Genomic DNA, 144,179 nt, shown 5'->3' on the forward strand with positions numbered 1-144,179 from the left:
CCATCAAGGCACTGAATAGTTCAGTGACAGGGTTGTCCTTATCAGCATTACCGATGGAGGGGGCCACGAACTTATAAGTCGTTTCCAGCCAGGTGTCCGGATACTTTTGATCACATATTGTACATTCTTCCCCTCGTTCGCGGGAATAGTGGCATAAGTCAAGTGGCAAGGCCCCATGGTCCTCTTGTTCTGTGTTGTCTTGCGTGTTTATTTCCGCTCTAAAGTAAGGCAGAAATTGTCTTTATAAGGTAAGTTTGCACTCCGTGTCGAAGGAGAGATGTGACGACACTTCTCCCGTACAACGCGTCGGTGCACCAAGCTTTCGTCGACCTACTGACAAGTGCAAGTTCGGCTCAGGAATCTGCACCTGAACACGCCGAGCCTTTGCCAGAGGAAGTTGATGCGGACGGTGGAACTGAGTAAACAGACATGCTGCACTGTGAAGCCTCCTCAAGTATCTGCATGAGAAGAGTTACATTTTTAGGAATTTCGACACTTCGAATCAATAATTGTAAGTAGCCTGTTAAGGTTTTTATGTTGGTAACGCCATGTAGCGCTCTATATGAAAATCACTGACTGTGCTGTGTGCAGTCTGTGGCTGGTTTGCATTGTTGGAATTTGCTATTGTAGTGTTGGGCAGTTGGCTGTTAACAGCACGTAGCGTTGCGCAGTTGGAGGTGAGCCGCCAGCAGTGGTGGATGTGGGGACAGAGATGGCGGAGTTTTGAGAGCGGATGATCTGGACGTGTGTCCATCAGAGAGAGTAAATTTGTAATACTCGATATCATCAACTGACATATATATATATATATATATATATATATATATATATATATATATATATATATATATATATATATATATAATGACTTTTGAAGTTAAATACATTGTTTGTTCTCTATCAAAATCTTTCATTAGCTAACTATGCCTATCAGTAGATAGTGCCTTCAGTAGTTAGAATCTTGTATTTAGCTGGCAGTAGTGGCCCTCGCTGTATTGCAATAGTTCGAGTAACGAAGATTTTTGTGAGGTAAGTGATTCATGAAAGGTATAGGTTATTGTTAGTCAGGGCCATTCTTTTGTAGGGACTGCTGAAAGTCAGATTGCGTTGCGCTAAAAATATTATGTGTCAGTTTAAGCACAGTCATTTATAATTTTTCTAAGGGGAAGTTTCACAATTTGTTTATAACCCATAGGTCAACGCACTGATGAACTATTAGACACCCTCTGTAGGTAGCATTCTAGTAATTAACAACAATAATGCAATTATTTTAAATCAATTTGTGAGAGGAAAGTGCATAACGGGAGCAACAAGTGCAGACTCGCATTAACTGTATCACCTTGTATTTACGTTTAATAAACAAATCGAAGTTATGGGGATTAAAAGACAGCGTATTCTTTCTCAAGTATTCGACTTCACCAAAACTTTGAAAGAAATTCTTGTTTTATACCACTTTACCTTGCACTATGAGTGAATTTCTGGCAGGGAAAGTGGTTCTCCAACTCTGAAGGACTATAAATTTAAGGACAACAAATAACTAAACTGTCTGTAGTGAACGTAATTATAACAATTCATTTAAACATTTTGTCACATGAATTACGAATTACTATAAAGCATGAATTTACATAAAACAAAATATAAAACCTTTCATTTCTCAGAGGTACGAAAATTGAGTTATGCAACTTCGGCTCCCAGTGCCTCATATACACTGAAGTGCCGAAAGAACCGGTATAGGCATGCGTACTCAATTTCATCCATGTCCATTGTGCATTCCGACGAACTTGGGCAATTCCAACACCCTATACGTCCAGAAGTGCTACAGAGTAGCTCTACGAACACTCTTCTGAGCTTAAACACTTCCGCTGGCCACCAAACTCCCCAGACGTGAACATTATTGAGCATATCTGGGATGCCTTGCAACGTGCTTTTCAGAAGAGATCTCCATCCCCTCCTACTCTTACGCATTTCTGGACAGCCACGCAGGTTTGGTTCAAATGGCTCTGAGCACTATGGGACTTAACATCTGAGGTCATCAGTCCCCTACAACTTAGAACTACTTAAACCTAACTAACCTAAGGACATCACACACATCCATGCCCGAGGCAGGATTCGAACCTGCGACCGCAGTGGTCGCGCGGTTCCAGAGTGTAGCGCCTAGAACCGCTCGGCCACTCCGGCCGGCCACGCAGGTTTCATGGAGTCAATTCCCAACACTACCTCAGACATTAGTCGAGTCCCTGCCTCGTCGTGTTGCGGCACTTCTGCGTGCTCGCGGGGGCCTTACAAGATATTTGGCGGGTGTACCAGTCTCTTTGGCGCCTCAGTGTATTACACGCTGCTTGACAGAAGTATGTGAGAGAAACGCTGAACTAAACGCAAATGCTATGGTGGTGACGTGTCTTTCCTCGGCGCTGTGAGATCCGAATCTAAAATCGGAATAGTAATCTGTACGAGCAAGTTGTTGGTGGAGGTGTTTCGTACTCGGTGCTGGATCGGCACTGGAGATCGCACGATCGTCTTTCGCCGCTGGCGCAAACCTCCCACTGCGGGCTTCGTCGAGAGCGCCCTGCACTTGACCGCAGACTCTCCGTATTCTGAGGAGAAGGGTCCGAGCGGCGCGCAGTGTTTACCGAGCAACCTGCCGGCGGTCTCGGCCTAACCAAACAAACCCGAGACGATTCGCAAACTTCTTCTTCGAACCGTTTCTACTTGTTCCGCTAGCCGACTCGGCAAGCGCCGCAGAGGGAAGAGCAGTTTACAGTAACGGGTCCAACGAGTGTTCTGTATGGGCAACCTGCTTCGTGGGAGAATGGCACTACCTTAAGTTTCTTTCGGCAAATCTCGGCTCGAAATTTTCATTCCAACAGTCGGATTTACGTAAGATGGAGCTTAACAGCATCGGCTGTGATCAGCGGCAGCTTAGGCACCCCGGACAGTTTACAGTTTCACTGTATACAGTGCAAGCGTTATCCTTTCGTACTTCGTACAGGGTTTAAAATTACAAAGACTCGCCGCAGACTGGCTTTGACCGCGGTTTCTGGGAGGTTTCCCCTGCCGAAAGGCAAATGGTGCTGCTGGAGCTTTCCTGCCGACGCTGTCCCCGCTGGGGTCCCCCCTCGGCGCCATCACCTCAGCTCGCCTGGTGCTCGGCTGAGAGGTCCCTCAACTACGAGTCATTTATTGATTTGTTTATTTACCGCAATCCGCTTTGGTAATAACAACGACGGACCGTTACATACAAACCTAAATTTATGTGGATTTCCGTGATAATTAATTTATTTTACTCTCTTTCTTCTATCTATTCTGAGTACTGAAATAAGTTTACAATGTCTCTCACAGGTTTTTTTTGTTATCTTTAGATCTCTCCGCAATTGACACTAACGTTTGAGTGACTAACTATATACAACTCTACACTTAGTTTACCTATTGCATCCTTTTAGAGCGTGCGGCGCTTAAATCCGGACAAATGTCTATTTGGATTTCCCGCCATATCGCAGTTCCGCCGGAGGTCAGGATTGCCATTCGTGAAAGCCGTGGATATCTAGTAAATGGTCACGAGCTCAAAGTGGCAGAGATGTTACGCACCGGTACAGGGTACATCCTTGGAGCTTCCTTATTTTAAAAAAATCATAAATCAGAGAGTATCAGAGACATAAATTTAATTCTTTTTTCTTTACAAAGACTAACATCTAAAGTTTTGTTCCATTAAGTTTTGAAAATGGTTTCTTGGAGGTGGCCTCCGTTCTGCCCAATGCATTTGGAGAGTAAAACTCGGAGGTTGCGGTCCACTTTTTCCAACATGTCTCTGTCGATGTCGGTGATAGCAACACGAATAATGTTCCGTAGCTCATCCAGCATTTGCGGACGATTGGGTTTGAGACAGCCCCATAAGAAAGAGTCGCAATGGCGATAAATCTGGCGAGCGTGCTGGCCCCCGAAAGAGATGAGGAGAAGGGGCAAGTGTTCCCTCAACACGGCCATCGACGCTCGCGCCGTGTCGGCTGTGGCGCCACCTTGTTGGAACCAGACATCACCCACATTCGTTTCTCAAAGTTCTGTAAGAATAAAGTGTTCGAATATCTGAACACACAGCTCAGAAGTGACCTTCATTGCCTTATCGTTCTCTTCGAAAAACCGTGGGCCAGTAATGCCAACTTTAGACAGTGCGCACAAAACAGTCACACTTTCTGTACGCAGGGGCCGCTCGTGAAGTTCTCGGGGCTCGTGCCACTCCAATACCGCATATTTTGTTTATTCACGCAGCCAGACAAATTAAAATGTGCCTCGTCGCTGGAGAACCCTAAGGCAGCACATGAGGCAGCTCATCGATCGAGACTTCACACTCACCACGCGGATGAAGTGAGTGCACCACTGACAGTTTATACGGACGAAATTTCAACTCTTCGTGAAGAATTCGTCTGTGCGTTCAGAAATTGCGAGGGCGGCAGCGTCTCTGCGTGCAGATCGCTTGGGGGAATTCAAAATCGATATGCTCGCCCTCTCGATGTTTTCAGGCGTTCTGCTGGTTCTTGAGGTCCTGGTTTCTTTATATGCACACTTCCAGTATCCGTGAAGGTGTCTATCAACATAACAACTGATTCACCATGGAACTGATGTGGAACTGTTTCCCGCATGCACGCTGAGTCCTGATGACCGAACGTCCATCCGACAAGTAGGCCGCAACGGCCTGCATGATCGGCGCTGCGTTGCCCACTGCGTGATCGCTACTAAACTAACCTTTAAAAAACCCAAAGTCTCGCACTTTTGACTGCACTGAAACCCACGCAACAGTGAGTAACAGGCTGTGTGCCGCGCGTTTCACATAAGGGAGTTCCCGCGCCGCAACCGCACCCTGTACAACCAAACAGCCGCCATTGTGGAAACTCTTCGCACTGGGCGTTCGCCCACCGAAATAGTTCGATTCTTCGGCTGCGCGAGACCAACTGCCGTGGCCGACAATAATGCTCCGGAGAAGTCTGGGGGAGGTTCCGCTAAACCGGTGAGGAAACCCCTTCCGAGCAAACGCGTGTCACGAATAGCGGCAGTCATCGAAATGGCTGAGGCGCCGATTTCGGAGGAAAGTGGCTGTCGCTGGGGAAACTGGCGTCAGTACTGAATGTAAACGAGCGAACAGAGCGTCGGACGGCAGAGGAGAACGTCATACGAGCCATTTAGTCCAGAAGCGGCTCTCGGATACTGTTGACGTGTTCCGGTGAAAGGAGTTCGAATTGGAACCCCCTCCGCTAACACGTCTGGAGAGTGTTCGAAAGAGTTACCAGTAAGACGAGGCACCCGAGTTTCGCACCTTTTCGCACCGCTGTCCAAGCAGCATTCGCTCGTATGTCGCTGTTTCAAGATTGCGTGCGATCGCTTCAGGACAAGATTGGAGGCTGTCACTGCGGCTGAAGGGCTAACGTCGAGCAATGTTACTCTTGAAACATACCACTACTTATACGTAAAGGACCTTCATTTTCATTTGTAATTTCCTTTAGTCAATTTGCTTTTTTAAAAAAAGTTTGATTTTTTCGGATCTAAGCGCCTAACATCCACACTCTCAGTCGGGTCTTCCTCGATTGTGACAGTATTAGAGCAACAGGTTTTCGTTTTTCAACTTACATTCACTAATTTGACTGGTGACTCTATATACGCTACTATCAGTACTGTTACCACAGAAAACTACAGTTACAAATACAAAAATTCCCTGTTACATCTACCACTAACGCTACATTTCTTCTTCTTACTCCTCGTTTCACACAGCGGACCTGTCGGCCTGTCCTGTCCTCATTTCCATCTTTTAACTGGCCTTCCTACGTCCGCCTTTCCTCTGGCTTTGCACTGCAAGGCCATATTTTCATCCCTTCTCTCTCTCATTCGTTCAGTTATTCCTCCCAGTTTTGAGCGTACTTTTATGCTTTGCTTTTTATTGTAAAATTTTTGGGCAACGGCCTCGCCGCAGTGGATACGCCGGTTGCCGTGAGATCACCGAAGTTAAGCGCTGTTGGGCGTGGACGGCATTTGGATGGGTGACCATCCATCCGCCATGCGCTGTTGCCATTTTTCGGGGTGCACTCAGCCTCGTGATGCTAATTGAGGAGCTACTCGACCGAATAGTAGCTGCTTCGGTCAAGAATACCATCGTAACGACTGGGTGAGCGGCCTGCTGACCCCATGCCCCTCCTATCCGCATACTCCTCTCAGGATGACACGGCGGTCGGGTGGTCCCGGTAGGCCACTCGTGGCCTGAAGACGGAGTGCTTTTTTATAAAATATTTAGGATCCATTGCCAACTTAATGCATTCTTTGACTGCTTGTAAGAAATTCACTTCGGCCACTTTAACGTGGTTAGAATCTTTTCTCTGCAGAGCCCAGGATCCGCTGCCATACTGTGGAAGAGATGCACCTGTCCCATTATAGAATTTCATTTTCGAGCTTCCACTCGTGGTTTCCAATTTTCTGCTTACAGTGCCACTTACAATCTGACACCTCTGAAGTTTACTGCATACATCCTTATCTTCGTTACAGGTATAGCTCCCTAGAAAACTAAACTGCTGAACTTCCTAAGATTTTCTTGGTATTTACCATTCAATGGGATTTTTGTTATATATATATATATTGCTATTTTAAAATTATAATTCATTAAAACTAAGTTTAAAAGATAGATTGCTTCTTGTACGCACTTTATTAAGGTTAGAAGCTCCTCTTGAAAGTGAGCAGCGGCAATAACATAACACCTCTCACTAAGAATGGAGTCAGAAATTTCTGCTCAGAACACATTTCACCAATTTTTCTGTAAGTGCAGGTGAAGTGAATTAGTGAACGAAAATTGTTCGAAAAACAATGCACTGAGTAGCTGCTGATCGAGACACCGACCAGACACGCAACAGAACGAATATTACCTCTACCCACGAAATACGCCTTAAACTTCCTTCGTACCTAGATTGCAGATGACATGCTGTCCAAAAATGATGGAAAAGATCACGAAAACCGGTGTATAACAACGCAGTTGATTTACCGATGTAATTTTAAGGTGTGCGTGTCAACAAAACAAAGCAAATTGCACATACCGCAATTCTTACGTCTACAACAGTTAAATTATTATACATTTCACATTGTAATTTACAGAAATAAGAAATTTTAACCACAGAAGATGACACGTAGGTGTCGAAACATGTCTGGTTAAATACGAAAATAAACTAATTGTGTTTGCATAAGGCTGATTTTCAAAACAACCGAATTTGCTTCTCGCAGTTTGTCTTCAGAATTTAGCATTAGTGCCCTGTTGACAGCGGTGCACCGATAACCCAAAACATTATGACCACCGACCACCGTGACGTTGCATCCAGCCAGATTCGGACGGGGGATCACCCTAGCGAAGGTGCGGGCTTCGAATGGGGAAATCCATTAACATAACAGATTACGAATACCGTGAAAATGGCGAAGCTGGTCGAATGTTCACGTGCTACTGCCGTGAGCACGTACAGAAAGAGGCGGAACGACAGTCAAACTGCTACTAGGCGCTAAATGGCTGGACGTCCACGACTCTTCACAGAATGTGGGGTTGGGAGGCGTGTCTGCTGTGTGAGGTGGGGCCAGTGATGGTGAGTGGCGCCTATGCCGAAACAACACAGTGCCGGTGTTTCGGGGCACACCGTTCATCGCCCACTGTGGAACATGGAGGTCTGCAGCGGACCACCGCTACGTGTGCGCGTGTCGAGACAGCGACGTCGTCATTTACGACTGCAGTGGGCACCAGACCATCGCTATTCGACCGTCGATCAATGGGAAAGTGTCGGCTCTTGGGTTGAGTCAGATTTCTGCTACACTGGGTCGACGGCCGTCTCCAGAAACGCCGCCAGGGAGGCGAACGGCGCCTCGAGGCGTGCAGCGCCCCACAGACGCTGGCTGGTGGCAGCAGTGCTGTGCTGTGGCAGGCATTGTCCTGCGCTCGCATGGGACCTGTGGTAGCAATGGAAGACACGCTGGCGGCTGCTAACCACCTGCATCCCTCCGAGCTCGGTGTCTCCCCTGCCGGCGATGTCATCTTTCAGCAGTACAACTGTCAATGCCTCGGAGTCAGACCCGTCCTACAGTGGTTTGATGAGCATTTCAGTGAACTCACGTTGACGTCTCGGCTACCAGATTCTCCTGACGTAAAAGCTGTGGAACCCATGTGTATAGCTGTCGGGCACATTCACCGCGTACTCAATTCAGCAACCCCATATTTACGCGAATTACGCAGCCTGTGCGTAGACATCTAATGCCGTACCTCCAAAAACCTACCGACAAACTATCGGATTCCTGATACGCAGAATCTGTGGTGTCACCGCCAGACACCACACTTGCTAGGTGGTAGCTTCAAATCGGCCGCGGTCCATTAGTACATGTCGGACCCGCGTGTCGCCACTGTCAGTAATTGCAGACCGAGCGCCACCACACGGCAGGTCTAGAGAGACTTACTAGCACTCGCCCCAGTTGTACGGACGACTTTGCTAGCGACTACACTGACGAAGCCTTTCTCTCATTTGCCGAGAGACAGTAGAATAGCCTTCAGCTAAGTCCATGGCTACGACCTAGCAAGGCGCCATTAACCATTTCTAGAGAGAGTCTCACTTGTATCATCAAGAATGCTGTATACAAATGATGGATTAAAGATAAGTATTCCAACAGCTACGTACTTTTCTTTATAGCACTCATTACGTATCCTGTTTCAGACTTAACGCAAGCCTGCGTGCATTTCGGCCTCGTCCATAAATTAGTGTACGTTGTGTTGGCTAATCTGCCGACACAACAGAATCAGTGATGTATCTCATTCCAAAGACGGACAAACAAGCTGTCAAGCAGGTAGTCATAATGTTTTAGCTCATCAGTGTATAGTACGATAACACTAAATCCTGTTTATTTGGATAGCTTTCGGTGCTCTTTCTTTCCATTTTCGAATGGCATCGTCTGTATAAACATTAAAAAGAGTAGGCAACGATATGAATTCTTGTCTTGACCCTTGTTTTATTAAAACCTTTTACCCTCTTTAATTCGCGGCGTCAAGAACAATGTAAGATCCACTACGCAGACACTTGATGCAGTTTATTAAATGATTTGGGTATCCACGTTCTGCAATAATTTTCCACTTACTCTACACATCAATCTGTCAAATGATTTTTCAAAATCTATGAAATCTGGGTAAGTTGGTAAATTAAATTACCTTCTTTGTATTATTTCTTGCACTGTAAATAAATTATTGCTGCATTACCTTACACTTATGAAGGCTCTATAAACAACAGATCTCTCATATTCTTTAAGCAGTTATTTAATACAGCTAAATATATTTTGTAGGCAGTGTTTAACAATATGAAACTTTCGTAATTTGAAGTTTTCCTGAAATCCCCCCCTCTTTTTTAACACTGGAGACATTTTTTGCTGTATAACTATGTTATGGAATTCTAGCTTTCAGTTAGCGGGTATTGGTCGGATGCATAAATAAAACAAAATCAGTAATCAAACACGTATAATCAGTTCTGTATTTATCCCATCAAGTCCTGGACGTTTTTTGCATTTTTGTCTTCTTCTTCTTCTTGTGGATTATCTGTGGCTGGCGCCGCATCTTCGCCCTTCTGTCTTGAGTTTCCTCAACGTTCATATTCCGTGTTTCCATTGCCTCCTCCACATCATTTTGCCATTTGCGTTGTGAGCGACCTCTTTCCTTCCACTGGGATTATTTCCACCGTGGTATGCTATTCGGTACAACTACCAAGTTCCACCAAGTTCATCCTATCCTCACGGCCAAACAACATAAGCTGTTTCAGTTCGACGTCGTCACAGATATCCCCATCCATTTCCACCATTTGTCGGATAGCGTCTTTCTTATTCTATACATCCTAGTACAGCTTGAGCTTCGCCTTAAGCAATCCACCTCAAGGCTGCTACATTCTGCACTGCAGGTTTATACATTCTCTTCTGATCTTTTTCTTTCTCAGAACAGAGTTAATTGCTCTTCTTACAGCTCCTTCTTTATTAAACCTACTTGTGATTTCATCATTACTTGCGCTCTGTTCATTAAATAATACCACATTTTGCCTTTTCCATACCGCCAATCACTTTTTCATCTACCTCCAAATTATTTACTTTTCCGTTCCAACGGGCAAACTACTCACACTTCTTCATGTTCATCTTCAGGCACTGCGCGAGGTGGTGCAGTGTTTAGCACACTGGACTCGCATTCGGGAGGATGACGGTTCAATTCTGTGTCCAGCCATCCCGATTTAGGTTTTCCTTGATCTCCCTAAATCACTTCAGGTAAATGCTGGGATGGTTCCTGTGAAAGACCACGGCCGACTTCCTTCTCCATCCTTCTCTAATCTGATGGGACCGATGACTTTGCTCTATGCTCCCCTCCACTGAATCAACCAACTAACCATAATCTTCAGGCCAGCCTTATTGTATTCGTCTTCAAGCTTGCATATCATATACCTCATACCATATTCTGCTAGTACAATCCTACTCTATTTCTTTTAGCTTTCCCACAATTTTTTTTTCAGTAAAATATTCTTCTAGGGATATTAAATGTGTTAACATAATCAGTTATATTTTCATAATGATTACTTGTCCATGGATTATTCTACAGATTCTTGTAATTTTCTATCCATTATTCCTGACATATTACATTTATTTGTTCTACATCGTATGTGTTTTAGTCTCTTAACATTGTTAAAGCAAAGAGCTCTCTGTCATAAACACCACATTCTGTCTCTGCTACAAATGTAACAACCATGATGGACCTTTCTTGTTAGTGATTCTGCTTTCTACTCATCGGTCTATGTCTTTCGCTTGCTTGATCACTGCAGCAAACACTCGTATAGTCTTTGTTTCTCTTAAACTATTTCTTTAATTTTTTCATTCCAAATTACAATTCTTTTCTCCTTTCGCCATGTAGTTTGCTTACTTACTGCTTCAACTGCTGTCTTATTTATGCAGTATTTGATGTTCCCGATTCCATCATTTTGTGTAGGTGAATGTACTAAATAATAATGCAATCTTTGGTGGTAGAGATCTGAAGCTGAAGGATCTTTTAAAAACTGTAATGTAAAATTGATTGATTTTTCTTTATCTGTAGGAGATGAGCCCACGAGTCTCCTTCACTATATTAGAAATGCTGTTTTGGCCATAACAAAAAATGGTCTCTGAAAATATCACACTGCGTGAAAATTTTAATGTGTTACACTAAGGAAAGAAACAATTCACTTACTAAAATATATAACTCATTTAGCTCATGTGTTGGTCCAAGTGTTTTTATGAATAGTTTTCTTTCGGAAGAACGTTTTAGTTACTATGATGTTAGTGTATGTAAAAAAACTTCTTCTCTCATTACCATTTGAATTTACAGTATATCCTCCATATCTCCCCACCACGCCTTTAATCCTGTTATTACCCACTCAGACATTCCAACCCTCACGTACATAAATCAAGTATGGTTCGTTTATTACCGCACACACAAGCAGGAGCTTTACGTAAACAATATCTGAGTCCTATATTCATCTCTTTTCAGACCAATGATCTGCAGTCACAGGTAGGTGACCTCGCTCTGTTTTCGACCTTAAAAGCGTTAATCACTCATTATGAAAAGTGCAGGGTGTAATTCTCTCCTTCCACTCTGACTCTGTTACCATGGCTATGCCCGTCTTCCCATTAATCTGTTTCTCAACGCCTGTATATAAAAACGTATAATGATGTAAATCTGTTGTTTCTCTTAATTTACTGGTTACAAACTGCAGATTGAAACAAAAGAAATTGAAAAAGGTAGGAAATTAAGGAGATGGGACTTTGATAAGTTGAAAGAACTAGAAGTTATTGAGAATTTTAGTGAGAGCAATAGGCATCGATTGACTGAAACAAGGGAAAGGAGTACAGTAGACGACGATTGGGTAGCTCTGAGAGATGAAATAGTGAAGGCAGCAGAGGATCATATAGATAAACAGAAAATGGTTACGAGAAATCCTTAGATATTACGGGATATAATGAATGTAATTGACTAAAGGAGATAATATAACAATGGAGCAAATGAGGCATGTGGAAAGGACTACAAACATCCAAAAAATGAGACTGACTGTAAGTGCAAAATGGCTAACCATGGATGGCTAAAGGACAAATGTAAGTATATAGACCCATATATAACTAGGGGAAAGATAGACACCGCCTACAGGAAAACTGTAGAGATATTTGGAGAAAAGAAGAGGAGCTGCATGGATATGAAGAGCTCAGATGGAAAACCAGTAATAAGCAAAGAAGAGAAAGCTGAAATTTGGAAGGAGTATAGAGGGTCTTTGCAGGGAAATTAGCTTGAAACATGTAAATGAAGGTCGGATAGAAGATACGATACCACGAGAAGAATTTGACAATGATCCGTATGGCATTTCCTCAGAGCTACTGATACTTCTGGGAAAGCCAGCCATGACAAAAACAAAACTCTTCCATCTGGTGTGCAAGATGCATGAGATAGGCGAAATACCCCCAGACTTCAAGAAGACCACAGACAACATTAATGGCTGCAAATGATCTCCAGGCAGAAGAACATAACTATTTCAAGTCAGTGATCGGTCCAGCTGGACTAAAAGGCCCAGTCTGCTCTATGTAAACACAGACCGCACCCGCCGCCAGCAAGCACAGTGTCTTGTAGACAAGTTGGTCTATGGCTTTATGGGATCTGCGCGACACTCAGGACTTACCATCAGCTCTTGCCAATTGAAATCCGTACTCATGTGGCCAGGATATGGTTTCCCAGTCGTCTAGGCTTCAGCCGGTCTGGCCAGGAACCCAGGGGAGGCGCTGCAGGCGACGTCGTGCTGTTGGCAAAAGCAGCCTGACCGGCCGTCTGCCGCCACAGCCCATCAACACCAAATTTCGCCTCGCCGTCCTAACAGATGCGTTCGCCGTACGTGACACACTGATTTCTGTGGTTATTTCATGCACTGTAGCTTGTCTGTCAGCACTGACAACTCTACACAAACGTGGCTGCTCTCGGTCGTTAAGTGAAGCCCTTCGGCCACTGCGTCCTTCGTGCTGAGAGGTAGTGCCCGAAATTTGGTATTCTCGGGACACTTTTGACGCTGTGGGTGTTGGGATATTGAATTCCCTAATGATTTCGGTACGTGGATTGTCACATGCGTCTAGCTGCAACTACCATCTGCCGTCAGGGTCCGTTAATTTCCCGCGTGCGGTTATAATCACGTCGGAATCCTTTTCACACGAATGAGTACAAATGACAGCTACAGCAGCTGTACCTCGTGTATGCGATCCTATCGACATCTGTTTATGTGCATGCCGCTATACCATCACTTCTGACACCTCTTAATGAGTAGATTATGAAAAAATATTAAATTTCTATATACGGCGAATAATTGTGCGAAATATTGAAAATGAAATTTTTGTTGCCACTGGAGTCCGCTATGTAGAGAACCTGGAAGTGGTACAGTGTTCTGGGATAGCGGTAGAATAATGTATGCAATTCTAATCGTAATCAGAAAAATAAAAATTTTTCCTAAAGTAAATGTCTGATACCACAGTACCAGTTTTACAGGCTTGTGTGTCGATAGTAATGCTTGTGGAGTCAAAGCATTCATCTGACCTGACAAGGAAGAGTAGCAGACAATTCAAACTTCCAAAATTAGAAAAAAAAAAGAGAGAAGGTCGTTGGGAAATGAAATAAGGAATTCCATTTCGCTAGCAAACCACGCTAACCTGGCAGCGGCGAATTATACTCCAACAGCTGACACAAGCTGCAAAACAGGAAGAGCAGAAGGACAGGGTCGCACAGATACGATGGACGAGGAGTGGGGGAGAGATGGTATCGGCGGTGGACAAGCGCGCAGTTCACAGGGACCGCTTTGTGGCATCTGGCGGCGCAATTACAAAAGAGCAGGACAGCCGGGGGGGACAGACAGTGCAGGGTGGCAGCACTGCGACCGGGACAGCGCAGAACGGAGGTGGAGGCGGAGGCAGAGGCAGGCGTAGAGAGGTAGAGAGACGCGCCGGCTCCAAGCATGGGGCCCGGAGCGCTGCTGATGTTGGCGGCGGCGGCGGCGGTGGCGGGCATCACCAGCGCCAACATCGCCCTCGCCGTGAGTACCCGCCCTGCTTCTTCTCTGCGTCAACCGCTCAAACGACGGCATTTTTCCCCGTGGAATTTCAGACGACCTCCCCCTCTTACGGCTCATCACTGCGGTTCTACGTGACTACCACTACTGGAGCTTTTCCAAACTGTGATCAGTCCCACATGCAGTTGGGAGGAGGTTGAGGACGCACCACCCTCCCCCTCCTTCCCCCCCCCCCCTCCGAAAAAGTTTGGGCTTGAACTGAGTACAATGAAAAAGCCGAAGAAACTGGTACACCTGCCTAATATCGTGCGCGGCTCCTACCAGCACACAGAAGTGTTGCAACACGACGTGGCATGGACTCTATCAGCGTCTGAAGTAGTGCTGGAGGGAATTGACACCACGAATCCCGCGGGGCTGTCCATAAATCCGTAACAGTACGAGGGGGTGGAGATCTCTTCCGAACAGCACATTGCAAGATATCCCAGATACGCTCGATAATGATCATGTCTGGGGAGGAGTTCGGTGGCCAGCGGAAGTGTTTAAATTCAGAAGAGTGTTCCTGGAGATACTCTGTAGCAATTCTGGACGTAGGGGGTGTCGCATTGTCCTACTGGAATTGCTCAAGTCGGTCGGAATGCACAATGGACGTGAATGGATGCAGGTGATCAGATAGGATACTTACGTACTTGTCACGTGTCAGGGGTCCAATATCACTCCAATTACACACAGCCCACACAATTACAGAGCCTCCACCAGCTTGAACAGTCCCCTGCTGACATGCAGGGCCCACAGATTCTTGAGGTTGTCTCCATACCTGTGCACGTCCATCCGCTCGATACAATTTGAAACGAGACACTTCCAACCTGTCAGCATGTTTCCACTCATCAACATTCCAGTCTCGGTGATGATGGGCCCAGGCAAGGTGTAAAGCTTTGTGTCGTGCAACCATCGAGGGTACACGATGTTTCGTTCAATGGTTCGCACGATGACGTTGACAGCCCAGCACTGAAATCTGCAGCATTTTGCGGAAGTTATACTTCTGTCACGTTGAACGATTCTCTTCAGTTATCTTTGGTCCCATTCCTGCAGCATCTTTTCCTGGCCACGACAATGGCGGAGTTTAGATGTTTTACTGCAATTCCGATATTCACTGAACACTCGTGAAATGGTCATACGGGAAAATCCCTACTTCATCGTTGTCTCTGAGCCGCTGTGTCCCGTCGCTCGTGCGCCGACTACAACGTCACGTTCAAACTCACTTAAATCTTCATAGCCTGCCACTGTAGCAGCAGTAACCCATCTGACAACCGCGCCAGACACTCGTTTTCGCAGCGACCGCAGCGCCGTATTCTGCCTGTTTACAAATCTCTGTATTCGAATACGCATGCCTACACCTTTTATACTCGGGTACGTGATTTTGTTTTTGAACTCGACACTTGCAGCTTCTCCTGTCCTTTTATTGTCTTTGACTGCCACACGAAACTGGTCGACGAGTGACTGACTGCGACCCATTTGGTGTACATAGGTCGAGAATTTTCTCGAATTCTCGGCGAGATCTTTCGCTAACGTGTGACAGCGGAAGATTTTGTACGCTTCACGCTTCGATCTTTTTCAAAATCCATAAATTTCTTTCTAACTTTTGCCGGTCGACATTTGCACCTCCTTTTCTGAACCGAGAGTTCAACAATCTCTGCTTCTTCAGTATTTTCCGAATTTTCTCATAAAACCAGGATTGAGCTTTGTTTCCCGCCCTTGATACATTTACTAGGCAAATAATACTCCAGAGTGTTATCTACAGTGAGTTTAAAACTTGCAATAATTCGTATGCTTCAATAATATTTGAACTAAATGTTGTCTATTCACTATTTAAGTAGGGAGCTAGTAGCCGCTTACCTGGTCTTTCCAGCATAATTTGTACCCCAGTCTTTCTGTTGAGTTTACAAACTTCGATAACAATCAAAGCTATGTTGACATCATTGTCACTAATCTCTATTTCTAAACTTACACTGTCGTTAAGCTCAGGCCTGTCTGTAACTCCAAGGTCTAAAATAATTTCATTGCGTGTGGGTTGTAGAAATGTGTGAATTCCTAAGGGACCAAACTGCTGAGGTCATCGGTCCCTAGACTTACACACTACTTAAACTAACTTATTCTACGAACTAAGAACAAGGGAGAGGACTCGAACCTCCGGCAGGAGGGGCTGCGCAATCCGTGACATGGCCCCTCGAACCGCGCAGCCACTCCACGCGGCTGGGTTATACAACTAGCTGTTGAAGACCGTCTTCACAAAACGTTCAAAATGGTTCAAATGGCTCTGAGCACTATGGGTCTTAACATCTGAGGTCATCGGTCCCCTAAAACTTAGAACTACTTAAATCTAACTAACGACACACACATCCACGCCCGAGGCAGGATTTGAACCTGCGACCTTAGCGGTCGCGCGGTTCCGGGCTGTAGCGCCTAGAACCGCTCGGCCACTCCAGCCGGCTCACAAAACGTATTCAGTCACTACACTGCGCAACAGAATTAAAGGACCGCTTTTACGGAACCCCGTAACTGTCTCCGACTGCAAGGCATAAGTTTCAAATGTGGCCCAGAGGTGCCTACAGCCTTCCTGAGTAATGGTGGAGAAGCGTCGACCCTGCGATATTGCCTTCGACCTCCGCGACGCTTTCAACTGCAGGCTGTCGACACATGCGAAGAAAAAGTCAGACCTCATCCACGTCTACAACTACACGGATACTCTGTAAATAACATTTAAGTGCATGGCAGATTCTCTATTTTTCCAATCTCGTATAGCGCGCGGAAACAGTGAACACCTATATCGTTCCGTACGAGCTCATTTTACCATGGGGATCGTTCCTCTTTATGAAGGTCGGCGTCAACAAAATATTTTCGCATTCGGAGGAGAAAGTTGGTGATTTAAATTTCGTAAGAAGATTGCTCCACAACGTAAAACACCTGTGCTTTAATGATGTCCAGCGTAAATCCAGTATCATTTCAGTGACACTCTCATATTTCGCGATACTACAAAATTTGCTGCCCTTCTCTGAACTTTTTCAATGTACTCTGTCAAACCTATCTGGTAAGGATCCCACACTGCGCAGCAGTATTTTAAAGGAGGACGGACAAGCGTAGTGTAGCCAGTCTCCTTAGTAGATGTGTTACATTTCGTAAGTAAAACGCAGCCTTTCGTTAGCCTTCCCCACAACATAGTCTATGTGTACCTTTCAATTTAAGTTGTACGTAATTGTAATACCTAGGTATTTACTTGAATTTACGACCTTTAGATTAGACTGATTTATTGTGTAACCGTACTTTAAAGGATTTCTTTTAGCACTCATGTGGATGACCTCACACTTTTCGTCATTTAGGGCAACTGCCAATTTTCGCACCATACATATCTCTTTTCCAAACCGTTTCGCAATTTGTATTGATCTTCTGATGCGTTTACTAGTCGATAAATGACAGCGTCATCTGCAAACAACCTAAGACGGCTGCTGATATTAGCTCCCAAGTGGTTTATATAGATAAGGAATAGCAAATGTCCTGTAACACTACCTTGGGGAGCGCAAGAAATCAATTCCGTTTTTCTCGATGACTTTCCGTCAGTCACTACGAACTCTGACATCTCTGACAGGAAATCACGAATCCAGTCACATAACTGAGACAATATTCCATAAGCACGCAATTTCACAACAAACCGCGTGTGTGGTACGGTGTCAAAAGCCTTCCGGAAATCCAGAAATACGGAATCAGTTTGAAATCCCTTGTCAATAGCACTCAACACTTCGTGCGACGAAAGAGCTAGTTGTGTTTCAAAAGAACGATGTTTTCTAAATCCGTATTGACTATGTGTCAATACACTGTTTTCTTCGCGGTAATTCATTGCTCGAACACAATATACATTCCTAAATCCTGCTGCATATCGACGTTAATGATACGGGCCTGTAATTAACTACATTACTCCTACTACCTTTCTTGAATATTCGTGTGACCTGTGACGCGTAAAGGGGGCTAATGACGACACACTGGGACAAAATTTCGCCACAATTCTGTCCAACGCCACCGCCGAAGCGTCACGCTATAGGAAGGTCGTAACGGCTGGTCTTACCCCGAATTAACCCCTTCTTTTGGTGCCCCTGCGATGGAGATCAGAGCCGCGGCGTCCAATGTTGAAATCACGCGATTTTCTAAAGAGCGGCCGAGCATAACGTTTCAGACACGCCGCCGTTCAGAATCGAAATGAAAAGACCTCAGGGAGTGGCACAAAGAACGACAATGAACCCACCCCTTTCCTTGGGGCGTTAATTCCCACACATTTCGCGGTCGAAAACGACAGCTAGATATTCTCGACAAACTTCGACGCTACTGACACACTCGGACGTTTCAGTCCTTCTGTATGAACATTGTGGAGCTGCATCCCCTAAGGCGTGATCGCACCCCTTCGGACTGCAGTAGCATCGTAATTTTCGCTCGTGTCCAGGATGGAGATAAAAAGGCTGTTGGAAACGATTCAACGAAACTCGAACGTCATCCGAGGAAACAGAGGGTTGATACACTTTTTCAGTTCTACCCTTTTTTCAGTTCACGCCTTCCTGTGGCGTGATGACGAGGGGTATGAAATTGACACATGTGAGAATAAAATGACGTAGGGTCCCTCCAAGAGCCACCATTTCGGTAAAACGCTCAAAGCTGCCCGCCTACATATATTGAATAATCAGGAATGAGCCTTTGGAGAGAAACTCTGTCCGAACAGACCTTGGAGGGCCCAACGGAACCGACCGGCCGCCGTGTCATTCTCGGCCCCCAGGCCTCACTGAATGCAGATGCGGAGGGCGATGTGGTCAGCACACCGCTCTCCCGGCCGCGTGTCAGTTTACGAGACCGGAGCCTCTACTTCTCAGTCAAGCAGCTCCTCAGTTTGCCTCAGAAGGGCTGAGTGCACCCTGCTTGCCAAAAGCGCTCGGCAGACCGGATGGTCACCCATCCAAGTGCTAGCGCAGCCCGACAGCGCTTAACTTCGGGGATCGGTGTTACCACTGAACTCAGAGATGTGTCATCGGTTGCCTACCTGTAGGCACCTCACGCTGCATCACAAATTTCCTCGATGAAGATGCATTTTTAAAATTTTCGCTACATGTGCGCAGGTGCCACCGACGGTTTTGGAAAACTGCGGGGACTTCGAGGGATGCTTTACCGTTTTATCTTCAGCTGTATGAATGTCGCACCTCTGTGTGACCACACCAGAGGAGTATGTTAAACATTAGCATAAAAAGCCCTTGGCTCCTTCGGATCACGTTCGAATATCGCCGAATGTGGGTCCACCCTGTAAACAAGAGAGAAAATAGCGGTGGCACTGCACTAAAAAAGGGTGCGATTGCGTTTAATGGAGCTGCAGCGTTACAGAGTCCATGCAGAAGCATTGAAACGTCCGAGTGCGTCAGCACTGTCAGAGATAGTCAAGAATATCTAGCTGTCGTTTTCGACTGCGAAATGTCTAGAAAACAACGGCCCTGGGAAAGGGGTGGATTTATTGACGCCCTTTGTGCTACCTCCTTGAATTCTTCCCCTTTCCATTCTAAAAAATGGTTCAAATGGCTCTGAGCACTATGGGACTTAACATCTGTGGTCATCAGTCCCCTAGAACTTAGAACTACTTAAACCTAACTAACCTAAGGACAACACACACATCCATGCCCGAGGCAGCACTCGAACCTGCGACTGTAGCAGTCGCGCAGTTCCGGACTGAGCGCCTAGAACCGCTAGATCACCGCGGCCGGCCTTTCCATTCTAAGCGGCAGCGTGTCGGAAATGTTTCCCTGGATCAGTCATAAGAAAACCGCGTGATTTTAACGTTGGCCGTCGCGGTTGTGACCTCCATCGCAGGGGCCCAAAAAGAGGGGGCGATATGTTTTGGTTTGTGGTTTTGTTTTGCTTTAGGGAGTAAAAAAACAACTGGGGTCATACGCGCCCAGGTCAGAACTTTAGAACACGAAGACAAAGAGGAGTTAAAAAACGACATAAGAGAAGACAGCTAAAACGTGCACGTTGAGAAATGGCTAAAAAAGACATCATACAGAAACGGACGTCGAAAAACTAAAAATTAAGTGGCCTTCGCCATATTGCTTTGGCAGTCAAAAAGTAAAACGCGGCCACCAGCCAGCGCGTCATTGGCTAACACGGCCGATCACTCAGACGGCAAACCCAAGCGGGAACGTAAACGCTTAAAAAATGGGGATTCCGTCAGGAAATGGCGTTCAAAGTGCAAAGTGGTCGGGTAGCGCCACTTATCCAATGACGACGGCTAAAAAGTCAGTGCCCAATACTCAGCCTAGTTAAAATGACCTCCTCCCGGCGGGAGGACCGAGAGAAGGCCGTCGAAGCCGCTGGGAGAGGCTTAAGCCGGAGCTTATTCCCGTGAAGAGAGGACCATTGGAGATGTCAAAGGGACACCACCTCTTGACAGACGGCAACACAGCCATCATCGGAGGGAATACAGGAACTAGCGGGCTGAGGTACGAGGACTGCAGCTTTGGCAGCAGCGTCAGCAGCCTTGTTTGCTGGCAGAGCGATGTGGCCAGGGACCCACATAGACATCACACTGGTTCCACCAAGAGTGAGCGAGTGACATTCTTCCTGGACCTGCTGCGCTAAGGGACGGCTGGTGTACAGCGCACGTAGACTTTGAAGGGCGCTGAGAGAGTCTGAGCAGAGGACACAACTGAAAAGTCTGTGTCGCCGGATGTACTCCGCGGCCCGATACAGGCCGAAGAGCTCTGCTGTAAATACCGAGCAGAGTGCCGGAAGCCGATATCGAAAGACACGCATGTCGATCACGTCAGTCCGAGAGCCGTAAGTGTTTACGGGCTGTGACGTCTTTCTCATCTTGTGACACGCCCGCGGCTGCGTTGGAAAGCGTTATGGTGGAGTTTGTCGCCGGTGTGACACCTTTAACCGACTTTACAAGTCACATGAACTTCTGCTGAGATCTGGCCGTTCTTTCGCCCGTGTCGATACCTCGCTGTTGGAAGCGTCGTCGAGCCAGAAGGAGACTTCGGAGGGCGGCCCACTTCTGCACCACTACAGAGGAAGATTGTACGCACCTTTGAACAACATTTCAAGCATGTACATTGCAGTCAGAAACATTTACGGGGTTCCGAAAAAGTAACTTCTAATCGTGTTGCGCGGTATAGTTCCTAAGACTCTCTGCCCATACCACCTACAATGAATGTGTACGTTGTAGAGTAAATACGTTTCCGAATAATATTCTGCGCTACCGTGCATACACTTTCTTTGATCATTCTACTGCTATTACGGCGGAATCGGATGGCTGGTAAAAAACATCCAATGACTAACTGGAGTGCATTTCAGCCAATTAATTGCGTCCAAATGACTTCGCAGAAAGACTCACCTTCGACCACTATTGAGAAAAAGTTTTTATAGATTGGATCGTACAGGGTGTAACAAAAATGCATAGCACAAATCACAGGACACATTCTGTGTGGTCCTGCCCACTCGTCTATTATAGGCTGCCCAAAGGATGCTGCTTTCTCGGATTGCTATACAACAATTCGGCAACGGCCTTGCCGCAGTGGATACGCCGGTTCCCGTCAGGTCACCCAAGTTAAGCGCTGTCGGCCGGGCCGCCGTGCGCTGTTGCCATCTTTCGGGGTTCACTCAGCCCTCGCGATGCCAACTGAGGAGCTACTCGACCGAATAGCAGCGGCTCCGCTCAAAGAAAACCATCATAACGAGCGGGAGAGCGGTGTGCTGACCACACGCCCCTCCCGTCTGCATCCTCAGCTGAGTATGACACGGCGGTCGGATGGTCCCGACGGGCCACTTGTGGCCTGGAGACGGGGTGCTGCTGTGGTTTGTACAACAATTCAAGCAAAACACGTTAATAGTTTTTATTACAATAAAGAAGATTGACAATACTTAACTCTCTATTACAAGTACGTGTCGCAGGCGATGGGCTACACGCTTTACACAATGTGCGTGTAAGCTATTGATACGAGGCACTTGTCTCAGTACAACAGTTAGGGTGGCGACTCTGCTGCTGTGCTGGTACTGCGCGGCCGAGGCTGGCAGGAGCGGCGCTTGTATTCTCCTGTTGTAGAGGCCGCTCCTGTCGTGGTGCGGTCCTAGTCAGCGAGCTCGACGTCCTCTCACTGGCTTCTCTGCTCCTGCGTTCTTCACCCTGATGCCGGCGCTTGTGGTTACGCCCCAACACATTCCTCACACGTAGGTGATGAAATTGTTTTTGTTTGAACATGAGTCTGGAAACGCCTTGTTTCCATATTACTACTCATTAAGACGGGAAACACAAATGGACAGAACGAACAACCATACTACATGCAATTCACGGGAGATGTTCAATATGCCCCTGATGCATTGTCATAGTGAATCTCGGACCCGCTGATATACCGATGGAATATTGCATGTGGTCCTTCAGCCTTCCATAATATGGGCACAGAGGCTCTTGAACGTCTTCTACTGCGGTTCCATACACAAGAGCTTTCAAATGTCACCACAAATAACATTCGATTGGGCTTAGGTCTGGAGAGCGTGGAGTCCAGGCAACTGTCCATCTCTACCTATCCAATGAAAGACGTTATGTAGAGGCCGACCGATACTAACACTAAAGTGAGGAGATGCTCCATTGGGCATTGAGTACACGTTTCGTTGCACAGCTAAAGTCACATTTGCTAACAGATCAGGTAAAACATTCTCTGCGAAATTATGGTAACTTTGTCTGTTGAGCCTGGGTGGAAGAAATTTAGACCCTACCAAACAGTCACGAACAACGTCGGCCCAAACACTGACAGAAAATCTGTGTTGACGACTTGCTTCAACACTTTCGTGAAGACAGACGTCTGTCCATACGTGCCGATTGTGAAAATTTACAGTCTGATCTCGATGAAAAGACGCCTCACCTGCGATCAGCACCGTTGCACTAAAACTAGGGTTTACAATTTATTGAATAAACCAATCGCAGGAGAGCACCTGTGCGGGAAAATGAGCTGCTGATAGCGCCTGCACACGCTGTGAGTGGCACAGATACACGTCGAGTGACATTATACTGAGTGCACTACCCGAAAATTACCTCGAGCAATTAAACAGAGAACCGACTCGTGGAGATAACATCTTGGACCTACCGATAACAAACAGACCCGAACTTTTCGACTCTGTAAGTGCAGAACAGCGAATCAGTGATCATGAGGCCGTTGCAGCATCCCTGAATATGGAAGTAAATAGGAATATAAAAAAAAGGGAGGAAGGTTTATCTGTTTAGCAAGAGTAATAGGAAGCAGATTTCAGACTACCTAACAGATCAAAACGAAAATTTCTGTTCCGACACTGACAATGTTGAGTGTTTATGGAAAAAGTTCAAGGCAATCGTAAAATGCGTTTTAGACAGGTACGTGCCGAGTAAAACTGTGAGGGACGGGAAAAACCCACCGTGGTTCAACAAAAAAGTTAGGAAACTACTGCGGAACCAAAGAGAGCTTTACTGCAAGTTTAAACGCAGCCAAAACCTCAGACAAACAGAAGCTAAACGATGTCAAAGTTAGCGTAAGGAGGGCAATGCGTGAAGTGTTCAGTGAATTCGAAAGTAAAATTCTATGTACCGACTTGGCTGAAAATCCTAGGAAGTTCTGGTCTTACGTTAAATCAGTAAGTGGATCGAAACAGCATATCCAGACACTCCGGGATGATGATGGCATTGAAACAGAGGATGACACGCGTAAAGCTGAAATACTAAACACCTTTTTCCAAAGCTGTTTCACAGAGGAAGACCGCACTGCAGTTCCTTCTCTAAATCCTCGCACGAACGAAAAAATGGCTGACATCGAAATAAGTGTCCACGGAATAGAAAAGCAACTGAAATCACTCAACAGAGGAAAGTCCACTAGACCTAACGGGATACCAGTTCGATTCTACACAGAGTACGCGAAAGAATTTGCCCCCCTTGTAACGGCCGTGTACCGCAAGTCTCTAGATGAACGGAAGGTTCCAAATGATTGGAAAAGAGCACAGGTAGTCACAGTCTTCAAGAAGGTTCGTCGAGCAGATGCGCAAGACTATAGGCCTATATCTCTGACATCGATCTGTTGTAGAATTTTGGAACATGTTTTTTGCTCGCGTATCATGTCGTTTCTGTAAACCCAGAGTCTACTCTGTAGGAATCAACATGAATTCCGGAAGCAGTGATCGTGTGAGACCCAACTAGCTTTATTTGTTCATGAGACCCAGAAAATATTAGATACAGGCGCCCAGGTAGATGCTATTTTCCTTGACTTCCGGAAGGTGTTCGATACAGTTCCACACTGTCGCCTGATAAACAAAGTAAGAGCCTACGGAATGTCAGACCAGCTGTGTGGCTGGATTGAAGAGTTTTTAGCAAACAGAACACAGCATGTTGTTCTCAATGGAGAGACGTCCACAGACGTCAAAGTAATCTCTGGCGTGCCACAGGGGAGTGTTATGGGACCATTGCTTTTCACAATATATATAAATGACCTAGTAGATAGTGTCGGAAGTTGCATGCGACTTTTCGCGGATGATGCTGTAGTATACAGAGAAGTTGCAGCATTAGAAAATTGTAGCGAAATGGAGGAAGATCTACAGTGGACAGGCACTTGGTGCAGGGAGTGGCAACTGACCCTTAACATAGACAAATGTAATGTATTGCGAATACATAGAAAGAAGGATCCTTTATTGTACGGTTATATGATAGCGGAACAAACACTGGTAGCAGTTACTTCTGTAAAATATCTGGGAGTATGCGTGCGGAACGATTTGAAGTGGAATGATCATATAAAATTAATTGTTGGTAAGGCGGGTACCAGTTTGAGATTCATTGGGAGAGTCCTTAGAAAATGTAGTCCATCAACAAAGGAAGTGGCTTACAAAATACTCGTTCGGCCTATACTTGAGTATTGCTCATCAGTGTGGGATCTGTACCAGGTCAGGTTGACAGAGGAGATAGAAAAGATCCAAAGAAGAGCGCCGCGTTTAGTCACAGGGTTATTTGGTAAGCGTGACAGCGTTACTGAGATGTTTAGCAAACTCAAGTGGCAGACTCCGCAAGAGAGGCGCTCTACATCGCGGTGTAGCTTGCTGTCCAGGTTTCGAGAGGGTGCGTTTCTGGATGAGGTATCGAATATATTGCTTCCGCCTACTTATACCTTCCGAGGAGATCACGAATGTAAATTTAGAGAGGTTCGAGGGCGCACGGAGCCTTTCCGGCAGTCGTTCTTCCCGCAAACCGTACGCGAGTGGAGCAGGAAAGGGAGGCAATGACAGTGGCACGTAAAGTGCCCTCCGCCACACACCGTTGGGTGGCTTGCGGAGTGTAAATCTAGATGTAGATGTTCCTCGTGTCAGACTCTCCTGGCCGTCGTACAGTGCTAGAGCTACACGCCCTGTTCTGACGCTAGGGTCGCCGCCGACAGCCGCCTCCCGCTGCGGTGCCCTCTTCTTCCCAGGCCTCCCACGGTTGCGAGTACCAGGCCCGAACGCCCCACGCTCCCTGAGTCGACGATCAGGCGCTTCAAGCGTTTACCTGTCGGGGCACCTTCGTCCTGGAAATCTCTTCCCGTACAAGCACTGAGCACGGTCGCCATTGCCGTCAGCTGATCCGTACATCAAACGGGCATCTGACATCTCTGAACTTGTGTTCACTGCCACTGCACCAGCCACGTCCGTCATTAACTTAATAAAATGGTTGAAATGGCTCTAATCACTATGGGACTTAACATCTGACGTCATCAGTCCCCTAGAACTTAGAACTACTTAAACCTAACTAACCTAGGGACATCACACAACACCCAGTCATCACGAGGCAGAGAAAATCCTTGACCCCGCCGGGAATCGAACCCGGAACCCGGGCGTGGGAAGCGAGAACGCTACCGCACGACCACGAGTTGCGGACCTGCCCGAATAACTCGTTAAATATTTCGATGTTAATTTCCTATCTCTGAATTTTTTCGCTGAATTTTGGTACATCCTTTATTAGAAAAACATTTTAGTGAATTACTGTTACATTAAAGACTAGCTAACTCGCCAGTGCTTCGCAGTCGCTAAATATACGTATCCTACTCCGGAAATTTTGTCCGGAGCCAAATTTGCTACTTCGATCTCTTTGGAGGTATGGCGCTCTAAAGTGTAATAACTCATATATAATACGAAAGTAACAGACTCATTTGTTTTAGGTTTTGGATTTTGTTTTTAAGTTTGTTGTAAATTCTTCTTCAGAAAACAATTACAAAACTGCAGAATACACCAAATTTCTCGTTTGTTTGTGACACTGCGTGGTAAGTAACAGTATGAAGTAGTTCTCTTAACTACTGATTCATGAAAGGGCAAAATAAACTGATCATGTTAAAAACTTGTCTGGTTATTTAAATATGCCTTGCTGTCTTACCTAAACCGACCACAATGAGGAGAACAAAAGAGCCCATTTATACAGCACATCTATTCTATTATACAGGGTGATCCTTTGCAGTGGGACTCCTCACATACCAGGGATAAAAAAAGTCTCTCACAAAATTTCGTCCGGCGAGTACATTCGGCAGAAAAAGGACGTTAAAGAGTGGCAATCTGGCAACACTATAGCCATATGTCTAGTAACTACCTCTAACAGCAAATGTTACTTGTGCTGAGCACTTCGTGTGCCGGCACAGTAGTTTAGCGTGTTCGGTCAGAGAGCTGGTTTGCCTCTGTAATGAAAAAAAACTGAATGAAGGGCCCAACAACGAATTTGAACCGATGTCATGTGATTTCCGAAACGACCAAACACAACGAGCAACAACGAACAAAATGAAAAAAAGGAAAAACGTGCAGTGCACAGAGTGTTGGGTTAGCGTGCAGGAGGTTGGGGGTTCAACCCTGGGTTGGGGCGCATTTTTTTATTTGATAATTTCATTCTGACATTTCATACTGTAAAATATACCGTTTCTTATGTCGCATGTATCTTAAATTTACAACATTTTCTACTGCTCAACTCAACATACACGTGGTTAGACAAATAAGAAATAAACAGTTGAAACAATTAATGAGACCATGGTGATAACACATAGAAACAATAACCGACTTTAGACATTATCTGCAAAGCATGTTGCTAGTCCTACTGGTAACGTAAGGCCCTAACGAAATGTAATGGGTCTGAACGAGGCAAGAATAATAGTTGGTGCTAATCAATGTGACCACTAGAGTAAGGTACAAACAAAACAGATTTCGCGTCTAGTATATGAAGTAGTGCGAATAAATTCGAGCCCACGAGATAGGAAAGGCTTCTTTCAAAGCTGACCAATCTTCCATTTCTACGCTTGTACAGTAGTATGTAAGTGCAAATGTTTTCCAGAGGACCCGTTGCAATCGCTGTTGACGATTAAGTTGCAAGATACCGTACCACCTGGACTACATTTACCAAATAAAAAACATATGTTTGAACCCAGGATCGAACCCTCGACCTTCTGCATGCTAAACCAAAACACTATCCACTGCACCTTTTTTTTAATTTTTGTAACCATATCTATGTATTTAAAAATATTAACAACGATACATTTAAAATAAAATAAAACATTTCATTCTATTAACCTATTTCTAGAGTTGGTTAACATTACTGTCGTTTTATAGGTTTTCGTTTGTATATATGTTTCGTTTTTCGTGTTTCCCTTATTGTTGTTCCTTGAACCATTTTACATGGCCATTTGTCGTCTTTTTTGTTTGGGTAAAACATTGCAGGACAGGCATAATAATTTATACGTAGCATCGACACATTGATTTTGAGTTCAAATTTCTGTATGTCATGCACTTGTGATGCCACATTCAGACTGTGTATTCTGGTTTGATCTCTTCCGCTAGTTTGCACTGTTATGTGGGACAGTATGAGGGAAAACATCAGCATGATAGATGGAGCAGAAGTGGAAGGAAATTTTTTTGCATGTGCTACAGGCTATATATAAATTGAAGAAGAAAGAAAAAAATTATGTCATATTATATAAGAGAAGCAGAAAGGAAAGTGTGAGTAAACAATATAAATTTTATAGGGCACGTAGTAAAGGAAATCATTCAAAAAAATTATGAGTAGTTGGCACGTTCCACTAAGTAATGCTTGTATCCTAGACAATATAGTGCAAATAATGAGGAAAAAAATCTCAGTTAGTACTACTGGGCATACGTTTGACACTGATTTGACTGCGAGCATGACAGACGACTGGTGAGAAGCACTTTGTATCACTGATTTCACTAAGAAGAAACACTATATACTACTATACTTCAGTATTTGAGGCGAGAGCAGAAAGCACTTTATCTTTTCTGTTGCACTCAATCACTGTCAGTGCACGCGCTCTTCTCGTGGTGAGTGTGGTGAGTGTAGTGAGGTGGCTGGTGGCGGTGCTGAGGGCCACAGGCCGGGGAGGACTCTGGCGGTCGCTGTCTGCTGTGGAGTCTTCAGGAAGTTTGTGAAGTTCTCGCGGTAGAGCCCGTGCTGCTGGGCCGTCTCGTTCTCCTCCCAGAGGTCCACCAGGAAGGCCAGCTACGACGGCGTGTGCTGTCACGGCGAGGGTCCAGACAGCCGCCAGTCGCTCGGGTCGTGGAAGTGGGTTGCAGCCTGGGGCGGTGATCGCCTGCACTGTTTTGCTTCCCGGCGCCGTTCTGCCGACGTGGGCCACCGTCTGCTGGCACGCTTCCCATATGTCGGCGGCGTTCCCGCAGGTGAATCGGTGCTCGAGGCTGTCGGTCGTGGCACATTCGTCGCTCTTGTCACTTGCGACGAGTTTTATCTCCGCCAGTCTTTGGCTGGTTGGTACCGTTCTGTTCACTATTTTGTACCATGTCTTCTTCGCATTTTTAACCGACACGTTTTCCGAAACGTTTCCCATATTTGTTTCCAATTGTATTGCGGGGGTTTGTGTTCGGTTTTGTTTTTTGCCGGCTTCCCCCTGAGGGCCCAGCATATTCTCTTGGCTGTTCTGTGGCTGGGGTTCGCCACGGTGTCCAGAACGTAACATTTGTTGGCGTAGTGCAGCCTGACGTGTCGCATTCTGCCTCGTGTCGACCGGCGCTTCTCCTGATGCGGGCTTGTATCCTGCAATGACCTTGGCTGTGACGCTGTCAGGGTTATTGTCCTGGATGGCGAGAGTTCGTTTTAGTAGAAGGGCTGCACATTTGGTCTTTATATCAAGTAGACCTAGTCCTCCTTCTCTCGTTGGCAGCGAGCACGTTGCTTGCGCCACTTTGAATATATTTCGACGCCACATCAGGCAGCACACTGCGCCCCTAAGTGCTCGCGCAGTTTCGGCCGGGATGCTCAAGATTTGCGCCAGGTACCATGCTATTTTGTACCACTGCCTGTCTGGTTTGAGTCGTTGATTCCCTATCGGCAGTAGCACTGTTTGTTGGTTTGGGCGCCTGACGCTTTTTGGAATGTGTTCATGGTGGTTTCTACTCTGCCAATATCGTCCTGATCTTCAATAAAGATGCCTAGGTCGTCAGCGTAGGCTCTACATGCTATTGCTTTGTCTTCTGCAGAGAATCCTCTGATGTCATTTGTGAGTTTCCGCAGCAGCGGGTCCAGTGCTGTAGCGAATAGAGCCATTGACAGTGGACAGTCTTGCCTCACGGATCTGTCCAGTTTTATCTGTTTTGTTTTCCAACTATTGATTATTACTGTCGATCTCCCAGTACTTGGTATCTTCTGGATGATTGTGATGAATTTTTGCCCAAACCCGAGTCTGTTTAGTGTCTCTACGAGGTATTTGTGATCGATCCTGTCGAAGGCCTTGTTGTGTAACACCCCACCCGTCACTTATCTGTTTTTGGTGTGTGTTCACTGCAGGTAATTGACTAACAGATCAACAGAGAGTGCAAAACTGCCGCAATGTCGCATAACGCAAAGAAAGTAATAAGGACCTGTGACTCCTGATTGAACTGCTGTGGCAGTGTTGACATTAATTGATTCAGAATTGATCCCTTTTAAATAAAAAGGGGTTTACATTGATGTTATATTCAGCTATTGAACACCAGACGCAAATGTTGAACATAAAATTAATTAAGAAAGTGACTTGGGATTTCAACTACTTGATTGAAAACAGATGCAGTCGATTAGCACATATTTATTTTAACTTACGACCTTCAATCATCACATTACATGACTCTCGTAACAGGCAGTGGTAATAAATTGCGTTTCCGCTCAGTAAAGCGCGATAAATCAAAAGTAATTCCTATCGACTGACCCAGGCGTAATGCGAAGTGCGAGAAGAATTCCACAATACACGGCCCATGAAACCCTCGTGGAAACTTTGCCGATGTGATCCAACAAATTAATCAGTGGCCGGAGCGGGCGCAATATCACCGAATTCAGCGTGGTGGAGCAGCGTTGTTGTGTGGACGTCGGCCGACCTCGTGGTGCTGCAAGGCTGTGCTCGTCTATTCACTCCTAGCTATCTTGCTCAGTACATAGTTGGACCAAAACTTCCTATCTCCAAGCTCAATCGTTCCCTTGGCTAAGTCCTGAACTGCAGAGATGCTCACTCTTTCTCAGGCAAGCTGAGTAAAGAACGCCACGTCCGCACTCTAGGCAAGCTGGGAACGGAAGACTTCTACGGAGACTTCTCACAGTCCGCTCTTCGCCTCGGTTTCCCCTCCAGCAAAAGCACTTACGCCCATTGCAGCGCAAATCGCGTTAATTATGCGTCGCATCCCAGCGCCGACCAATGCCTGCTCTGGGAAGTGAACAAATTCCCACAAAATATCCCTTCCTCTCAACTTCTGTTATTTAGCTCCTCCCAGGTCACCCATCAAGGTTAGCGTCTGCACAAACACCAATTTTTCCGGAATTCTGATTCCCAGGAGAGTACTTCAAATTCCTCGGTCCTACGTTCCCATCGGAGGCCGGCGTATTTCATTCTGTCGCTCTTCACCTGCTTTACTTCAGACTCTGCGGACCGTGAATTCAGCATGAAGTTGCTATAGTCACGAACATGCTTATTTTGACCTCTGTTGACCGCTCCACCGTAGCTTTGCGCTGCTTTCTCGCACGTTTCACTGAAAACGGGACGACGGACATTTATCAACAGGCGTACAAGTTCTCCGTCTGCTTCCCTGTACACCAGCGTGGTGTCGGGGTCAACCACCGACTCACTGTCACTCATGTTAAGGCGGCTGGAGGCGGCGCACCATTACCGCTTTCTCAGAGCTTGAGCCGCCCTAAGCTGCCCATTGTCGCTTCCCTTAGCCGCTCCTGTGGCGACCACAGTCAATTCTGAGTACTTACCTGGGATAAACTAGCCTCCAGTAAATTGACGCGTTTCCACAAACTTTTCATGTCGTGTGAATTACTTTAAAACCATCACCCGACATTAATTATTTCAATACGTCCATACTATACACTCTACAAGATGCATTGTGCCTTGTCAGTCATTTTTTGTTCAGCCCTACTGTTCGCTCAATGTGAGTTAGGTGATCTTTAATGACTTCATGTAAGGGGCATAGTTGTTGCCATCTTACAGTTGAAGTCCACCGAAATTATGGCACCTGCGCCTCTGGTGGTGGCTGCCTGTGCTGTTATGTCCCTCTAGGTGCATGTGGCGTCAAATATATATTTCCCTTGTACCGCACATGTTTGCCACGGACTCATGACTTTCCTCATCGCCGATTTCAGGTTGTTTGCGATGCATTTTGCTATTATTTTATAGTCGGCGTTGAGGAGCGTAATCGGGTGTAACTCTTCAATGCGGCGGGCTGCTCTCGCCTTAGGGATGGGGGTTACGGTCCCTTCGGCCAGCCCAGGTGGAATTTGCGCCCCATCGAGTATCCCGTTCACCACCTCCGTGAACTGCACTCCCGGTACGCCCCAGTACGAGGGGCAGAACTCGAGCGGGATGCCGTCGGCGGCCGGTGCTGCTGCTCTGGCGCTGGTCTCCATCGTCTCTCTGACGTCGTCCTCGTCGACATTCTCTGCCAGCAGCGCCCTGCCCGCGCCTGTCAGCACGCTCCTCGTCTGCTGGAGAACTCCAGCAGTCGCCGCGTCGTCTGTCGCTTCTCGACAGAACACGTCTCGGAAAGAGCCTTCGATGTGTTTTGTTAATTCCGTTTCCGTCGTGAGCGTCTGCCGCTGCTCGTCCTGCAGCTCACTTACGCACTTTCCTGCGGCTCTCTCCCTTTCCCTGTTTGGGTGGTGCACGGTGAGCGGCTCTTGATCCACCTCGCCAGACGCCTTGCTTCTGGTGAGGACGCCTCTCATTTGTTGTTTCTTTATCTGAAGGAGTTTCGCCTCGGTTCTCCTCAGTCGCGGCAGGTACTGCTGGTCGTCTGCCGGTGCGCCGAGTGCGCCTTTCAGGCACCGGCGGTACAACTCGGCCGTGGTTCGCCTCCAGAAGCACCAACTGTACAGCGCCGGATGTGTGAGTTGACAGAGGTAGTTACTGCACATGTGGTGGGCCGCGAAGCCCGAGTGCGCGGATTTCGCTTCACCCTGTACACTTATGTACTGTTGTTTGTACAATAGTTGTAGCCTATGCCCTGGTACTACAGAGCACAATTTTAGTTTCTGTGCTACTGTGTGCCAAGTGTCAGTGAAACGGTACATACAGTTCGCGGCGGTACAAACACTCTGATCGTAAATCCGTTCCAACGTACTTGTATGCCAGTCCGTGAGCATTCTCTGTTATTGCAAAATAAATGTCGATTGACTTAAAACGAATGGATAGATCGGTTACGATGATTGGTATCTGGGGTACAAGAGAGACCTCTGCAGCTGCTTGATATGTGAGGGAAGCATCTTCAGTGACATTACATCGCAGTCTTAATCCACGGACAAATGGCATTACAAAGTTCAGGATGATTCACACTGCATAACCGTAATCTAATCACAAGCCTATAAGGTAGAAATACAAATCTCTGATCGTACAAGTTTATGTGAAATCCGACTTCGAGGAAGAAAACAAAACAGCACTTTGTTCGGTAGACATATATTGCTTAAAATTATATTCCCTGAGAAACAATATATGAGGGATAAAAATTTTGTATAATGGTTTAAACATTCTGCTGCCGCAATAGAAACCATCTGTGAGAAAGGAGTCGAAGCCACACTTTTCATAACACAGAACAGCTCTTTCTTTCTCGGACTCGGTTTTAACGGAAAAATATGTGTATTGTTGTTTAAGAAAATGTGTAGCCTATGTTCTTTCAATCGCTTATAAGAGCCTTGTGTAGAACTTCGAGGTAAACTATTAGAGATTTTTGGGAACAGTGTTAAACAACGTTTCTCCTTTATATAGGGTGATTTTTACCACCATGTGCAAACTCTAGGGATTGATCGATGAGAGGATACGGAACAAAAATAGTCTAACGGACTTATGTACGGAAAGGCTTGGTTACCATGCTAGAGGTCACGTATTTTGTTACAGAGAATGCGGTCTAATACGCGCTGTACCATGTACGCGTGGTTTCCTCCTAGAGGGTGCTACTGTTCCTCGTATGTCATGCCCTAGCGCCCTCTCAAGCCACAGTAACTGGTAACGTTGTATCCGATTCACTTCTCTTGCTGATTCACCGTGTAGTGGACATGATGCAGCGTTATACACAATGCTCCTATATTCGAATCGAGAGCTTGCCCACATGGTGTCTACTTACGGAAAGGCAAATAGCAACGGGCTGCTGGAAGTAACGTTGTATCAGATCTGTTCCCGCCAACAACCACAGCTTTCAATGTTTGCAACAGCGTTTCGCCGTTTGTCTGAGACGGGGTCGTTTCAGGAAGATAGAAATCATGAAGGACGTACCCGAAATGTTCGACCATCAGACTTGGAGGAAAATGTGATTAACACTGTGGAGGGCGACTGCTGTGTCCGCACCATAAAGTTGCCCCCCCCCCCCCCAGGACAGGGTACGGCAGACGAACGTGTGGGACATTCTCAATGACAGCTGTTGCTACCCTTATCACTTACAGCGTGTGCAGGGCTTACTAGCGACAGACTTTCCACATCGCGATCAGCTTTGTCACTGGTTTCTCCGACTGGCAACCACGATTCCAGGATTTGTGTCATCCATCCTATCCACAGATGGGGCCACCTTTATGCGGAGTGGCATCATCAACTTTCGGGACAGTCACCTGTGCCATATTATGCAGAACCCGCAGGGTATGGTGACAGCGAATGACCAGCGTCGGTGCAGCCGGAATGTGTGGGCCGGAATAACTGGCGACCGTATTTTGGGATCGATCTTCCTTCCGAGACACATAACAGGCCGGAACTTCTTGTGGCTGACTTTATCCCCCCTGCTGGAAGAAGTGCCGTCGATGATTCGAGGGATTGTACGGCTACTACGTGCAGGTGCTCCAGCTAACATCGCCGCCAACGCCCGGACGCGCCTCAGTCTTGTCCTCCCTTGTCGGTGGGTCACATCGAGGCGGGGTGGTTCCAGTCGCATGGCCTGCTCGTTCACCGGACCTCAACCCGTGCGATTACTGGTTAGGGGGTCATCTCAGTAGCACCATGCAGGCAGAGCCCACTCCGGATGTGGAGACGCTGGAGCAGTGTATCCGTGCCGCCTATGACACTGTCCGGGTGCAGCCTGGCCAGTGCGGACGTGTCACACAGAGCACGCTGCAGCGCGTGCACGGATGAGATGAGGCACACGGGAAATGTTTCCAACACATATTGTAACTGTGGCTACATGCGACAGCGCGTATTATACCGCACTCTGTGCAACAATGTACGAGTGTAGTTCAGTAACTAACGTCCCACATTTTTTTAAAAAAGCCATTAATATACACAGACAAACGTCCTGGTGGGTGCTTCACATTTGATGTTTGTTCCCTGCGCTGGGAGGTTTCGAACCGTTCTGGCAAGTGGCAGAGCCGTAGTACAGCGTCAAAATGGCTTCTACATACAACCCACGTTACAAGCAGCGTGCTGTTATTGAATTCTTGTGTGCAGAAACAGAAACCGTGGTGAACATCCATAAACATTTGTTTGCAGTGTTTGGCGATGCTGCAGTTCATAGGAGTACAGTTGGGTGATGGGTAAAGAAAGTTAGAGCCTCGGGAAATGCAGAAACAGAGTTCCACGATCAGCCCCACTCGGGACGTCCTGTAGCAGCCACTGATGAAGACATGCTGAATCGTGTGGATGCCATTATTCGTGCCGACCGACGCATCACAACTCGACAACTGGCTCTACTGTTGTCGGTCAGCATTTGAAGTGCGTCTGCAATGATGGAGACTCTCAGATAGTTAAAGAGGTGCTCACGATGGGTTCCACGAATGCTCACAGCGGGCCACAAGATTCAAAGAAAGACCATTTCATCTGAATTGTAGGAGCGTTCGGAAACCGACGGAGACACACTTCTGTCATGGATCGTTACGGGGGACGAAAGCTGGATGCACCACTTTGCGCCGGAAACAAAAAGGCAGTCCATGGAGTGACATCATCCTCATTCACCACAAAAGAGAAAAATCAAGACAACCATCATTACTGGAAGAGTCATGGTGACAGTCTTCTTACATTTTGATGATGTTATTCTCGTGGATGTGATTCCAAGACGGTTAACCATCAATTCAGAGGCGTACGTGAAGACTTCGAATAAATTCCAGAACCGTTTCGGATGTGTTCGATCGGACAAGAATCCAGTGTAAACCTTGCTCTAACACGATAATGCACGCCCACACACAAGTGTGGGAAGCCGGGACACATCGCCCCATTGGGTTGGAAATCATTGCGTCATCCACCCTACAGTCCAGACCTTGCACCCTCGGACTTGTATCTCTGTAGGCCGCCTAAAGACTCTGTATGGGGTATAGACTTTCAAGATGACGGGAGTGTCAGTCATGCAGTGAAAACATGGCTACGCCTACAGGACAAGAGCTTTTAATAGCAGAGAATACATGCTCTTCCACAACGATGGCGTGCAGCCATAGAACGTGATGGAGACTATGTAGAAAAGTAGGACTTGGACAAGACAAGTTCATGTACAGGATGACTATAATTAAAGTTAAACTTTCAAACTTCTGCAGAAATAACGCCACTGGTCAGAATAAAATCAAATTGCAACGGAATATTAACGGAGAAGGGGGAAAATCTATCGTAGAAGAAAAATAAATAGTTACAGAATGTAGCAATAGATGGCGCTGTAAGCATCATAGTTTAATAGAGGTCGACTACAAATGAATCATACAACAAAGCCTAAGGCGTACGTTTGACGTCAAACAAACTGTACTACTCAATCTGCATGGGTGTACAGGTGTCTTACTGTTAATTACGTAAGCCCATCCACCATGACAAGGTCATATCACATGGATTGAGATAAATCAGTTTTTAATTGTCCTGAGCACAATAACCGCATAAACAGCATCAATCATAATGAAATCGGGTTATGTCCTTGTGACTGGTGGAAAACGTGTTCAATATGCTGTTCATCGTTTCAGTTGAAATGGAGAAAGAGCATGTTCCACAACTGTTCGAAGTGTTTCCGGGGTCACGTTCAAAACGTGTTGCGCAATGCGTGCCTTCAGTGCAGCTACGTTCGCAGTCGGAACACTGAACGCAACATCTTTCAGACAGCCGCACAGCCAGAAGTCAGACGGATCAAGATCTGGTGATAGAGACAGCTAGCCTGTAGGGAAATGGCGGCTGATAATCCTAGCATTTCCGAAATGGCGCTTCAGCAGCTGCTTAACAGGATTTTCAGTGTGCGGAGGTGCGCCATCTTCCGTGAAAATGATTACATCCACACATCCACCCTCTTGGAGAGCTGGAATGACGTGGTTGCGCGAAAGACACTCATAGCGCTTACCAGTGACGGTACAGGTAACGGGACCGGAAGCACCTGTCTCTTCCAAAAATTATGGCCCTATGAAAAACGATGCCGTAAACCCGCACCACACAGAGACCTTTTCAGGATGAAGTGGTACTGGTTGGTTTGCGTGTGAATTTTCCGTTGCCCATATTCGACAATTCTGTGTACTGACACATCCTGTCTGATGAAAGTGGGCTTCGTCTGTCCACAAAATCTTCCACGGTCAATCATTGTCCACTTCTGTGCGAGCAAGAAATTCTAAAGCAAACGTCTCTCTCTTGCTGGCAGGCCAACAGCAAGCAACTCGTGCACATGGGAAATTCTGAATGGACAGCAAAGAAGAATGTCTCGTAGGATTTTACGCGCCGTGCTCACGGGTGCGCCCAACGTTCTGGCAGTTCTCCGTGCACCACACGTTGGCACTCCGCCACTCGTCTCCTCCTGCACTGCTGTGGCTTCTGCAGAGCGACGTGTGCACAGCCATCATCCTTGTAATGCGGCTTTACGAGCAGAGCGCGATCCTGCACTGAGACAGTCACGGCGAACGTTGCAGACGCGAAAGGAGGAAAAGCCGTGTACCCGGCGTGTTTATACCAACTTCACTGGGTCGTGCGCATGGCAGGTGTTTTCATTTACGTATTCTGACACATACAGCGCCATCTACTGATCAATCTTCACACAATTTTTTTTCTTCTGCCGTATGTTTTCCTCCTTCTCCGATAATATTCCGTTGCAAATTGACGTAATTGTGACGAGAGGTGTTATTCCTACAGCGTTTTGAAAGTTTAATTATAATCACTCTGTTAGTGTCACCAAATTCTGACTCTTAACAGCAAATATGTTGTGAGAAAAGAAATGTAGGGCATTACTTATTGAACGACCCTCGTACGGTTGAATAAATGTCCTCTAGCATAGAAACCATACACTTCCGGGCATAAGTTAATTAGACCTTTTCTGATCTGTATCCTCTCCTCAGTCAATCCCTAGAGCTTGTACATGGAGCAGAAATCATCCTATATATTAGTGTAGATGAAGCACCAACGTATTGTTTTGTCAGCACTTGGTTTCAGAACAACATTCGTTGTGTCGACACGAGTGCCTGAAGACCCCTTGCAATGTATTGTTTGTGCCCGGCAGGGCCCGTACGCTTTGAAGACCGTGGACTTTGGCGCCTGCGACGACGGGGAATACCCGGGGATGCTGGTGAACGTGTCGCTGATCTTGGACGAGGCTGTCAACGAGACGGCCTACACGGGGGAGTTCACCACCAGCTACGACTACCTGGCGGACGACTGCGAGGTGAGCGCTCGGCGGCAGCGTCGCTCAGCTCTGGAGCACCCGCGTGTTGTCCGATGTAAGGGGCGATTAGGCTAAGCTCTGCACCTCAGCTGCTTCCGAAGCCGTTTACGATGTCGTAATATCGTTTCCACTGGGTGAATTGTGAGGAAGCACTCACTAAGCGGCTCTTAGCGTATTTTCATTGCTAATTACTTACAGAGAAGGCAGTGGTAGCACCGCTTCCCCTCACATCACCGAAGTTAAGCGAGGTCGAGCTGGGCTATCACTTGGATGGGTGACCATCCGGTCTACCGAACGCTGTTGGCAAGCGGGGTCCACTCAGCCCTTTCGAGGCCAATTGAGGAGGTACTTGACTGAGAAGTAGCGGTTCCGGTCTCGTAATCTGGATAGCTGCGTGCTGACCACATGGTCCTGCATATCCGCATACAGTGAGGCCTGTTGGCCGAGGATGAAACGGCGACCGGTCGGTACCGTTGGGGCTTTATGACCAGTTCGGGCAGAGTTTAGTTTAATTACAGAGAAACAGATATCGACGTTTTTTTTCCTTTTCTTTTTAATGCAACTGTAGAAATTTATCCAGGTAGAATCGCAGTTGCACGAAGACGTTACACTATTTTCGGAGTAGTTACAACACCTGTCTGGTTTGATCTTGAAGTGGTTTGCCGTCTTAACGGGGAACTCGTAATTTCTTAGCCAAATAAGAAATACGTCACGTCTGATAAAGAGGAAACAAAGTTTAGACGTACACCATGAGCTGCATTAGAACTATTTTATTTGCCAAAATCGGTTTTTCGGATTAATAACACAACACCAGTGGCATTTGATACACAGGAACAAATGATTGTATGTACATCTATTTCTACAAAATGACAACTGTACTTACACTCCTGGAAATTGAAATAAGAACACCGTGAATTCATTGTCCCAGGAAGGGGAAACTTTATTGACACATTCCTGGGGTCAGATACATCACATGATCACACTGACAGAACCACAGGCACATAGACACAGGCAACAGAGCATGCACAATGTCGACACTAGTACAGTGTATATCCACCTTTCGCAGCAATGCAGGCTGCTATTCTCCCATGGAGACGATCGTAGAGATGCTGGATGTAGTCCTGTGGAACGGCTTGCCATGCCATTTCCACCTGGCGCCTCAGTTGGACCAGCGTTCGTGCTGGACGTGCAGACCGCGTGAGACGACGCTTCATCCAGTCCCAAACATGCTCAATGGGGGACAGATCCGGAGATCTTGCTGGCCAGAGTAGTTGACTTACACCTTCTAGAGCACGTTGGGTGGCACGGGATACATGCGGACGTGCATTGTCCTGTTGGAACAGCAAGTTCCCTTGCCGGTCTAGGAATGGTAGAACGATGGGTTCGATGACGGTTTGGATGTACCGTGCACTATTCAGTGTCCCCTCGACGATCACCAGTGGTGTATGGCCAGTGTAGGAGATCGCTGCCCACACCATGATGTCGGTTGTTGGCCCTGTGTGCCGCGGTCGTATGCAGTCCTGATTGTGGCGCTCACCTGCACGGCGCCAAACACGCATACAACCATCATTGGCACCAAGGCAGAAGCGACTCTCATCGCTGAAGACGACACGTCTCCATTCGTCCCTCCATTCACGCCTGTCGCGACACCACTGGAGGCGGGCTGCACAATGTTGGGGCGTGAGCGGAAGACGGCCTAACGGTGTGCGGGACCGTATCCCAGCTTCATGGAGACGGTTGCGAATGGTCCTCGCCGATACCCCAGGAGCAACAGTGTCTCTAATTTGCTGGGAAGTGGCGGTGCGGTCCCCTACGGCACTGCGTAGGATCCTACGGTCTTGGCGTGCACCCGTGCGTCGCTGCGGTCCGGTCCCAGGTCGACGGGCACGTGCACCTTCCGCCGACCACTGGCGACAACATCGATGTACTGTGGAGACCTCACGCCCCACGTGTTGAGCAATGCGGCGGTACGTCCACCCGGCCTCCCGCATGCCCACTATACGCCCTCGCTCAAAGTCCGTCAACTGCACATACGGTTCACGTCCACGCTGTCGCGGCATGCTACCAGTGTTAAAGACTGCGATGGAGCTACATATGCCACGGCAAACTGGCTGACACTGACGGCGGCGGTGCACAAATGCTGCGCAGCTAGCGCCATTCGACGGCCAACACCGCGGTTCCTGGTGTGTCCGCTGTGCCGTGCGTGTGATCATTGCTTGTACAGCCCTCTCGCAGTGTCCGGAGCAAGTATGGTGGGTCTGACACACCGGTGTCAATGTGTTCTTTTTTCCATTTCCAGGAGTGTATATAGCAGTAATATAAGTCTACTTACATTATGCTCTTACATAGCAATGACACATTTGTCATTTAATATGACAGGATCTGAAATGTTTCCCATAACATACACTGAAGCGCCAAAGAAACTGATATAGGCTTCCATATTCAAATGCAGAGATATGTAAAAAGGCAGAATAGGCGCTGCGGTCGGCAACGCCTGTATAAGACAACAAGTGTCTGGCGCAGTTGTTAGGTCGGTTACTGGTTGGTGCTTCGGTCATCGGTCCCTAGGTCGGTTACTGTTGCTTTGGCAGGATATCAAGATTAAAGTGAGTTTGAAGGTGGTGTTATAGTTGCCGCACGAGCGATGGGACACAGCATCTCCGAGGTAGCGGTGAAGTGGGGATTTTCCCGGATGACCATTTCACGAGTATACCGTGTATATCAGGAATGCGGTAAAACATGAAATCTCCGAGATCTGTGCGGCCGGAAAAAGATCCTGCAAGAACGGTACCAACGCCGACTGAAGAGAATCGTTCAACGTGACAGAAGTGCAACCCTTCCGTATCTTGCTGCAGATTTTAATGCTGGCCCATCAACAAGTGTCAGCATGCGAACCATTCAACGAAACATCATCGATACTGGCTTACGGAGCCGAAGACCCACTCGTGTGCCCTTGATCACCATACGACACAAACCTTCCCGCTTCGCCTGGCCCGTCAACACCGACACTGGATCTTCCCTGGCAGCACGATGACAATGATACGGTCACCGAAAGAAGAGCCATGGAACTTCATAAGATAATCCTGAATCGCTACTCAAGTTTAACTCGGCGAGAACACGGACAGCGTCTGACGCAAAAATGCCGTCGCGAGCAACTCCGTTCCCAGCTGTAACGGAATTGTCGGCTCACAGCAGGTTTCGTGGCAATTTATAGACAACGCGTCATTTTAGTTGACCGTTTATCTCATAGCGAAGAGCTATAGAGCGGTGAACGAGAAAGAAATGCGATTGCGATGATGAAGTTTAATCGGAAGACCGTAATATTTCTTATCATATTTTCTATTGGTTAAGGGAGACAACACTATGGTCTTTCAGTGAATTCCCCTAGGCAATGAAAGTAAAAAGATTTACCCAGAGTTGGGAAATCGCTTCATCGCCTCACTAGTAAAGGCGACCTCATTTCATGGCAGATGTGGTTTGGAAACTGAGTTTCAGCTGTGGGCAGCCCGCATCTCGTGGTCGTGCGGTAGCGTTCTCGCTTCCCACGCCCTGGTTCCCGGGTTCGATTCCCGGCGGGGTCAGGCATTTTCTCTGCCTCGTGATGGCTGGGTGTTGTGTGCTGTCCTTAGGTTAGTTACGTTTAAGTAGTTCTAAGTTCTAGGGGACTGATGACCATGTTAAGTCCCATAGTGCTCAGAGCCATTTGAACCATTTTTCAGCTGTGGGCAAAAGTTTGCTACCGAAACCAACTAGAGACGCTCCTTACTTCCCAAATAAAGCATCGCATACGGCGAGAACTGAATAACAGGCACAGAAGTGAAAGAGAGGAACTCATATATAATGATTTCATCCTTTTTTCCTTTCTTGTCTCAATATACACCTGCGGCACAACCTGAGCAAAACGCGTGTGACGTTGTGGTCCACGTGTAGGAACGGTCAAGCATAGTCTGTCGGAACAAAGAGGTGCTATCAGTTTCTTCAGACCAGAAGACAAAACAGCTTCATTTGTCACGAATCCTGATTAGACTGAAAGCTGCTACATGTAGCCTCTGGAACCGTACGTGGATAAACTCCAAAGCAGTTTCGATATTTACGTCGAAGCGTCGGTCGGAACGAAAGAAAAGTAGTATGCGTCATTCACAGAAATATTCAGAGTACGTTATAGTGCTACAACGATGAAAAATAATATTACGACAATGTCAAACCTTATTTTCATAAAATAAAGAATAACTGACGATATTAAAAATGTAATTATAATTTTATTATTTTAATTTTTGTGCTCAGTGAATCAAAGAGTTTCTATTGCACGGAATAAACTAGCATTGTTTGTACTACGAAACTATATATGATTCTTAAATTAGAACTAATTCCATGTAAGACCTTTTTGTCTGGGCGGAGTTTGTTCTCGTACTCGTCGGTAGAGAAAGAAAAGTTTCTTAATCGATGTATGTAATGTGAATGTATAAAGGCTATAAAAAGGGGAGAGAGAGAGAGAGATAATTCTTGCGGACAATGACCATATTGTATAAGAAAAGGTAAATACAAGTTATTCAAAACAAATATCTCTAAAGCGTACCGTACTGTGATTTAAAAAGACTGAAAATTGCGGTGTTTAATCTAAACCTGTCCTGAATAACAGCGAAGAACATTTATGTCATCATATATTTTCTTCGTTTGACCACGGTTGTCATTCGCATGTTACTTTTTGTTACGCGACGTGTTAGGAATACTTTCATTATACGCGCAAAAGCGCACACAGCTTTGATCGAACCTGCTTCTTTCGGAAACGATAACTCTTAATCAGTACAATTACGCGAATACCGTCTGAATCGCAACCGTGATCACAAAAGTGTTTCCTGGACCTGATTTTTATAAATGTGTAGACTTGAAAGCGAACAATATTGCACCATCGCTGGCTCGCAACAATTGAAAGAAAACAAAACAGGGACTGAACAACTTTAAAGGCCGTCAGCGTTACGAAATCTGAACGACGTAATTTAATTAATTAAATATTAACAGGAAGAGAATTATTAAATTTTAAAGATTAAATGGTAGCAAGAATTTAAAGCATTTTAGCATCAGTACGTTTCTTTGCATTAGTAGTTGAGTATCAGATACCATCATATCTATTTAAAAGATAGTGCGTAAATAACATTGCCACCTTTTATAATTATTGTTCTAGCAATTCAACGTGAGACGCTTTCCTATGTAAAGTCAGTGTACTGGAGACATATTGAACATTTTATTAGTACATACTAGTTTTAGCTTAGCAACTGTGCTTGTCGCAATTGGGACACGGTTTTTAAAGATTATCAACATACACAATGCGTGCCATTTTGTAGTGCGGTTTCCTGGTATGGACTTTTCGGACACGTCGGAGAGCGTACACCACACTTCGTACGAGCACCTAGTAATGTTAAATTTCTTCTCTATTCTCATTAGGGCAACTTTCATGCTGATTTGATACGTGGATGGAATGTGTAAGAAATCACAGCACTACTTCGCAGAGGAGGAAGCAAACCACAACGAAAACTCTTTGGCAACAAAGGCTGTGCGATTCGAATGTCGATGCAGAAAATAAAGCGATGGAGATTTGTGCGTTTGGAACATGTAATCCCCGTTTTCCTAACGATCGATTAGATGTACGCCATTTATATGTTTAGATAACATAGTAAAGCAGTAGCAGAACAAACAGTACACCATTTAAACGCTAAAACTTAAGAATAGGACAAATCTTTCGCAATACTAAACGCATCGTCTTAGTGAGAAGACTGTAGAGCAGAGCTCTGTCGAAGGCAGGGGCTGCACGTGTGGCGCTGCAGAGTCGGCCGTAATAAAGAGGGCGAGTGTGTCCGTGTTGTGACGTCACGGTTGTGAACCACGCAACGAGGCCTGCCGCGATGGGTACAGAATGTGCGTACACTTTCCAAAGTAGGTGTCTACATCTGCATATTGTGCGTTTCCCGGGCTGGGTGGACGGCAGTGAGTTATCAGCACTGCTTACTACCCAAGTGCTTGCAGACCGGCACAAACGCACGTGAAACAAAAGTCGTTACAGTCTGCCCAGTGACGGAGCACTGAGTAACGGTTGGACACTCTTCTTTCAAAAGGGAGAATTTTAACCCAACTGGCTCCACAAGCTACGCACCAAACCTGCTTCAGAATCCTTCCATGGGTTGAAAGCAGGGATGCGTGTCGGTCGGCAGGTCTAAAACGCTACGAATGGCGAAGATTTTGAGGCGACGGGATGTTAATCTCTAACTCGGTATACGGGCGTCCTCCATCAGTAACGTATTCGGTTCTTCACGCTTCATATCTCGATACTGTGTCGCTATCTGTACTGGAGTATGCAGGGACCATAGCCTCTTATTCTGTGTAAATTCGGACATCACAGATGTTAGTTCTTAGGGCATAACGACACACACCACACGTACTCCCGAGGAAACGGCCAGAAAACTATATGCTTCCCACCAGCCCGATATTTGCTCTTCTGTAGAAGCGGCCAGCTAAATGAGCCACAGTCTAACAAGAACAGGAATTCTGTCGTTCGTGAAAATAAAGACTTGTCAGGACAGTGTGTGAAACGTTTGCTGTCGTCCCACCTGACCAAACGCAACAAGCATAGATACCGGATTAGCACTGCGGGTCTTGGAGAAATTAGCTTAACGGAATTGCTGCACGTGTGACGCTAATACGACACGGAGATGCGTCGTTGAAATGAGTGCTTAATACTGCAACTGTCTGATCCACCTGGTTTCGAACCTCGACACGGCAAGGATAGATGCATTTGCCGTCTAAATGTTGCATGGGGGCTTAATAAAATAAAATGCAAATATTTTTAGTAGCTGTAAGTCCGATTACGCAAGTCTCGTAAACGGATGGCCCTGACTAGTATTATTACGCTATCTGACTGCATAGAATGACAAACAAGAATGTAAGAAATTTTCTGTTAACACAATTAACTAATTAAGTCCCCAGCAACTATAAAATCTACAAATCCAACAAAGCACAAGTGTAGCTGTTCTGTGTGTGGTAGTGTGACTCAACGCACATCTGGCACAGTTCTTCTTCAACAAAACAAGAATTTTTAAATACCAATTATACTGACGTGATAAAAGAAAATTAGAAATACTATAATTGCGTAAGGGAAGCAGAATTACACTCTAATACAAGAACACAAGCCAGATGCTTTGTTGACTGAACCTGTAATGACACATTATTCAGGACACACAATAATAAGAAAACAAAGAACAGTAGTTAGTTACCTTAATTTATATTGACGAAAACCACTCTGATCATTACAATATCTCCATTGGATCAACATCTGCTATCTCTCCCATCAAATAACTGCATAAACATGGAACAACACTCTCCACCACCGCATCTCATTCTAACTTCAACTACACGCAGTGTCCACCACAACTTCCCGGCAAGAACTGCCTGCCGCTACCTCTCAACACGCACTCCACGACTGCTCGGCAAGAACTGCCTGCCGCTACGTCCCAACACGTACTGCCAGTGGAGGCGGCGGAACAATACTCTCTCTGGCGCGATTTTGGCGCTGTGGCTCAGTGTAGCCACCTTTCATATGCCCTTCCTCCACGGGCTAGAATTTGATGGTATTTTTGCCAGCATTGGTGGTGAAAATACCACCAAATTCGTCAAAAAAAAAATACAGACAAAAATAAGAGATCATATTAATACGTAAATATCATATAACTAGATAAAATTTTGGCTTTGCACTGACCTTTCAATAGCCTAATATATAAAATACACTAAGCAATACAAATTCTTTCATACATGTGACTTTACATAATAGTTTACAGAAATATCATGTGGTTAAACAATTCAATCGATAACGTCAGCAATGACGAATATGAGCAGGTAAGAGTCTTATAATTTTTCACAAACAGTAATACACAAAAAATCTGTTAATACAAATATTCACAACAAGTAGTTCAAAGTTCCAGCAGTAGCACCAAGCACTGTTGAATAGGTGCTGACAGCAACAAGTGACATCATCTCAGTAGAAGCAGTCCATCAGTGGCACCCAGCATTGTGGAACAGGTGCAGACTCCAACAGGTGACATTATTTCAATAGATGCAGTCCATCAGTGGCACCCAGCATTGTGGAACAGGTGCAGACTCCAACAGGTGACATTATTTCAATAGATGCAGTCCATCAGTGGCACCCAGCATTGTGGAACAGGTGCAAACAGCAACAGGTGACATCATCTCAGTAGAATCAGTCCATCAGTGGCACCCAGCATTGTGGAGTAGGTTCAGACTCCAACAGGTCACATCAATTCAGTAGAAGCAGTCCATCAATGGCACCAGCAATGTTGAACAGGTGCTTACAGCAACAAGTGACACCATTTCAGTAGAAGTAGTTCCATCAGTGGCACCCAGCATTGTGGAACATGTGCAAACAGCAACAGGTGACATCATCTCAGTAGAATCAGTCCATCAGTGGCACCCAGCATTGTGGAACAGGTGCAAACAGCAACAGGTGACATCATTTCAGTAGAAGCAGTCCATCAATGGCACCCAGCAATATTGAGTAGGTGCAGACACCATCAAGTGACATTATGTCAGTAGAAGCAGTTCCATCAGTGGCATCCAGCAATGTTGAGTAGGTGCAGACAGCAGTCCATCATATTCACGATCACTGATCACACAGTTCCTCCGCAGAAATTAAACATGTCCTAGTGGCACCAATCATGTAGAAACAGTACAAGTAACAGTCCATAATATCCAATTATTACTCAGACAGTTCAAGCATGAACAATAGTTTGAATACACTTACAAATGCTTTTACAATGCTCTTACACTACACATACAAATCATAATAAACACACAAATGATATCAGATAATTGTCATATTACTATTACAAGTACACAAACATCAGTAAACCTATGATATTTATGGTTGTCAGTGCAAGCCACTACAAACAAATAAAATAATATTTAGGAGATAGGTGGGTAGGATTAGGAAAGGAAAACACACAAAACACACTCACTCATCTTTCATCCACATTAAGTACTACTGTGTAATTGTATAGTGTTAACTGTCTGAATCCACTTCTGTCAAATTTCATGTTCATCATGTGTATCAAGTAGTAGTGGCAGCAATGTATAACAGTCAATAATAGTTAAGTCAACGTCATAGTCATCATGTCAAGACCAATGTTTGCCAAGCCAGATCAAAATGTATGGTTGCTGAACAACCGTCAGTGTGCCAAGATATGCAATGCTTCCTCTCTCCAAAAAAAAAAGTACATACTGCTTAGTGATTTAACAAAGTGTGTGTAGACAATCTTCCTTCCATTTTAGTGTTCTAGTCTGCTATCTTCATCCTCCTTGTTCCATATTGACCAACAAAAAAAAAAAAAAAATATGCACCTCACTTACTTTACCTCTTATACACCATACTCCAATCAACTTCATACAATCTCTATACCTCAATAATACCTCTTCAATACGTCGACATATAAACCTTATTGCCAGTATCATTTCTTATACACCAAAACTCCAATCAACTTCATATAATCTCAATACCTCAATAATACCTCTTCAATACGTCAATACATATAAACCTTAGCACCAATATCATTTCACTTCCATAACAACTCTTTCCTCAAACCAGTTTCGTCGAATAAGTACAGATAAAATCCTAATGCAAACCTCCTCATCCCATACAATCCGAAGACACACTGTCAACACACAACCTCTGTGTAATCCATCTGACCAAAATCTTCTACTCATTATGAATTATAAACAAAGAATGCATACATGACCTCTAACAGACTTAGTTAGAATAACTCTCAGTAATTAAGTATGATTACGGAGTGTGAATGATCATAATATTTCACAGTGTGTACACCACTTTAAGAATTATGGCAAACAGAAGCAAACATGTTGAGTATTTCTTGTGTCAAGTGTCACTTCCTATTTCAATTGCTCACGAAAAATGCAGTGTAATAACTGTGTTGGTATGTCATGTCGTTAGCTTCCTTTCTATTAGCACAAATTATACAGATTCCATAAAACCTCCAGCTCATGTGACTTCTATGACGTTTCTTGTACTAATGTCGTTCGTCGGATTATAGCAGTTCATTTTCTTATCTTAAAAATATAAGGCATTGAGCGTAAGCAAAACAAGCAATAGCGAGTAAATATACCGGTAGTGAACAGAATGTCAACAAGTGGATGCAGCACAATGTCTATAACGAGGCTCTGCCAAGCGAACAGTCTGTAACTAGTACCATAGTGTAACCTAAACTCTATGTTTGTACACTGTACATCAGCATTGCTATATACCAAATTAAAGTATAGTTATGACACAAACAGAAATGTATAAATCTACAATCCATACGCATAGCAGCAAACATATCTTACGTACTAAACAGGTCATTAGCATCGTATCTTAATAAGTAAACATGAAGGCGCAAGCAAATAAGTAAACATGAAGGCGCAAGCAGATAAATCACAAAGTATAACTTACATACCTAATCACATCAGCACAATTAATCAGGTGACAATTATAATTTAAATAAATAGGCACAGCAGGCACATAATTAAAAATATGACATCAGTGAAAAAAGCAGTGCAGCCAAGCGATGCATAATATACACAAGTTACAATCCAGTTCATTAATAAAAATTGTCAAAATCAGTTAACGTACGCAAGCACGTCGCTTCACAAGCAAATTCATAGAACATGTAATTAGCACAAAGTATGAATCACGTAATCGCGAGCAGCAAATTACGTCTAAAGTACGTACCTAAGTGGAAATATGTTACCTGAAAAATAAACTCAATTAATAGTTACCTTTTTTAGTTTATTACTTTCTTCTTTGAAATGACATTTTTCCTGAAATTTTCTCGACAGCAAGTCGTCTTAACGTCGGACACGCACAGAATTTACCTGAAGTTCTTAAATATTTTATAGAACCGTATCCTGAAAAATACTGAATGTTAATAACAGAATTTATCAAGTCACTATAGCTTTATACTGAATTTAGTCGGAGAAATTAGACTGTGTATTTATTTACGGCTGTCAGTGCATTCGCACTGACCGCTCGATCATCTGTAGGCGCGTGACGTAGGAAGTGATTGTTTGCGGTCAACGACTGCCCTTTGCGGCGCGCAGACTTGACTGTTGCTTTGAGTATACGCTGCCACCAAAACACAGCGCGGTGTCCTTGTACTCTCCGCATGTTTACATGTAGCTGTTAGTTTCTCACCAGTATGTCATTCTACAAAAATTTTTCAAAAGTATATCATTCCACAAAAATTTTAACGTTAGATATATGATGTATTCCCTTAGAGCGTCGTGATTTAAGAGTTTCTACTTCAACAGTGTTTTCATGTATAATTTTGCGAACTCTATATGGACCGTTATAAAGCAAAAAAAATTTGCGACACAAGCCCTTTCCTTTGTGAGACAGACAGTGAGATTTAATTAACACCTTCTGACCAACTGACAAGATTTTTAAACGACCAGGACGCTTTGCTGATTTCACTCTTCTAGCAGCCGCAGATGCAATATTTTGTAGAGCCAGGTTGACAACTTCAGAATGCCGCAGTTTCCGTGTAGGCGGAAAAGGAACGATTTCAGAAATGCGATTTGTCGGTGCTTTGTTTTTTAATATCAGTATAGGCGGTAAAGAAGTTGAATCATTAGGGAGTTCATTCAGAATGTTTTGAAAAATATGAAGATACTGATCCCAAGTTCTGTGATTCTGATGACAATAAAGACGACACAACTTATTGATTTCCTTCATCCATCTCTCTGAAGCGTTAGATTGGGGGTGAAAAAGTGAAATGAAGATTGGTTTAATTTTACGACGCTGTAGAGTACGAAGCCAACTTTTAGAACGAAACTGTGATCCATTATCTGATATAACCTTATCAACATGACCCACTTCTTTAAGAAAATGTTTGATGAAAGCGTTAGATACTGAACGAGCTGTTGCTTTGCGTAACGGTGTAAAACACACATATTTTGATGTCAACTCCACTGCTACGAAAATGTACGCAAAACCATTAGTAAATCGAACCACTGGACTGAACAAATCAACTGCAGCCATGTCCTTTAATTTTGCTGGAATGACAGGAAACAACGGTGCTCTGTGAGAAACTGTCGGCGGTTTAGCCTTTTGACATAATTTGCATTTGGCAAGAACAAATCGAATACGTTTTTCCATATTATTGAAGTAGCAATTTTCTCGTAATTTATGAAAGCATTTTCTGGGACCAAAGTGTGCATAACTGAAATGCGTATACCAAATCAGCTTATTAACCCACTCATCAGGAATACAAACTAACCAAACAGAGTTGTCGACCGATTTTCGTTTAAAAAGAATGTCATTGCGAACTAAATAATGCTGTCTAATCGCTACGCTTTCCTTTCTCCTCCACTTCTCCTTAATGTCCTTCCAGATTGGATCCTTATTTTGCTCCTTAGCGATGTTCTGGAGCGAAGACGAAATAAAGTTCTCAAACGCAACACCTTGAATATACATCAAACAATAATTGTTTTCCTTGCAGTCCTCTTCAGCATTTTGTTTCAAACCCATAGGTGCACGTGATAAAGCATCGGCAACAATATTTGAAGAACCCTGTATGTAAACAATACTAAAATCAAATTCTTGTAGGTACAACGCCCATCGTGACAATCTGCCATGAGTTAATTTTGTCGACATAAGAAACTCCAGAGCTCGATGATCGGTGTAAACCTTAGTATGTCTGCCAAACAAAAATGTGCGAAATTTTGTAAAAGCCCAAACAACAGCCAAAGCTTCAAGTTCCGTAATCGAATAATTCTTTTCTGATTTCGAGAGAACACGACTTCCAAATGCAATAGTCTTTTGTACTACAACGCCGTTTTCTTCTATCTCTTGAAATAAATGTGCACCTAGCCCTTTGTATGATGAGTCCGTCGCCAAACAAAAATCTTTAGATAAATCCGGGTGTGAAAGAAGTGGAGCAGCAACTAAAGCATCACGAAGTTGTTCAAATTCTGACTGAGCTTCCTCATCCCAACACCAATTAGATTTCTTCCCAGATAGTTCGCATAAACGAGGTGTGGCCAAATCGTCCAATCTAACAAAGCGTCTAAGAAAATTACAGACACCAAGAAAACTACGAACATCACGTTTTGTGGTAGGAACAGCATAATTACGAATAGCGTCTAATTTTTCTGGATCAGGAAGAATACCTTCTGTAGAAATAATGTGACCGAGAAATTTCACCTGAGAACGGCCAAATTCAGATTTTTCTAAGTTCACTGTAATGCCAACTCTTGCAAAGATACGTAATAATGACTCCAAAATTTTGTTGTGCTCACTCCAAGAACGTTTAGCAATAAGAATGTCGTCGACATAAGAAGTAATATTGTCACGAAGATAAACAGGTAAAATTTCATTTAAACTGCGAATGAATGCTGCTGAAGATACAGTAAGTCCAAACGGTAATTTCCGAAACTGGTAACAGTTACCAAAGGCTAAAAAGGCAGTATATTTTCTACAATCAGGGTGGAGTTCTATTTGCCAAAAACTTGCGTGCATGTCAATCGTGGATAAAACTTTAATTCCATGAAAATGTTGAAGAAGTTCATCTAAATTTTGTGGACGGTCAGTTTCAGGAATGATGATATTATTTATCTGTCTGGAATCCAGAACCAAACGAATTGACCCATCCTTTTTAAGAACAACGTGTAATGGGCTAGTATAAGGACTGGCTGCAGGCTCAATAATGCCCTGATCTAACATGTACTGAAGTTCGTTCTTAACCTTGTCTCTGTAAGCCAGAGGAATAGCGTACGTTTTCCCGCGAAATGGTGTGTGTTCTTTTACTTTAAATAAATATTGTAAGCCTTGTATAGTTCCCGTGTGATGACTAAACACTGTAGCATGTGAAGTCAAAATTTGGTGCAGCTCTTCTCTTGCAACGTCATCTGGCACTTCAGCTTTCTTAACCTTTTCATTAATTAGTTCTTCGCTATTAATTATGTCATCCATCGCGTCTCTGTATCTGTTGTCATTGTCATGAATAAACACATTGTCGTCATAATGCTCAACGAAAACATCAGAAGTAAGAAACCTTAAACATTTTGTATCTGACTCAGATCTTGTTAAACACTCGAAAAATTTCAAACATGTCGGCATTCCGGCAACAGTCAAATTCACACTTCCTTCTTTAAAGTTCAAAATTGCCTTATGTGCGTTAAGAAACTCCATACCTAATATAATTTGTGTACTGAGCAATGGAACAATAATAAAATTAGCAGAAAATTCGTATCCTTGACAACTGAAATTTAAGTTGGTCTGTTGTTTAACTTCTACACCCTTTCCAGAAATCGCTCCTCGAATTGTAGTTTTAGAAATAGGTAACACAGGACAGGCAATAGTCCTTTCACATATACGAAAAACTGATTCACTAATGACGTTCAATGGGCTCCCAGAATCTAAAACTGCAGTGAACTTATTCTTACCCACACATACTTCAATAACAGGATGTAAAAATGCGTCTACATTATTTTCCTTTTCGTCTAACAAAATGTCTCTCATGTCTTCCAGGCGTACGTAGTGTAAAGCCGTAGTGTCATTAATTTCTGAACCGTCTATACTGCTGCCAGAAGCCGAAGCTGCAAGTCATTGTCGATTGTTTGCGTCACGTCTTTGAGTATTCGCGTCATTTCGCGGATCGATTTCTACGATTTGCACTTGTCTCTCTGAAGTTCTGTCACGTGGAGGATGCCAATTAGGTCCCTCCTGTCTGTTAGATACAAATTCTTGGTTGTGTCTGTTGTTAAAATTTCTGTTTTCCTGTCTGTCTGCATAGCTACTTCTTGTGTAATTTTGACTGTCACTTCTGAAATTATTGTTGTATCTACTACCCCAATTATTTCTGTAGTAAGAATTTCTATTACTGTTTGAATAATTTCTGTCTTGATAATACCGATTACTGTTTCCGTATGATTGATCAGTCCGGTACGAATTACCGTTATTATAATTGTCTGTGTAATTTCTGTTAGAACGTCTGTTATTGTCATAAGGCTGGTATCTATTGTCCTGTCTGTTTCGTCTGTCATTCTCAAAGTTACCCATATAACGCCCGTTCCGATCACTATCCCTTTTCTCTGAAAATCTATTATAATTACTGTTACTGAAAAAGTTACAAGAAGTCCCGTCGTCGTTGTCATACTCAAGTTCTTGCAACAAAGTCTTAAAAGTCTCGATGTCGTCTTTACATCGTCCGGCTAAAGCAATTTGTCTTATGGATTGTGGCAGCTTAGTTAAACAAATGCGAATTAATTCAGTCGGGCTATAAGGGTTGGAAAGGAACTGATTCTTTCGAATCATGTCTTCAAAATATTCCGCTGGCGTGCGGAATTCAGACTGTTTGAAATTACGCTGCATGATAAGACTGTGTTTGACTCTGTCTTGCGTGTTTTCGGACCAATATGCCGATAGAAATGCATGATAAAAATCATTCAGATTATTACAATCTCCAATGAGTGCGCGCATCCGCGTCGCCGGTTCGTTTTCTAAATATCCACACATAAATTCCAGTTTGTGACTTAGTGGCCAATTTGGTGGGAGTGCGTACATAAATTGATCTAACCATGCACATGGATGTATGTCATTCTTATAATTGCGGAAGATCTTAAATTTCTGAACCGTCAAAAAGTGTTTATAGTCAAAGTTTTCGCCTCGCGGCGACAAAGACCTACCGCGTCTGTCCCAGTCCCAAGGTCGATTATTGTCAAGTTCGCGCGCCTGGCGCTCTCTTGTTGCATCCCGTAAATGAAACAAATTATTTTCTTCAAAGCCCTCTGCTATCTGTGATTCTAGATTTCTTCTGCTGTCTTTTCCTACGATTTCGCCTTCAATTTGTTTGACTTGCTTTTTTAATGCCTCAAATTCCCTTTTCACGCGTTCATTAAATTTTCCCTGATTTTCAACATGCTTATTTATGTTCTGATACTCTTCGGTTTCTGCAAATGGTAATGGAGCTGTATCGTCTGAATCTCTGTCCCCATTTAAACTAAGACTTGTCAATTTATCTGAAATCTCCTCCACTCTTTCCGATAAGTCGCCAATTTGTTCCTTCTGTTTATTTACGTCTTCCGTAAGTGTCGCGACTCGCGTTTCAGTATTAACGCATTTGGTAGTTAACTGTTCACATTGTTGTGTTAGGTTATTTATTCTGTCATTTGGTACGGATTTCTCGATTCTTTCAAGTATTTCTTCCTTATCGTGTGCACATTGTAAATTTAATTCTGAAAATTTCTGTACTATCACGCGATCTCTTTCCTCCTGTTCTCTATCCTGTTCCCTTTGTCTAATCTCTACTGCAATTAATCTATTATTGTGAGAATTCAAAATCGGTTGTACTTCTTCTCTGATTTCTTTCTTTAATTCATCTTTCATATTTTTGAAACATGTCCCTATTCGTGAATCTAACCGTGTTTCCATTGTTTCCATCTCTGTTTCTAGCCGTGTTGCCACCGTTTTCAATTCAGATCCTAACTGTGATCCCAATGAGTCTAACCGTGTTTCCATTGTTCCAATTTGTGATCCCAGAGAGTCTAACCGTAATTTCATTGTTTCCCTATCTGTTTTTAATTCAGATCTAAACTGAGTTTGCATTGTTCCCATATCAGTTTTAATAGTTCCTATTTGTGATCCCAAATTTAATATTGCACTCATCAATTGCTCCATATCAGCCGGTTCGAACTTCTTTTCGCCCCTAACATTTCCCACAAAACCAGTTTCCCTCGTCATAGCTGTGAAGCTATCTGTGTTCGATACTGTTCCAGAATCTTCTATCGTTACTCTCGTATTCTGTGAATTTTCTGATTGAGAAAAACCTTGAACTGGTTCCGGACTGTCTTCCCGACTTATTAAATTGTTTTCAACTCCATTATTCATCACACTGTTTTCCTCTGTTGGCGAGTTCGCCATGTTAACAATTTCGCCATTCTCACTATCCATCATTTTTGCCTTTTTCATCGATTGTGTAATCATTTACAAAACAAAAAAAATTCGTCACTGTAAGAAAATTACACACAATGACTCCTCATCGTCAACAATACCATTCACACGAAATATTTCCCTCAAACACGATTAATCGAACAATTGAAATAATTGCACTAGATGGTCAAACGCATATACAAGACAACAAAATTAAATTATGAAATACCATTGGAAGAATGACAATTACCAAATCTACATATGCAATCTAGACTACAATTACTAAACTACAGATTACTACAACAATACTGTCTACTATTTTCACAATCAGAAGATTCCAAGGGACGATCCTGGCAGGGTCGCCACGTGCATGGGGGCTTAATAAAATAAAATGCAAATATTTTTAGTAGCTGTAAGTCCGATTACGCAAGTCTCGTAAACGGATGGCCCTGACTAGTATTATTACGCTATCTGACTGCATAGAATGACAAACAAGAATGTAAGAAATTTTCTGTTAACACAATTAACTAATTAAGTCCCCAGCAACTATAAAATCTACAAATCCAACAAAGCACAAGTGTAGCTGTTCTGTGTGTGGTAGTGTGACTCAACGCACATCTGGCACAGTTCTTCTTCAACAAAACAAGAATTTTTAAATACCAATTATACTGACGTGATAAAAGAAAATTAGAAATACTATAATTGCGTAAGGGAAGCAGAATTACACTCTAATACAAGAACACAAGCCAGATGCTTTGTTGACTGAACCTGTAATGACACATTATTCAGGACACACAATAATAAGAAAACAAAGAACAGTAGTTAGTTACCTTAATTTATATTGACGAAAACCACTCTGATCATTACAATATCTCCATTGGATCATCATCTGCTATCTCTCCCATCAAATAACTGCATAAACATGGAACAACACTCTCCACTACCGCATCTCATTCTAACTTCAACTACACGCAGTGTCCACCACAACTTCCCGGCAAGAACTGCCTGCCGCTACCTCTCAACACGCACTCCACGACTGCTCGGCAAGAACTGCCTGCCGCTACGTCTCAACACGTACTGCCAGTGGAGGCGGCGGAACAATACTCTCTCTGGCGCGATTTTGGCGCTGTGGCTCAGTGTAGCCACCTTTCAATGTGTGTGACTATGGCCTAAGGTATGACACGCTGTGTGTGTCCAAAGTTTCACGTGCGCCAACGAGCGCCGTACAACGCAAACAGGCGCCGTAAAATAAAATAAAGCTTTGGTGGCGTTCGTTCTCGCGTTCGGCGCTGCCCAGACACGACAGAATAATATCGCTGACGCAAGACTTTTTTTTATTTTTATCACCTTTCCAGTAAATTAGTTGTTAGTTTCCATACGGTACTCCTCTTCACATGTGCAGTGTGTTAGGGCCGATGATAGATCTTTTTCCTTTTCCGTTACCAGATACGAATGCAGTCTGTAGAAACACAGAAGGACAACAGCTAGACACATTGCCACGAAGTAAGACAGGTTCCCACACTGCGATTATATTCCGCCTCGATGCGAAACAGACGACGCTGTCAACTTGTTTATTAAACCTTCACAATCGGTGGGTGGTGACAACATATCTGCTAATCCTGTGTACTTGTTTAAGGTTTCGCCTCGACTCGACAGGAATTTTTCTAGCCATCATACGTCTTCAAAGCCATGGAGTGTAAATAAGTTCCATCCCTTACCGCTACGCATATTCTGCACCACGTGTGTCATTAAAGTGAGCATAATATAAGTAGCACAAGCGTTAACTGGCTTGGATGGAAAGGTTCTGAAGGTATTTTTTGACAACTTCTATAGGTGTTTTCCAGAAGATTTTCTCACAGAATGGTCTCCCTCTTAGGAGTATAGGATACCATCAGCTGGACGCAGCTGAGACACAAGTCCATCCATGTAGGTGCGGAGTGCGAAAGAGCACACTTCGAATGCATTACAATGTTACAACTGCCAGCGACTAGGGGTGCGATTCACGTGTCGGAATGGACACGCATCTCGCAACTGGACGGCTACGCCAGGCTCTGCTGCTCGTAAATATTAAAAATTAAGTCGCTGTGCCAATTATGGATTCACTCTCGATCAGATGATGCATATACATTTTTCTCCCGTTTTCGTATGTTTCAGAAAACCGCCATTACTCAATTTTGAAATCGTTCCGCGTGGTAGCAGCAACAATCAGTCGCTGAGGCAGCGACAAAGCTCTGTCGGTTGCAGGACGCGGAAGACTAACGGAAAAAGAAATTCATCTCACACATTACTGCTCTCTACATTTGTGATTAACATTTAAATATGTACATAATCGGTACAGTGTAATTACGCGGATCTGATCCTGGTTTCGTGATTTTATGTGTCGCGTGCTAGCGTTCCAGTGACGTGGCAGAATATGGGTGGCAGTCACCCAGCGTTCGTAAAAAAAGAAAAATTTAAGCTGTTGTGATTCAGCGAAGTTTGCCATCCGGCGTCGTCATACAGGGTGCATAGAAACAATCTGACCAAAAGTGTATCGTGGAAACGCAGCATGAATACAAAAATTTGAATATAGCAACTAGGCTTCGCGACTGAATATTTTCGGCGGCACCGGAACGTAATTAAAATCCCACACACGAGCGTCTTGGCTCTAAATGATTGGTAGTTTACAGAAAATGTATACGTAAACACAGGCTGTGTGAACTAACCAACCGTCACCATGAGAACAAGAGAAATTTAAAGCGCCACTTACACGTGTATCGCACTTAGCTGACTTAGGACACAGCACGTTTTTAGAGATGAGGAGAATCAGATGTCCATGTCTCATGTTTCAATATGTCTTAAAAAGGTGAAAATGAGTAAAAAACGATCCGCCACTTATTGCTATAAGTATGTCATAGCAAATGTTCAAAGTGACCACAGTTGCCATGTTGGCATAGCGCCCGAAATATTCAACTGACACTTGCAATACCGAAATTCCTTCATTTGATGCTGCCTTCCTGCTCTGCACTTTCGGTCGAATTGTTTTTCCCCACCCTGTTTCTTCTAGACGTGACGCGACAGTAATGGTCGAATTCTCAGCCATCCAATACACTTCGTCTATGGTAGAAAGTGCTAAATACGGCAAAATGACGGAATGCGTTACGAGCGATTTATAACTTTGAAGTTCAGTACACAGTGACTACGTAAAAGCACATGTGATACATTTAACCAAATCGTTACGAAGCAAGATTTAAATACGTTTCCTGATTAGAATGGGCAATGATTTCTGAAGAGTATGTAGATACACAAATCGTGCCAATCTGTGGTACTACTGTGCAATGTCGGTCATTTAAACGCGACGAATAGCACACTTCACAAGAAGAAATAAAAATGATAATCTCGTTTTTCGTAGTAAAAAAAAATTGCGGTATTTTTTTAACGTATAGCAGAAATGTGAAACAGACTACTGTAGAATTTCGAGGTGGAAGACGTGACGGGAACAATGACAGCATGTTGTCAACAGAGGACAGGAGATTCGTTTGTCGAGGCGAAGACAATGCCTTAAAAAAGTATTTTTTGCGCTTATCGCCCAGAGAGTAAAACACAGTCGAACAGATATCCGCCATTTCCACGTTTTCAAACTGTTTTACACTTACAGTAGAACAAAATTGAGACGCTTTGAAATAGCGAAGAATTTACTTTTTTCCAAAAACCATAATGTGTCAGAGTACTCACTGGATTATTTTAGTGAGGAGAATGTGAGGCCAGCCACACTCCATTACAGAGCTAGCATATGTGGCAGTGCAGAGCCATTCGTAATGAATGAGTCGCGTGTGTGGATGTCATGACGTCACCATAGAGTATCAGCAAGAGACGCCTGTCCTGATCTTTAGAAAATAAAGTACTGTCGCAAAGAGACTGCATAGACACTCACTAAGCTCTTGATAGTACGAGACACAATAACAACAACTTTCTCTTTTCCATCATCATTGTCATCATGACAATCATAACACTCTCTTAATATGTGGTCGGAATATGTAAAGGGCCACAGCCCCACTTCGCAATGGAAAATGCTGTAATAAGGAAAACATGTCACCAGTCAGCTAGTAGAAACACGGGTGAGGCGAGAAAAATAATATGTAAGGTGCAGAGTTGCAAACGGTTACATATACACGACTAAATGTTTTTATGGCGTTTTAAAGCTAGAGCCAAGCAAAAAGTGCGCCCTTGACATTCCCTGACTTCCTAAACAGAGGGAATTTTTCGAGTGCTAATTTTATTTTCTTAGTGTGGTCAATAACAGAGTAAGCTGTGTAGGTTCCAGAATACATCTAAACTCTCGTAAGTAGCTACCTTTCTAGGTACGCAAATTCGTCTCCGATGCCGGTTTGACGACGATGAGTTTTCTGCGCTGGTAATGATGCATTTGCTTGCCGACGACCACAAGCACGTACGAGAACAGTTAAGGTATTACGAAACCTGAATACATTTAAGATGAGTAATGCGAAAAAGCAGTTACTAGGAACTGTAAATATTGGCTGTGGTGTTGTACGCAAAAATAGTTACGTTACTTATATTCACGTAAAACCGAGCCCCATGACTTGTGTGAGAAGACAGGCCGCAGAGAGGAGAATCTACAGCAGCAACTTGTAGCCGCACGGCGGCTGTTGCCGTAGCATCGACAGATGACAGAGGAGTCTCAAGACTCGTTTACGTTTTAAGCACGGGGGAAGCAGCGTCGCAGACGGCGACACCTCGTTTGGCAGCACGGCTGGTGTCAGCTGGTCCAGGAAGAGGCGGTGGAGACATTCATCCGAACCTCGATCTGTTACTCACGTCTAAGCCGGCCAAGAACGCCGGAAGTGTGTGTCAGAAGAATGTCGCTGCGACACACTCCGTTCCCAGTCGTAACGGAATTTTCGGCGCAGTGCTGTTTTAGTGGCATTTCATAAATACCTCGTCTTTGAAACTGTAGCTTTATGTATTGCTGAAGAACTGAAAACCCTTGAACTAAGAAGAATGCGATTAACAGTTGACGAAACATTTAGCTATGGAAAGAGAACGGTTACGGAAATTACTGTCGCTTTTATCAATAAGTACAGTTTTCTAGAGACGAATACGATAGTTAACTCATGTTCGGATGAACGACGATTTTGGTGATTCGGTTTCCACATGTGCTGTTTGATGACAATAAATCATCATCTCTCCGTGTGAAAATGTTTGCACTTGATCCCATTTAATTTCCTCTAAAATTGTCTGCAAGTGAGCTGCTCTGAGAAAGTTTTCGTGAACAGTTCTCTGATGATTTTCTGTGGTGTCGTTGCAGATGGAGATCACCGTTTACAAGTGGGGCAGTACTGGTGGATGGCTTAAATTTTACGACCTGACCTTCACCAAGCCATTCGACTACTTGCTGACTAACTTCCCAGCCGTCTTTGAGTACATCTGGTACCCCATGGGCATCAACAAGAAGCCTGTGCCTCCGGCAAGTATCCAATCACTACTCTGGACGGAGCGTATCTTCAGAAGCGTGGATGACAAACTGCATGCAAAATATCCATTAAAGTGATACTTAGAAGGCTGCTATTCATACCGGAACATCTAGAACAGCTCCATATAGTTTTATTTAATGTCATGCTTTGTGAAATCGTTTACGATGACTTTGAGGAACGGCAATAAGAAAAGGAATATGTTCGGAATTAATCAGTTTGACGCCTTTCTGGTGCTAAGCACCTCTCCTGCAAATTATCAGATCCTAAAACTGAAACTGGAGGCAGACGCTAATGTGTAAGGAAAACGATGTCAGTTTGAACTAGAGATGAGATATGAACAGAGAAAAACACATTACTCGCACCAGCTGAAGTTTTCGGATACTTTCTTGCATGGAATGTAACAAAACTCCTTTCGTGAGAGTTTAGTTTATTTACTTTCATGGTCTGTGCACTGTAATTTCGACCTCTCGCTACGATGTGGAGAGAGTCACTTTTGCAGCTGTAATGCATGTTCTCGCCGAGAAACAAGACAACTTGCTGACCATTTGTGCGGTTGTCTTCTTAACTGTCTCAATACACTTTTTTTGTATTGTCCATCTCCCACCCATCTCTCTAAAAGAACACGCACGTGCCCACGCACACAAACACACACACAAGGATTATTAACAACTCAAGCAGATACGATTTCAGACAGCGTTTGATGTTAATTTTATTTAGTATAAAATTCTTTACATTACTGGCTATGACGTCAAAGACCTAATTGCTTTCTGTAGTACAGTATGGATTAGTGGTGGGTAGTGTAAGTCATTTCTCCTTCTATAACTGAATTTATGAAGGGTTCTGTTGTTTCTGAACGTGATTTATTACGGAAAAAAACTTGATAAAGTAATAAATGTGCTCTGAGTCTTGTGTTGGTGTGCCGAAATCAATCGTAGAAAGACCTGCCTCCGAGATGGCCGCTTTTCCTGAGAATACGTATCACGTATGTCTGGGAAACGGCTTTCTACTATATCACTGGTCGTGTTTTTCTTTGACAATTGTGCAAAATCTTGTTCAGCAAGTCTGAAGACTTCTTTTCTTCACCCATACGAAGATTTTAAGGACTTTTTTAGTAGAATGTCAACAGTTTGTTACCTGAGGACAACACTGTAATGTCATGAAACAAGTCGCGATTAGTAAACCATTTTGACTCATCTGCTGCCGTTTTCATCGTTCGAAATGCATCATTACAGCTGTTGATACCCCTCGTACCAAGTGATTTGTAACGTGTTACACTACCTACAGAAAGCTGCCCTCCTTAATTTGTCCACTTACAATGTATGAACATTTACCCACAAAAGATTTAATTTAACGTTACCTGACCTAATGTCAAGAAGACGCTAATACAGGTCAGACTTACCTTCAGCCCCGGATCTACGACAGTTTGGGACCAGAGCCAAGACGTGACAGTGGCGGCTTCCCGCCCCCCACCCTCCCCCTCGAGAGTTTGAGATAGACCGCCAGAAATTAAAAAAAAATCGAATTTTCAAAAATAGCGCACATCTTTCTGAAGAGTATGATATATAAAACATATATATTCGGCGAAATGTAAAACACCTTATTTGGTCTGAAGTATGCCACAGTGCAGTGCCACAACTTCATCGCAATAAAGACATGAGAGAAGCAAGACACTACACATTTCATCAATCCTTAGGTCCCAGCATTTCTCTCTCTTATCTCGCTACAGCTTTCACGGCGTGCTTTCCTTTCTGAGAAAGAATCCACTCATACACTCCTGGAAATTGAAATAAGAACACCGTGAATTCATTGTCCCAGGAAGGGGAAACTTTATTGACACATTCCTGGGGTCAGATACATCACATGATCACACTGACAGAACCACAGGCACATAGACACAGGCAACAGAGCATGCACAATGTCGGCACTAGTACAGTGTATATCCACCTTTCGCAGCAATGCAGGCTGCTATTCTCCCATGGAGACGATCGTAGAGATGCTGGATGTAGTCCTGTGGAACGGCTTGCCATGCCATTTCCACCTGGCGCCTCAGTTGGACCAGCGTTCGTGCTGGACGTGCAGACCGCGTGAGACGACGCTTCATCCAGTCCCAAACATGCTCAATGGGGGACAGATCCGGAGATCTTGCTGGCCAGGGTAGTTGACTTACACCTTCTAGAGCACGTTGGGTGGCACGGGATACATGCGGACGTGCATTGTCCTGTTGGAACAGCAAGTTCCCTTGCCGGTCTAGGAATGGTAGAACGATGGGTTCGATGACGGTTTGGATGTACCGTGCACTATTCAGTGTCCCCTCGACGATCACCAGTGGTGTACGGCCAGTGTAGGAGATCGCTCCCCACACCATGATGCCGGGTGTTGGCCCTGTGTGCCTCGGTCGTATGCAGTCCTGATTGTGGCGCTCACCTGCACGGCGCCAAACACGCATACGACCATCATTGGCACCAAGGCAGAAGCGACTCTCATCGCTGAAGACGACACGTCTCCATTCGTCCCTCCATGCACGCCTGTCGCGACACCACTGGAGGCGGGCTGCACGATGTTGGGGCGTGAGCGGAAGACGGCCTAACGGTGTGCGGGACCGTAGCCCAGCTTCATGGAGACGGTTGCGAATGGTCCTCGCCGATACCCCAGGAGCAACAGTGTCCCTAATTTGCTGGGAAGTGGCGGTGCGGTCCCCTACGGCACTGCGTAGGATCCTACGGTCTTGGCGTGCATCCGTGCGTCGCTGCGGTCCGGTCCCAGGTCGACGGGCACGTGCACCTTCCGCCGACCACTGGCGACAACATCGATGTACTGTGGAGACCTCACGCCCCACGTGTTGAGCAATTCGGCGGTACGTCCACCCGGCCTCCCGCATGCCCACTATACGCCCTCGCTCAAAGTCCGTCAACTGCACATACGGTTCACGTCCACGCTGTCGCGGCATGCTACCAGTGTTAAAGACTGCGATGGAGCTCCGTATGCCACGGCAAACTGGCTGACACTGACGGCGGCGGTGCACAAATGCTGCGCAGCTAGCGCCATTCGACGGCCAACAGCGCGGTTCCTGGTGTGTCCGCTGTGCCGTGTGTGTGATCATTGCTAGTACAGCCCTCTTGCAGTGTCCGGAGCAAGTATGGTGGGTCTGACACACCGGTGTCAATGTGTTCTTTTTTCCATTTCCAGGAGTGTATATAAAGAAAAATTGCATCACCTCGGTTCGCAGAGTTCCGGAACCTGTACAGAAAATTGGAATACAAATCATCGTAAACATCATTCCCGTCGTTTTTATTGCTCATGAAAACCATACATTGCATCACCATACAGCGAGACCTTCAGAGGTGGTGGTCTCGATTGCTGTACACACCGATATCTGTAATACCGACCAGCATGTCCACTTGCATTGATGCATGCTGTGGAAGCGTCCTGGGCCCATAACCCAGAGGTCCGTGGATCGTAACCACGCTCTGCTAACAGCAATGAACCGTAAAATTTAACTTTCAAAATATTTTCTTATAGAATTTACTTTATTTACTAGCGATTCATCAAGAACATTAACACATTTAGTCACACTAGGTGAGCGTGGAAGTAGTTGCCAGGAAGTAACTGATGAAAAATGAAATTACTTTTAATAAATGTGAATTTTATTCCTAAAAGCTTTTTTCAAAACAGATTTAAAGTTATAATCAGAAAGCACCTTCGCAATATCAAGTTACAATTTTATTGAGAGGCAGAAAGAACAATATTAACAGTATGAGCCTTCGGGCTGAGAAGCTTGGCTGCTCCCTTTCAACACAGCCGTAGTCATGACCGCTCACAACAACCTCTGAAAGAGTACACTGGTGCAGATCTGCAACACACCAGATTACTTTAAACAAAAATTTTTTAACAATTCACACAAACACGTAAACTATGCACTCCGTAAGGGGGATGGAAATAGCATAACCTAAAATGACTATTTAAATCAAACCCATAAAATGCAGAACTACATAAAATGTACAACATGCTCTACATTACACTTACACCACCTCGCAATATGATAGGCAAGATAAAAACATATTTCAAGAATTCGGCCTTTAAGCAATAAATTCGTTAACACCGAATCCGACAAATATGACACAGGCAGCTATTAACGTACGGCAGACCGACAGTCAGACAGACAGACTCTAACTGCCTAACAAATGCGGACGAGAGACAGACGAGCGAGCTGGGGACGAGAGACTGACCAAGAACCCAAGTAGAATTTAACAAGTAACTGAAACAACATATCACCAATCACTTAACTTCTAATAAGTGCGATTTCTGGCCAAGACCTGCCGCCACTGCCAGCCGCTTCAACGGACGCAGGAAGGCGCGCCGATCTCCCGTCTCACGGCGTCGCAGCTCGCCCCGGCCAGACCGACGTCGTGGGTTGACTCCTGTCGCTCTCGTGTCTGCCCCGAAGCCACTACCCCTCGCTACACGCAGCGGACCACTCGACTCACGTGGCGACCTCACATGCGCCGACGCTCAAGGCGGACCAGTAGTCACCTCGTGTCTCAGTGCGCGATCGACCAACCGATCGATCCAATCGCCAATTCCCATTACCTGAACAAACTCGAGCACGCTGGCGGCCTGACACATACTGGCACTCCGGACGACAGACAGACACTGACCCCCTCACCAATGCGGACGAGAGACGGGCCCAGACTAACTTGTCTGACCAGACTCGCCCACACTGACAGACTGCCCTGGCTCACCAACTGCCTCAGACTGACTGACTGACTCCCTTCCGAGTTCTTTTTTTTTTTTTTTTTACTTTAGTGTTATTTGAACACCTGAGCAAACAGGTAGGCTGTCAGCGGCATGCTACGCCGCTCTTCAGCCAGAGAGTTGACAATCACAGTACAAAAAAATGGAGAAACAAAATGAACATAGTGACGGGCAAAAAATAGTGGTCACAGTCACACAAAAAACACGGAGCCGTTCACACTCGACTAGAAAGACACTGAAAACATGTGGACACGGCGCACAGAACACTGATGAATCCGATGGCACAAGTGAACGGAGAAGCGTGACGGCGGACACTAGAAACACTAAACGACGTCACACACACGAGACACAGATGGCGAAGATCTCTGGCGCGCGAAAGGCCACGTAGCGTGTGCGAGTCCAGGGACCTGCCAAGAGGGGAAGCAGGGTGAGGGTGGGTGGAGAGGGTGAAGAGGGGAGAACAGAGATGCCAATGGCTGAGGAGAGGGGAGGAGGAGTAGAAGGACAGGGGAGGGGAGGCCCGGGGGAGAAGTGGTGAGGAGGGGGGATGGAGGGTGCCCAAAGGAACAGATACAGGAAGAGGGAGGGAGGATAAAAGTTGGTAGGAGGGGTAGATGGAGGGGAGGAGGACATCATCAGGGAGGGAGAGCTGGTGGAAGCCACCTCAGGAGAGGGTAAGGAGGGTGGAGAGATGGAGACTGGGTGGGACATGGGAATACAGGCGCGGCAGCGGGCGGGGGTGGGAGAGGAGCGGGGAGACGAGCAGGTGAGGAGGATCGAGTTTGCGGGAGGAGTACAAGATCCGTATCCTTTCAAGGAAGAGGAGAAGGTGGGGGAAGGGGATGAGATCGTACAGGATCCGCGTGGGGGAGGGGAGACGGATGCGATAGGCGAGGCGGAGAGGGATTTATAAAAGGTAGGGGGGGGGCGGAGATCCAAGCTGGATGGGCACAACAAAGGATAGGGCGGATGAGGGACTTATAGGTGTGGAGGATGGTGGAGGGGTCTCCCTTCCGAGCTCATAGCGCCCCTTAAATGCATGTGAACAGGCAACCTTTCCCGTTTCCCACCAGAGGGAGACACCAAAGCTGCGATTGTCACAGCGGCGCCACCGCCAGCAATAGAGGGCGGCTGCTTTACACTACGCGCTGTGGCGCTTTTCAAAACAGCAATTTTTACTATGCCGCACATATCCTCTTGCAATGATGCATTCCTGTATTCTTCGTGGCACACTATCCACAAGTTTATGAAGGCAATGTTGGTCCAGATTGCCCCACTCCTCAACGGTGATTCGGCGTAAATCCCTCAGAGTGGTTGGTGTGTCTATTCGTTCATAAACAGCACTTCTCACTCTATCCAAGGCACGTGCGATAGCGTTCATGTCTGGCCACTCTAGTCGCACGATGTCGTTATCGTGAAGGAAGTCATTCACAAGATGTGCACGACGGGGGGCGAATTGACGACCATGAAGACGAATGCCTCGCCAATATGCTACGGATCTGGTTGTGCTATCGCTCGGAGAACGGCATTCAAGTATTGTACAGCCGTTAGGGCGCATTCCATGACCACCAGCGGCGTACGTCGGCCCCACATAATGCCACGCCAAAACAGCAGGGAACCTCCACCTTGCTGCACTCGCCGGACAGTGTGTCTAAAGCATTCAGCCTTACCGGGTTGCCTCCAAACTCGTCTCCGACGATTGTCTGGTTGAATGCGTATGCGACACCCATCGGTGAAGAGAGCATGATGTCAATCCTGAGCGGTCCATTCGGCATGTTGTTGGGCCCATCTGTATTGCGCTGCATGGTGTTGTGGTTGCAAAGATGGACCTCGCCATGGACGTCGGGAGTGAAGTTGCGCATCATGCAGCCTGTTGCGCACAGTTTGAGTCGTAACACGACGTCCTGTGGCTTTACGAAGGGCATTATTCAACATGGTGGTGTTGCTTTCCTCCGAGCCATAATCCGTAAGTAGAAGTCATCCACTGCACTAGTAGCCCTTGGGCGGCCTGAGCGAGGCATGTCATCGACAGTTCGTCTGTACATCCTCCATGTCCGAACAACATCGCTTTAGTTCACTCCGAGACGCCTGGACACTTGCCTTCCTGGCACAAAGTAACAATGCGGACGCGATCTAACCGCGGTACTGGCCGTCTGGGCATGGCTGAACTACAGACAACACGAGCCGTTTACCTCCTTCCTGGTGGAATGGCTGTAACTTATCGGCTATCGGACCCCTTCCGTCTAAAGGCGTTGCTCATGCATGGCTGTTTACATCTTTGGGAGGGTTTAGTGACATCTGTGAACAGTCAGAGGGACTGTGTCTGTGATACAATATCCACAGTCAACGTCTATCTTCAGGAGTTCTGGAAACCAGGGTGATGCAAAACTTTTTTTTATATGTGTATTACGTCATCAAAGTTCGTGAAACGTTTTGCTACATGAAAAATTAAAATGGTGTTGCCTAATACTGAAAAAGCTGTTAATACGAGTAGTAACCAAGATTGGCGGGGTTTCTCGATTTGATTACGTCTATTTTGTCAGTGTCTGCTAGATAAAACGAAATACGTCTTTTTAATATTGCAGCAATTGTAACACACGCCAAATAGGCGAGACTGTTTTGGAACAAATGGTTATGTTTATCTACCTTATTTATATAAATATCACGACAGAATATAACTCACAAAGTACGAATATCAAATGCCTATTAGGTTTACTACAAGCAAAAATTTTATGTTAGGAGTTTCACTTTTCGTTCATAAGCTCCAATTTCTCAAGCATGAGATCGAGAAGTAGTAGTAAAACGAAATTTTTGTATAAATTTGAGATCGTCGTATTCTTCCATATAATTTGTGTGATGTTCTCGTTTTTTCTCCTTACTCGTTGTAACAAGCAATCTTATCATCGCTAATTCTGTAACTATTCCTGCCATTTTAAAAAATTGTTCTCCAGTTCACTAACCCAGCCGGTATCTTGTTTAGTTATCCCGCGTCCATTCTCCGGTTAGGCGTTTTTTACATGTTCGTAAAAGGCATTTTCCGCGCTATTCCGAGAACAGAATTAAGCTGCTGCTAACCGGAGACTGAACCGCTGGCCGTTAGCAGTGTAGCAATCTAACAAAAATTTCCTCTCAGAATTTTGTTTTCTTGGATACATCGGGGAAGTAATATGTAAGTTTCATTACCTATGTTGCTGTTAGTCGCTTATTTCCACTCTGGTTGTCTGAATCTATGGACTTCGCTAAATGTTACAATAAGGCTTATCATTCGTACACCTAATCAACCACATAAAAAAACAGCGATTGGTATTCACCCGTTCTCATTTATTGGGATCGGCTCATACAGCCCCATCCCCCTTTGTCTGTGAGAAAGTTATTAACTTCTGGATGCGACGGGGATTCCCCTGGCAGAGACATCACGTACTGTATGCACGCGTTGAGTCACCTTATGATACGTTCAGAAATGAACTTAGAATGTTCGAAAATCAATAGGGATATGTTTCAAAATCATGTGAATAATCGATACGTGGGCTGCCGCTTTGTAAACAAGGTTTTTTCTCAAATAATATGAATTTGGCGCCCCTTGAAATTGCCGCCCTGGGCAAATACCCCACTTCGCTCCCCCCCCCCCCCCACTCCTTCCCACATCCCCCCCGTAGATACGGCCCTCCTTACGTTGCACAACAGTTATTCAAACGGGTGTTTAGGTATACTTTAATAATATAGTTTCCCATCAGTGAATCCATCATTTGATTTACGAAGTGCTTGAATACCTCATCTCACAGACGACGCATGTGTTGGGAACATGTCTGGCTTGCGACTGACTTCAGTACTTTTCCACGCTAAGACTGAGAATATTGAATAATAGAATAACAGTAACAGAAAACTCAGTGACGATAACCTGCTGCGAATATCCTGATGTAAACTTACCTCCTACAACCTGAAAGATTCGTACAAAATCCCTGCTAGTAATTATTTTGTGCTCAATAAATGAGTGTCGATCGCGCAGGCAACTCTCAGCGAACCAACACGTTTGCTGAGGGCAAAATGATGCTGGGGGAGTACGCACTAGTGTGTAGCTCGTGCAGTACATGACCACCTGGCTTGTTAAATAGATTCGTTAAATGAACGCTATCAGTTTAATAATGGCAAGGAGCGTAAATAAATTCAAGAAGATCGTATGAGAGTCACTGATTACTTCAACTGGAAAGACAGCTTATACGAGGGGCGTTCAGTAAGTAATGGATTCTATTTTTTACGGTCAGTTTCGATTGGAAAATTGCAGAATTTGTCGCGGAATATTCCCTCTTCAGTCCCTACGGTTTCATGAAGTTTCGGTGGGTGGTAGCAGTTTATGTAACATTCAAAACGGCGTGTGCAAGAGCAGAGCTGTCATTGAGTTTCTTTTGGTGGCAAACCAGAGCACCGCAAATATTCGTAGGCACTTGCCGAATGTCTACGGAGAACTGGCGTTGAACAAAAGGACGATGAGTCGTTGGGCGAGGCGCCAGTCATCATTGCAAAAAGGTCACGCAGCCCTGTCCGATATCCCACATGGCAGCCGGCCGCACTCGTTTGTGGCTCCTGCAGAGTGTCGTCACAACAAAAATTCAAACGAAATTCTCCATCTCCATGGCAAGCAAAGTGTCACTCTAGTCAGCGTACCAGAGAGGAGCTCCCAAAACTTCATTGGACTGTTCTTGCTCGTCCACCCTGCAGCCTGGATCTCGCCATCTTCCACCTGTTTGGTCCAATAATGGATACACTCCATGAGAAGCAGTACGTGGATGATAGCGACGTTAGTGATGAAGCAAGATGCAGGCTCTGACGTCGAGCATTAGAGTGGTGCTAAGTGGACCTACAGGCCGTCCCACTAAGATGACGTAAAAAAATCACGAAGCAGAAAGTATTGAAGATGTCAGTTTAATTCTCTTTTCTTTACATTTCTTTTTTTATCCTGAAGGTGGCCTCCGCCCTCCTCAGTGCATCTGGAGAGTCGAAATCGAAGTTTCGTTTCAGCATCCAGCAATTCTATATGTTGGCATTAGCAGCACGAATATGGTTCTGCAGCTTACACAGGGTCTGTGGCCGATTGGTGTACACCAAGGGTTTCAGATAGCCCCATAAGACAGCCCCAAGTCGCAGCGGGCTAATCGTGGCCAGCGTGCTGGCGACTGCAGATCGCCCTTCAAAGACGTGAAATGGTCGGGGAAATGTTCGCGAACGATTGTCACTGACGTCCGTTCTGTGTGACCTGTGGCGCCTTCTCGCTGGAATCAGACATCCCCAACACACATTTCTTTAAGCTCTGGAAGAGTAGCTGTCTGAATCATCTGGTCATTACGCTCAAAAGAGACCGTAACTGCCCTACCATTCTCTACGAAAAACCATGGGCCAATAATGTCAGTTTTTGATAATGCCCACCAGTCACACGCTCCGTAGGCATGGGCTCCTCATTAAGTTCTTCGGTTTTCGTGCCACTCCAGTATGGCGTGTGTTGTTTATTCACGCATCCAGGGAAACGAAAATGTGCCTCGACGCTGGAGAAGACGAGGCTGTCACGAGGCAAGTTTTAGATCAAGGCTTCACAAGTGGTTTTCTGTGAAGCGACAATGTGTGTAGTGAGTGTGTAGACTAGTCTCAGTGTGTATGCAAGAGTTTTTAAGCCCTCGTGGAGATTTCGCCTCGCTGTGCGATCAGGAACAGCAGGAGCAGCTGCACGTTTCCGTGCGCGTAGCCTGGGGGAGTTGAAAATCGCCAGTTCTTGAAGATCCTGCTTTCTTTCCCTGTATCCACAAACAAGTACGCCCACACAACAATCGCTTTTCGATCAGGAACGCAACCTGCAGGCGAGATATTAAACCATTCCCTGAACCCTCACTAGGCTGTGATGACAGAACGGCCATTGGAAAAGAATGATATTGCAGTGCCCGTATAGTTCAGAAGTAGGACGCGATGTTCTTAGGGACGAGCACTCTTGCGTGACTAAGGAACGTTGCATCGTACTTCTGAACGACACAGGCTTTTCCTTTTTTTCCCCTTATTGTTATTTTGACACCTTATGCAAAGGTAGGCCGGCCGCGGCAATACTACGTCGCTCTTCGGCCATAGATAATACATTTATTACAAGTGGATACATCGAAAAACGAAACAACACGGTGCATAGACACCAGTAGACACACAAATTTAAAAATACATGAAGTCGGTCACAAGTGTTGCACTCTGGCACTAACAGAGACGACAGAAGCGGCGCGCGTGAATGAAGGAGCACAAATGACGAAACACTGAGTCACTAACACGATGGTACACACAAAACACTGGCGACGCTGTCCGACGCGCGAATGTTCACTTGACGTGTACGAGTCCGGGGACCTGCCAAAAGGGGAAAAGGTGGGGGAGGAGGGAGAGGGGAGGGTGGAGATGCTAGTGGCAGAGGAGATGGGAGGGGGGGAAACAAGGTAGGGGTAGGGGAAGCCCAGGGAGAGGAGGGGGCAGGAAGGGAGGAAGGGAGATAGGGTGCCCTCAGGAAAATAGGGTGTGGAAGGGGAGGATCAAAGTTGGTAGGAGGGTTAGATGCAGGGAATGAGGGCATCACCAGGGAGGGGGAGCTGAGGGAAGCCACCCTGGGCGAAGGTATGGAGAGTGGAGAGATAGAGAGCAGGTGGGATGTGGGAATACAGGCACAGCAGTGGACGGGGGTGGGGAAGGATGGCAGAGACGAGGAGGTGAGGGGGATCAAGTTTACGAGAGGTGTAGAGGATCCGTATCGGTTAGAGGAAAAGGAGGAAGTGCGGGAACGGAATAAGGTCATACAAGATCCGCATGGGGGAGGGGAGATGGATGCGATGGGCGAGGCAGAGCGCATGGCGTTCTAGGATTTGAAGGGATCTCTAAAAGGTTGGAGGGGCGTAGCAGAGGATAGGGCAGATGAAGGATTTCTAGGTGTGGAGGATGGTGCAGGGGGCCAGACCCCACGTGCGGCCAGAAAGGAGCTTGAGGAGACGGAGGCGGTAGCGTGCCTCAGCTTGGATTGTCCAGAGATGGGGGTCCATGAGAGGCGATGATCAAGGGTGACGACAAGGTACTTGAGGGTGGGGGTGAGGGTGATAGGACAGCCAGAAATGGTGATATAGAAGTCGAGGAGACAGAAGGAAGGGGTAGCTTTGCCTACAATGATTGCCTGCTTCTTGGAAGGATTGACCTTGAGCAACCACTGGTTGCACTAAATGGTGAACCGGTCAAGATGGGATTGGAGAAGGTGTTGGGAGCGGTGCAGGGTGGGGGCGAGGGCAAGGCAGGTGGTGTCATTGGCGTACTTGAGAAGGTGGACAAGGGGTGGAGGCAGTGGCATGTCTGCCGTATACAGATGGTAGAGAAGAGGGGAGAGGACGGAACCTTGGGGCATACCGGCGGAAGGGTGGAAGGTGCAGGAATCTGTGTTATGGATGCTGACATAGGAAGGACGTTGGGAAAGAAAGGACCCAATCAGACGGACATTGTTGACAGGAAGAGTGAATGTTTGGAACTTGAAGAGGAGACCAGAATGCCATACACGGTCGTAAGCACGCTCAAGGTCGAGGGAGAGGAAGATGGTGGACTGGCGGGAGTTGAGCAGTTCGGAGAGGAGATGAGTGAGGTGAAGGAGAAGGTCATCGGCAGAGAAGGACGGTCGAAAGCCACAATGGGTAGTGGGAAGGAGGCGGTGCTGGCGAAGATGTTGGTGGATGTGTCGGGTAAGGATGGATTCCAGGACCTTGCTGAAGACCGAGGTAAGGCTGACGGGACGGTAGGAGGAGACAGCAGATGGCAGTTTGTTGGGTTTCAGGAACATGCTGCTGATATGGTTGCACTAACGGTCGGAGGATGGCATTCACATATCGTACAGCCGTTACGGCGCCTTCCATGATCACCAGCGGCGTACGTTGGCCCCACATAATGCCGCCTAAAAACAGCAGGGAACCTCCACCTTGCTGCACTCGCTGGTGTGTCTAAGGCATTCAGCCTGACTGGGCTGCCTCCAAACACGTCTCTGGCGATTGTCTGGTTGAACGTTTATGCGACACTTATCAGTGAAGAGAACGTGACGCAGTCCTGAGCGACCCATTCGGCATGTTGTTGGGCCCATCTGTACCACGCTGCATCTACATCTACATCTACATGGATACTCTGCAAATCACATTTAAGTGCATGGCAGAGGTTTCATGGAACCACCTTCACAATTCTCTATTATTACAAGTTGGTGATTGGAATTTTGTGAGAAGATTCCGTCGCAACGAAAAACGCCTTCTTTTAATGATGTGCAGCCCAAATCCTGTATCATTTCTGTGACACTCTCTCCCATAATTCGCGATAATACAAAACTTGCTACCCTACTTTGAGCTTTTTCGATGTACTGCGTCAGTCCTATCTGGTACGGGTCCCACACCGTGCAGCAGTATTTTATGAGAGGACGGACAAGTGTAGTGTAGGCAGTCTCCTTACTAGGTCTGTTACATTTTCCTGCCAATAATATGTACTCTTTGGTTAGCCTTCCCCACAACATTTTCTATGCGTTCTTTCCAATTTGTTCGTAATTGAAATTCCTAGGTACTTAGTTGAATTTACAAATATTAGATTAGTCTGATTTATCGTGTACCAAAGTTTAACGAATTCCTTTTAGCACTCATGTGGATGACCTCACACTTTTCGCTGTTTAGGGTCAACTGCCACTTTTCGCACCATTCAGATATCTGGAACCGCGTGACCGCAGGTTCGAATCCTGCCTCGGGCATGGATGTGTGTGATGTCCTTAGGTTAGTTAGGTTTAAGTAGTTCTAAGTTCTAGGGGATTGATGACCACAGATGTTAAGTCCCATAGTGCTCAGAGCCATTTGAACCAAATATCTCTTCTAAATCGTTTTGCAGTTTGTTTTGATCTTCTGATGACTCTATTATTCGATAAACGACAGCGTCATCTGCAAACAACCTAAGACGGGTACTTCGATTGTCTCCCAAATCGTTTACATAGATAAGGAACAGCAAAGGGCCTATAACACTACCTTGGGGAACGTCAGAAACCACTTCTGTTTTACTCGATGACTTTCCGTCAGTTACTACGAACTGTGACCTCTCTGACAGGAAATCACAAATCCAATCACTTAAGTGAGACGATATTCCATAAGCACGCAATTTCACTACAAGCCGCTTGTGTGGTACAGGGTCAAAAGCCTTCCGGAAATCCTGAAATACGGAATCGATCTGAAATCCCTTGTCAATAGCACTCAACACTTCACGTGAATAAAGAGCTAGTTGTGTTTGACAGGAACGATGATTTCTAAGCCAGCCGCCCTAGCCGAGCGGTTCTAGGCGCTTCAGTCCTGAACCACGCTGCTGCTGGGGTCGCAGGTTCGAATTCTGCCTCAGGCAAGGATGCGTGTGACGTCCTTAGGTTGGTCAGGTTTAAGCAGTTCTAAGTATAGGGGACTGATGACCTCAGATGTTAAGTCCCACAGTGCTTAGATCCATTTTGTTTTCTAAACCCATGTTGAGTGTGTGTCAATAGATAGTTTTCTTCGAGGTAATTCATAATTTTCAAACACAATATATGTTCCAGAAATCCTGCTGCGTATAGATGTTTAGTTTAGTGGATTACTGCTAGTACCTTCCTTGAATATTGGTGTGACTTGTGCAAGTTTCCAGTCTTTTAATACGGATCTTTCGTCGAGCGGATATGCGATTGTTAAGTATGGAGCTAATCCATCAGCATACTCAGAAACCAACCTAACTGGTTTCCAGTCTGGTGCAGAAGACTTGCTTTTATTAAGTGATTTCAGTTGCTTCACTACTCTGAGGATATTTACTTCTACACTACTCATGTTGATAGTTGCTCTTGATTCGAATTCTGGAATATTTACTTCGTCTTCTTTTGTGAAGGGGCTTCGGAAGGCTGTGCTTTGGCAGCACTGTCTTCGATAGTTATCGCGCAGAGAAGGCATTGATTGTTTCTTGCCACTAACATACTTCACATACGACCAGAATCTCTTTGGGTTTTCTCCCAGTTTTCGAGACAAAGTTTCGTTGTGGAAACTGTGAACTGTGGATTTAATTTCAAAGAATATTCTTAAAAATTTACTTTATTTACTAGCGATTCATCAAGAACATTAACACATTTAGTCACACTGTGTGAGCGTGGAAGTAGTTGCCAGGGAGTAACTTATGAAATCAAAATAAATTGCTTTCAACAAATGGGAATTTTATTCCTAAAAGCCTTTTTTTTAGAAACAGATTTAAAATTATAAGCAGAAAGCACCCTCGAAACATCAAGTTACAATTTATTCAGAGGCAGAAAGAAATAAATTTTTGAGTGTATGAGCTTTCGGGCTGAGAACCTTGCCGCTCCCTTTTGACGCGGCCGTAGTTACGACCGCTCACAACAGCCTCTGAAAGACTGCACTGGTGCAAATCTGCAACACACCAGATTACCGTAAAGTAAAAGATTTAACAATTCACACAAGCACACAAACTATGCACTCCATAGGAGGGATGGAAATGGTAGAAAAGACTAAAATTAAAAGATAAACGTGCCACTGAAGGTGCAACTTGATTTTAACTTCTAAGAAAGTCTTATGATGGAAGAGTGGCAAGTTTATTTACTAAAATGGCCATTTAAATAAAAGCCCATGAAATGCAATCAAACATAAAATTATGCAAGGTTGGCCAAACATGCTCTACAGTACACATATACCGCCTCTCCAGATGATAGGCAAGATAAAAACATATTTAAGGATTTAGGCCGTTAGCATTAAATTCGTTCACACACCGAATCCGAGAAACATGACAGAGGCAGCTCCGAACGACAGACACACACTAACTGCCTAACAAATGCGGACGAGAGGCTGAGGAGCAAGCAGGGGACGAGAGACTGACCCAGACTGACCCACTGGCGAGCTGACAGCGCCACTTACATGCACGTGAACAGGCAGCCTTTCCCCTTTCCCACCAGAGGGAGACACCAAAGCTGCGACTGCCACAGCGGCGCCACCGCCAGAAACGGAGGGCGACTGCTCCACACAACGCGCTGCGGGGCGCTCTTCAAAACAGCAACTTTTGCCACGGCTCAAACTGTTATAAGCGTCTCGCATTGAAGTCCGCGCTAAATTTCGAGCTTCTGTAAAAGATCGCCAATCTTGGAAATTTTGCGTCTGTTTAAATTTGGCACGTCTGTTTCGTTGTTTCTGCAAAAGTGTTCTAACTCGTTTTGTGTACCAAGGAGCATCAGCTGCGTCGTTTGTTAATATATTTGGAATAAATCTGTCAACTGCTGCCAATACTATTTCTTTGATTTCAAGCCACATCTGATGTACTCTTATTTTATTAATTAGGAATGAGTGGAGATTGTCTATCAGGAAGACGTCAAGTGAATTTTTATCTGCCTTTTTGAATAGGTATATCTTTCGTTTATTTTTTGAGGATTTGGGGATTACACTATTCAGTCTCGGTACTACAACCCTGTGTTCACTAATCCGTGTATCGGTTTTGATGCTCGTTATTAACTCAGGATTATTTGTTCCTGAGAGGTCAAGTGTGTCTTCACAACCGTTTACTATTCGCATGGGCTCATGAACTAATTGGTCGAAATAATTTTCAGAGAATGCGTTTAGAACGATTTAGGATGATATTTTATGCGTACCTCCGAAATTAAACATATATTTTCGCCAACATATCGAGTGTAAATTAAAGTCTCCACCAACTATAATCGTGTCGTGGTTGCAAAGATGGACCACGCCATGGACGTCGGGAGTGAAGTTGCGCACAGTTTCAGTTGTAACACGACGTCCTGTGGCTGCACGAAAAGCATTATTCAACATGGTGGCGTTGCCGTCAGGGTTCCTCCGAGCTATAATGCGTAGGTAGTGGTCATCCACTGCAGTAGTTCAGTTCGTAACTAAAAGTGCCATTGTGATTTCTCAGAATTTTTGCAAAATAAATAATAATTTTCGTTAGTTTCATGTTTACCTTACACTAACTAGCACTACTCCAGTACCCAAATATCCGACTAGCTACGTAAGAAATTTTGTAAATTTTTGTGCCATTTCCTTACAGCGGAGGACTCCAGAAGATATTTATTGCTGAAAGTTTTTCAGGCATTTCTCTTTAGGAGCGTCTGTCTGACTTCTGTGGCAGTGTGGGGGTGTAAATTGCATCTTGGAGTAGCCACAGGGTAAAGGGTACATCTCAGATTAATCTGTTGCGCAGAATAACACAATAGCAACCCCACGCACACAAGAGCCACAGTGACAGAAAGTCAGATGCCCCTTCCGCAACAGATACGACACTGCTACGGCGTCACAAGGCACGCAGTCTTGATGTTGTCCTTGATTTGCAGAGAATGAGAGTCCATATTTCATTGGAAATTACGTCCAAGTTCTCATTCAAATGAACAAAAAGTATGCAAAGTTTCGAAATTTTTTTGAGACAATGAAAAGACATACGTTCAACTATATTTCAGATTTTCGATACAAACAAGAAGAAAATGGAGCCCATAATCGAGGTCTGATCGAGAACCTACGAGTTTGAAGTACACCTGCTGCGTAGAGTGTAGCCTCTAGAAGTTATCTCAAATCAAAAATTGATAACATCAGTAGATACTACACTAAATTTATGGGAGCTTGTACCTAACTACAATGAAAATAAATTTAACGATATGATGCTAAATCGAACTCTGTGTTGGATTTTTTGTTTTACTCTTTATGGCTTTACAAAAAGTAGTTATTGCTTTTCGGGAGTCAAAGTTAGAAGCTAATAGGTTGAACCGTTTTTATATTATGCTGCATGCAGTTTTGAAAAATCGTTTCTCGAGGAAAACCATGACTAAAGTTTACGACGAACTTTTATATTAATTATTAGCTGAATTTGCGTAAAAACTATATGCCATTATACACTTTTCATGTCGCTGAACACAAATCTGAAGTTAGATTTTCAAAATTCAAAATGGATAATCCATTATGGCTTACCGAATATTATCTTTTGGCCAATTTTAGTCAAAATTAGATAAAAAAAGTGTTTTCGTTACTTATGTTTAGTCTGCAATTCCAAGACCGTATATCAATATTCCTGACGCAAATATCTTTCAAAAATGCAACAAAAAATCGATTTTTCGACCATTTTGAATGAGAACCTGGCCTTAAGACTGAGTGATTTAACGGATGACGTGCAGTAGGGTTTGTAAGCCTTCGTTACACCAGGAACGAATGCATGCAGTCCTGTGGACACGGATACGTCTTCACGGAAGACTGAAGTATAGCCAGGACCTCCTCGAGAAACAGCCACCTGCTCTTTCTGATAGAACTGTTGATATTTTTAAAAGTATCGAGTATCCGATATATCGATATTTAAATGGCATCAACATATAGATATTCGATAAACAGACTGATAAAATATCAACCTATCGGCTCATAAAAGTATCTGCTTCACATTGTAAATATACTGCCGGTTTTAGAGCTCCATATTTAAGTATCCATTTACACACAGCAAAAAAAAGTTTTGCATCACCCCGGTTCCCAGAACTCCTGAAGACAGTCACTGATTATGGATATTGTACCACAGACACAGTCCCTTTGAGTGTTCAGAGATGTCACAAAACCTGCCCAAAAATGTAAATAATCATGCACGAGCAGCACCTATTAGACGGTTGGGGTCCAACACCCGATCAGTTCCGGTCATTCCACCAGGAAGGACGTACATGGCTCGTGTTGTCTGTAGTTCAACCATGCCTAGATACCACGGTTCGATCGCGTCCACTTTGTCTCTTTGTGCTAGGAAGGGCTCTCAACAAGGGAAGTATCCAGGAGTCTCTGAGTGAACCAAAGGGATGTTGTTCGGACATGGAGGAGATACTCAACTTCAATAATTATCCTTTAGAAAGTTGCTAGGTACGGTCGAGGCTGTCGTGTGTGAAATGCTGTGAAGTGTACTGTTGTGGAGGAAATATGGGGCTCGCAAGAGCTGTAGTGCACAATACTATAAGCTGCGATGACTGCCGTCTGCGCCACTCGCTGCTGACAAATAAGATAACTCTCGTTCTGTCTGGATTGACCTTCGCCAATCAAACTCTCCCTACGCCTTGATGAACTCAAGGACTTCTATTCGCCCCTAGTCTAACTATTGGCGTGGTACACTGGTCAGATAACCAGTCCACCGCGATGCCACTCAAAATTCGCTCGCAGGCGTTTACACTGAACAATAAGTGTGTCGGCCAATACAGTGAACAACGCTTAATTGCAAGGACTCAGTATAGAGTCACACTTCGATTCGCTCTCGACAGAGGTGCTCTCCCAGTGAAGTACTGAGGAGAGACTTGTTCCTCGCTCTTTGAGAACACGTACGAGCGCGCACGCTCTCGTTACGTGTTCTCGCTCCAAGAGCGACAACGGAACGGCCCCTCTCCACGCCAGACGTGAAGGGGTATATCTTTCGGTCTCTTCCATTACTCCTTCAGCTAAAGGCGTCAGGAATATCGTCTGCCAATCAGCATTGCTCTTCTAGGGAGAATGACGCTCTGTTTAAGGCGACCAATCCGGAAATCTGTAGTATCGGCGTTTGGCGTTTGCTGTCTCTCTGCGAAAATCTCTGAAACTGCGTGCTATGTGTAAAGAATGCGTAGGCTGGCCGCTCCCACACAGTGTAGCGGAATTTGCTTTTAAGCCAAACACGGGGTCGTTCCACCTGTCACTCGGGCAAACGCTGTATGCTCTATAGGCGGTCACCGGCCGACGTAGATGGGTTGGGACCGGCCTCCTGGCGTGCGGTTTTGCCTCTCTCGAGCTAAAAGCTGCTGTGCCGTCGTGTCTGGAATGTAAGTGTGTACGCCAGCCTCGAGTATTTCAACCACGGTGCGCACTTGCGATTTATTAGTTATTTGCATATAATATACATGAATTCATACAAGACTGACTTTATCTTATCGAGTTTGGGTTCGAATGAAGCGTCTTGATTTGCAGAATATGATTGTGAGGGCGGAGTATGTAAGCAATGAAGGTCAGGAGACCAAGACGTCTTACACTCTGTTTCTTAATTTCACTCCTGTTAGGCGAATGCCTTGAGATTTCGACTTTCCTGTTCCTGTCTTTGTCATTCGCCACTGATTGCTGAGAAGTATCAGGATGTTCACTCATTGCTATGTTAACTATTAGAGTGTGAATTTCAACATCCTTTGTTATTTCCTTAACTTACATGTGCCAATATATGACGGCGAAAATGCAATAAGCGTGTCTAAGTTATGAAAGGAGCAGGAAAAAAAAAACAGGAAGAGACTGCTACATCTGATACTCAGTAAAGACCTCGACAAAGAATAATCCTACAAGTTGAAGTTTTGATTTAGTCACAAAACCTGTATTGTGTAATTACATCGCTACCTCTGTTGGCAGGGCACCTACTACATGCATCGGTACTGGACACGACCGATCACCCTAAAAAAGTTCGTCGCCTTACCTTACGGGAAGTATAAATTGTACATGAAGGGTCTGAAGGATGGAAAAAGACAAGTTTGTGTGCAGCTGGTCATCGATATCTACGAAGTCGGATTTTTCAAAGGTAAGGATTTGATCTTTGAGTAACACATGATCACGAGTAATTGTTTCAGTAGAGTTATGAAATTCCACAACCGAGGGCTTCGCGATCATTGAAGAGGTGGACATAGCAGGTAAAAGTCCTGTGGGTAGAAAAAGTTTCAGTCGTAATCATTTAGCCGAGAAGCGAGAAAGAGCCGGCTGCACACAGTGCCCTCCCGTCACTGCCACCGGCTAAAGCCAAGCCTGCCTCGGCGTTGTCTCCTGGGGAGAGAGAGTTTCCTCCTTGAAGTTCGGTGTAATACACAGCAGTCAGCTGCATTTATGTGAGTGGTATACCTGATGATGTAAACAAATTTATGTTCGTACATTCCAAGCACATAAAACATGACAACAAAAAACTTCACGTAATGGCAATGGGAAACAAGTACAATTCTTCTGGATTGTTACAGAAAAAGCGTAAAGAGCACGTGCAAATTTGTTCTGAAGCAATATTGCAATTTTATGTTGATTAAACCACAGTTTCCAATGAAACTGTGAGCCGGACCGAGACTCGAACTCGGGACCTTTGCCTCTGGTGGGCAAGTGCTCTACCAACTGAGCTACCCGAGCACAACTCATGCACCGTCCTCACAGCTTCAATTGTGCCAACATCTCGTTTCCTACCATCCAAATTTCACACACGTTCTCCCGCGAGCCGGCCGATGTGGCCGAGCGGTTCTAGGCCCTTCAGTCCGGAACCACGCGACTGCTATGGTCGCAGGTTCGAATCCTACCTCGGGCATGGACGTGTATGATGTCCTTAGGTTAGTTAGGTTTACGTAGTTCTAAGTCTGTGGGACTGATGACCTCCCATAGTGCATAGAGCCATTTGAACCATTTTTCTCCTATGAACCTTGCAAAACTAGCACTCCTTAAGAAATTATATTGCAGAGACATGGCATAGGCATAGCCTGGGGGATGTTTTCAGAAAGAAATTTTCACGCTGCAGAGGTGTCTGCTCCGGTTAGAAACTTCCTGGCAGGTTATAACTGTGTATCAGGTCGAGACTCGAACTCTGGACTTTGTCCTTTCGTGGGCAAGTGCTCTACTGGCTAAGCTACCCAAGCACAGTTCACACCCCGTCGTCACAGCTTCAGTTTGGCCAGTATCTCGTCTCCTACCTTCGAAAGTTCTATTGGAAACCATGCAGGAATAGCACTCTTGGAAGGAAGGTTAGCTGGCAGAGCACTTGCCCACGAAAGGCAAAGATCCCGAGTCTCGGTCTGGCATACAGTTTTAGTCTGCCAGGAATATTCAGAGGAGCGCATATTCCCCTGTAGAGTCAATACTTCATTCTGGAACCATCCACCTGTCTGTGACTAAGCCATGTCTCCGCAATATCCTTTATTTCAGGAGTGCTAACTCTGCAAGGTTCGCAGGAGAGCTCCTGTGAAGTTTGGAACCTAGGAGACGAGTTACTGGCAGAATTGAAACTGTAAAGGCTGGTCGTATATCGTGCTTGCTAGCTCGGTTGGTAGAGCAATTTCCCGCAATAGGCAAAGGTCCCGAGCTCTAATCTCAGTCTGGCAACAAAGTTTTAATCTGCCAGAAAGTTTCATATCAGGTGCAGAGCACTTGTCCGCATAAGGCAAAGGTCCTTTGTTCGAATCTCCGTCTGGTACACAGTTTTAAGCTGTCAGGAAATTTCATATCAGCGCACACTCCGCTGCAGAGTGAAAATTTCGTTCATAGTTTCCGATGTTTCCCATGAACCACAGACTTGCCGTCGGTTTGGGTGGCTTGTCTGCCTTAGCGACACATAGCTGTACTGTGTGTACAACAACAATGGAGTGATGCCTGTCGAGAAGCCAGACAAACATACGGCTCCTGAAGAGCGGCGGCACCCTTTTCAGTCGTTGCAGGGGCGTCAGTCTGGATGATTGACTCATTTGGCTAAGCAAGACGGCATTGCTGTCCTGGTACTGCGAGCAGCCTAAAGCAAGGGGAAACTGCAGCTGTAATTTTCCCGGGGGCATGTAGCTCTACTATATAATTAAATTATGATAGGTTCTTGTTGGGTAACATAATCTGGAGATGAAAGAATTTCCTATTCGGATCTCCATGCTGGAACTACTCAGAAGTATGTCATCACCAAGGAAAACAAATCTGTCGTTCTACGGATAGTATCTTGGAATGTTAAATGCCTTAATCGGGCAGGTAGGTTAGAGGTTTTAAAAACGGAAATGGATAGCTTGAAGTTCAGTATATTGAGACTTACCGAAGCTCGGTGTCAAGAGAAACAGGACTTCTGTCAGATGAATGCAGGGTTATAAATACAAAGTCACAAAGGGATAATGCAAGAGTGGGTGTAATAATGAATAAGCAAATAGGAATGCAGGTAATCTACGTGAAACAGCATAGTGAACGCATTAACGTAGCCAAGGTAGGCACTAAGTTCACACCTACAATAGTTGTACAAGTTTATATGCTAACTAGCTCTGGAGATAATGGAGAGACTGAAGAAATGTATGATGAGATAAAATAAATTATTCAGATAGTTAAAGGAAACGATAATTTAATTGTCATGGGAGACTGCAGTTTGGTGGTAGGAAAAGGAAGAAAAGCAAAAATTTAATTTCGACTCACGGAAAGAAATGAAAGAGCAAGCCGTCTAGTGGAATTTTGCACATAGGATAATTTAATCATTGGTAACAATGGAAATTTGTAGTAAGGTCTTATGGGACCAAACTGCTGAGGTCATCGGTCCCTAGGCTTACACACTACTTAACCTAACTTAAACTAACTTATGCTAAGGACAACACACACCCATGCCCGAGGGAGGACTCGAATCTCCGACGGGGGGAGCCGCGCGGACCGTGACAAGGCGCCCAAGACCGCTCGGCTACCCCGCGCGGCCATCGCTAACACCTTGCTTGAGAATCATCAAAGTAGCGCGTATACATGGAAGACTCCTGGAGACACTGGAAGGTTTCAGATTGATTACATAATGGCAAGAAAGGGATTTCGGAACCAGATTTTAAACTGTAAGACATTTACAGGGTTAGATTGGACTCTGACGACAAATTATTGTTAGTGAACTGTGCATTAAACCTGAAGAAACTGCAAAAAAGGTAGGAAATTAAGGAGACGGAACATGGATAAGTTGAAAAAACTAGAGGTTGCTGATAGTTTTAGACGAAGCATTACGCAGCGGTTGAGTAGAGCAGGGAAAAGGAATACAGTAGAAGACAAATAGATAGCTATAAGAGATGAAATAGAGAAGGCAGCAGAGTGTCAAATAGGTCGAAAGACAAGGCATAGTAGAGACATTGAATTCAATTGATGAAAGAAGAAAATATAAAAATGCAGCAAATAAAGCTAGCGAAGGGGAATACAAACGTCTCTCAAAATGAGTTGGACAGGAAGTGTTAAATGGCTGAGCAAGAATGGGTAGAGGACAAATGTAGGAATGTTTCACTAGGGCAAAATGGATTCTGCCTACAGGAAATTTAAAAAGACTTTTTGAGATAAGGGAAGCAACTGTATGAAAATCAAGAGCTCAGATGTAAAACCAGTCCTAAGCAAGGAAGGGAAAGCTGAAAGGCAAAAGGAGTATATAGAGTGTCTGTATAGGGGAGACGAACGGAAATATTATAGCCCAGAAATTCACACCCAGGATATAGCAAGGAAAATCATCGTGTCAGTGTTTTGGGACAGGAAAAGAGTTTCTCCCGTTGATTTTTTGGAAATAGGTGGGACCATAAATGCTGCAAGATACTGTGGGGTCATGAAGAAACTTCGCAGAGCCATACAACACAGACGTGCTGACAACGAGACTCTGTCTGCTTCATGAGAGCGCGCGTCCGTACACCGCTCATGCAACGCAAGAGTGGTTGACTTGGTTTGGTTGGGATGTTTTAAGTCAACTCTCTCACAGCCCCAATCTCACACCTAGTGACTATGTTCACTAAATTGATGGTCCAAATGGCTCTAAGCAGTATGGGACTTAACATCTGAGGCCATCAGTCCCCTAGACTTAGAACTACTTAAACTTAACTAACCTCAGGACATCACACACATCCATGCCCGAGGTAGGATTCGAACCTTCGACCGTAGCAGCAGCGCGGTTCCAGACTGAAGTGCCTAGAACCGCTCGGTCACAGCGGCCGGTCAATAAATTGAAGAAAAACCTTATTGGAAAACACTTTTCCGACGACGACGAGGTGAAAATCGAAGTGAAGAACTGACTGAAAAAGGCGGTGGGAGACGTCTATGACACACGAATCAAAAAACTCGTCCTACTGATGACAAAATGTACAGAGATACATGGTGATTGCTTGGAAAAATAATGCAGTACCTGTACTACAATGCATCTAAATTTTATTATGATAAATTAAATTTTTTGCGCCTCAAAAAATTTTTGTAACCTTAGTTTGCGGATTAGCCTCGTACGTGTATACAGATGCTTCACTAACGTAATACTACCCAAAAACTTTTTTCAGGAGGAAATAAAATGATAGATACTACGGAATCATTTCATGACACGCTGTAACATGCCCATGTACGCAAAATAGTACAATTTGTTTGATCTTACGGCAAGTCGCGTAAGGGATTCATTTGCTTCCAGGGTCTGTAGTAGGAACACTGAAATTCTTCTGTGATGTGGCCTTTCCACACAGCGTATGGATTTCAACAACGATCGCCCATTAGCGAGCGACGGAGGTGGTTTGTTGCAGAGGTGGCAGACTCCTTCGGCAGTCAGAGAGTACGGGGAAGGCCCTGATTGTACATGTGATGACGTTACACAATACCAAAGAAATAATTTATCGATGTTTCTGAGGACAGTTTCCAGTGAAAGACCTGTCAGATAATTATTAAAAGTTTTTTTGTGCCAAAGTGGATTCAGGTCACAGTTATGCTGGTGGTAAAAGGAGGATTCTACATTGACGAGGGGTCCTCACAGATTCCGATTTTGTGCACACTTGTAGCAGGTGGAGTTCAGTGCACGCACATAAATTTTCTAAGACAGTACGACAAAGAACTCTGAAATATCACCTTTCACAATTAGCAGACCTCCAAGTGCAGTTAAAAACAATTTTTCATTATTTCGACGAATTCGTCGGTTTCTCAGCACGTTAGTACGTTCGATGGTTCGAATCTCGCTAGTAAGATAAATACAGGGTGACACGGAATAATGAGAAAGTTTGAAATGAGGAGTGGCAGCCATGCGCACGTGGCAGCACTGCGGGTTCGTGACAGACAGCAAGTAAACAGTTCGCCATTTCACTAATCGTGCGTCAGTGGAACGGACAACAGCGTGCGGTAGCCATAAAAATGTTTTATAAAAACAATGATAGTTTGGTAGCGGCGCAGAGGGAGTTTTGACATTTTTGTAATTTAGGATGTCATGATGCCGTTCCGTCGAAAGGCGCGATAAAATGTTGGATTAATAACTTTGAAGACACTGGATCTGCCCTCAAAAAGAAACCAAGAGGACGACCAAGAAGTGTGCGTTCTCCAGCGAACACTGATGTTGAACGCGAGTCTGTCTTACGGGGCCCACGGCGTCAATTCGTAAGCAAACAGCAGCGGTTGGAGTGTCCCGGGAGAGTGTTCGCAGAATCCTTCATCTTGATTTAAAATTTCATCCGTGCAAACTACAGATGGTGCAACAATTTAAGGACCACGGTTTCCGATTACGATTAGGATTCTGTCAACAAATGATGACAAAAATAAACAATGACGATGAATTTCTAAAAAAAGTTGTGGACGTCAGATGAGGCACAAGTAATGTGAACAAACGGAACTACCGTTACTGGGAGAACACAAATCCTAATGACGTTCATGAGCGCCCTTCACACGCTACTAAAGTGACAGCATGGCGTGGTGTTTTATCACGTGGGATTATCGGACCGTATTGTCTCGCAAATGAACAACGAAACACAATAACTGTCAACGCCGATCGGTTCGTGGAGATGTTACGAACTTTCGTTACACCTGCATTGAACAACTTTGCAAACGTTCAAGAAGCCTGGTTTCAACATGACGGAGCGACATCACACACTACACGGCAATTAGGGCATACGTGCGAGAATTGTTTGGCTACCGTGTGATCTCACGATTCATTAACATACCCGGGCCTCCTAGATCGCCAGATCTATCCGTTTGTGATTTTTCTCGTGGAGCAAAGTCTACACGACTCGACCAAGAACCCTGGACGAGTTAAAACAGAGAATTTGGGGTGCAATCCACAGTATCCCAACTGAGATGTTGCAGCGGTCTATGAGGAATCTCAGCAGCAGGTTTCAAGAATGTATTCGTACAGGAGGACGCCATCTAAAGGACGTAATTTTTGAAAAATGAGAAATGCCATCAATGTTTCCTAAATGGCAAAGTTGGGAGGTTTCAGTTACGATGAATGCAATTTATTTCCTTCATCACTTCTAGTTTTATTGGATTGTGGAAATGTTCCCGTTTTTCTGCGTCACCCTGTATCGTTTGATTTCTTTTAAAACTTCTATATCTAGTAACAAAATGTAATCTTAGTTGACAGATATGGAACTATAGTGTTTAATAACATCTTGGTTATTCGTTGCTACTGACAGTAAATTGAAATATGGCATACGAAGTCGATACATCAGATATATAATGAAAAAGTAACATTTTCACAGACTCACTAGTGTTATTGAAATATGTAATTTTTTCATTGAATAAAATACGTTTTGGCATATTCCTAAGAAGTTTAAATTCATTTTTAGACGACATCTAGTAACCGTCAATAAAAGGATGCTACTTTTATTTCTCACTTAACGTTCGCATTTGTTGATAAATATTACATTTAAAAAAGTATGCTACTAGCTAGATTCCACTTTCGTGTTCATGATTGAAAATCCGACTATGCTACAAGCTGAGTTAGTCAAATGCTGTTTGGGTAACAACACTCGGAAGTCTTGTCACCTTCAAAGCCAATTTTGTTTTGTTTGTGTGACAACTGCGAGGCAGCACCTCAGCAAATTTACGTCCAGACACTGAACTTGAAGCCGTGTGAGTACGAAAGGAGTCGGAGAGGGCAGAGCGCTCTGTAGTGTCGCCTTGTGAGCGTCTCCGTGCAGAGTGAGTGAGTGCTGCAGGCAGCTCGAGGGCTTCAGTGGGCAGAGAGGCGGGCACACGTCGTGCCAACTGCTTATGTCTCTGTGTCAGAATTGGTAACGTGAACATCCAAACGAATATACCATATTGCCCTTAATTGTATTTTTTTCCCGTGTGGCTACACGGAGTGTTCAGTGCACAAAACTCAAGCAGAGTCCGGGGAGCAACTTTCATGCCTCACAAGGCGTGCACTGAGAAGAGTGGCTGTCATTTTGCACTGTCAATATTAGCCTGGACTGCTAAAGTAAATAAGACAAAACCAAGTATTCATTGCTTAGCGTTAATTCTAGATCGCACAGTGCTAATTTTGGCACTCTCTACCATCTGATGTGTTTGACCATAAAGGCCTTCAAAAACATCTACAACCTATAAGAGTGGTGTCTTTTCTTCCCGACATGTCCGAAAGAACAGGCACCACTTACACAGATATACAGCGATAAGCCGAAACATTACGACGACTGCCCACCGCGTCGCTGGACGCCGCCTGCTGGCGCTGCGGGCACGTGACGCAGTGATGAAAGTGCGTAAGTGGAGCAGCCACGGACGGCGGAGATCCGGGCGGCACATGGCGAAATCCACCGAGATAAGCGACTTCGACAAATGGCAGATTATTATTACGTAGAACCTGTGAACGAGTATCTCTAAAATGGCGGAGACGGTCGAATGTTCACGTGCTACTGTCGTGATCATCTGCGGAAAGCGGTTCGACTGTGAAACTGCTATTAGGCGCTGAATGGCTAGACGTCCACTATTCTTCACAGGACGTTGGGCTCGGAGGCTTCTCTGCTATGTGAAGCAGCACGGATGGTGACCTGTGGCACCTCTGCCGAAAGAGGACAGTGCTGGTGCCCGCACAAGTGTCCCGGAGCACACCTCTCATCGTGCATTGCCCAACACGGAGATCCGCAGCACACCACCCCCACGTGTTCACATGTTGAGGCAACGACATCGTTAGCTACGATTGCAGTGGGCACAGGACCACCGGGGTACGACCGTCGATCAGTGGAAAAGTGTCGGCGCTTCGGGTGAACCACGTTTTTGCTACACTAGGTCGATGGTGGTGAACGGCGCCTTCAAACGTGAAGCGACCCACTGACACTGGCTGGTGGGAGCAGTATCATGGTGTGGGAGACATTCTCCTGCACTTGCGTGGCACCTGTGGTAGTAATCGGAGACACATTGACACTTCCTGGCAGATTAAAACTGTGTGCCCGACCGAGACTCGAACTCGGGACCTTTGCCTTTCGCGGGCAAGTGCTCTACCATCTGAGCTACCGAAGCACGTCTCACGCCCGGTCCTCATAGCTTTACTGCCAGTATCTCGTCTCCTACCTTCCAGAAGCTCTCCTGCGAACCCTGCAGAACTAGCACTCCTGAAAGAAAGGGTACTGCAGAGACATGGCTTAGCCACAGACTGGGGATGTTTCCAGAATGAGATTTTCACTCTGCAGCGGAGTGTGCGCTGATATGAGTAAAACTGTGAGGACCGGGCGTCAGTCGTGCTTCGGTAGCTCAGATGGTAGAGCACTTGCCCGCGAAAGGCAAAAGTCCCGAGTTCGAGTCTCGGTCGGGCACACAGTTTTAATCTGCCAGGAAGTTTCATATCAGCGCACACTCCGCTGCAGAGTGAAAATCTCATGCTTGAAACATCCCCCAGGCTGTGGCTAAGCCATGTCTCCGCAGTATCCTTTCTTTCAGGAGTGCTAGTTCTGCAAGGTTCGTAGGAGAGCTTCTGTAAAGTTTGGATGGTAGGAGACGAGATACTGGCAGAAGTAAAGGGAGGACCGGGCGTGAGTCGTGCTTCGGTAGCTCAGATGGTAGAGCACTTGCCCGCGAAAGGCAAAGGTCCCGAGTTCAAGTCTCGGTCGGGCACACAGTTTTAATCTGCTAGGAAGTTTCATATCGGCCAACACTCCAATGCAGAGTGAAAATCTCATTCTGGACACATTGGCAGTAGCATACTGCCTGCATCCCTTCATGGCTCAAATGTCTCTGAGCACTATGGGACTTCTGAGGTCATCAGTCCCCTAGAACATAGAACTACTTAAACCTAACTAACCTAAGGACATCACACACATCCATGCCCGAGGCAGGATTCGAACCTGCGACCGTAGTGGTCGCACGGTTCCAGACTGTAGCGCCTAGAACTGCTCGGCCACTCTGGCTGGCCATTCCTTCATGCTCGGCGTCTTCTCCGACGGCGATGTCATCTTTCAGCAGTATAATGGTCCGTGTATCGGAGCGAGAACCGTGCTACAGTGGTTTGAGGAGCAATATAGTGAACTCACGGTGATGTCTCGGCGACCAAATGCGTCTGATGTAAATCCTACGGTACCCATCTGAGTCGCTATCTGCTGCCATCACTGCGTAAGCAAATCAGCGGCCCGTTATTTACGCGAAGTACATGAGCTGTGCAAACAAACCGTCAGGGCCACGCGGTGTAGCCGTGCGGTCTCAGGCGCCTTGCCATGGCTGCCCGCATCGGAGGTATGAGTCCTCCCTTGGGCATGAGTGCGTATGTTTTCCTTAGCATAAGTTAGTTTAAGTGAGATTAAGTACTGTGTAAGCCTAGGGACCGATGACCTCAGCGTTTGGTCCCATAGAACTTACCACTAATTTCCGAATTTTCAAACCGTCGGAACCCTGTTACGCGAAATCAGTGCAGTATTTCGTTCAAAAGACGGACAAACAGGCTATGAAGCAGGAGGTCATAATCTTTTGGCTCAGCAGTCAGGGCTAACATCATCATTCAGTGCAGGGACTTTGTGTGATGCGGTGAGCGAAAAGGGGGAAGAGGGCTAGGGGACACAAATTTGGTAGTGTGAGGCGAATGATGGTTCAAATGGGTCTGAGCACTATGGGACTTAACATATGAGGTCGTCAGTCCCCTAGAACTAAAACCTAACTAACCTAAGGACATCTCTAGGCGCTTCAGTCTGGAACCGCGTGACCGCTACGGTCGCGGGTTCGAATCCTGCCTCGGGCATGGATGTGTGTGATGTCCTTAGGTTAGTTAGGTTTAAGTAGTTCTAAGTCCTAGGGGACTGATGACCACAGATGTTAAGTCCCATAGTGCTCAGAGCCATTTTTGCACCTAAGGACATCACACACATCCCGGCCCGAGGCAGGACTCGAACCTGCGTCCGTAGCAGCATCGCGGTTCCGGACTGAAGCGCCTAGAACCACTCGGCCACCATGGCCGGCTGTGCGGCGAATAGGAATATGGATGTAGCACGGGTAGCACACTTGTGTAGTCTGCGCAATTGTGTCTAACTGCTATGTCAAGGTAGCGTAGTTAGTTTATGCATCTTCCAGCTAAACAGAAGACCCGGTATAGAACCCCAGCGTTGATAGAAATTTTCATTTGTCACCTATGAATTTTTTCGTTGCTCGAATGCGGCAGAGGTCAGGATTTCTTCTTTCTCAACATTTCCTCTGTAACGAGTATATAATATGTGTATTGAGTGACACTGTTTGTGTGGGTGCTCAGAAAGTAACTGTGTGGTCATTATGTACAGTATGTTGGGAATGACATCCACGAGTGACTATACAATGCTCAACCTGCCTAATTTTATTGGGAATCCCTTTCTGTCCACCTGGCTATGGTATGCTTCTCATGTATGAAGCTACACTCCTGGAAATGGAAAAAAGAACACATTGACACCAGTGTGTCAGACCCACCATACTTGCTCCGGACACTGCGAGAGGGCTGTACAAGCAATGATCACACGCACGGCACAGCGGACACACCAGGAACCGCGCTGTTGGCCGTCGAATGGCGCTAGCTGCGCAGCATTTGTGCACCGCCGCCGTCAGTGTCAGCCAGTTTGCCGTGGCATACGGAGCTCCATCGCAGTCTTTAACACTGGTAGCATGCCGCGACAGCGTGGACGTGAACCGTATGTGCAGTTGACGGACTTTGAGCGAGGGCGTATAGTGGACATGCGGGAGGCCGGGTGGACGTACCGCCGAATTGCTCAACACGTGGGGCGTGAGGTCTCCACAGTACATCGATGTTGTCGCCAGTGGTCGGCGGAAGGTGCACGTGCCCGTCGACCTGGGACCGGACCACAGCGACGCACGGATGCACGCCAAGACCGTAGGATCCTACGCAGTGCCGTAGGGGACCGCACCGCCACTTCCCAGCAAATTAGGGACACTGTTGCTCCTGGGGTATCGGCGAGGACCATTCGCAACCGTCTCCATGAAGCTGGGCTACGGTCCCGCACACCGTTAGGCCGTCTTCCGCTCACGCCCCAACATCGTGCAGCCCGCCTCCAGTGGTGTCGCGACAGGCGTGCATGGAGGGACGAATGGAGACGTGTCTTCTTCAGCGATGAGAGTCGCTTCTGCCTTGGTGCCAATGATGGTCGTATGCGTGTTTGGCGCCGTGCAGGTGAGCGCCACAATCAGGACTGCATACGACCGAGGCACACAGGGCCAACACCCGGCATCATGGTGTGCGGAGCGATCTCCTACACTGGCCGTACACCACTGGTGATCGTCGAGGGGACACTGAATAGTGCACGGTACATCCAAAACGTCATCGAACCCATCGTTCTACCATTCCTAGACCGGCAAGGGAACTTGCTGTTCCAACAGGACAATGCACGTCCGCATGTATCCCGTGCCACCCAACGTGCTCTAGAAGGTGTAAGTCAACTACCCTGGCCAGCAAGATCTCCGGATCTGTCCCCCATTGAGCATGTTTGGGACTGGATGAAGCGTCGTCTCACGCGGTCTGCACGTCCAGCACGAACGCTGGTCCAACTGAGGCGCCAGGTGGAAATGGAATGGCAAGCCGTTCCACAGGACTACATCCAGCATCTCTACGATCGTCTCCATGGGAGAATAGCAGCCTGCATTGCTGCGAAAGGTGGATATACACTGTACTAGTGCCGACATTGTGCATGCTCTGTTGCCTGTGTCTATGTGCCTGTGGTTCTGTCAGTGTGATCATGTGATGTATCTGACCCCAGGAATGTGTCAATAAAGTTTCCCCTTCCTGGGACAATGAATTCACGGTGTTCTTATTTCAATTTCCAGGAGTGTATTTCAATGTTTAAATCTCCAATCAAGCATTGGCGTTTGCGGTACACTACATGCTATTCCCCAAAGAAAAAAGTCTGTTGGCGTAAACTCCGAGGAGCTAGGCTGCCATAGGTTCTTTGAGATGAAAATTTCGCCAAAAAGCTCTTCCATAAGACGCATAGTGTGTTGTAAGCTCTGTTAGCAGTAGCGTCATCTTGTTGAAACACTGAGTAGTCGGTTTCGTCTTCCCTCAGATGGGCGATACAATCCTGGATCATTAAACAACAACGTTTACTGTTCACGGTTTCGTGAAACAATAAACGTCAGACGATGAGCCGTATAATATCGCTAACCAGGTCCCATTGTAAAACTGCATCTTCCACAAGAGTAACGAAACCTTACTTAGCTTCCGAGAGCTAGTATTCAGTATGACAACAGCACTCTATTATCTGATGGCATCTGACGTTACAAAGAATTCTAAGTATCGTAGGTTTTGATATTCAACACCTATAGCAGGTGCCTATGAATATCTGCCCCTACATTTCAACATAAGTTACTCTTGGCCTCCTTTGAATCCAATGGGTACTTCTCTCTCTGACTGCTTAATTTTTTCCTCAACCCGTCACAAACCTCTATCTTTTTAAAAGTTATTCTTTTTGCTCCTTCTCACAATGGAATTTACAGAATGCAGATTTCTCCCGGCTGGCCATGCAGTGACCACGCAAGGCGTCCCACATCTGTTCCGCGCTGCAGCTGCTTCCCAGTGTGTACCTGGCTGCGTTCTGTCCCTTTCAGCGAAAAAAAGATTTGTGAACCACTTGCTATTCTCGCCGTGCAGTTCTCGACTTCCCACAGCCAGCCAGCAGACCCACCTTACACAGAAACGTCACACACATCAGTCACAGCATAGATAATGAAGAACTTATTAGATTCACAATCGCTGGCATTTGTTTCAGTTACATGTACACTTTCATTTATCGCTCGAAAGTTGAATCGAATTTGTAGTCTAATTTTATGAATCGATTATTAATTACCTGTAGATTACAGAGCAGTTATGGGAGACACTGTTCCATAACACTGCCCCTAAATGTATTGGCAATATACATGCCATTTGGGTATACTGAGCGCATCCAAAACAGGGCAGCACAGGCAAGTCTGGGCTTTTTGAATTTCTCGCTGTCGTAAGTAGGCTTCTTAAATTTCCCATCATTTTAAAATTTGGAGAAGTGAGGTAGTTCCATCATCTTGGATATTTCAGTAGTTGCCCTGTCTTGGACTTTTTTTAATTTCCTGCCTTGCCATCTTCGATTCCACTATCTTGGAATGCAATGTCATATACAAATAAGGGCAGCAAACACTGTGACAGGTTTTGTCCCAGAGTGCTCATTGCATCTCTGCTCAAGAATCTATCTTATTTTGAATGCAAGACTTTACTTTATTCGCAGTTAGTGTGAAGAGTACCTTATTTATCTTTACATCATTAAATCGTTAATATCTTTAGTAATTAGCTTTGGAATAATTTCATTTTTTTAATTGTAGCTAGGGAAAATTTTCCTAACGTTCTTCAAAATATTATTTGTTAAATAAGGAACAACCTTTCGCCTTCCTAAGCCACTGAAAGATGACAAATGTACCTCACAAACACATATAAAATTATTTGTGACTTACGGCTAAATATCATTATACATGAAACATAAACTTGTTTCTGTGTATGTTGCTGCAGTCAGAACAGATGAAAATAGAACAGAATTTACAATTTTAGCCTATTACTTATATAAATGAAACTTAATTTAAGAGAGGGGTAAAAGAAAATTAAGTTTGACCGTTTAAAACTAAGGTATCATCTTGTCTCACATATTTTTCTAAATCTCACAGACTTTTTAAATGATATTTTCCAATATTTAGGGTTACTTTGGATGAGTCTGAAAATCTGATATGAATGAAATTCAAGATATGCCTTGTGACAGCTGAACTCAAAAGAAATAAAACTACGACAGATTTCACTGTTATCTCCTATAAACCTCAAAGGCATTGAAAGTGAATAACTAGTTCCGACTGGGCAAAACAGGGAAAGGAACACGCCAGAGTGCTATAGAAAGCTGATTTGATTGTTCACATAGGCACTGCGCTGAGTGTGTTTTATTGATATAATTTTGTTTCCATTTTATTTGTTGCCATGCAGATTCCTAGGACTGATAAAAATTACGCAATAAGATCATCGTTAATTGAAATTTGTCTGAAATTAAGTTTTTAAACCATCAGTAGAAAGTTTTCTTTTTGGCTTCATGATTTAGATATGAGTCTATTGTATACAAGCGACTGCCATCGCTGAAGAAACTTAGAACTATACTATTCTCCTGCACTTATCTCATTTACTTTTGTACATTTATATTTATTGAAAACAGACTCTGTTGACTTTATATACTTACACCACTTTTCTTTCTGCAGCTCTGGGATTCAAGCCACCTTTAGGAGGTATGTATCGTCCACATAACCGAACTTTTTGTTATTGTTGCGGATATGTTCTCAGTTGTGCAACAGTGTCTTTACAGCATTATTTATTATGTGAGATGTTATATCAAAATCCAGTTTCAATGAGCATGCCATGTAATCAACTGGCATCAAATGGTTCAAATGGCTCTGAGCACTATGGGACTTAACATCTGAGGTCATGAGTCCCCTAGGACTTAGAACTACCTAAACCTAATTAACCTAAAGATATCACACACATCCATGGCCGAGGCAGGATTCGAATGTGCGGCCGTAGCAGTCGCACGGTTCCGGACTGAAGCGCCTAGAACCGCTCAGCCACCGCGGGCACCTCAACTGACTTCAAAAGCTTTTATGTATGTCTACTGAATCATTACTTCAGAATGTTTTGGTCCATCGTTTTGTCCTTCTACCTGAGGTCTCATTCCAGAACAGTGCTCACCCAGGCCGCTGGGCATGATGATTGTACAAGAATTATGCTGTAATAAATAATACAAAAGAACTGTTAACATCATGACAATTGCTATTCTGATAAAATTCTCATTACAAAATGGACAGAATTACCACACACTCTGAAAAGAAGCAAGTGGTTGGCAATTATTAAATTAAATCTTTAATGATTGTTTTAGTGTTTTATTAGAAAATAGTCACAGATGCGACTGTTGGGCTGAATGTTAGTTTGATACTCTTTGAAAGGAGAAACATTTCTCCCTTCTGTGGAAGAGTTGATGGATTCCTTGATAGAGTAATCCCCCACCCCACTGAGTCCCAGCAATGCCAGCTATTGAACCCAGCAAGGTGGCGCAGTGGTCGGCACACTGGACTCGCATTCGGGAGGACGACGGTTCAATCCCGCGCCCGGCCATCCTGATTTAGGTTTACCGTGATTTCACTCCAGGCAAATCTCTGGATGGTTTCTTTGAAAAGATACAGCCGACTTCCTTCCCTAATCCGATGAGACCGATGACCTCGCTGTCTGGTCTCATCCACCAAACAATCCAACCCAGCTATTGATATTACTTTCCACATAAGACGCAGTTGGGAATTCGCAGGCAACATTTTACGTAAGGCTTTTCTGTGACAGTTGCTAGTCTCTATTGAAACTCCAAGTTTCCAGTACACACTCACAATATGTTTTACATTATTTCCACTCTGTGTGGGCCGCCCACTTAGAGGTGCCATGTCCCGAATTATGCAGCCCCTCCCACTGGAGTTTCGGGCCCTCCCTCAGTCATGGGTGTGTGTGTTGTTATTAACATAGTTTAAGTAGTGTGTAAGTCTAGGGACCTCACCAGTTTGGTCCCATAGGAATTCACACACATACAGACACACACACACACACACACACACACACACACACACACACACACATAGCGAGAGAGAGAGAGAGAGAGAGAGAGAGAGAGAGAGAGGGAGAAAGAGACATTATGATGTATTAAATCATGATTTGTAAAGCAGTCAACTAAAAGAGGAAAGGTACAATGAAAGATTTTAAATGGAGCAGCAGGAAATGCAGCTGACTAAAGGTTGGACTGGTAAGGGATGAGACACCGCTCTGAAACGCCTCCAACCTAACAGCTTCGAGTAAAATCTGGACAGTTCAACGATTTTCGCAAATGGCTGGAACTTTCTACGGAGAAAACGCCACCCACAAAGAGCAACGGTGACAAGCCACTCACCTTCCCATTCACGCCTGACCTTCTGGCTCAACGGTGAGTTCACAGTTTCCAAGGGAATGATGCTTTCTTCAACTGCCACTCCCTACAGGCCTCCTTCACCTCTATATCTACCTGCTGGTTTCCAGCCCAGGTACCTGGCAGAACACCACCACCTATCCACAATGTGGCCGCAAGAGAAATGCAGTTCGTATATTTTACGAAACCTTTTCACCTACATGCTTATTTTGAAGAGCCTGTAGAGCACTAAGGGTATTGGATTAGTTTAGAAACATGTTTCCCTTGGATCATCTCATACGATACAGGGCCTTCCAAATATCCTATAGCTCAGCATGACGGATTGTGAAAGCATCTGGTAGGCGGACTCTGAGGACACAATCAGAGATAACCATCGAGCACCCAAGGGATTCTCTCTGTCTAGATACATTTCAATAACCAATCTTAAAATTCATGTGTTCATGTAAGACGTTAGTAAATATACCTAAAAATTACGACCTTTAAAATTAGTCAAATTAAGTAATGGCTTCTAAACATAATATGGTGGTGAATTACTGCACCTGTGTTGTAAGGCTTAGTATTCGCCACAACCACTTTTAAAATACAGCTCTTTGTTCGGTTCCCAAATGGTCCCACTGCTCACAGACGATTATCGAAAAGCCACTCTATGAGTGGGAGACAATCAGTATGGTATGCTGGCAATTAGATCAGTCCTCGTAATTTTCAACATCCTTCTATAGCACCACGTCAAAAATGCTTTGACTCTCTTCTTTCTGGGATTTCCTGGTCTGACACAAAGCTGCAGTCCAAACACACATTTTCAGAAATATCTTTCTCAAAACAAGGAAAATTTTTTTGATAACAATAGACTTTCTCACAAACCACGTTTCTTCCGCACCTCACTATTTTCGCCTTTCTTCGATTTACTCTCAGTCCATTTTCTGTGCTCTGTAGACTGTTCATTCTATTCAGTATGTTCTGCAAATATTCCTTGCTTTCACTGACATGAACAATGTCATCTGCGAATCTTATCCCTGGTGATCTTTCGCTCTGTGGTTTAACCCCACTCCTGGACCGACCTGTCACTGCTTCTGCGATGTACACGTTGAACAAAATGTTCAAATGTTTGTGAATTCCCAAGGGACCAAACTGCTGAGGTCTGGGGTCCCTATACTTACACATTACTTAAACTAACTTATGCTAAGAACAACACACACACCCATGTCCAAGGGAGGACTCGAATCTCTGGCGGGAGGAGCCACGCAATCCGTGACATAGCGCCTCAAACCACGCGGCCACTCCGCGCGGCCACATTGAACAGTAAGAATGAAAGAGTTCATCTCTGTCTTATACCGTTCTTAATACGAGCACTTCGTCATTTGTCTTCAGCACTAATTGATGATACTTATACATATGTATATTTCACGTCTTTCCGTAATGCTCACTGTTATTTTCTCAGAAATTCGATAATCCTTCACCATTCGACATTCCCTAACGTTACTCCTAGGTCTGCAAATCCCATAAAAGAGCCTTAATTTTTCTTAAGTGTTGCTTCTTCAGAACTGCCTTTACCTTTTCTAAAGCAAAGCCATCGGCCGCGGCCACAACTATTTTTGCATCCTATGCTATTTGTTTCTGAAACTTGAATTCAGCTACTGTACTGATTGTGCAATAAGTCTCGCATTTGTTTCCCTTTACTACCTTTGGAATTGTACCGATGATATTTTCGAAAGACTCCACCACAACATGAAAAGTCGTTTTGTTGCGTTTAATCCCAGCGCATTTAGGAATTGCAAAACTTGAGTATCTATTTCTTTTACGTTATTCAAGCGCAAGTCCTCCATATCTGTGTCAGACTCTGACAGTAACAATGAACCCCTTATTGATGTCTGTTTCTTCTTCCAGCTCGTCACTGACAGCTCTTTTCCCTCCTAAAGCCATTAAACACCGTCTTTCCACTTATCCTCTCTCTCCTCTGCGTTTAACATCGTAACTCTTTGTGCACTATTAATGTTGACACTCCTCCATTTAATTCAACGGATGTGATTTTGATTTTTCTGTATGTTGAATTTATCTTTTCCGACGATCATTTCTTTTTCGATTTATTCACAATTTTCGTGCAGCTTTCTTGACATGGTTTCCCTGTGCTTAGTTCCTAAGGACATATTACTTTATTCCTGTCTTTTCCCGAGTATTTTCCTACTTCTTTCATTCGAATATCAGTTTAAATATTTCTTCAAATGGTTCAAATGGCTCTGAGCACTATGGGACTTAACTTATGAGCTCATCAGTCCCCTAGAACTTAGAACTACTTAAACCTAACTAACCTAAGGACATCACACACATCCATGCCTGAAACAGGATTCGAACCTTCGACCGTAGCAGAAGCGCGGTTCCGGACTGAAGGGCCAGGAACCGCTCGGCCACAGCGGCCGGCAAATTATTTGGCCATCAGCAAAGATTACAGTATGTAAATGTGTATTTCTAGAAATTAATTTTATTCCTGGACTAATTTATCATTCGACTGTCTAACGGTATTGTCAGTACGACATATATGTTAAATAAAGTGGGTGAGAGACGGCACTCTCGTCGTACATCTATGTTAATTTCTATCGGTGCTGTTCTCTCTCTGCATGCATAAATTAAAATTCTGTTATTCAGTTAATAAATTTTTGGCACGTGTAATATTGTCCCCTTGGTATATTTACTGTCTCCATAAGTGGTCCACTGTCCTCGAATCCTAGTGCTGAACCCCTATTACTTCTGTTATATGGGGCAGATGCTATTGACGATATTGTCACATACACAAATGTCATCCTAGTAGCAGTTCTTGCAGACTTCAGGGCGAGACTTGAGGAAAAAGTGAATGATGTGCTTATCCAGATGCAGCATTGGTGCAAGAGCAAGAAACTAACTGTAGCCGTTCATAAAACCACATACATACTTCCTCAGAGAAGACTTTCTCTTACCAGAAATCCTTTCCTGGTGCTTGACGTTATACCTGTCATAGATATTTAGCCACTCTTCTAGACGAGAAAAGGAACTTTCTACAACAGGTAAAATCTGTTCCTCAGAAAGCAGTCAAAATCATGCATGAGATTGCCCATGCTCGTACTGCTGACCAAAAATTACCGTTGCAAGTAGTGCGGCCATATTACGAAGCTGTCATCAACGCTACTGTGGGCTTTGCTGCCAGCGTCTGGGTGCATCGCCTTAGACCAGGCAGCTACAAAACAATACTGTGGCGAATTCTGCGGAGCGTACTTCTGAGGCTCGCCGCTGCCTTTTGCACTACACCTGTAGAGGGTTCAGTTGTGATCTTCGGGCTACATGACGTGTATGTCGTGGTACGTTACAGGGCACCGCTGTATTGGTTGGGACGCGAGCAATATGATCGTGTGTACGAGATCACAAGGACGTATCTTCCTGATAAAAGACATTTAGGACCCTGGAATTGAATGGCAGTCTGACTGGGACCCTAGGAGCACTACAATACGTGTTTACAGCGTATCCCCAAGCACCTGGAACAGGCTCAAACTGCGCGACGCTGCACCTACCTATTAACAGGTCACTGTCCATATCCCACACATCATTGTCGAACAGGATGTGGCAACGCACCAATCTGTGAGTGAGGTGAGGAAGGTTCGGCTAATCATGTCGTTCTGAGATGCCCCTTTTTCAGGTAGGGAGAGAGACAGCAAACAATTAGACTGCGATCTGCGAACAATCGTAGGTGACCAACACTTGTGGACTAAAGTCAATATGATAGCACATCAGATATCTAACAGGAAACTGCCTACTTTTCGGTCTATAAGATCAAGTGGACGCTCTGAGTATCAAAATAGTGTCAACAGGTCAAAGAAGCGTTTCCTTAATTATAGGTAATAATAGGCACATATACATTTAATTAACAGAGACATATATATATGAGCAAATAAGAACAAATAAAAATAAAATAAAAACGAAACTGAAGAAGTCTATTGTCAACCACATCGGTATGCACAGATTCGAGGAATGCTGAGCCAAATAAGTGTCAGTGTGGGTGATGTAGAATAGTGTAGCAACAATATGTTTGGAAGTACGTGTAGTAGTTACTCGGTAAACCTCGAGTTGTTCTGAGTCTGCCAGTAACATATCTAGTAATGTAAGATGAAAGTTATTCACTTGGAACTACAGTTAATTCCCTTAATTTTATGTTATTTTTTAAATTGATTCTTATTTTTCAACTCTTTTGTTTTATTTCTACGTTAATACTACCAAACGATGCTGTTAACATAGATAACATAAAACTGTATGTCACCATGATTAATGAATATGTACTACCTGTTTAGAGTTTCCAGATAACAGGTCTGAAATTCGTAGTAAAATATTGAACCAAATAGAACTGAATTTTTCCAGTCTTCTATTAGTCCATCTCCTCCTTGTTCCTCTTTCTCCATCTCCTCTACCCCCGCCCTCTCTCTCCCTCTCTTTCTCTCTATCTCCTCTGTCTGCTCCTCCTACTCCTGTCCCAGTTTATGTGCTCTTCCCCCTCTCTGTTCATTTGCTAGTCCTTCCTGTCCACCCGCTTCTTCACTCTGTGCTCATGTCCACCTCCCTCCATTTATTTCCTCCTTCACTTCTCTTTGTCCATCTCCTCCTGCCCTGTTTCTCCGTCAACCACTTCCATCCCTCGCTCTGTCCATCTTCTCCTCCCTTCTCCATGTCCATCTCCTCCAACTCTTCTTTACTGTTCATCTCCTCCTCCCTCTGCTCTCTCTCCATTTCCTCCTCTATCCTTATCCTGTCCATCTCCTCATCCTCCCTCTTGCTGTTCTGTTCATTTGCTCCTCCATCCACTCTTTCTCCTCCTCTTTTGTTTTTCTGTCTATTTCCTCCTCTCGCCTTCCTCTATCCATCTTCTCTTCCTCCATTCCCCTGACCATTGTCTCCTCCCCCTCTCTCTGTCTGTCTCTTCCTCTCCCCTGTCAAGGTACATCTCTTCCTCTTTTTCCATCTTCTCATCCCCCCCCCCTCTTTGTCCATTCCCTCCTCTTATCATTCTACGTCGTTTCCCTTTTTTTTCTCCATCTCCTCACACACTCTCTGTCTGCCAGTCTTCTCCTGGCCCACTATCACATCCACCCCAGCAGGATGCTGCTGGCTGACACTGCCACAGTATTTATTGTGCAAACTAACAAGTGTATCACATTTGACAGCAATAGTTGCAGGGTTTTAGGATAAACTTTCCACCTATGGCTTTGCTTGCGTACATGCAAGTCAAATATGTTTCACGTATATTTAAAATTTTGCACGTGTATTTGCAGACATAATTCACTTGTATCTTTCGTGAAATTCGCCCTGCACTTTCATTTTCCCACGGCTCAATGTTTGTGACGTCGTGTCTTCTGAACTGACGGGAAAAAAGTCGCAGCAGAACAAAATAATTAATGTAGAGATATGAAATCTCGGGAATAAATTTCTTTAGATGAAATATTTAAATGATTAACTTTGCAGTATCACAGTTTGATATAGATGCGAGGAAAGCAATTGGAAATGTGAAATGCTGAAACGCTGGCATACAAATTAACTGGTGTAAGCCCATAGGATGTCGAATGTAAGTATGCAGACGTGCATATATTGTATTGCACAGGTTCTGGATGTCAGTTTGTGGGATGGAATTCCAAGTCTGTTGCACTTGGTGAGTCAATGCAGGGAAGGTTAATGCTGTTTGTGGATGACGCTGGAGTGCTTGTCCAATGATGTCCCATATGTGTTCGATTGGGGACAGATCTGGCGTCAAGAAGGCCAAGGAAACATGCTGACACTCTATAGAACATGTACGTGAGCGAGCGTTATCCTGTTGGAAAACACCCCCTGGAAAGCTGTTTCTGAATGGCCACACAACAGTTCGAATCACGAGACTGACATGCAGTTTTGCAGTCAAGGTACTCGGGATAACCACGAGAGTGCTCCTGCAGTCATAAGAAATCGCACCACAGACCGTAGTTCCAAGTGTAGATCCAGAATGTCTAGCACACACACAAGTTGGGTGCTGGTCCTCAACTGGCCTTTTTCTTGTCATCTTAAAGGCAATCTTGACTAACAACTACTCACCACGTCCAATATCAAAGGTAGGTAACACTCACGACCGTCACGGCGTGTATTTAAAGGATGCTCGATTTGAAGACTCATAGTAACGCTATTTGTGCCACTCTAATGCGACTGGCTCGAGATCCGATGGTTGGTTAATTTTGGGGACGGGAGGAAACAACGAGGTCATCGGTCCCATCGGGTTAAGGAAGGATGGGAAGGAAGTTGGCCATGCTCTTTCAAAGGAACCATCCCAGCATTTTCCTGAAGCGATTTAGGGAAATCATTGAAAACATAAATCAGGATGGCCGGACGCGCATTTGAACCGTAATCCTCCCGAATGTGAGTCCAGTGTGCCGACCAATCCAGCACCACACTCGGTCCGTAATCCAAATAGACGTCATCGTTCAGCTGTCTAAACGCGTCTACAAACTTTCGTTTATGTCGCACAACTGCTTCTTGGTGGTGCGGTTCTTTTTTTTTTTTTTTCGTCAGTGTATTTCTGTAGATACATTCGGTGACATATGTGTATACTGTCTGCGAAATGTTTTGCGAGTAGAGTCAAATGTTCAAATGTGTGTGAAATCTTATGGGACTTAACTGCTAAGGTCATCAGTCCCTAAGCTTACACTCTACTTAATCTAAATTATCCTAAGGACAAACACACACACCCATGCCCGAGGGAGGACTCGAACCTCCGCCGGGACCAGCCGCACAGTCCTTGATTGCAGCGCCTTAGACCGCTCAGCTAATCCTGCGCGGCAAGTAGAGTGAACAGGATAGAAATAATAAATTAAAACGTCACGCATGATGCGACAGTTTATCACGCATCTTTGTTTTGGCGTCATATCTCCTCAACGGCGTGCCCTAAATTAAACATTTCCGTGGATACATTCAACAGCGTGCGTGTTTATTATTTGAGAAATGTGTTGCGAACAGCGGTAGTAGTATAGAAGAACTTAGGTTAAAATTCATGATTCATGCGGCAGTTTTTCAGCGTGAACTGGGAAAATGTAGTAAGTAATAAACTTTCTGCTTTCATCATTTTGTGACGGTTGTCAGCGACAAAAGGTTTTGGAAAAGGTTTGACATTATGTGTGAAGTTTCTTGGAAGTCGTTAATTGCTCTTTCTGAAATGTGAATAAAGACTGGATATTCGTTCGTCATGGGCTACACACCTTTTTCACCTGTACCTATTTGACAGGTAGGTGTTTCTCATCCCTACATCGATTATCTCTAGACAGAAAGTTATATGTGTGCAAAGTTTGGTTCAAACGGTTCAAATGGCTCTGAGCACTATGGGACTTAACATCTATGGTCATGTCCACTAGAACTTAGAACTACTTAAACCTAACTAACCTAAGGACAACATACAACACCCAGTCATCACGAGGCAGAGAAAATCCCTGACCCCGCCGTGCAAAGTTTGGTTGAAGTCAGTCCAGTATTTTTAGACGGTATGTGGAACATAGATGCATATGTACATCCGTTTTTATAATACGTACGGATTCCTGTCTTTCCATGAACTATTTTGTACTTCCTCTTGTCGTCGACCAATTGAATTATTTCCTTTGTTACCCAAGATTTCATCGTAGCTACCCTCCTTGTACCTATGGCTGTCTGTGCAACATATGAGATTGCCATTTTTGGAGGTGACCACTCCTCTTCAACTGAACTGCGTATTGTCCTGTTGTATATCGCAGTACCCACACCCTTAGCGAACTCCAGACGCGTCCCGTCACTCCTGCGTACATCAGCATCCCACTTCCTTCCACTCACACTCTTCCGAACGATTCTCCTAAAGCTCTGTCGACTCTTCATCGTTACTGCATTATGATATAAGTCTATATCTGCTCCTGGGTACGACTTACAATTCAATATCTGATTTGGGAACCTCTGTCCGACCACAATGTAATGCACCTGGAGTATTCCCATATATCCAGGTGTACCTCCTCCTCTTGTGAATGTTGAAATGAGTATTCACTGTCACCATCTGAAATTTATTGGAGGTCTCAATTAGTTTGTGTCCTCTCTTATTCTTACTACTATTTTCCAGTAAACCTTTCTCGTATTTCTTCCCCTACAACCAGATTCCAATCCCCCACGTTTATTAGATTTCAATCTCCCTTTACATACTGAATTACTCGTTGAATATCCTTAAAATTAACTTCCCCTATGTACTCATTTTTCGATTCCGACGTCGGTATGTATGTATAAACTGTCGTTGTCGACATTGGTTTACAGTCGAAACAGATAAGAGCAACCATATCACTGTGAAACGTCCCCTTTGAACAATTATACAAGACTGTGCTTATCCTGACACACAATATTTTTAGCGCAACGCAATCTGACTTTCAAAAATCCCTACAAAAGAATGGCCCTGACTAACATTAACCTATACCTTTCACAAATCACTTACCTCACAAAAATCTTCCATACTCGAACTACTGCAATACAGCGAGCGCCACTACTGCCAGCTAAATAAAAGATTCAAACTACGGAAGGCACTAACTACTGATAGGCATAGTTAGCAAATGAAAGATTTTAATAGAGAACAAACAATGTATTTACCTTAATAGTATTGAAAAATCATAATATACATAGCAGTTCATGACATCCAGTCTTACAAATTTCCAAACTCTGCCATTTCTCTCTCCCCACATCCACCACTGCTGGCGGCTCACCTCCAACTGCGCAACGCTACGCGCTGTTCACATCCAGCTGCCCAACACTACAATGGCAGACAACAATGCAAACTAGCCACAGACTGCACACAGCACAGCCAGTGATTTTCGTACAGAGCGCTACGTAACGTTACCAATATAAAAACCTAAACGGCCTACTTACAACTGTTCACAGTAGCTCAATTGGTCCTCAACTTTTCTATTTATACCTAATCCTTCTCCTGTTATACCATTTTCTCCTGCTATTGATATTACCACATATTCGCCTAACCATAAATCCTTACCTCCCTCCCGTTTCACGTATGTGGCACCCTCTACATCTACTATTGAGCTTTAGCAACTGCCTTTTCATATTTTCACCTTCAGAGTTCTTACATTCCTCTCCTCAGCTTGTAGAATGTTACTCGCTCGTTCATTGGTCCAATTTTTTCCTTAGGCTGGCCTACCCCTTGTCAGTCCCCTCCAAGGGATCCGAACAGGGGACTAGGTGCCAATGGAGAGATCATGATGACTGTTTTATAAGAGGGTTGGAGCTTAAATAGCGAATGCCACGAAGTGGTTCCTTCATCTTTGGAACCAAATCAAAGTCACAAGGACTTAAGTCCGGGGAGTATGGTGGATGGTACAGTACTTCCCAGTCCCATCGACCAAGCAGAGCAACCACAGCTTGCGCTGTATGCGTCCGCCCATTGTCCTGCAAAATGATTGGTGACTTGTGCAGAAAGTGTCGCTGCTTCTTTCACAAAGCTTTAGAACTCAATTAGTTTCCTGGTCTCTCATTCCTATTACTTAACCAACATTTTCCCGTAAATCTCTCTTATATTCCTACAGCTCCTCTTGTTTCTCAGTCACCCTTAATTATTAGATTTTGAACGCCTTTACACACTATTTAGTATTCTCATTTACTCTTTCTATCTCTTCGTCTTCTGCATGTGATGTTAGCATGTATACCATAACTACTGTTGTTCATGTTCAATGGGTATCGATCCTGTTGGGAAACTCCTACCACTGATAAAAACAGAATCTGAAATTGGTGCTAAGGCCAGGACTTGAACCCAAATCTCAAGCTTATTGTGCAGATCTGTTACTCACTTCAATTGTTCAATTGTGGCTGCTCCAACTGCACATTTAACCACAGTTCATTGCCCTACCTGACACACTCTCCCCATCTTAATTTTCCCTTTCTTAAATCGTATTGCTGAGGCTCTCCGATATTGGAATAGAGCCCCAGCTTTGTACATAATGGAGAAATCCTGCCCTTACCTCATGCATGAGACGTGGGTTCAAGCCCCAGCTGTGGCACAAATTTTCATTGCCTCAGCCTCTGTCCTTATCGAAGACAAAGTATTGAGCTGTTCACAGTAGCTCACTCTCTGCCTACACTATTTTATGCTGCTGTTAATATTACCCTTCATTCGCCTGACCAGAAGACCTTTTCCTGTCTCCATCTCACGTCATTGACCCCACTATGTCTAGACTGACTTTTGCATTTGTAGTTTTCGGCTTTCCAGCTTCTCTACCACATTCAGATCGCTGACAATCCACGCTACGAACTCCTACACTGTTAAGATTTCGTTGGTTATTTACTCACGTTTTCAATCTCACCTCCCCCTTGCCAGTTACTTCTCAGTTTCAAAGTTTGGGAAAATATCATCCACACAGCTCCAAAGAATGCGAGAGCTGACAAGTCTAGGAATTATCGCACAATCAGCATAATAGCTAATGCATCTACGCTGTTGTAAAGAATAATATACAGAAGAATGTAAAAGAAAATTGAGGATGAGTTAGATGACAATCAGTGTGGCTTTAGGAAATGTAAAGGTATAAGCTGGCTGATGTGCCTTAAGGTCTTTATGAAAGTGGCAAACGTAGCTTACACGCCATTGGATAATGTATCATAACTGTCATCTCAAGCTCAGGGTGGTAAACAGGCATACCACATAGCTATAAATTTTGGCCCTGTCTCAAATTAATTAAAATGCCACTGTGATGTTACAAGAATACACAAATTAATATACATAACAAGTTTGGGATTTATCCTAAAATGATAAGACAACCTCTCCCGTACTCATTCTACATTTTAATTTATCAAAGCTTTCAAGGTTCATATCATAAATACAAAGGACGTTTAATTACTTTCAACTCCCAACAAATTAATTACCATGTAGACATTGAATATGTAATTATTAAAACTTTATCTCTATATATGATAATTTTATGAGAAATGAAACAATTAAACCTCTATCAATGATAGTTACATCTATGTTATCGTAGCTGAGCAATGGGCTAAGTTGATGGAGAATGAACTTTATCTTTTAAACTAATCAAAATTCTCATGTACACAATGGAAGGTATGTTAGTAATTAACTATTGAATTTCTATATTGAAAGCATACGTCGTGGAGCGTAATTTTCGTACATGAAGTCAACCTCTCGCAAAACACCTTTAAAAGTTTCAAAATTATCGCCCTCACGTCCTATCAGTGCTTGTTGACTTTCTTTTTTTTTTTCTAGTTTTGCATATCTGTATCAATTCTCCATCGCTATATGGGCTGTCTAAACATTGATTTCTTTTCGCCATATTCTCAAAGAGTTATACCGCAGTTCCCTCTTGCGAGTTTCCTCATGAGACATTTTGCAATAGGCCGTACTTTATTCTCTTTTGCGCCACAGGTGACCAACATCTCGCTATAAAGGCTGCTCGAAACGAATCATACGAATTGCAAGTTTCCACTGTTTTCTGCATGGTTTCGGCTATACTTCCTTCCATGTGTGCACAAATGAAATCTAATTTATCCAGAAAGGCAAAGGCAAAGGCAAAGGCGAAAGGCAAAGGTCCCGAGTTCGAGTCTCGGTCGGGCACACAGTTTTAATCTGCCAGGAAGTTTCATATCAGCGCACACTCCGCTGCAGAGTGGAAATCTCATTCTGGAAACATCCCCCAGGCTGTGGCTAAGCCATGTCTCCGCAATATCCTTTCTTTCAGGAGTGCTAGTTCTGCAAGGTTCGCAGGAGAGCTTCTGTAAAGTTTGGAAGGTAGGAGACGAGATACTGGCAGAAGTGAAGCTGTGAGACTGGGCGTGAGTCGTGCTTCGGTAGCTCAGTTGGTAGAGCACTTGCCCGCGAAAGACAAAGGTCCCGAGTTCGAGTCTCGGTCGGGCACACAGTTTTAATCTGCCAGGAAGTTTCAAATCTAATTTATGTTTCACAGGCCAATGTGCTGGTGTTCCTACTTTGAGCTGATCAATAAATGTGCGAGGATGTAGACTATTTGTATCTTCCTTACAGTACAGGTTATTGCGCGCTGTAAGAAAGTGGTTACCATCAAAATATCTTGCTTCGCTCTGTGACATCATACCTTCTGTGTTTTGAAAACTCGAATTCTGTTCTATGTTTGTATCAAATTTACGCAAACATTCTGTGACAATTGTGCCGCAGAATCACTTGCAGGTTTCATTGCGCAATATGCGTGCATAACACCTACTACCGGCTCTGTATCTTGTCTTGTAAGCAATTCTGGCTCGTGAGACACTGTACTGTAACCCATTGGCATTCATCCTACATGTTGTGGTGTTGCGTAATGTGTCGCTATTGCTTGGTCTGCGTATGTCACGCTTTGTGCTTGATGTACGTAACCTTGCTGCAACCCTCTTTCTCAACTGACCTGCTATTCTCTCTTGAGCAAGTGGTCGCAAACCACATTGTTCCCTACTGTTACCGTATTCTTCTGAGTTATGTTGTTTTGGACTAATTTCCCGATTTCTGTTTGCGTTTTTGCACTGACATTCACATATGCCTTTCTGTCTCACTTCACCTGTACATTCGCATTCTCGTTCTGTCGTATTATCGGCGGCTGTTGAATTTGCCGTCTTCACAGTATTATCTACCAACATTAAGGAAGATTCTGTCGTCGTTTTCGACTCCCCACTAACGCTTTCCGCGTCTCCTCGACTTTCTTTTGAATGCAAAACTTCCTTTCTGGGCCGTTGAAATAGATGTACGTTTTTCTCTTTTTTCTTTAAAATACGAGCATCGAATTTCCTAAATGCAGCTTTCGCTGTTGTTTTGTGGGACATCGTTTTAGCAATGATATGTGCCGCTTTCGTCGACGCTCTGATGGCAAAGGCTTCGACCTGTAGTTTAAGTTTTTTGACACTTTGTTGTGTATCTTCATGTAACATATTCATGTCTGCTGGGACAGTGTCAATGTCTGTTCTCATTTGTGTCTGCCCTGTAACAAACGTTTGAAGCGTATTTTGTGCTTCTTGAGCTTCAGTTCGGATTCGTTCTAACTGACCTTGAATATTATCACTGGTTTTTTCTATTTATTTGTTAGTTTCTCTCAGCCCCAGTGCTTTGCGCCCTTCTAACTCCTTTTGCCTTGAGTTATGCCCCCTTCTAAATGCCCTGCTAATTCTTTTTGTCCTTGGGTTATGCGCCCTTCTAAACGATTTTCGGATTCTTTAGATTATTGTAACAAACGATTGTCTGATTCCTGAGATTGTTGTAATAACCGCTGCAACATACCGTATATGTTGGCGTTTTCCACTCCTGAATCATTTTCGCCCGTTGCCATTTGATGTAACCATTCGCTCTCTCGTTTTTCGTGAACCGTTTCCTTCTCTTCTGAACACAGGGTAGGTGCGCTAACACTCGTTCTTCCATGTGGTTGCAAACCTTTCTCATTCAATATGTTCACGTTCGGTTCTACAAACTGTAAATTACTGTCAACGGATTCTACATCTGAATAATGTGTAATGCTGTCCTCTTGTCCATTTCTTTGACCATATTGAACACCATGTGTTACATTTTCGGTCTCATTCGGTATTTCTGCGTCGAACCTGACCACGCGTTAACATCAGATTATACGACTTGACTCTACCCCAAAATATGATTCACACAGTCCTATATTCAATACGTTCCCTCGTCTTTCCTTTAGCCTTTTTTGTTACTGGTTTTGAGACAGAACTCAACACAACCGAATACAACAATGTATTGCGCCAGCAATTAAAACATACACAAATACACATCTATCTACACTTATTTACTTAACTTTTTTACTACTACACAGTTGAGTCACATTTAAATGAAAACTATTTTTCTCCATTTTGTTTACCCTCGATAAACTATCAGAATGCTGTTAATTCAAAATCCTGCATTTTATATCTCAGCCGAATGCTGTTTATTCCGTATCCTGGCAGAGTAAGCCATTTGTAAGGTGACTGAAATCTCTTACAGTTTTATGCAAGTGGATAACGTATTTTACACGCCAATGGATAATGTGTCTTGCGACGTGGAGGTAAAATAATAAAGAAGTGCGGTTTCAGCGTTTTCCCACGAAATGCTTCATATACAAATGTTGGTTAAAAATGTTATTGCAAATTTTGGCTCTCACGTAAGTCTCAGGGGATGATTTCCACACTTGGTGCATTAGTACACTTCCACACCCGCGCATTTGTTATAGATTTTGAATTAATTATACACTCAGATATAAGTAAAGTTTATGCTAGGGAACGAGAATTAGGCGACTATTATACAAAAATCAGTTTTTCACGACACAGTTCAATCACCACTTATTGGCGTTGTCCTTTTCTTTCAAACAATGAAATTAGCACTGGTGAGACGGTTTACAGCTATTCTTTAATAATAATTTGACTCCGAGCCCCCAATAGCAGTAATGTGGGCTGCTATAATCGAAAGTTATTCAATCAATTCGAACAGAACCACAAGTCCCACTGTCGTCTTTGTTCTAACAGTTTTGGCGCGAAATCACAGTTCGCCATATGTTCACTTACGACGTGTGCACCTCGTAAATCGCACTCACACAAATAATCGTAGCACATCCAGTTCGCCAAATATATGCCTGAGCACTTGCACTATTAAACAATACTCTTTGTCGAAAAAAATCTGCGCGAAAAAGGATTCTCAAACGACCACATGGGCCACCCTCAAGTGGGGCTTGCTCGCCACCCACCCTCCAAAACGACTGACCAACTGTAACACCTACAGCGCCTATCGGTGTTGAAAAAACAAAAATATCTCCCAAATTAGCTCCCATGTCCTTAAAATACGAATTCACAAAATCACCCAAGTCCCTTCACAAGTAGTAGCTACGAAAAACAAATAAGAAACAAATAGAGGGAAATATCCAGTATAGAAAGCAAAAGAAAAGAAAAGGAAAATTAAATTATAAATTTTAGAAACATGGGAAGGGGGATACACAGTAGAAAATATTAAAATATTTGTTATTCCAATACGTAAGAAAATCAATATTATAGTCATAGAACGTAGGCCTGGGACACCAAAGACAGTATTTATTAACGTATAAATAGTCATACGTTGTAATTACGATACTCCAGTCTCTAGTCTGTTCTAGTTCGGAAGTTATTTAGGACGTACAGCTTTAGAGAACAACAATTGGGACTTTATTAAACGGGGATCAAAATGGTTCAAATGGCTCTGAGCACTATGGGACTTAACATCTTAGGTCATCAGTCCCCTAGAACTTAGAACTAATTAAACCTAACTAACCTAAGGACATCACACACATCCATGCCCGAGGCAGGATTCGAACCAGCGACCGTAGCAGTCGCGCGGTTCCGGACTGAGCGCCTAGAACCGCGAGGCCACCGCGGCCGGCAAAACGGGGATCAAGAATAGATCGTGACGAGATTGTTTTTGAGGACTGTCAATTCAAGACTTTAATTTGGACTTTTATCAGATTAGATAAATGGGAAGGTGAATAGTAATTTCTTTGGCTTTAATGTCAATTCGTGTGAATATTTAATCGCTTTACTGAATGGAAAATCATAATCGGATTCGGACTTTGAATTGTGATAATGGGAAACTTTAACTTCACGCGACTAGTGATCATAGTTAGTGACAGTTTGCGGATATTAAATAGAAATAACTTATTTACCGAAAATGACAGGATATTATCTAACATCTCTGATGCTAGTGGGAATCGTACTTAGACATCTGATTAAAGAACTTGTTTGAATGAGATCGTATGAGTTAAACTATTTATTAATAATTCTTGTCAATAAACTGACGTTGTTAATTTGAAACATAATACAAGTCTTGAAGATTAATTTATGTTAGATTAACAAACTTGAAGGTTACGTGATCTACGCCAAGAACAAACTAGCGATTCGTAACTAAAACAATTGAACGAAATGTTAAAGTATCGTCGTCTGTAAGCATTGGTAGTACAGCTACTAAAGATTTTTACTCTCAGAGTTGGGAAGACTATACGTGTAGTGACCCACGTTTAACATTGGGTTTTAAAAGTGGTGAAATTGATACTTAGCTAGGACAAAATTAAATAAAAGTAAAACCCTTCAATGACAGTTAATGTGTAAAAAACGAAATCAGACTTTCACATAGTAGACGAAAAAGCGAAAACAGAAAAAGGGCGGCTACACAACGACTGAACTCTGGCCAATATGGCCACTAGCTTATATAGGCTCGGACGTCAACACCCCTGGTAATGCAAGTACCAATATCACCAGTTAAGGTTACAAATTTTGATACATACGTCCCTCGACAGAAATAAGTACACCATCGGAACCGTGCTAAAAAGTACGTCTAATCTACTATGTTACATTAATTTCTAGGATTATTCTAACGCCCGTAAACCAAGTTTCAGTTTTTGCAAACTTTCGCCACTTGGTGCAAATTTGTGTGTTGACATCTGTGCTGCAAAGTTTTAACATAGGACTGCATGTGGCACCGTTTTTAGACGTAATCAATAGCGATCTACACATTGCAATGCTCAAAATCTTCATCTCTATAAAAATTAATTAATTATGGGCGATAAATGTTAATAATAATTTGCAAACAATGATAACTATTGCAAGTTAAGTGTATAGCATAACTTAACTAGTTTAAAATACGTCTGATGCCACCCAAAATATTATACAGTGCCGTTCTTTACGTCATGAATTTTCTATAGAATTTTATAAACAGTGATGGCGACATAGTGAAAGAACTGGAAGCGAGGTGTAGCAAAGCTAATGCAGTGAGCGCTCAGCTACGATCTACTCTCTTCTGCAAGAAGGAAGTCAGTACCAAGACTAAGTTATCTGTGCACTGTTCAATCTTTCGACCAACTTTGTGGTATGGGAGCGAAAGCTGGGTGGATTCAGGTTACCTTATCAATAAGGTTGAGGTTACGGATATGAAAGTAGCTAGGATGATTGCAGGTACTAGTATATGGGAACAATGGCAGAAGGGTGTCCACAATGAGGAAATCAAAGAAAAACTGGGAATGAACTCTATAGATGTAGCCGTCAGGGCGAACAGGCTTAGATGGTGGGGTCATGTTACACGCATGGTAGAAGCAAGGTTACCCAAGAGACTCACGGGTTCAGCAGTAGAGGGTAGGAGGAGTCGGGGTAGACCGAGGAGAAGGTACCTGGATTCGGTTAAGAATGATTTTGAAGTAATAGGCTTAACATCAGAAGAGGCACCAATGTTAGCACTGAATAGGGGATCATGGAGGAACTGCATAAGGGGGGCTATGCTTCAGACTGAACGCTGAAAGGCATAATCAGTCTTAAATGATGATGATGATGATTATGATTTTGTAAACAGTTTCCCATCAAACTTTGTTTATTGCCCTTTACGAGCTTAATTATTTATGAATCTTAACGTATGACTACGGCACTCGATCCGCTATGACGAAACGTTTTTAATGAGTGGCCGCTCGTCCCTGTAAGTAGTTGTTTACTATTTTTATTAATCTTTCAGTATTCGTGATAGTAACCGATTTTGAGGTTGCTATAGCTTTTGCGTCTCGTGACTCGAAATAAACATCGATCTTTCAGAAGGTGCACATTGCAGACCACAGTCCACTGCCGCATCGCTCTTCATAGTTCTCGCGTAATGCGCAGAAAACCAAACAGAGCCCCCAGCGGCGGGCCGCGCAGACCGACCTCTGCAAGTCTGGCGCGGGCGCGGCGCGCGCTTCCGGGATTCTCCACAAAGCAGTCCTGGCCTACTAGAAACGTCCATCTAGTAACGGGGGTTTGTACCGGCACAATCTTAACTGTCATCTCAAGCCCAGGGTGGCAAAAAGGCACACCACATAGCTTCAAATTTAGGTCCTGTCTAAAATTAATTAAAATGCCGCTGTGACGTTACAAGAATACACAAATTACTATATATGACAAGTTTAAGATTTATCCTAAAATGATAACACAACCTCTCCCTTTCTCATTCTACATTTTAATTTATCAAACCTTTCAAGGTTCATATGGTAAATACAAAAAGATTTAATTACTTTCAACTCCCAACAGGTCAATTACCATGTAGACTTTGAATACGTGATTATTAAAACTTTATCTCTATATATGAAAATATTATGACAAATGAAACAATTAAACCTTTATCAATGATATTTACATCTACCTTGTTGTACATGAGCAATGGTTTAAGTTGGTGGAGAATGAACTTTATCTTTTGAACCAATCCAAACTATCACGTACTCTTGAATTTCTATATTCGAAACGTATGCAGGTTGGAGTGAGCAAATATCGACTCAACATTTTAACTCGCCTAAAGCGTGTTGGTACATTACCGATCGAAAGCAGTGGCGGCGTTGTCTCCGTGCTGGATCTGAAACGCTAATTCCCTACTCGGGCCTTGACTGAATTCAATCAGTCTTAACTTCCCTCCATTCCGCACAATGTTAAATGTTTCCTAGTCGAAATTCATGGCAATTCCACACTCGCTGTGGGAAGGAGCGACATCCACAAATCACAGCCCACAGAAATTCCCGCAGGAGTATGCACTGCCGCTTTACCTTTGTCACCACGATACGTGAAACATACCGCCCTCATTTCGCAAATGTAAAGTTTGAGTGTCAACGTGTTCGCTACTTTTACCACATGCATGTGAGTATCCCATGACGAGACCAGAGCTCTCTGTGTGTTAACTTAATTCTCAAAATTCTTTTATATGACGTTACTCTCCCCACCGCGATTCTACTACGTCACACAGTATCGCTTCGGCCAACTGCTTCCTCGTTATATGTGAATTCTTATTTTTCTTGCTTGGGTCGCTGCTATCCTCGTTAATGTAGTATCACAATTTACCCACAGTCTCGGCTGTGTTTATTCTAAAAAGTATTATATTGTACTCGCCTTATTTCTTTCAGCACTGCAGTTGTGCCTTCTTTTGTTAATGTTAATTGGGGTTTCCCAATGCCATTAGCCACTTGCACTGCTCTCCAAACTGCGTTCACTTTATCTCATTTGGGCATGCCCCTGTCGTTATAAGGGTAGACATTGTTTTGTTATTCAGTACATGAGATTGCCAAATTACTTCCTGTTGACAATATAGAGATATTTTCTGGGGATTTTATTCTGTATCATACGTATGAAGCTTATGTAAGGTCCGAAAAATCGGACACCTTACAAAGGCCCCAGATAGGCAATTCTCACGTTGCGGTTGACAATGGAAGCAAGACTAAAGAAAAATCATGGCATTTTCATAGGATTTGTAGAGCTGGAAATAGGATTTGACAATGTAAAGTGGTGCAAGATGTTCGAAATTCTGAGAAAAATAGGGTTAAGCTATAGGGAGAGATGGGTAATGTGCAATATATGAAAGAGCCAGGAGGGAATAATGAGAGTGGACGACCAAGAACGAAGTGCTTGTATTAAAAGGGGTGTAAAACAAGGATGTTGTCTATCACCCCTACTGTTTAATCTGCATAAGCAAGAAGTACTGATTGAAATAAAAGAGAGGTTCGCGGGGGGGAGGGGGTTAATATTCTAATTGAAAGGATATCAATGATAGAATGAGATTGGTATCCAGAGTTAAATTGAAGAAGCATTGCAGCGTATGCTGAATGGAATGAACAGTCTAATGAGTACAGAATGTGGATTGAGAGTAAATCGAAGACAGACGAAAGTAACGATAAGTGGTAGAAATGAAAACAGCGAGAAACTTAACATCAGGATTAATGGTGACGAAGTAAATGAATTCTGGTACCTAGGCAGTAAAGTAACCAATAACGGATGGAGCAAGGAGGACATCAAAAGCAGACAAGCACAGGCAAAAAGGGCTTTTCCGACCAAGAGAAATCTACTAGTATCAAAAATAGCGCTCAATTTGAGGTGGAAATTTCTGAGAATGTACGTTTGGACCACAGCGTTGTATGAAAGTGAAACTTGGACTGTGGGAAAACTGGAACAGAACAGAATCGAAGCATTTTAAATGTGGCGTTACAGACGATTGTTGAAAATTAGGTGGAGATGCTGCACAGAATCGGAGACGAAAGGAATATGTGGGAAACACTGACAGGAAGAAGAGACAAGATGATAGGGCATCTGTTAAGAGATAAGTAAATGGCTTCCATGGTACCAGAGGAGACTAGAGGAGACTAGAGGGACTGGAATAGTTCCAGCAAACAGTTGAGCACATGCGTGGCAAGTGCTACTCTGAGATGAAGAGGATGGCACAGGAAAAGAATTCATGGCGGGCCGCATCAAGCCAGTCAGAAGAATGTTCATTAAAAAAACAAGAGGTAGGAAATCGGCTGTGTCCTTTTCGAGGCAAACACTCCTGCAGTTTCCCTAAGAGATTCAGAGAAACCGGTGAAAAACTGAATCTGGATGCCACAGTGGGGATTCAAAAGGCTGTGATCACGGATGCGAGCTCAATGTCGCGCCACGGAGCCTCGTCGGTAAACTTTTCCAAATAAAGTCGTTTAATTCTGTGGTACAGAACTTCATTGATAGTAACTACATATGTGCTCGAACTTTACAGTAGTAGTTTCAGTTTCGGCTTTTAAAATCCATTCCAATATCTGTTGTTTCATTAAGGGGAAATGTTACTATGTATTCGTCATTGTAAACACTTATGCTTACGTTGTTAACAGGTTCAGCATGGGGCCGTGGCTGATCAACACGTACTTCAGCAATGGTTGTGCACGCATAGTGGCCTAGCATAGCATCTTATGTACAGCTGAAGTAAGAAAGTACAGTGTATTTACTTTTTAATAAATAAAGGTTATAGTCTTCATTGTTTTAAATGCTGCTCCAATCTCACAAGGCACGATGTTTCAATTGGCAGTCCTTGAAATGTCGTATGGATTCCATATACCAGAAAGAACGGTAAAATTTAATGTAACTGGTATGCACATCATGCAGTTGACAGTGTATTTAAGAAGGTGTATTTAAGAAGGTGTATATATTCAAGTTTACTTTTTTTTCAAATATTGGACGATATACTATGTGATCAACAGTATCCAGACACCACCAAAAACATATGTTTTTCATATTCGGTGCATTGTGCTGCCACCTACTGCCAAGTACTCCGTATCAGCGACGTCAGTAGTCATTAAATATCGTGAGAGAGAAGAATGGGGAGCTCCACGGAACTCACGGACTTCGCATGTGGTCATGTGAGCGTGTAAGGAGCAAACATTGAACGATTAAACAGTGGAAAAACGTTGTGTGGAGTGACGAATCACGGTACACAATGTGGCGATCGGATGGCAGGGTGCGGTTATGGCGAATGTCTGGTGAACGTAATCTGCCAGGGTGTGTAGTACTAACAGTAAAATTCGGAGGCGGTGCTGTTATGGTGTGGTCGTGTTTTCATTGGAGGGTGCAAACCCCTTGTTGTTTTGCGTGGCGCTATCACAGCACAGGCCTACATTGATGTTTTAAGCAGCTTCTTGCTTTCCACTGTTGAAGACCAATTCGGGAATGGCGATTGCATTTTTCAATACGATCGAGCACCTGTTCATAATGCACGGCCTGTGGTGGAGTGGTTACACGACAATAACGCCCCTGTAATGAACTGGCCTGCACGGAGTCCAGACCTGAATCCTAAAGAAAAACCTTTGCGATGTTTTGGAACGCCGACTTCACGCCAAGCCTCACCGACCGACATCGATACTTCAGTGTAGCACTCCATGAAGAATTCCCCAAGAAACCTTGCAGCACCTGATTGAACATATACCCACGAGAGTGGAAGCTGTCAGCAAGGCTAAGGGTGGACCAACACCATATCGAATTCCAGCATTACTGACGGAGGGCGCTACGAATTTTTCAGTCATTTTCAGCCAGGTGTCCGGATACTTTTGATCACATGGTGTACATTCCGTGTACCGGTATTCTGAAATCACATTGCGGTGGATATCGATTCCTGAGCTTAATTACTTTCTATTAGTCTTTCGTTCTGTCTCGACTGATGATCTCTGGAGTTTATTCCTTATTTCCTCTAGACTTGCTTACATATTTAGCTCCACCTATGTTTCGATGATTACTTTACTCTCCTGTCTTGTAAAAATTCTTATCAAATTGAAATCATTTCAGATGGAATTCAAACGGAATTCCTTAACAAGAATACCAAAATAATTCACATGCATATAAAATATTGTCCTCACATTTCATATTCATGACGGCAGCATCGCACAATTAATTCAAATCGATCTACGTTCTACTGGAGAGACGTAGCAAGAAACAGGAGCCTGGTAAGCTTTTGCGGGTACCATAGCCTACAGTCCGGTTGAATGCAGTTTCCGGAAACTGACAGTGTTACCTGTCTCACCAGAGGTACGACGTTATGTGTCCTGTACGTTAACACTGTCACATTCTTCACTTCCAACATTATAGGACAAAGTAAAGTATGTAGCAATAACATTTTCTCAACCCACAAAACTATCTGGCAGGCACCAGAAATGCTTGTAACAGCTAACTGATGCTTCACTCCACCGATTTCTATACGACAGATAAATCATAACAAAAATAAATGTCTGCGCTACAAGAACTACACACAATTCGTTCAATAAGTTCTTGTAACAGCTGCGGAAATAACTTTTTATCTTATTCATTTCTTTGTGAATGAAGACAATAGAACATATGAATAAGTAATTGGCTGTCCGTAATACAGTGAAGTGCAAAAGAAACTGGTATAGCCATGCGTAATCGAATACAGAGAGATGTAAACAGGCAAAATATGGCACCGCGGTCAGCAACGCCTATATAACACAGGTGTCAGGCGCAGTTATTAGATAGCTTACCGCTGCAAAAATGCCAGGTTATCAAGATTTAAGTGAGTTTGAACGTGGTGTTATAGTCGGCGCACGAACTTTGGGACACAGCATCTCCAAGGCAGCGACGATGTGGCGATTTTCGCGTACGACCATTTTACACGTGTACCTTGAATATCATGAATCCAGTAAAACATCAAATCTCCGACATCACTGCACCCGGAAAAAGATCCTGCAAGAACGGGACCAACGACGACTGAAGAGAATCGTTCAACGTGACACAAGTGCAACCCTTTCGAAAATTGCTGCCGATTTCAATGCTGGGGTATCAACAAGTGTCAGTGTGCGAACCATTCAATGAAACATCATCCTGTGCGGCTGGTCCCGGCGGAGGTTCTAGTCCTCCCTCGGGCATGGGTGTGTGTGTTTGTCCTTAGGATAATTAAAGTTAAGTAGTGTGTAAGCTTAGGGACTGATGACCTTAGCAGTTAAGTCCCATAAGATATCACACACATTTGAATTTTTGAAACATCATCGATACGGGCTTTCGGAGCCGAATGCCCACTCTTCCACACCTGGTGACTGCACGACAGCAAGCTTTACGCCTAGCCTGGGCCCATCAACACCGACTCTGGACTGTTGAGGACTGGAAACGTGTTGCCTGGTCCAACGAGTCTCGTTTCAAATTGTATCGAGTGGATGAACGTGTACAGATATGGAGACAACCACGTGAATCCATAGACCTGCATGTCAGCAGGAGACTGTTTAAGCTGGCGCAGGCTTTGTAATTGTGTGGGGCGTGTGTAATTGGGGTGATATGGGACCCCTGACACGTCTAGATACTTCTCTGGCACGTACGTAAGCGTCCTGCCTGATCACCTGCATCCATTCATATCCACTGTGCATTCCGACGGACTTGGGCAATTACAGCAGGACAAAGGACACCCCACACTTCCCGAATTGCTACAGAGTGGCTACAGGAACACTCTTCTGAGTTTAAAGATTTCCAATGGCCACCAAACTCCCCTGACATGAACATTATTGAGCATATCTGGGACGCCTTGCTATGTGCTGTTCCTAAGACATCTCCATCCCCTGGTACTCTAACAGATTTATTTACAGTCCTACAGAATCCACAACTTCAGACATCAGTCGAGTCCATGCCCTGCAGGTTTAATGGTGTCAATTTGTTCCAGCACTATTTCAGACATTAATGGAGACCATGCCATGTCATGCTGCAGCGCTTCTGCATGCTCGCGGGGGCCCTACACGATATTAGGCACGTGTACCAGTCTTTTGGCTCTTCATTGTACAAACTATGTCGATCTTCCAGAGACCTTCGCTCCCTCCACTAACACAAGAAATGATTGTTCAGTAACAAAAATGTAGGAAGTTGATAGGCTTTCAATGGCACCGAACAAAAAGTTAGTGACCCCCAGTAAACACGTAGCCAATACTGTGTTGCACCACTTCATTTCGTCAAGGGATAGATTCCAAGAGTGTCTTCAAGTATAGTAGATGAAACTAGAGACGCTCATTGATGTTTGGGAGCCAAAAAGCTGTCAGACTGCGGGAATGATGATGGCACAAACAGCTACTGACGTGTTTTCTGGGACAGCTATATAGCTATGTAGCAGACCATTCGAGGTACGACACACTGCCGGAGCGTTCAAGTACCCAGGAATGCCCTGACCTGCCCTGGGAAAACAGGTGTTGTCGTATTGGAATGTACAAGAGTGCACCATGTGCACATCATAAGGTGTAGGAGAATGCGAAGCACTTGGTATCGATAATGTTGAAATAAAGATCACTGTTCGCGTTCGAGGTAATGTAACCGAACGGCCGCAATCCACGCTTCGAGAAACACCCATAAAATTTCACGGAACCACCTCTGGTCTCAACTATACCGTCCACAGGCAGCAGCTTACACGCCTCATAGAGCCGTCGGTCCAATCAACGGTCTGCATTGTTTGAAAAGAACTCCTCAGAACGTGCTACACTCTCCAGTCATCTAATATCCAGTTGCGCCGTTGTGTGGCCAATGGATGACGTGTAGCTTTAGGTGCAGCTGTGAGGGACAGACTTGCGCGAAGTGTCCTACTCCAGTTTTCCACTGTGCAGAATTCCCTTCACAATCATGGCTCAAAGACTCACTGAGATGGACAAGCATTCACTAACAACTGACATTTCTGTCGGATTTGTAGCAATTTTGTGCCGCATTAAATGTTTGCGAGATGGAAATCATTCATTGCAGACATGTTGGAAAATACGCATTGATACGCCAACAGATCAGGCAACTTCATTCACTGTGTGGCTGCGGGCACGTCAAAACACTACAACTGCTTTCTCTCCGTCACGCCTCCACGCCGACAGATCTTCCCGTGTTCATTCTACACAACCGAGTGGCACATGTCATCGACAGTCGCGTCTGCACTCTTTGTATCGCTTCTGTTGTGTGCGCAAATCGGTAGGAGTTGCCGCTATGATACAACGTGTGGTCACACTTCTGAAGAGTCACTAACTAGAAGATGTCTCCAAAAGTCGGCTCGACTTTTTGAAACCATTATGCAGTGATGGTCCAAGGTATCACACCCTGCAGTCGTTCACACAGGTGGGACCTCGTCTCTGAGTGATCGATGAAAAGAAATTCTGAATTTCGTGAGTAGCTCTACTACAGCTCTGAATAGGTTCGTATCTCGTTACAGACTTCGAATTCTTTTATTTTTTAATCTTTATTGAATTCATTTTGATCGTTATTTTTATTCAAATAATTGTTTTAAATGAAACTATTTATTTTTCTATTCCTTTGTAACGTCATTGTATTTAGAATGTTCACTCTTTCAATTGCTCTCACTTTTTCTTCCTAGCATTCTTTTTCCACTTGGGATAACTGTGCATGTGAATTTCATTATTGTTATTTATTGACCCTGACAGCAACGCCTCCATGTTGAATAATGCTTTTCGTACAACCACAGGACGTCGTGTTACGACTCAAACTGTGCACAGTAGGCTGCATGATGCGCTACTTCACTCCTGATGTCCATGATGAGGTCCATCTCTGCAACCACAACACCATGCAGTGCGGTAGAGATGGAGCCAACAACATTCCGGATGGACCACACCAATGAGTGTCGCATATGCCTTCAACCAGACAATCGTCAGAGACGAGTCTGTAGGCAACCCAGTCAGGCTGAACGCCTCAGACACACTGTCCAGCGATTGCAGCGAAGTGGAGGTTCTTTGCTGTTTTGGGGTGACACTGTATGGGGCCGACATACTGCACTGGTGGTCATCAAAGCCGCTGTAAAGGTTGTATGATATATGAATGCCATCCTATGACCGATGTTGTTGTTGTGGTCTTCAGTCCTGAGACTGGTTTGATGCAGCTCTCCATGCTACTCTATCCTGTGCAAGCTTCTTCATCTCCCAGTACCTACTGCAACCTACATCCTTCTCAATCTGCTTATTCATCTCTTGGTCTCCCTCTACGATTTTTACCCTCCACGCTGCCCTCCAATACTAAATTGGTTATCCCTTGATGCCTCAGAACATGTCCTACCAACTGATCCCTTCTTCTGGTCAAGTTGTGCCACAAACTTCTCTTCTCCCCAATCCTATTCAATACTTCCTCATTAGTTACGTGATCTACCCATCTAATCTTCAGCATTCTTCTGTAGCACCACATTTCGAAAGCTTCTATTCTCTTCTTGTCCAAACTATTTATCGTCCATGTTTCACTTCCATACATGGCTACACTCCATACGAATACTTTCAGAAATGACTTCCTGACACTTAAATCAATACTGGATGTTAACAAATTTCTCTTCTTCAGAAACGCTTTCCTTGCCATTGCCAGCCTACATTTTATATCCTCTCTACTTCGACCACCATCAGTTATTGTGCTCCCCAAATAGCAAAACTCCTTTACTACTTTAAGTGCCTCATTTCCTAATCTAATTCCCTCAGCATCACCCGACTTAATTAGACTACATTCCATTATCCTTGTTTTGCTTTTGTTGATGTTCATCTTATATCCTCCTTTCAAGACACTGTCCATTCCATTCAACTGCTCTTCCAAGTCCTTTGCTGTCTCTGACAGAATTACAATGTCATCGGCGAACCTCAAAGTTTTTATTTCTTCTCCATGAATTTTAATATCTACTCCGAATTTTTCTTTTGTTTCCTTTACTGCTTGCTCAATATACAGATTGAACAACATCGGGGACAGGCTACAACCCTGTCTTACTCCCTTCCCAACCACTGCTTCCCTTTCATGCCCCTCGACTCTTATAACTGCCATCTGGTTTCTGTACAAATTGTAAATAGCCTTTCGCTCCCTGTATTTTACTCCGGCCACCTTTAGAATTTGAAAGAGAGTATTCCAGTCAACATTGTCAAAAGCTTTCTCTAAGTCTACAAATGCTAGAAACGTAGATTTGCCTTTCCTTAATCTTTCTTCTAAGATAAGTCGTAAGGTCAGTATTGCCTCACGTGTTCCAGTGTTTCTACGGAATCCAAACTGATCTTCCCCGAGGTTGGCTTCTACTAGTTTTTCCATTCGTCTGTAAAGAATTCGTGTTAGTATTTTGCAGCTGTGACTTATTAAGCTGATAGTTCGGTAATTTTCACATCTGTCAACACCTACTTTCTTTGGGATTGGAATTATTATATTCTTCTTGAAGTCGGAGGGTATTTCACCTGTTTCATACACCTTGCTCACCAGATGGTAGAGTTTTGTCAGGACTGGCTCTCCCAAGGCCGTCAGTAGTTCCAATGGAATATTGTCTACTCCGGGGGCCTTGTTTCGACTCAGGTCTTTCAGTGCTCTGTCAAACTCTTCACGCAGTATCGTATCTCCCATTTCATCTTCATCTACATCCTCTTCCATTTCCATAATATTGTCCTCAAGTACATCGCCCTTGTATAGACCCTCTATATACTCCTTCCACCTTTCTGCTTTCCCTTCTTTGCTTAGAACTGGGTTTCCATCTGAGCTCTTGATATTCATACAAGTCGTTCTCTTATCTCCAAAGGTCTCTTTAATTTTACTGTAGGCGGTATCTATCTTACCCCTAGTGACATAGGCCTCTACATCCTTACATTTGTCCTCTAGCCATCCCTGCTTAGCCATTTTGCACTTCCTGTCGATCTCATTTTTGAGACGTTTGTATTCCTTTTTGCCTGTTTCATTTACTGCATTTTTATATTTTCTCCTTTCATCAATTAAATTCAATATTTCTTCTGTTACCCAAGGATTTCTACTAGCCCTCGTCTTTTTACCTACCTGATCCTCTGCTGCCTTCACTACTTCATCCCTCAAAGCTACCCATTCCTCTTCTACTGTACTTATTTCCCCCATTCCTGTCAATTGCTCCCTTATGCTCTCCCTGAATCTCTGTACAACCTCTGGTTCTTTGAGTTTATCCAGGTCCCATCTCCTTAAATTCCCACCTTTTTGCAGTTTCTTCAGTTTTAATCTACAGGTCATAACCAATAGATTGTGGTCAGAGTCCACATCTGCCCCTGGAAATGTCTTACAATTTAAAACCTGGTTCCTAAATCTCTGTCTTATCATTATATAATCTATCTGATACCTTTTAGTATCTCCAGGGTTCTTCCATGTATACAACCTTCTTTCATGATTCTTAAACCAAGTGTTAGTTATGATTATGTTGTGCTCTGTGCAAAATTCTACCAGGCGGCTTCCTACTTATCTGCATTAATTTACATTTTTCTACGTTTAGAGAATACGGCCATTCATCCAGACAAAACAGAAATTCTGTCTAAGTCACACTGTATAACTCTACAGTCACACAAGGAGCACATTTCCGCATATACTACAGCTTCATCATACGGTGAGGAGTAAAAATTCTGCAAATTCTTTACTAAACAAAGGCAATTAATAACAAACTCCTTTTCTTATTATGGAAAGAAAGATGTTCCAGCTAGTAAACACAATATCCACTAGCCAAACAGTTTCTTTTTCTCTAAATATTATATGCTCCTGCAGATATTAATGGCACTGTACCACTTGGAAGTGAGTCTGTACAGCCAAACTAACTTACTGTGTTTCCATCCAGCTCGCATACTCAAAGTGTAACTATGTTCTGACAATTACGTCAAATGCATTTTCATCTTTAGTATGGAATGGAGATGTAGGCGAAGAGAATTGTTAACGACTGTGCAGTGGCCAATAGCCAAGTAGTGCTTTTCGCAATCACACTTCTTTCATAGGTGTGGCCCTGGTGGAGTCGGTGCAGCTTTGCCCTTATCTGTAGTGTGCACAGGATCACACGGACCCACTGTCCCACCCGGACTTCTAACACTGGTCTTCTTTTCGTTCAGTGTTCAACCCTGAGGTTGGTTTGCAGTAGAGCGCCAATGTCTTCATTTCGACGTATGTGTTACATCCAACGTCATTCATGATGTGTTGCATGTGTGATATCCTTGATCACCCCCGCCGATTGCTTCCCTCAGTAGCTCCTTCTGCTATTGTTCCAATCATTTTGTTGTGTCGTAGGACGTGCCTTAAAAGTTTGTCTCTTCTTGTTTAGATGTGCCTCCACAGACCTGGTTTCCTGTACTCTTCTAAGCACCTCTTCATTTGTTACTTTTTGTCTCTCCAGCTGATTTTCATCGTTCCTCTATAGCACCACATCTCCAGGGCCTCTAGCCGTCTTCTCTTCCAATTGTCTAAGTTTCACACCCTTATAGGGCTACACTCCAAACGAAAGCTTTCATGATACGTTTCCTCATGTTCAGACTGATGTTGTTACTGGTGAGTAAGTTCCTCCGCCAGTTAAATGCAATTTTGGCCTTTTGTATTCTGGTCGCAATTTCTTTCCAGCTTCTACCATCCCTTGTGGTTTTGCTTCCCAGGTAAGTAAATTCCTCTACGACTTCCAGCTGCTCTCTTCCAATTCTCATTCCACACTGATTACATAGAATTTTTTCCATTGTTCTGAGGACTTCCCATAGATCTTCTTTTGTCTCCGTGACTATAGCAATATCATTTGCATAACGTACCATGTCTATCTTCAGCCCACTAATTTTGATACCCACCTTAGTAGTTTCTCGAACGTGGTCTATACATTCCTAGGTGCAAGCATTGAATATAAGATGAGAGAGAGCACATCCTTGTCTTACCCCTTTTCTAATATTTGCTTCTTGTTCCTGGTGACAGTCCCTAATCTCTGCCACCTCATTCTTATAGAAACTGAGTATCACACGGATGTCTTTGTACCTTATTCCACTTTTCCTCAGTACTCTGAACATCTCTTGCCAGATAACGTTAACAAACGCCTTTTCCAGGTCTACAGAGGCAATACAAGTTGGTTTATTTTTCTGTCATTGCCTTTCGATAACGAGTCTTAGTGCCAGAATCGCCTCTCCTGTTCCCAATCCCCTTCTGGACCAAACTGATCTTCACTCAGCATATCCTCCACCTTCTCTTCAATTCTCTTCAGAACTAATTTTATGAGAATTTTTGATGCATGTGATATTAGACTTAGAGTCCGGTACTGTTCACATTTTGTAGCTACTGTCTTCTTTGGTATAGTGCAACGTAACCTTCCAGTACTGGTGGTGGTAAAAGTCTACCTAAGTAGGTGGGCTACCGTCGCTTTGACCTGTCCAACCGCTCCTGCAAGCTACCGTCTGCAGTAAATGGTTTCTTAAATTCGTGTGGACCACGATATTACTGGCCCCTGCGAGTTATTGCTGGGTATTAATAATTTCTAGCGGAAGGTTTTAATGAACCGGTAAAAACTGGAACGCCACGGATAACCCATTTTTTTTGAACCACTACAGAAGGTACCTATACATGGCTTAATAGGCAGTATATAGCTTTTATTTGCTTTCATGACCCAGAATTCGCCTGGGGTACTCACTGTCACCTATTTTTTTTTGATGGACGGAGTAAAACCAGTGGGCGTTAAAATCCGATACTTTTCCTAGTGGCACGAGTATTTCACTTAGCGCACAACATCGCCAACAAATCAGATCGTTATGTGGGTGCACAAGAAACATCACTGCAATGCTGTTCAACCGACATGGCCAAGCTTCAGTAGGCAACAGAAACCCAGAAAAATATGGACACACACGATTATCCCTTCCCTATTTTACTCTCGCTCACTATCGTATGATTATTCATCGTATACAATATATTTTCAGACCGAAACTACAGTTTATCAATGCGGCGGTTGCTCCAACCGACCACGTGGCGCGAAAGCAAATTCACAAAGAAAGCATATGGAAAATAAATAAAAATTCCAAAAACATTACTGTAAATGGAAGAGCAGATTAAAATACATTAAATGAGTGAATTTCCATTAAGCATAGAGCAGTAACGTGACCGTGAGCTTAAGGCACATGGTGCGTTGCCTGAACAAGGCACTAACGCAAGGCCTACTGAAATTCGACTAAATTAAGAAAATCAATTCCCTTATGGTGTTCAGTGGTAATCTCGCACCTGATTTCAACATCTGGACTTCATTACAGAGCAGATTTGAGACAATCTAATATCTATGTTAACATTACCAAAACGGGAGCTGCGTCTCCATGTCTGTCCAGCACCACGACCCAGGAACAAGTGCTCTTCCAACCGAATTCGCCTAACAGTTCCGCTTACAAACGTGGTGGGGGTGGCGCGCCAACCTGACAGAGCCAATACGCGCGCCTACGTGTCATCTTTGCCCTGACCTGCAAACTTGGTCTCTGCTAAACTTGTTCGCACTTGGGGGTTGGTACTACCCTACCCCAGAACGACCATTCATGCAGTGTTTCAATCTGTGCCTAAAGCTTTCTGGTAGTTCACACACTCACTCATTTATACCGTCCAGGCCGCACAAAGGAAAGGAAAATGGGAAATGTGGTACATAACAGAAAAAAATTCAGTAAATAACACTGTTTAGTCCATTCTCTCGTTTTGGACACCAGCTGAGGTATTACCTGCAAGAGAAGAAACTCTTGCTGATAATTTCTGCGTGCTAGCAATTTAATAAAACATTGGAACGGTACAACAAGTTCCGTTTCATCGCACTCTGGTATCTTCGAAGAAAATGGACTTGGGGCTGTCTTTCTGATGGAACGACAGTCCAGAACATTTTTCAATTGATGCCACGGGGAGGAGACCCTAATCTCCACGCTGCACCAATCCGTTATATATATATATATATATATATATATATATATATATATATATATATATATATATATATATATTTTAACATGCTATGCTAGCCACTGTTCAAAGTACAACATTGGACAGTTAGTCTGCCAAGACCGCACAAAATAATGTCATTGACACAGTGACGATTGTAACAAATAATCTCAGCATTGTGAATGTTCTATAAGTGACATCATCTCAGGTAATTAATCTCAATTATAAAATACAGATGGGTACACATTACGCAAACACAATGAATTATTGCAACAAATATTCAGAGCATCCTTGAAGGTTCTAGAAACGATATCACCTTAAGTAATTAATCACAATTGTACAATACAGATGGGTACACATTATGGAAACACACTTAATTGTTTTAACACACTGTGAATTGGTACACTCATAACAAGGGGGGCAGTTAGTGGTTCTCAATAGGCATCACAGAAGTACTGTTCAAAATATTAAAATGAGTAAATATTCACGTAATTACAAAGACAAATAAATACCCATAATGGAAACACTCTTAGTTATGTCAAGACACTGTGAGATGAAACATTTATAGCAAGGGTGGCAGTTACTGTTTAACAACACATCAAAAATGAATAAACAATCGCTTAATAAAAATATATCGCCTTCAGGGGCTACAAACCTTTTTCTATTATTCATCTTATCAGAAACTCTAATAAGAACTCTAATTTAAGTTTCATTAGTTATTGAGTCTGCTAGCCTATCACTAAACCCTTAATAAAGCATTCTCATTATTGATTGCAATAAAGCTACGTGGGCCATGAAAGCAATGTTATGAACAATTATATAGGCACAAATAGCTCACAAAACAATATCCTTTTACACATGTCTTAGGTCCAGTTAAAATCAAGTATCTTATCTCTGCTAGACCGAGGCCTATGGCCGCCTTGTCACGACACACACTTAATTCTGGCCAGACAGGATTGAGAGAAACATTGTCAGCCTAGGTTCTGATTAACTCAAGGTGTACATCTTGCTTTGGGTCAGAAAATTTACCCCATCTTACATCCCCAGTTTCAGGTTGGTAGAAGACAGAGTAACGACATGCACCTTACTATACTTCTAACTTTAGAGATAATACTTTATGTTAAAGCCAATGGTCCTCTCCTTTTCCTCTCTGCTCAGAATCTGCTACGAAGTCATCAAAGAAGGATACACTAATGACACGACTAACCTAGGACAAGTAACACTTTATACATCTTACTCAACATATTCACATGAATAAGATACAAGATTCTCTCTTGAGTGGCATGATACAGAAACACTTGAAAGAAGGGGCTAGCTCTCTGGTTAGGTCGGTTATCACTGGCACTTCGTACACTTCAGTTGTCATACGCCACTGTTAAGTCACACGCACACAATCTAGGGTTATCGTCAGGGAGGGCTTTCTTCCCCCCAAGTTACTTTACTTGGGGGGTAGCCTATTACACTCAGCCGACTCTCATTCCTCACACGCTGTCTCCTTAAGTTTTATTGCGTCCAGCGCCATTGTCTTCTGCGAAATTCTGGCGGCAAGCTAGTCGTCCGTTGGCAGTGAACACACTGTTAAAGCGGTTGCCTTTGTTGTCCTGCAAGCACCATGACTAGTGGAATGGGCTGGACTAAAGGCACAGCAGTTCCCGTAGGCCCACTTTCATCACCTGTCATACACTCGTTCTGAACGTTTGTGTCCCTTTAAGGCTTGAAGTTTTCCTACTGTCCTCATTCAACCGCTAAATTATTGCGTGGCAGGTTTACTAGTGTTTATTGTCTTAACTTTCGGTGGCGAACAGTTCGTAGCTCTCTCAACAGGCACTGCTGGCGGTTTCTACACCTCAACGCCGTGGATCACTGAAAATGCAAGTGAAGATCATCACGACACACTTTTCTTAATTAAATATCGGTGCGTCCAAGTCCTCTTTACGTCAAAACCTATCATGGATCACGAAAAGTGCTAGTGAAGTTCATCGTGATACCGTCTACTTAGTTAAATATCGGCGAGGTTATATCCTCTTTGAGTCCGAAACCTAACATGGATCAGTAAAACTGCTAGTGTAGTTCATCACGATCTAATTAAATATCGGCGAGTTTATGCCCTATCTCTAAGTTCGAAATCCGCTGTCTTTATATTGCCAGTCTTTCACGGGTTCTCCCTAATTTCCGTGTCCATAGTCACTACAGGGGTTTCCTATGAGAGTAGGAGCCTTCAGTCTGTACCCCATCATCTCTTAGCTCTGGAAACAAACCGAACAGCAACCTACTTCTCCACTGACAAGTTCGGTAACGCTAATGGCTTCTATTAAAGTCATTACGACCGCCACCTCTTGCGTCCCGTCGGAACGGCAAGCGAGTCGCCGCCTGACAAGATGCGACGGAGCGATAACATCAGGGCCTCTTTAGTAGTTAAAGGCTTAGCAGCTCCGCCGGGCCGGTGAGTCCCCTGCAGGTAGCCGCCCGAGGCGGCCGGCGCGTGTCAGCAGCTGAGAGTGGTGCGTCAGCACAGGGCCGCCATGGACGACGAGCCACGCCCCGGCTCTGCCGGGGGGGGGGGGGGGTTGGGGGTGCAAGGCTCCATTCATACCGCCTGCGCCTGGCCCGTGCGTGCGCGCCCTTCCGCGCCCGGCTGTAGCACCGGGACAGGTTCCCCCGCGTCCTTGCTACCTGGACTCGGTAAGCCGCCCTTTTCTCGCAATCGCCTTCCAACATTCAGACAGAACAATTGTCATTCTCTTAATTGTTAGTGGGCATCATCTCCTCACTTGATTACACCAAGTACATTTCTCAATTAACATACAGTACACAAAACTTAATTATTTACAGGTTTCACCAGGGCTTTACAATGGATGGCAAATAGTTACCAATACAAAATAATTCTTAACCTCTACATATTACATTTTGTTTGTACACAGGCCTCTCTGAAATCTTACGCTAATCTGTTTGGCAATTTACAGTAACTGAGTTCAAATACAGGTTTCTCGACTCCTGAATAATAATTACAACAAAGGAAAAAATGAGTCCCCAAAAGGCGTTACTGTGTGGGAGACGTTTTATAAAAATTGCTAGCCTATTCTTTGGTTACAGGTGATTTACTTCTCTCTGACAACTGTTAAATTTTTATGGTTACTTCTTTAGATACTAATCATATTTGAGTGCCCATAAAGTAACAACCCTTCTGTCTCGATTGCGGAGTAGGGCAGGTACCTTGGGTTTTGGGTATTGTTATGTAAACCACTACACCACCACCATGATCTACCTCTCTATCTTCCTTCCTTCTTGCATGCTCGCATTTCCAAACTACCCGAGTATTACTCCAGACATTCATATGTCACCACAACGTTTTAGATATTCCTTTCACCATCAAAATTTTCTAATCTACTATTGTGAGAGATCGTTAGCAGTACTGACAGATAGCTAGAAGCATTATCCCAACGTTTTTTTTTTTTTTTTGTTCCTTTAACACGCAGGCAAAGCCAACACAGGCGACGTAACTGCTCATTCATTAGGTATGACCAGTTTAGCACACCATCAAACACTGAGTAGCTAGTTACACATCACAAGAAAAACACAGAATAGAAGTTCATTGGAACGATACCACCTGGAGTTATTACCTCTCGTTACAGTTTCATACTTTACCTGACTCAGATGTTTCCTCTTTGTTTTGTCAAGTTCAGTCCACCAAGAACAAGTTACGGCGGCTTTTACTTGGAAAAGACGCGAGAACATTACACCAACAACTTTGGTTCATCACATCAGTCCTCTTTACTTGCAATTTCATCTGAGGCCATTCTTATCACCATCTCGTCCCTTTTAGTGCTGTTTATTCCCTGGGAACAAACATTCAAGCACAGAAACCGCATACCACATACTAATAGTTATAAATCTAAGGGCACACTTTACATCTTGTATCTAGAGTGTCATCATCCTGCATCAAGATCTCATTCAAGACTGCAGTCGGTGCTCCCTCCTGTTACCTCCCTGGGGCTTCCTCTTCATTCAGTTGTGCCTCCATTCCTCTGGATGGTTTACCTCCAGGAACCTTAACTTGCCTCTTTCTGATTATCCTTGCTATGGTGTGTCACATACTCCTTACCAAGTTCAGCTCGCTCTCAGGGTCTCTCAAAGTCATCACCGCATAAGTCGGTAACACTTCATAGCGCTGCGTATCTGCACAACACTAAAACACAAATACCACAACCACACAAGAAAATTCGGTGCCTTTTGCAACCGACAACTGGTCCCGTTGCAACCTCGGCGCGAGCCATTACTACCACATAAGCACATCTATGGCGCGTTTCCCCATCAATATACTTTGCAAAGGTCTACCTTTCCCAGCGTAACTACTTCTCGTTTCCCTTCCGAGTGATCCTCGCTTCTCCAGAGGAAATCACCACCATAGCGTACGAATATCTTCCTTCGACACTCGATTTATCCACTTAGCTTCTAGCTTATGACAAGGCAAGGACAGCAAGAAGAGTACCAAATCCATTGCCCAAGATGTTGTGGAGTACTATGATTATACTGAACTAAATGGTTGCCTGTACAGGATGACCCTCCTGTCCCTTGTTCTTACTCTATCCATTTTTTGATGTTGGATATGTGGTGCAAGCGTCTTGGCTTACGAGACCTGACAGTTTCGATTTCAATGGCGCTCTGCTGTGCGACACGTCTCACCCTAAAGGGTCCTGAATACACGTTGAAAAACTTACTGCTAACATGCCGGTGTCTTTTGGACAATCTATGAGTCCTCACGAGAACCTTATCGCCAATTTCCAGTACTAATTGTCTAACGCGTCCCTTTTGTCACCTTTTTCTACTTAACGCCTCCTTCCTCATATTTGCAATTGCTAACTCTACTACTACTCCTCTGTGTCATTGTCGCCTTTCTGGTGGCCAATCAACCAGTTCCCTAATTCTGTTGGGAGGTGACTGATTCTTCAGGACCAGTGTAGGACTGAGCTTCGTCGTCCCATGTGGAATTTCGCTCAGGATTCCTTGGAAGTCTGCCAGATATTGGTCCCACTGACGGTGCTTATTGTGGCAGTAGACTCTACACAGTTTTACTACTTCCTTTGTCATCCTTTCTGCGGGATTTCCGGCGGGAAAACAGCGGGAAATGAACACCGGCTTTATCCCTTTCTGCCTCAGAGTGTTTAGCCAACATCTCGACCGGAATTGTGGACCATTCTCCACTCTTCCTACCTCTCTTAGGAAATGCCTCTTAAGAGCAGACACGACTGTTTTTCCGGTCGCAGAGCGCAATGGGGTAAATGTCACAAACTTGGAGACTAATTTCACCGCAACCAGAACATATCTATAACCCTGATTAGACTGCGGGACCGGCCCAAACAGGTCCACCGCTCCTAATTCCTTTAGCCGACTCGCTATTATAGCGTGTAAAGGTGCTGGGCAACACTGGGTCGAGAGCTTCTCTCCCTGGCAGACTTTACACGTTCTCAATACCCGTTTGATTCTACGCTCCATGCTGAAGCTGCATAAAGCACTTCCGCGCCCCGAAGTGGCCGTAACTGAGATGTGTATACCATATTAATTTATTTATTATTTCTCCCGGCACACAGACCAACCATTTATCACTGTTGATTTCCCTTCTGAAAAACAACACGCCCTTCCTTAGCGTGTAAAACCGACGCCACTCTCCGGCGCTACCGTCCTGTAGCTGAGTCTTAATATTGCCCCACACCTCATCTCTGTCTTGCTCTCTTGTCATGCTACTCAGCGCCGCTCTTAAATAGTTTTCAAATGTCACTGGGCTCATGTACATTACATCGAACCTATTCTCCTTGAATTCGTCATCTTTCCCTTGCATCAGTCGAATCAGACCTCGCGATAAGGCATCAGCTACCACGTTTTGCGGGCCAGGAATATGGAACATTTTGAATTAAAATTCTTGAAGATACAGGGCCCAGCGCAGTAGGCGGTTGTGCGTAAGCTTCGCCGTCATGAGAAACTGCAAAGCCTTGTGGTCCGAATACACCTTAGTAGTTCACCCAAACAGGTAGTACCGAAACTTAGTGAACCCCCATACAATGGATAAGGCCCCTAGTTCGGTCACCGTGTAGTTTCTCTCGGCTTGGTTTAAAACGCGACTTGCGAAAGCCACCGTTTGCTGGATAATATTTCCGTCCCTGTTTGCATCTTGGGAAATGGTAACGGCTATGCCATCACGCGAGCTATCGGACGAAATACCAAATTTTTTCCCCAAGTCGGGGTGAATCAGGATAGGCGCATTTAACAATGCCCCTTTCAGGGCATCGAACTCCTCTCGTGCCTTACCGTCCCAATTTCAGGTTGTTCTTTTGCCTGTTAGTTGGCACACTCTTGGGGTAGTAACACTTTCTATCTTAATAAAATGTTTGTAAAGTTAACTAACCCAAGGAAGGCGCGTAACCTGCGCTTTGTCTGTGGTGTCGCTTATTATCCAATTGCTCGCAATTTCTCGGGGTCAGGACGATTGCCTTCTGATGAGACTTTATGGCCCAGGAAGAGAATTTCCTTTCTTCCAAATTCAGACTTTCTATTTCTCAGAGCTTCCAGTAATGACGCGAGCACTCTGTGATGTTCTTCCCACGACTCTTACGCGATTAACACATCATCGATGTACCAAGTAATTCTTTTACGGAGCGCCTCCGGTAAAAACGTGTCCAATGCGCGTCTAAAAGCGGCAGAAGAGACACTCAACCCGAACGGAAGCCGTCGGAACTGGCAAGATCTGACAAAGCAGAGAAATGCCGTGTATTTCCTACATCCTTTCGCCAATTTTACTTGCCAGTAGCTTTTTCGCAAATAGATTGACGTAAGTACACGTACCCCATGAAATTTCTGGAGCAGGGTGTCGAGCGTGTCTGGCCGATCGGTTTCCGTCTCAATAATATTATTAATCTGCCTAGAATCCAGAACTAGACCGATCGATCCGTTCTGCTTCGCCACAATGTGTATAGGACTATTGTAAGAACTTATTGCAGGCTCTATTATGGCCTGCTGCAGCATAGTCCTGATTTCCTGTTCCACAGCCGCGCAGTGAACAGTAGGTATCGGATATGTTTTCGCTACAAACGGCGTATGGGGCTTCACTTTAAATTCATACTCGAAATTTTCGATAGGGCCACGTGAATCTGCAAACACGGTTTGGTACATTGTGAGAATCTCGCGTAGCTGTTCCCGCAATTCAGTCGATCCTAAATGACGCGTTTTCTCGTGGATTACCTCCCCGACCGTTTTCACGTCAGTCTGCTCACAGGCACACCTCGGCGCCACCATCCTCGCCGATCACACACATACCGAGGGACGCACACTCATCTCCTTCTGCTACGCGACCTTCATCGAAACCAACTGCCATTTTTGTTTTATGACCGCTAAGATGGACGCACATCCTCTCAAAGTTTCAAAAAGTCAAGTCCCAGCACTGCCTCAACCGCAAGTAATGGCACAATCAGGAACGCGGCCGTAAGTTCGCACGACTGACAAGTAAAGTCGATACACGCCTGCTCTTTCGTTTCTACGCTTTTGTTCACTACGGCACCCCTTACTCTTGTTTTCTGTAAAGGTAGAGTCGGCCACGTGTAAGTAGGCTGTTTCTGTTTTCTTATTGGCAACGTTATGTAGCGCTCTGTACGAAAATCACTGGCTGTCCTGTGTGCAGTCTGTGGCTATTTTGCATTGTTGTCTGCCATTGTAGTGTTGGGCAGCGGCAGCTGGATGTGAACAGCGCGTAGCGTTGCGCAGTTGGAGGTGAGCCGCCAGCAGTGGTGGATGTGGAGAGAGATATGGCGGAGTTTTGAAATTTGTAAGACTGGGTGTCAATTATGACTATTAAGTTAAATACATTGTTTGTTCTCTACTAAAATCTTTCATTTCCTAACTATGCCTATCAGTAGTTAGTGCCTTCCGTAGTTTGAATCTTTTATTTAGCTGGCAGTAGTGGCACTCGCTGTTTTGCAGTAGTTCGAGTAACAAAGATTTTTGGTGAGGTAAGTGATTTGTGAAAGGTATAGGTTAATGTTAGTCAGGGCCATTCTTTTGTAGGGATTTTTGAAAGTCAGATTGCGTTGCGCTAAAAAAATGTTGTGTGTCAGGTTAAGCACAGTCATGTATAAATTGTTCAAAGGGGACGTTTCATATGGCGACCCTGCCAGGATACCTCACTGGAATCTTCTGATTTTTTCCTTGTAGTTTGTGTAATTAGTGTAGCTATTGTTTATTGCTAGCGCATAATTGTAGAGAGAATATCCTTTATAGTTGCAGTCTTTCATTGTTGTACAGTAAAACAGTTGTGGCATGCATGTAGATTTGCACCAAGTATTTCGCTGCTGCACTTGCAATTAACGAGATATTATTTTCAGTGCTATGTTAATGTGTTCTCTTATTTTTGCTCTTCAAATTGTCCTTTTCTGTGTTATCGTGTGAAATATTGTGACAATAATGGCGTGTGAAGAATGTAACACTAGGCTCCAAAGTAAACTGAGAAATATTAGTGACGACGAGTGTAGCTTACCAGCACTGCTGTGTAATGAATTAACAGACATTCAGTGTAGTAATTTGGTAACTGTGCATAGGGAAATGGAGCGGGCGTCAAATAATGGTGTAGACAGTGAAACAGGTAGTGAACAGGGAAGCATTATCGATCGATCGGTCGGCAACAGCTCGCCTCAGGAATCGGGAATGACAGAACACAATATTGCAAATACTGTAGACTCAGGTTTTGGGTTCTCACCGTTTTCTCAAATGAGTCAAGAAACATTTTCTGCTTGTCAAAATGTGAATGTTGGCGGTGCAACTTCACTGCCAAAAAGCACTGAGGAACATGTTTCAGACACCAGTGCATTGTTATTACAGTTAATGCAACAAATGGGACAAAGGCTAGAAAAATTAGACACAATGGAACACAATCTTCAAAAGTTAGACACAATGGAACAATACCAGAGACAAATACAGCAACAGTTAGACACAGTGGAACAAAATCTTAAAAAGTTAGACACAATGGAACAAAATCTTCAAAAGTTAGACACCACACTTGAACAAACATGTGAAGATTTAACTACTGAGTTACATAACATTGAATCGAAATGTCAAAAAATCTGTAATGACGTAAAAACACAAATTTGTGAGCATTTTCAACCTATTTTTTTGCGGCGTGAAAATGCATTACAGAATCACGAAGCAGCCATAAAAGAACTGCAAACCATTGTTCATGAAAATCATCAGACATTGTGGGCTAAAATTGACTCAGTTGCATCTACCAATTCGGTTATGCAACTTGCAAAAACTCAGGAAAACTTAAAGGACACAATGGATTCGATTTCAACACAAATGGACACTCTGAAACTTTGTTCAGAAAAACACACTGAGGAAATGTGTTCACTATCGGAGAAAGTAGCCGAACTTTCGGATCAGGTCACTAACTTATCTACAAAGGTAGATGATCTGAATGACACAAGACCCGTAGCCTTCACTGACACAGAAGAGTATGAACAAATTAGAAAATTCAAATAAAATCAAAATCAAATCAATACACAGTACAAAAGAGAAATCCGGGAAGTACAAGATCAGCTGACACAGGTAATACAAGAATTACGTATTTCAGAGGACACTCGCACCCCAATACGGGAAGAGGGACATAGAAATACGGAAAAGTCACAAAATAATAACACAGGGCACTTCAGAAACTATGAAAGAAATTGGCAAGGTGCACCGAATTTTGAGATGGAACCGCCGACACGACGTAACAATGACTGATATGCGACTCGCCGGCACAATGATTTTGACTTTAAGCTGTTCATTACTACTCGTAAATTCAAAACGTTTAAGAATTCTGCCAACGACATTCATCCACAAGCGTGGCTCCATCAATTCTCTCATTGTTTTCCTCCCAACTGGTCATTGGAGCACAGGTTAGAATTTATGTGTGGCTACTTGGAGAATGAACCAGCTGTAAGAATGCGATCGGTCATTCCAGATTGTCACAGTGAAGGAGAATTTTATCATGCCTTCCTCTCAGCGTATTGGTCTCAAGCTACACAAGACCGAGTAAAACATAGCATCATAATGATATAACGTTTCGAACAATCTGAATTTTCCAGTCTTATGAAATATTTTGAAGACATGTTGCATAAGAATCAGTATCTTTCAAACCCATACAGCCCCTCAGAACTCATCCGCATTTGCTTAATCAAATTACCTGAACATTTACGACATATTATTTTAGCAGGACGTTGCAAAGACGACATTGAAGCTTTTCAGGGACTGTTACAAGAACTGGAAATTGACACTGACAATCGCGGAACGCGAAAACAGGAGCACAACAATTACAGGTCACATCTGTCACAATTCCGCGATGACAGAAATAATACACGACAAGGCTATTCTTGTAACATAAATCGAGACCAAAACAGACACCACCCGTATGACAACCGTTGGCAGAGTAGTAATAATTACAGGGAAAGATCACCTCTCTGCGGTAATGACTATTTCAGAGACAATCAGAGAAACAGACAATATGGGAACCAAAATAATTATTACTACAGGAGACAGAATAACTTTAGACGCAACGGTCCAGCGCGCAGTTACGATTCAGGGAGAAATTCTCCACCACTTAACTGACAAGATAGAAACTACAGGAACTACCGACATGACGACAGACGATTTGATCATAACGACAGACCTGAATTGCATCAGAACTAGCGGGATTTAAACAGGGCAGGGCCCTCTCGTCACGGTGAATTTGTAGAAGTTAGGTCTCCAAATCCCAATAACGACGCGCGCCAACAAAGAGACAATAGGCAATGACTCACACCGCTGGCAGCCACAAAACGTACTTATGAAACTGACGACGCAGCTGCCGTAGCTAGTAATTACGTAAAAATGGAAGACATTAGGGACATCTTACTCCAGGAACACGACGTAAAACATAACAACATTGCATATCCTGTGATTCACATTACTGTAAATGACGTAAAATTTACGGCAGTACTTGACTCTGGCAGTCCCATTTCAGCAATTAGTGAAACAGCTTTTAGCAAATGCAACAAATCGAACGATTGCCCCACACTTCCGTTACGCAAGATTAAATTACAAGGTACAATCTTTGGAAAAAGTGTAGATGTACGCCAACAAACCAATTTAGAATTCTTTTGCCAAAGCCACAGCTTCTCTATGAACTTTCTTATTGTTCCATTATTGTCGACGGAAATTATATTGGGAGTAGACTTTTTGAATGAATACAAAGCAATCTTAAACTTTCACGATGCTGAAATAAGTTTAGAGAAGGAAGGTAAGTCAATAGCTTTGAAATTTGAAGATTGGCTCTCAAACCATGACGAAGAAATTAATCGGCTTTACCTTCTGTTGGACAACAGTTCGGAATTTTCTACAGAACTAGACACTAACAATCACTCTGCAAGTACTGACAGGGATGATATCGACGGCATATTTGAAATTAATGAGTTAATTCAGAATAAAATTCAAACAATTGAGAATTGTAATGACACTGATAGGCAGGACCTTTTTGAGATTTTACAAGAACATTCCACAGTTTTTACTCACAAAACAGGAACAATCAAGGGATTTCAATACCAATTTCGTGTTCGTGAGAATACTAAATTTTGTGTTAGACCATACATAATTCCAGCATATTATAGGGACCGTGTTAGAACAGAAATACAATCTATGCTTGACGAGGGCATTATTGAGCCTGCAGTAAGCTCATACAACAATCCATTACATGTTGTTGAGAAGAAAAATGGATCGATCAGGCTTGTCTTAGATTCGAGACAAATCAATACTATCATTATTCCTGAAACAGACAGGCCGCAAACGTTGGAAGGACTTCTTCAAAATTTTAATGGTGTAAAAGTGTTGTCTTCCATTGATCTCAGATCCAGCTTTTATCAGATCGAACTTCATCCAGAATGTAGAAAATACACAGCTTTCCTTTGTTTCGGCGTTTGTTATCAGTTTCGGAAACTTCCTTTTGGTTTGAACATTTCTTCGGCAGCATTCATTCGCGGGCTAAATTCCATATTACCTGAGTTCTTCAAACGTCACATCACCTTATATGTGGACGATATTCTAATAGCAGAAGCTTCATGGGAACAACGTAATCGCATCCTCAACAGTTTGTTACGTATTTTTGCAGAATCTGGAATTACAGTTAACTTGGAAAAGTCTTAATTCGGTAGGTCAAAGGTGAGGTTTTTTGGGACATATTATTTCTTCTGAAGGTATTCAGCCGGATCTTGAAAAGTTAGATGCAGTAAGAGCCATTCCAGTTCCATCCACAAAAAAACAAGTCCGCAGTTTTCTAGGTCTTGTAAATTTTTACCGTCGTTTTCTGAATATGCAAATTCTAGTTACACCAAAACTTTGTTCTCTCACTGGAGAAAATACTACTTGGAACTGGGATGAACAAGCACAGTTGCAATTCAATTCTTTGAAAGAATCGCTACTTAACGCGCCAATACTAGCTCATCCAGATCTGTCACAAGATTTCTGCCTTAGCACGAATTCTTCTAAAGTCGGTCTTGGTGCCCACTTATTTCAAGAAGCCATAGAAAATGACACTACCGTTCAGAAAACCATTGCTTTTGCTAGCCGAGTGCTAACAAAATCTGAAAAAAATTATTCCGTTACTGAATTAGAAGCTTTAGCTATCGTTTGGGCATTTAACAAGTTCCGTTTCTTTCTTTCTGGTAAGCACGTAAAAGTATACAGTGATCATCGTGCATTACAATTTCTTATGTCTTCAAAACTAAATCATGAAAGGTTAAAACGTTGGGCATTGTTTCTGCAAGAATTCCACTTCACAATAGTCTACATTCCCAGCAAGGAGAACATTGTTGTGGACGCACTGTCACGCGCACCGGCTGGGCTTGAGAAAAGTACCACAGAAGGCAACCTCGAAAAAAATTTCAGTATTCTTTACATTCAGAAAGTCGCCTTTGAAAACTTCATCACCACATCTTTAAAGGACATTGCTCATGAACAAGATAAAGATCCGATTTGGAAAGACATCAAGAGCAAATGGCATGGAAAGACACACACACAGATTCGGCATTATTATCTGGTTAGAAACAACATACTGTTCAAACGCTGCACTGTTGATGACAAGCTATGGGTACTTTGCATTCCAGATGATTTTGTTAATAAGCTCATTTGGTACATTCATTTCAGCTATGCACATTTTGGCCCACGAAAATGTTATCATATTCTTCGAACGACTTGTTATTTTAACAATATGGAAAAGAGAATTCGAAGAGTCTTGTCTATTTGTAAACTTTGTCAAAAGGCGAAACCATCTACTATCTCCCATCGTGCTTCGCTGTTTCCTGTCATTCCTTCTAAATTAAAAGAATTTGCTGCTGTTGATCTCTTGGGACCGCTTGTCAGAACACCTAATGGATTTGCGTACGTTCTAGTCGCTGTTGAACTTACTTCAAAATTTGTTTCTTTCACTCCGTTACGTAAAGCCACTGGACGGTCTGTATCCAACGCCTTTGTTAAAAATTTCTTACGTGAAGTTGGCCACGTTGCTAAAGTCATTTCAGATAACGGTCGGCAATTCAGATCTGCTGTTTGGTCACGCATGCTTCGGAATCATAAAATCAAACCTGTTTTTATTTCATTGTACTCACCACATTGTAATCCGTCTGAACGGATTATGAAAGAAATCAATAAGCTTTGCAGACTTTATTGTCACAGAAAGCATTAGCATTGGGACAGATATTTACACTTATTTCAAAATGTGCGGAATGAAATGCCTCATGATTCCACTGCTTTACCACCTACTCTTGTACTAAAGAATGAAGAACCACCGAACAGAATCAGAGAGCTTGTACCTTTCCCGAATACACGTAAACTTCGACACAAAGACATGATTGATTTGGCTCTTAAAAATATAAAATCTGCAGCAGACAAAAGGAGAAAAATACACAGTAAAGCAAATGCAAAGAAATTGTATATTGGTCAGAAAGTTCTCATTAAAGCTCATTCATTGTCACATAAGAAGAAACACTTGAGTCACAAATTCTTTCTAGGTTACAATGGACCTTACAGAATCCGACATATACCACATGATAATTGCGTTGAAGTTGCAACTCTGCGTACTAGGAAGAGTAAAGGTTTACACCACACTTCACATGTAAAACCGTTTATTGAAAGATAATCTGCTTTTTAACTTTGTCTTTGCCATATAACTTTTCACTTTACATTGCTAGTATGCTTTGTCAGACTTAGAATCTGTTAACATACAACAATGTTTGAAGTTAAATATTCAATCAATAACCAAGAGAACTTATTTAAACAGAAATTACGAATGCATTGTTGTAGTGAACAGATGTCACAGTGTTATTGTGTGTGTACATTGTTGCTTGTTAGTTGCATGATTATGTAACGACTATATGGCTTACATACTTAGAACATTTACCAGTACTGCTAATGAGATTTTAATGCAACATTTTGATTTACTTGAAAATACATTCTGGATTTAAAGTACTTTCAGTGAGATACCAGATGACACAGTGGTTAGTTTATTTTATCACGACGCTACTAATGAGTGACAATTTACAATGTTGCTTTTGCGGTGTCTCTGTTTTATATATGCACAGTTTTCTGTTTTATTCTGGAAAGTAAAACACGTTTTAGTAGTAACTTTTGTGGTATAGCTACAATGAGACTGCCTTTTCCGTAGCACAACAATACGTTACAGCACAGTACTTTCTTCATCATGGCAATAAGCGTAATAACTAAGATATCTATACGCAAAGCATTTCACTTTTGTTTATCATGAGGTAAGTACATTGACTTCTGCAGAACTTAGCTTTCGGAGGACGACAACTACGACACTTCCACAGAGATTATCTTACAACAAGATGCACAGTTTAGCGCTACAGTACATGAATTTGAGTGATTAATTTTATACTTAAAACATTTATTTTTAAAGGTTTTTGAATTACAAAGAAAGTTTTCCATGA

At 44.0% G+C, this 144,179-nt stretch overlaps 1 protein-coding gene across 1 annotated transcript; it reads left to right on the forward strand.

The window, feature by feature from the left end:
• Window positions 1-13,939: 13,939 nt before the first annotated feature.
• LOC126427085 (uncharacterized) lies at window positions 13,940-118,030 on the forward strand. Its single transcript, XM_050089262.1, has 6 exons — window positions 13,940-14,108; window positions 38,031-38,192; window positions 60,479-60,637; window positions 80,798-80,963; window positions 95,549-95,575; window positions 117,906-118,030. The coding sequence occupies exons 1-6, from the start codon at window positions 14,031-14,033 to the stop codon at window positions 117,926-117,928; spliced, it is 615 nt and encodes a 204-aa protein (XP_049945219.1). The 5' UTR covers window positions 13,940-14,030; the 3' UTR covers window positions 117,929-118,030.
• The last annotated feature ends 26,149 nt before the right edge of the window (window positions 118,031-144,179 follow it).

The sequence above is a fragment of the Schistocerca serialis genome, chromosome 11, assembly GCF_023864345.2.
Source record: "Schistocerca serialis cubense isolate TAMUIC-IGC-003099 chromosome 11, iqSchSeri2.2, whole genome shotgun sequence".
In the NCBI taxonomy this organism is placed as follows: domain Eukaryota; kingdom Metazoa; phylum Arthropoda; class Insecta; order Orthoptera; family Acrididae; genus Schistocerca; species Schistocerca serialis.

Coding starts and splice junctions, on each gene's coding strand:
- LOC126427085 (XM_050089262.1), top strand. CDS start 14,031: ATGGGGCCCGGAGCGCTGCTGATGTTGGCGGCGGCGGCGGCGGTGGCG. Junction 14,109..38,030: donor GCGCCAACATCGCCCTCGCC/GTGAGTACCCGC, acceptor TGTGCCCGGCAG/GGCCCGTACGCTTTGAAGAC. Junction 38,193..60,478: donor ACCTGGCGGACGACTGCGAG/GTGAGCGCTCGG, acceptor GTGTCGTTGCAG/ATGGAGATCACCGTTTACAA.